This window comes from Salvelinus namaycush, unplaced genomic scaffold, assembly GCF_016432855.1.
Source record: "Salvelinus namaycush isolate Seneca unplaced genomic scaffold, SaNama_1.0 Scaffold490, whole genome shotgun sequence".
Taxonomy (NCBI): Eukaryota; Metazoa; Chordata; class Actinopteri; order Salmoniformes; family Salmonidae; genus Salvelinus; species Salvelinus namaycush.
The window spans coordinates 52,553-180,359 of NW_024061187.1; the positions used below are offsets into that span (position 1 = coordinate 52,553).

Sequence of the window (127,807 nt, forward strand, 5' to 3'; positions counted from 1 at the left end):
TATTGCCCTCAACATTTCAGTTGAATACATTCAGTTAGACAACTGACTAGGTATCCCCCCCTTTCCTTTCCCTTTCACATAGTCCTCCCACAATATATCTGCTATAGAGATCAACATTTCACATAGTCCTCCCACAATATATCTGCTATAGAGGTCAATATTTCACATAGATCTCCCACAATATATCTGCTATAGAGGTCAACATTTCACATAGTCCTGGCACAATATATCTACCATAGTGGTCGATATTGTACATTGCCCTCCCACAATATATCTGCCATAGAGGTCAACATTTCACACTTCAAAAAGAACATGGAATCAGCTTGAATTCAGTTTGATGTCCTAGTATGAATCAATCTGTGATGTTTAGACTGTTCCAATAGTAGCACTGCTTACAGCCCTTTCCCTAGATGTACATTAGTAATGAATGTGATGAACAGTCATATCAATTTGATGTATGGTATTTCATTAAATTATGCAATGAGACAGAAATTCAATGAACATTAATAACTAATGCATTCTGTTTTATATTATCATTATTCATGACTCTCCATCTTGGATAATGGATAATCAGTACTGGGTGAGTAATTACTTATTTGTCTGTTTTGTTTATTGACAACCAATAACACAAGACAAAGAACAGACCAGAGTGTTAATCTGATACTATAAAGAAGTACAGGCCTTGTAAACAGCAGTGTGTCTTCTTCAAGGCTACAAATTTAATCAGTTTCTTTACATTTATCAATACTCTCCCCAAATGTTCTCAAGGTAGGTTGGATTAAGATGTATAGATGTTATTCAAATTATCCAGAATTTTCATATCATATCCCTCCCACAATATATCTGCCATAGAGGTCAACATTTCAGAGGGGTTGAGTTAAATGCGAGGACACATCTCAGTTGAATACATTCAGTTGGACAACTGACTAGGTATCCCCATTTCCTTTCCCTTTCACATAGTCCTCCCACAATATATCTACCATGGAGGTCAATATTTCACATAATCCTCCCACTATATATCTGCCATAGAGGTCAATATTTCACATCGTCCTCCCACTATATATCTGCCATAGAGGTCATATTTCACATAGTCCTCCCACTGTATACCTGCCATGGAGGTCAATATTTCACATAGTCCCCCCACTATATATCTGCTGTAGAGCTCAACATTTCACATAGTCCTCCCACAAAATACATCTGTCATAGTGGTCGATATTGTACATTGCCCTCAACATTTCAGTTGAATACATTCAGTTAGACAACTCACTAGGTATCCCCCCCTTTCCTTTCCCTTTCACATAATCCTCCCACAATATATCTTCCATAGAGGTCAACATTTCACATAGTCCTCCCACAATATATCTGCCATAGAGGTCAATATTTCACATAGTCCTCCCACAAAATACAGCTGGCGTAGTGGTCGAGATTGTACATTGCCCTCCCACAATATATCTGCCATAGAGATCAACATTTCACATAGCCCTCCCACAATATATCTGCCATAGAGGTCAACATTTCACACTCCAAAATGTACATGGAATCAGCTTGAATTCAGTTTGATGTCCTAGTATTAATCAATCTGTTATGTTTAGACTGTTCCAATAGTAGCACTGCTTACATCCCTTTCCCTAGATGTACATTAGTAATGAATGTGATGAACAGTCATGTCAATATGATGTGTGGTATTTCATTAAATTATGTAATGAGACAGAAATTCAATGAACAATAATAACTAATGCATTCTGTTTTACATGATCATTATTCATGACTCTCCATCTTGGATAATGGGTGATCAGGATTGCGTGAGTGTTTACTTATTCATCTGTTTTGTTTATTGACAACCAATAACACAAGACAAAGAACAGACCAGAGTGTTAATCTGATACTATAAAAACTACAGGCCTTGTGAACAGCAGTGTGTCTTCTTCAAGGCTACAAATTAAATCAGTTTCTTTACATTTATCAATACTCTCCCCAAATGTTCTCAAGGTAGGTTGGATTAAGATGTATAGATGTCCTTCAAATGATCCAGTTTTGACATACAGTATCCCTCCCACAATATATCTGCCATAGAGGTCTATATTTGACATAGTCCTCCCATTATATATCTGCCATGGAGGTCTACATTTCACATAGTCCTCCCACTATATATCTGCCATAGAGGTCAATATTGCACATATCCTCCCACAAAATACATCTGTCATAGTGGTCGATATTGTATATTGCCCTCAACATGTCAGTTGAATACATTCAGTTAGACAACTAACTAGGTATCCCCCCCTTTCCTTTCCCTTTCACATAGTCCTCCCACAATATATCTTCCATAGAGGTCAACATTTCACATAGTCCTCCCACAATATATCTTCCATAGAGGTCAACATTTCACATAGTCCTCCCACAATATATCTGCCATAGAGGTCAATATTTCACATAGTCCTCCCACAATATTTCTGCCATAGAGGTCAATATTTCACATAGTCCTCCCACAATATATCTACCATAGAGGTCATATTTCACATAGTCCTCCCACTGTATACCTGCCATGGAGGTCAATATTTCACATAGTCCTCCCACTATATATCTGCTGTAGAGCTCAACATTTCACATAGTCCTCCCACAAAATACATCTGTCATAGTGGTCGATATTGTATATTGCCCTCAACATTTCAGTTGAATACATTCAGTTAGACAACTGACTAGGTATCCCCCCCTTTCCTTTCCCTTTCACATAGTCCTCCCACAATATGTCTGCCATAGAGGTCAACATTTCACATAGCCCTCCCACAATATATCTGCCATAGAGGTCAATATTTCACATAGTCCTCCCACAAAATACAGCTGGCATAGTGGTCGATATTGTACATTGCCCTCAACATTTCAGTTGAATACATTCAGTTAGACAACTGACTAGGTATCCCCCCCTTTCCTTTCCCTTTCACATAGTCCTCCCACAATATATCTGCCATAGAGGTCAATATTTCACATAGTCCTCCCACAATATATCTGCCATAGAGGTCAATATTTCACATAGTCCTCCCACAATATATCTGCCATAGAGGTCAATATTTCACATAGTCCTCCCACAAAATACAGCTGGCGTAGTGGTCGATATTGTACATTGCCCTCCCACAATATATCTGCCATAGAGGTCAACATTTCACACTCCAAAATGAACGTGGAATCATCTTGAATTCAGTTTGATGTCCTAGTATGAATCAATCTGTGATGTTTAGACTGTTCCAATAGTAGCACTGCTTACATCCCTTTCCCTAGATGTACATTAGTAATGAATGTGATGAACAGTCATATCAAAATAATGTGTGGTATTTCATTAAATTATGTAATGAGACAGAAATTCAATGAACAGTAATAACTAATGCCTTCTGTTTTACATGATCATTATTCATGACTCTCCATCTTGGATAATGGATAATCAGAACAACGTGAGTAATTACTCATTTGTCTGTTTTGTTTATTGACAACCAATAACACAAGACAAAGAACAGACCAGAGTGTTAATCTGATACTATAAAAACTACAGGCCTTGTGAACAGCAGTGTGTCTTCTTCAAGGCTACAAATTAAATACGTTTCTTTGCATTTATCAATACTCTCCCCAAATGTTCTCAAGGTAGGTTGGATTAAGATGTATAGATGTCCTTCAAATGATCCAGTTTTGACATACAGTATCCCTCCCACAATATATCTGTCACGATCGTCAAAGGTAGAGAGTGAGGACCAAGGCGCAGCGTGTGAAAAGAACATCTTCTTTTATTTAGAAGAGAACAAACACAAAATGAAACCACTTTACAAACTAACAAAATAACAAAACTGACGAACGTGAAGCTAAGCATGAACTAGTGCATACATGCAACATAGAACATCGACATAGACAATTACCCACAAATACATGATGCCCATGGCTGCCTAAAATATGGCTCCCAATCAGAGACAAATGAAAAACATCTGTCTCTGATTGAGAACCACTCAGGCAACCATAGACATTCCTAGACACATCACTCAACCATAGACTTTTCTAAACACCTACACTGAACACTAAACCATCTACTCTACTTAACCCCCTAAACCATACAACACCCTAGACAATACAAAAACACATACTACACCATGTCAAACCCTGACCTAACTAAAATAATAATGAAAACAAAGATAACTAAGGCCAGGGTGTGACAATATCTGCCATAGAGGTCTATATTTGACATAGTCCTCCCATTATATATCTGCCATGGAGGTCTACATTTCACATAGTCCTCCCACTATATATCTGCTGTAGAGCTCATCATTTCACATAGTCCTCCCACAAAATACATCTGTCATAGTGGTCGATATTGTATATTGCCCTCAACATTTCAGTTGAATACATTCAGTTAGACAACTGACTAGGTATCCCCCCCTTTCCTTTCCCTTTCACATAGTCCTCCCACAATATGTCTTCCATAGAGGTCAACATTTCACATAGTCCTCCCACAATATATCTGCCATAGAGGTCAATATTTCACATAGTCCTCCCACAAAATACAGCTGGCATAGTGGTCGATATTGTACATAGTCCTCCCACAAAATACAGCTGGCGTAGTGGTCGATATTGTACATTGCCCTCCCACAATATATCTGCCATAGAGATCAACATTTCACACTCCAAAATGAACGTGGAATCAGCTTGAATTCAGTTTGATGTCCTAGTATGAATCAATCTGTGATGTTTAGACTGTTCCAATAGTAGCACTGCTTACATCCCTTTCCCTAGATGTACATTACTAATGAATGTGATGAACAGTCATATCAATATGATGTGTGGTATTTCATTAAATTATGTAATGAGACAGAAATTCAATGAACAGTAATAACTAATGCCTTCTGTTTTACATGATCATTATTCATGACTCTCCATCTTGGATAATGGATGATCAGAACAACGTGAGTAATTACTTATTTGTCTGTTTTGTTTATTGACAACCAATAACACAAGACAAAGAACAGACCAGAGTGTTAATCTGATACTATAAAAACTACAGGCCTTGTGAACAGCAGTGTGTCTTCTTCAAGGCTACAAATTAAATCAGTTTCTTTACATTTATCAATACTCTCCCCAAATGTTCTCAAGATAGGTTCGATTAAGATGTATAGATATTCTTCAAAATATCCAGAATTTTCATATCATATCCCTCCCACAATATATCTGCCATAGAGGTCAACATTTCAGAGGGGTTGAGTTAAATGCGAGGACACATCTCAGTTGAATACATTCAGTTGGACAACTGACTAGGTATCCCCATTTCCTTTCCCTTTCACATAGTCCTCCCACAATATATCTACCATAGAGGTCAATATTTCACATAGTCCTCCCACTGTATACCTGCCATGGAGGTCAATATTTCACATAGTCCTCCCACTATATATCTGCCATAGAGGTCATATTTCACATAGTCCTCCCACTGTATACCTGCCATAGAGTTCAATATTCCATATAGTCCTCCCACTATATATCTGCTGTAGAGCTCAACATTTCACATAGTCCTCCCACAAAATACATCTGTCATAGTGGTCGATATTGTACATTGCCCTCAACATTTCAGTTGAATACATTCAGTTAGACAACTGACTAGGTATCCCCCCCTTTCCTTTCCCTTTCACATTGTCCTCCCACAATATATCTGCCATAGAGGTCAATATTTCACATAGTTCTCCCACAAATTACAGCTGGCATAGTGATCTATATTGTACATTGCCCTCCCACAATATATCTGCCATAGAGGTCAACATTTCACACTCCAAAATGAATATGGAATCAGCTTGAATTCAGTTTGATGTCCTAGTATGAATCAATCTGTGATGTTTAGACTGTTCCAATAGTAGCACTGCTTACATCCCTTTCCCTAGATGTACATTACTAATGAATGTGATGAACAGTCATGTCAATATGATGTGTGGTATTTCATTAAATTATGTAATGAGACAGAAATTCAATGAACAATAATAACTAATGCATTCTGTTTTACATGATCATTATTCATGATTCTCCATCTTGGATAATGGATGATCAGAACAACGTGAGTAATTACTTATTTTGTCTGTTTTGTTAATTGACAACCAATAACACGAGACAAAGAACAGACCAGAGTGTTAATCTGATACTATAAAAACTACAGGCCTTGTGAACAGCAGTGTGTCTTCTTCAAGGCTACAAATTAAATCAGTTTCTTTGCATTTATCAATACTCTCCCCAAATGTTCTCAATGTAGGTTGGATTAAGATGTATAGATGTTCTTCAAATTATCCAGAATTGTCATATCATATCCCTCCCACAATATATCTGCCATAGAGGTCAACATTTCAGAGGGGTTGAGTTAAATGCGAGGACACATCTCAGTTGAATACATCCAGTTGGACAAATGACTAGGTATCCCCCTTTCCTTTCCCTTTCACATAGTCCTCCCACAATATATCTGCCATGGAGGTCTATATTTGACATAGTCCTCCCACAATATATCTGCCATGGAGGTCTATATTTCACATAGGCCTCCCACTATATATCTGCCATAGAGGTCAACATTTCACATAGTCCTCCCACAATATGTCTGCCATAGAGGTCAACATTTCACATAGCCCTCCCACAATATATCTGCCATAGAGGTCAACATTTCACACTTCAAAAAGAACATGGAATCAGCTTGAATTCAGTTTGATATCCTAGTATTAATCAATCTGTTATGTTTAGACTGTTCCAATAGTAGCACTGCTTACATCCCTTTCCCTAGATGTACATTACTAATGAATGTGATGAACAGTCATGTCAATATGATGTGTGGTATTTCATTAAATTATGTAATGAGACAGAAATTCAATGAACAATAATAACTAATGTATTCTGTTTTACATGATCATTATTCATGAATCTCCATCTTGGATAATGGATGATCAGTACGGGGTGAGTAATTACTTATTTGTCTGTTTTGTTTATTGACAACCAATATCACAAGACAAAGAACAGACCAGAGTGTTAATCTGATACTATAAAAACTACAGGCCTTGTGAACAGCAGTGTGTCTTCTTCAAGGCTACAAATTAAATCAGTTTCTTTGCATTTATCAATACTCTCCCCAAATGTTCTCAAGGTAGGTTGGAATAAGATGTATAGATGTCCTTCAAATGATCCAGATTTGACATACAGTATCCCTCCCACAATATATCTGCCATAGAGGTCTACATTTCACATAGTCCTCCCACTATATATCTGCCATAGAGGTCAATATTGCACATATCCTCCCACAAAATACATCTGTCATAGTGGTTGATATTGTATATTGCCCTCAACATGTCAGTTGAATACATTCAGTTAGACAACTGACTAGGTATCCCCCCCTTTCCTTTCCCTTTCACATAGTCCTCCCACAATATGTCTGCCATAGAGGTCAACATTTCACATAGCCCTCCCACAATATATCTGCCATAGAGGTCAACATTTCACATAGTCCTCCCACAATATATCTGCCATAGAGGTCAATATTTCACATAGTCCTCCCACTATATATCTGCCATAGAGGTCAACATTTCAGAGGGGTTGAGTTAAATGCGAGGACACATCTCAGTTGAATACATTCAGTTGGACAACTGACTAGGTATCCCCATTTCCTTTCCCTTTCACATAGTCCTCCCACAATATATCTACCATAGAGGTCATATTTCACATAGTCCTCCCACTGTATACCTGCCATGGAGGTCAATATTTCACATAGTCCTCCCACTATATATCTGCTGTGGAGCTCAACATTTCACATAGTCCTCCCACTGTATACCTGCCATGGAGATCAATATTTCACATAGTCCTCCCACTATATATCTGCTGTAGAGCTCATCATTTCACATAGTCCTCCCACAAAATACATCTGTCATAGTGGTCGATATTGTACATTGCCCTCAACATTTCAGTTGAATACATTCAGTTAGACAACTGACTAGGTATCCCCCCCTTTCCTTTCCCTTTCACATAGTCCTCCCACAAAATACAGCTGGCATAGTGGTCGATATTGTACATTGCCCTCCCACAATATATCTGCCATAGAGGTCAACATTTCACACTCCAAAATGAACATGGAATCAGCTTGAATTCAGTTTGATATCCTAGTATGAATCAATCTGTTATGTTTAGACTGTTCCAATAGTAGCACTGCTTACATCCCTTTCCCTAGATGTACATTACTAATGAATGTGATGAACAGTCATGTCAATATGATGTATGGTATTTCATTATATTATGTAATGAGACAGAAATTCAATTAACAATAATAACTAATGCATTCTGTTTTACATGATCATTATTCATGACTCTCCATCTTGGATAATGGGTGATCAGATTTGGGTGAGTAATGACTTATTTGTCTGTTTTGTTTATTGACAACCAATAACACAAGACAAAGAACAGACCAGAGTGTTAATCTGATACTATAAAGAAGTACAGGCCTTGTGAACAGCAGTGTGTCTTCTTCAAGGCTACAAATTAAATACGTTTCTTTGCATTTATCAATACTCTCCCCAAATGTTCTCAAGGTAGGTTGGATTAAGATGTATAGATGTTCTTCAAATTATCAAGAATTTTCATATCATATCCCTCCCACAATATATATGCCATAGAGGTCAACATTTCAGAGGGGTTGAGTTAAATGCGAGGACACATCTCAGTTGAGTACATTCAGTTGGACAACTGACTAGGTATCCCCCTTTCCTTTCCCTTTCACATAGTCCTCCCACAATATATCTGCCATAGAGGTCTATATTTGACATAGTCCTCCCACAATATATCTGCCATAGAGGTCTGTATTTGACATAGTCCTCCCATTATATATCTGCCATAGAGGTCAATATTTCACATAGTCCTCCCACTATATATCTGCCATAGAGGTCAATATTTCACATAGTCCTCCCACAATATATCTGCCATAGAGGTCAATATTTCACATAGTCCTCCCACTATATATCTGCCATAGAGGTCAATATTTCACATAGTCCTCCCACTATATATCTGCTGTAGAGCTCAACATTTCACATAGTCCTCCCACAAAATACAGCTGGCATAGTGGTCGATATTGTACATTGCCCTCCCACAATATATCTGCCATAGAGGTCAACATTTCACACTCAAAATGAACATAGAATCATCTTGAATTCAGTTTGATGTCCTAGTATGAATCAATCTGTGATGTTTAGACTGTTCCAATAGTAGCACTGCTTACATCCCTTTCCCTAGATGTACATTAGTAATGAATGTGATGAACAGTCACATCAATATGATGTGTGGTATTTCATTAAATTATGTAATGAGACAGAAATTCAATGAACAATAATAACTAATGCATTCTGTTTTACATGATCATTATTCATGATTCTCCATCTTGGATAATGGATGATCAGAACAACGTGAGTAATTACTTATTTGTCTGTTTTGTTTATTGACAACCAATAACACAAGACAAAGAACAGACCAGAGTGTTAATCTGATACTATAAAAACTTCAGGCCTTGTGAACAGCAGTGTGTCTTCTTCAAGGCTACAAATTAAATCAGTTTCTTTACATTTATCAATACTCTCCCCAAATGTTCTCAAGGTAGGTTGGATTAAGATGTATAGATGTTCTTCAAAATATCCAGAATTTTCATATCATATCCCTCCCACAATATATCTGCCATAGAGGTCAACATTTCAGAGGGGTTGAGTTAAATGCGAGGACACATCTCAGTTGAATACATTCAGTTGGACAACTGACTAGGTATCCCCATTTCCTTTCCCTTTCACATAGTCCTCCCACAATATATCTGCCATGGAGGTCTATATTTGACATAGTCCTCCCACAATATATCTGCCATGGAGGTCTATATTTCACATAGGCCTCCCACTATATATCTGCCATAGATGTCAATATTTCACATAGTCCTCCCACAATATATCTGCCATAGAGGTCAACATTTCACATTGTCCTCCCACAATACATCTGCTATAGAGGTCAACATTTCACATTGTCCTCCCACAATACATCTGCTATAGAGGTCAATATTTCATAATCCTCCCATTATATATCTGCTGTAGAGCTCAACATTTCACACAGTCCTACCACAAAATACATCTGTCATAGTGGTCGATATTGTACATTGACCTCAACATTTCAGTTGAATACATTCAGTTAGACAACTGAATAGGTATCCCCCCCTTTCCTTTCCCTTTCACATAGTACTCCCACAATATATCTTCCATAGAGGTCAACATTTCACATAGTCCTCCCACAATATATCTGCCATAGAGGTCAATATTTCACATAGTCCTCCCACAAAATACAGCTGCCGTAGTGGTCGATATTGTACATTGCCCTCCCACAATATATCTGCCATAGAGGTCAACATTTCACACTCCAAAATGAATATGCAATCAGCTTGAATTCAGTTTGATGTCCTAGTATGAATCAATCTGTGATGTTTAGACTGTTCCAATAGTAGCACTGCTTACATCCCTTTCCCTAGATGTACATTAGTAATGAATGTGATGAACAGTCATGTCAATATGATGTGTGGTATTTCATTAAATTATGTAATGAGACAGAAATTCAATGAACAATAATAACTAATGCATTCTGTTTTACATGATCATTATTCATGACTCTCCATCTTGGATAATGGGTGATCAGGATTGCGTGAGTGTTTACTTATTCATCTGTTTTGTTTATTGACAACCAATAACACAAGACAAAGAACAGACCAGAGTGTTAATCTGATACTATAAAAACTACAGGCCTTGTGAACAGCAGTGTGTCTTCTTCAAGGCTACAAATTAAATCAGTTTCTTTGCATTTATCAATACTCTCCCCAAATGTTCTCAAGGTAGGTTGGATTAAGATGTATAGATGTCCTTCAAATGATCCAGTTTTGACATACAGTATCCCTCCCACAATATATCTGTCACGATCGTCAAAGGTAGAGAGTGAGGACCAAGGCGCAGCGTGTGAAAAGAACATCTTCTTTTATTTAGAAGAGAACAAACACAAAACGAAACCACTTTACAAACTAACAAAATAACAAAATGACGAACGTGAAGCTAAGCATGAACTAGTGCACACATGCAACATAGAACATCGACATAGACAATTACCCACCAATACATGATGCCTATGGCCGCCTTAAATATGGCTCCCAATCAGAGACAAATTAAAAACATCTGTCTCTGATTGAGAACCACTCAGGCAACCATAGACATACCTAGACACATCACTCAACCATAGACTTTTCTAAACACCTACACTGAACACTAAACCATCTACTCTACTTAACCCCCTAAACCATAGTCCTCCCACAATATATCTTCCATAGAGGTCAACATTTCACATAGTCCTCCCACAATATATCTTCCATAGAGGTCAACATTTCACATAATCCTCCCACAATATATCTGCCATAGAGGTCAACATTTCACATAGTCCTCCCACAATATATCTGCCATAGAGGTCAATATTTCACATAGTCCTCCCACTGTATACCTGCCATGGAGGTCAATATTTCACATAGTCCTCCCACTATATATCTGCTGTAGAGCTCAACATTTCACATAGTCCTCCCACAAAATACATCTGTCATAGTGGTCGATATTGTATATTGCCCTCAACATTTCAGTTGAATACATTCAGTTAGACAACTGACTAGGTATCCCCCCCTTTCCTTTCCCTTTCACATAGTCCTCCCACAATATATCTTCCATAGAGGTCAACATTTCACATAGTCCTCCCACAATATATCTGCTATAGAGGTCAACATTTCACATTGTCCTCCCACAATATATCTGCCATAGAGGTCAATATTTCACATAGTCCTCCCACAAAATACAGCTGGCATAGTGGTCGATATTGTACATTGCCCTCCCACAATATATCTGCCATAGAGGTCAACATTTCACACTCCAAAATGAATGTGGAATCAGCTTGAATTCAGTTTGATGTCCTAGTATGAATCAATCTGTGATGTTTAGACTGTTCCAATAGTAGCACTGCTTACATCCCTTTCCCTAAATGTACATTAGTAATGAATGTGATGAACAGTCATATCAATATGATGTGTGGTATTTCATTAAATTATGTAATGAGACAGAAATTCAATGAACAGTAATAACTAATGCCTTCTGTTTTACATGATCATTATTCATGACTCTCCATCTTGGATAATGGATGATCAGAACAACGTGAGTAATTACTTATTTGTCTGTTTTGTTTATTGACAACCAATAACACAAGACAAAGAACAGACCAGAGTGTTAATCTGATACTATAAAAACTACAGGCCTTGTGAACAGCAGTGTGTCTTCTTCAAGGCTACAAATTAAATCAGTTTCTTTGCATTTATCAATACTCTCCCCAAATGTTCTCAAGGTAGGTTGGATTTAGATGTATAGATGTCCTTCAAATGATCCAGATTTGACATACAGTATCCCTCCCACAATATATCTGCCATAGAGGTCTACATTTCACATAGTCCTCCCACTATATATCTGCCATAGAGGTCATATTTCACATAGTCCTCCCACTGTATACCTGCCATGGAGGTCAATATTTCACATAGTCCTCCCACTATATATCTGCTGTAGAGCTCATCATTTCACATAGTCCTCCCACAAAATACATCTGTCATAGTGGTCGATATTGTATATTGCCCTCAACATTTCAGTTGAATACATTCAGTTAGACAACTGACTAGGTATCCCCCCCTTTCCTTTCCCTTTCACATAGTCCTCCCACAATATATCTTCCATAGAGGTCAACATTTCACATAGTCCTCCCACAATATATCTGCCATAGAGGTCAATATTTCACATAGTCCTCCCACAAAATACAGCTGGCATAGTGGTCGATATTGTACATTGCCCTCCCACAATATATCTGCCATAGAGATCAACATTTCACACTCCAAAATGAACGTGGAATCAGCTTGAATTCAGTTTGATGTCCTAGTATGAATCAATCTGTGATGTTTAGACTGTTCCAATAGTAGCACTGCTTACATCCCTTTCCCTAGATGTACATTAGTAATGAATGTGATGAACAGTCATATCAATATGATGTGTGGTATTTCATTAAATTATGTAATGAGACAGAAATTCAATGAACAGTAATAACTAATGCCTTCTGTTTTACATGATCATTATTCATGACTCTCCATCTTGGATAATGGATGATCAGAACAACGTGAGTAATTACTTATTTGTCTGTTTTGTTTATTGACAACCAATAACACAAGACAAAGAACATACCAGAGTGTTAATCTGATACTATAAAAACTTCAGGCCTTGTGAACAGCAGTGTGTCTTCTTCAAGGCTACAAATTAAATCAGTTTCTTTACATTTATCAATACTCTCCCCAAATGTTCTCAAGGTAGGTTGGATTAAGATGTATAGATGTTCTTCAAAATATCCAGAATTTTCATATCATATCCCTCCCACAATATATCTGCCATAGAGGTCAACATTTCAGAGGGGTTGAGTTAAATGCGAGGACACATCTCAGTTGAATACATTCAGTTGGACAACTGACTAGGTATCCCCATTTCCTTTCCCTTTCACATAGTCCTCCCACAATATATCTACCATAGAGGTCAATATTTCACATAGTCCTCCCACTGTATACCTGCCATGGAGGTCAATATTTCACATAGTCCTCCCACTATATATCTGCCATAGAGGTCATATTTCACATAGTCCTCCCACTGTATACCTGCCATAGAGGTCAATATTTCATAATCCTCCCATTATATATCTGCTGTAGAGCTCAACATTTCACACAGTCCTACCACAAAATACATCTGTCATAGTGGTCGATATTGTACATTGACCTCAACATTTCAGTTGAATACATTCAGTTAGACAACTGACTAGGTATCCCCCCCTTTCCTTTCCCTTTCACATTGTCCTCCCACAATATATCTTCCATAGAGGTCAACATTTCACATAGTCCTCCCACAATATATCTGCCATAGAGGTCAATATTTCACATAGTCCTCCCACAAAATACAGCTGGCATAGTGGTCGATATTGTACATTGCCCTCCCACAATATATCTGCCATAGAGGTCAACATTTCACACTCCAAAATGAATATGGAATCAGCTTGAATTCAGTTTGATGTCCTAGTATGAATCAATCTGTGATGTTTAGACTGTTCCAATAGTAGCACTGCTTACATCCCTTTCCCTAGATGTACATTACTAATGAATGTGATGAACAGTCATGTCAATATGATGTGTGGTATTTCATTAAATTATGTAATGAGACAGAAATTCAATGAACAATAATAACTAATGCATTCTGTTTTACATGATCATTATTCATGATTCTCCATCTTGGATAATGGATGATCAGAACAACGTGAGTAATGACTTATTTGTCTGTTTTGTTAATTGACAACCAATAACACGAGACAAAGAACAGACCAGAGTGTTAATCTGATACTATAAAAACTACAGGCCTTGTGAACAGCAGTGTGTCTTCTTCAAGGCTACAAATTAAATCAGTTTCTTTGCATTTATCAATACTCTCCCCAAATGTGCTCAAGGTAGGTTGGATTAAGATGTATAGATGTTCTTCAAATTATCCAGAATTGTCATATCATAGATCTCCCACAATATATATGCCATAGAGGTCAACATTTCAGAGGGGTTGAGTTAAATGCGAGGACACATCTCAGTTGAATACATCCAGTTGGACAAATGACTAGGTATCCCCCTTTCCTTTCCCTTTCACATAGTCCTCCCACAATATATCTGCCATGGAGGTCTATATTTGACATAGTCCTCCCACAATATATCTGCCATGGAGGTCTATATTTCACATAGGCCTCCCACTATATATCTGCCATAGAGGTCAACATTTCACATAGTCCTCCCACAATATATCTGCCATAGAGGTCAACATTTCACATAGCCCTCCCACAATATATCTGCCATAGAGGTCAACATTTCACACTCCAAAATGAACATGGAATCAGCTTGAATTCAGTTTGATATCCTAGTATTAATCAATCTGTTATGTTTAGACTGTTCCAATAGTAGCACTGCTTACATCCCTTTCCCTAGATGTACATTACTAATGAATGTGATGAACAGTCATGTCAATATAATGTGTGGTATTTCATTAAATTATGTAATGAGACAGAAATTCAATGAACAATAATAACTAATGTATTCTGTTTTACATGATCATTATTCATGAATCTCCATCTTGGATAATGGATGATCAGTACGGGGTGAGTAATTACTTATTTGTCTGTTTTGTTTATTGACAACCAATATCACAAGACAAAGAACAGACCAGAGTGTTAATCTGATACTATAAAGACTACAGGCCTTGTGAACAGCAGTGTGTCTTCTTCAAGGCTACAAATTAAATCAGTTTCTTTACATTTATCAATACTCTCCCCAAATGTTCTCAAGGTAGGTTGGATTAAGATGTATAGATGTCCTTCAAATGATCCAGATTTGACATACAGTATCCCTCCCACAATATATCTGCCATAGAGGTCTACATTTCACATAGTCCTCCCACTATATATCTGCCATAGAGGTCAATATTGCACATATCCTCCCACAAAATACATCTGTCATAGTGGTTGATATTGTATATTGCCCTCAACATGTCAGTTGAATACATTCAGTTAGACAACTAACTAGGTATCCCCCCCTTTCCTTTCCCTTTCACATAGTCCTCCCACAATATATCTTCCATAGAGGTCAACATTTCACATAGTCCTCCCACAATATATCTTCCATAGAGGTCAACATTTCACATAATCCTCCCACAATATATCTGCCATAGAGGTCAACATTTCACATAGTCCTCCCACAATATATCTGCCATAGAGGTCAACATTTCACATAGTCCTCCCACAATATATCTGCCATAGAGGTCAATATTTCACATAGTCCTCCCACTATATATCTGCCATAGAGGTCAACATTTCAGAGGGGTTGAGTTAAATGCGAGGACACATCTCAGTTGAATACATTCAGGTGGACAACTGACTAGGTATCCCCATTTCCTTTCCCTTTCACATAGTCCTCCCACAATATATCTACCATAGAGGTCATATTTCACATAGTCCTCCCACTGTATACCTGCCATGGAGATCAATATTTCACATAGTCCTCCCACTATATATCTGCTGTAGAGCTCATCATTTCACATAGTCCTCCCACAAAATACATCTGTCATAGTGGTCGATATTGTACATTGCCCTCAACATTTCAGTTGAATACATTCAGTTAGACAACTGACTAGGTATCCCCCCCTTTCCTTTCCCTTTCACATAGTCCTCCCACAAAATACAGCTGGCATAGTGGTCGATATTGTATATTGCCCTCCCACAATATATCTGCCATAGAGGTCAACATTTCACACTCCAAAATGAACATGGAATCAGCTTGAATTCAGTTTGATATCCTAGTATGAATCAATCTGTTATGTTTAGACTGTTCCAATAGTAGCACTGCTTACATCCCTTTCCCTAGATGTACATTAGTAATGAATGTGATGAACAGTCATATCAATATGATGTGTGGTATTTCATTAAATTATGTAATGAGACAGAAATTCAATGAACAGTAATAACTAATGCCTTCTGTTTTACATGATCATTATTCATGACTCTCCATCTTGGATAATGGATGATCAGATTTGGGTGAGTAATTACTTATTTATCTGTTTTGTTTATTGACAACCAATAACACAAGACAAAGAACAGACCAGAGTGTTAATCTGATACTATAAAAACTTCAGGCCTTGTGAACAGCAGTGTGTCTTCTTCAAGGCTACAAATTAAATCAGTTTCTTTACATTTATCAATACTCTCCCCAAATGTTCTCAAGGTAGGTTGGATTAAGATGTATAGATGTTCTTCAAAATATCCAGAATTTTCATATCATATCCCTCCCACAATATATCTGCCATAGAGGTCAACATTTCAGAGGGGTTGAGTTAAATGCGAGGACACATCTCAGTTGAATACATTCAGTTGGACAACTGACTAGGTATCCCCATTTCCTTTCCCTTTCACATAGTCCTCCCACAATATATCTACCATAGAGGTCAATATTTCACATAGTCCTCCCACTGTATACCTGCCATGGAGGTCAATATTTCACATAGTCCTCCCACTATATATCTGCCATAGAGGTCATATTTCACATAGTCCTCCCACTGTATACCTGCCATAGAGGTCAATATTTCACATAATCCTCCCACTATATATCTGCTGTAGAGCTCAACATTTCACATAGTCCTCCCACAAAATACATCTGTCATAGTGGTCGATATTGTACATTGCCCTCAACATTTCAGTTGAATACATTCAGTTAGACAACTGACTAGGTATCCCCCCCTTTCCTTTCCCTTTCACATAATCCTCCCACAATATATCTTCCATAGAGGTCAACATTTCACATAGTCCTCCCACAATATATCTGCCATAGAGGTCAATATTTCACATAGTCCTCCCACAAAATACAGCTGGCATAGTGGTCGATATTGTACATTGCCCTCCCACAATATATCTGCCATAGAGGTCAACATTTCACACTCCAAAATGAATATGGAATCAGCTTGAATTCAGTTTGATGTCCTAGTATGAATCAATCTGTGATGTTTAGACTGTTCCAATAGTAGCACTGCTTACATCCCTTTCCCTAGATGTACATTACTAATGAATGTGATGAACAGTCATGTCAATATGATGTGTGGTATTTCATTAAATTATGTAATGAGACAGAAATTCAATGAACAATAATAACTAATGCATTCTGTTTTACATGATCATTATTCATGATTCTCCATCTTGGATAATGGATGATCAGAACAACGTGAGTAATGACTTATTTGTCTGTTTTGTTAATTGACAACCAATAACACGAGACAAAGAACAGACCAGAGTGTTAATCTGATACTATAAAAACTACAGGCCTTGTGAACAGCAGTGTGTCTTCTTCAAGGCTACAAATTAAATCAGTTTCTTTGCATTTATCAATACTCTCCCCAAATGTGCTCAAGGTAGGTTGGATTAAGATGTATAGATGTTCTTCAAATTATCCAGAATTGTCATATCATAGATCTCCCACAATATATATGCCATAGAGGTCAACATTTCAGAGGGGTTGAGTTAAATGCGAGGACACATCTCAGTTGAATACATCCAGTTGGACAAATGACTAGGTATCCCCCTTTCCTTTCCCTTTCACATAGTCCTCCCACAATATATCTGCCATGGAGGTCTATATTTGACATAGTCCTCCCACAATATATCTGCCATGGAGGTCTATATTTCACATAGGCCTCCCACTATATATCTGCCATAGAGGTCAACATTTCACATAGTCCTCCCACAATATATCTGCCATAGAGGTCAACATTTCACATAGCCCTCCCACAATATATCTGCCATAGAGGTCAACATTTCACACTCCAAAATGAACATGGAATCAGCTTGAATTCAGTTTGATATCCTAGTATTAATCAATCTGTTATGTTTAGACTGTTCCAATAGTAGCACTGCTTACATCCCTTTCCCTAGATGTACATTACTAATGAATGTGATGAACAGTCATGTCAATATAATGTGTGGTATTTCATTAAATTATGTAATGAGACAGAAATTCAATGAACAATAATAACTAATGTATTCTGTTTTACATGATCATTATTCATGAATCTCCATCTTGGATAATGGATGATCAGTACGGGGTGAGTAATTACTTATTTGTCTTTTGTTTATTGACAACCAATATCACAAGACAAAGAACAGACCAGAGTGTTAATCTGATACTATAAAACTACAGGCCTTGTGAACAGCAGTGTGTCTTCTTCAAGGCTACAAATTAAATCAGTTTCTTTACATTTATCAATACTCTCCCCAAATGTTCTCAAGGTAGGTTGGATTAAGATGTATAGATGTCCTTCAAATGATCCAGATTTGACATACAGTATCCCTCCCACAATATATCTGCCATAGAGGTCTACATTTCACATAGTCCTCCCACTATATATCTGCCATAGAGGTCAATATTGCACATATCCTCCCACAAAATACATCTGTCATAGTGGTTGATATTGTATATTGCCCTCAACATGTCAGTTGAATACATTCAGTTAGACAACTAACTAGGTATCCCCCCCTTTCCTTTCCCTTTCACATAGTCCTCCCACAATATATCTTCCATAGAGGTCAACATTTCACATAGTCCTCCCACAATATATCTTCCATAGAGGTCAACATTTCACATAATCCTCCCACAATATATCTGCCATAGAGGTCAACATTTCACATAGTCCTCCCACAATATATCTGCCATAGAGGTCAACATTTCACATAGTCCTCCCACAATATATCTGCCATAGAGGTCAATATTTCACATAGTCCTCCCACTATATATCTGCCATAGAGGTCAACATTTCAGAGGGGTTGAGTTAAATGCGAGGACACATCTCAGTTGAATACATTCAGGTGGACAACTGACTAGGTATCCCCATTTCCTTTCCCTTTCACATAGTCCTCCCACAATATATCTACCATAGAGGTCATATTTCACATAGTCCTCCCACTGTATACCTGCCATGGAGATCAATATTTCACATAGTCCTCCCACTATATATCTGCTGTAGAGCTCATCATTTCACATAGTCCTCCCACAAAATACATCTGTCATAGTGGTCGATATTGTACATTGCCCTCAACATTTCAGTTGAATACATTCAGTTAGACAACTGACTAGGTATCCCCCCCTTTCCTTTCCCTTTCACATAGTCCTCCCACAAAATACAGCTGGCATAGTGGTCGATATTGTATATTGCCCTCCCACAATATATCTGCCATAGAGGTCAACATTTCACACTCCAAAATGAACATGGAATCAGCTTGAATTCAGTTTGATATCCTAGTATGAATCAATCTGTTATGTTTAGACTGTTCCAATAGTAGCACTGCTTACATCCCTTTCCCTAGATGTACATTAGTAATGAATGTGATGAACAGTCATATCAATATGATGTGTGGTATTTCATTAAATTATGTAATGAGACAGAAATTCAATGAACAGTAATAACTAATGCCTTCTGTTTTACATGATCATTATTCATGACTCTCCATCTTGGATAATGGATGATCAGATTTGGGTGAGTAATTACTTATTTATCTGTTTTGTTTATTGACAACCAATAACACAAGACAAAGAACAGACCAGAGTGTTAATCTGATACTATAAAGAAGTACAGGCCTTGTGAACAGCAGTGTGTCTTCTTCAAGGCTACAAATTAAATACGTTTCTTTGCATTTATCAATACTCTCCCCAAATGTTCTCAAGGTAGGTTGGATTAAGATGTATAGATGTTCTTCAAATTATCAAGAATTTTCATATCATATCCCTCCCACAATATATATGCCATAGAGGTCAACATTTCAGAGGGGTTGAGTTAAATGCGAGGACACATCTCAGTTGAGTACATTCAGTTGGACAACTGACTAGGTATCCCCCTTTCCTTTCCCTTTCACATAGTCCTCCCACAATATATCTGCCATAGAGGTCTATATTTCACATAGTCCTCCCACAATATATCTGCCATAGAGGTCTGTATTTGACATAGTCCTCCCATTATATATCTGCTATAGAGGTCAATATTTCTTATAGTCCTCCCACAATATATCTGCCATAGAGGTCAATATTTCACATAGTTCTCCCACAATATATCTGCTATAGAGGTCAATATTTCACATAGTCCTCCCACTATATATCTGCCATAGAGTTCAATATTCCATATAGTCCTCCCACTATATATCTGCTGTAGAGCTCAACATTTCACATAGTCCTCCCACAAAATACATCTGTCATAGTGGTCGATATTGTACATTGCCCTCAACATTTCAGTTGAATACATTCAGTTAGACAACTGACTAGGTATCCTTTCCTTTCCCTTTCACATTGCCCTCCCACAATATATCTGCCATAGAGGTCAACATTTCACACTCCAAAATGAACGTGGAATCAGCTAGAATTCAGTTTGATGTCCTAGTATGAATCAATCTGTGATGTTTAGACTGTTCCAATAGTAGCACTGCTTACATCCCTTTCCCTAGATGTACATTAGTAATGAATGTGATGAACAGTCACATCAATATGATGTGTGGTATTTCATTAAATTATGTAATGAGACAGAAATTCAATGAACAGTAATAACTAATGCCTTCTGTTTTACATGATCATTATTCATGACTCTCCATCTTGGATAATGGATGATCAGAACAACGTGAGTAATTACTTATTTGTCTGTTTTGTTTATTGACAACCAATAACACAAGACAAAGAACAGACCAGAGTGTTAATCTGATACTATAAAAACTTCAGGCCTTGTGAACAGCAGTGTGTCTTCTTCAAGGCTACAAATTAAATCAGTTTCTTTGCATTTATCAATACTCTCCCCAAATGTTCTCAAGGTAGGTTGGATTAAGATGTATAGATGTTCTTCAAAATATCCAGAATTTTCATATCATATCCCTCCCACAATATATCTGCCATAGAGGTCAACATTTCAGAGGGGTTGAGTTAAATGCGAGGACACATCTCAGTTGAATACATTCAGTTGGACAACTGACTAGGTATCCCCATTTCGTTTCCCTTTCACATAGTCCTCCCACAATATATCTGCCATGGAGGTCTATATTTGACATAGTCCTCCCACAATATATCTGCCATGGAGGTCTATATTTCACATAGGCCTCCCACTATATATCTGCCATAGAGGTCAACATTTCACATAGTCCTCCCACAATATATCTGCCATAGAGGTCAACATTTCACATAGCCCTCCCACAATATATCTGCCATAGAGGTCAACATTTCACACTCCAAAATGAACATGGAATCAGCTTGCATTCAGTTTGATATCCTAGTATGAATCAATCTGTTATGTTTAGACTGTTCCAATAGTAGCACTGCTTACATCCCTTTCCCTAGATGTACATTACTAATGAATGTGATGAACAGTCATGTCAATATGATGTGTGGTATTTCATTAAATTATGTAATGAGACAGAAATTCAATGAACAATAATAACTAATGCATTCTGTTTTACATGATCATTATTCATGACTCTCCATCTTGGATAATGGGTGATCAGGATTGCGTGAGTGTTTACTTATTCATCTGTTTTGTTTATTGACAACCAATAACACAAGACAAAGAACAGACCAGAGTGTTAATCTGATACTATAAAAACTACAGGCCTTGTGAACAGCAGTGTGTCTTCTTCAAGGCTACAAATTAAATCAGTTTCTTTGCATTTATCAATACTCTCCCCAAATGTTCTCAAGGTAGGTTGGATTAAGATGTATAGATGTCCTTCAAATGATCCAGTTTTGACATACAGTATCCCTCCCACAATATATCTGTCACGATCGTCAAAGGTAGAGAGTGAGGACCAAGGCGCAGCGTGTGAAAAGAACATCTTCTTTTATTTAGAAGAGAACAAACACAAAACGAAACCACTTTACAAACTAACAAAATAACAAAACTGACGAACGTGAAGCTAAGCATGAACTAGTGCATACATGCAACATAGAACATCGACATAGACAATTACCCACAAATACATGATGCCCATGGCTGCCTAAAACATGGCTCCCAATCAGAGACAAATGAAAAACATCTGTCTCTGATTGAGAACCACTCAGGCAACCATAGACATTCCTAGACACATCACTCAACCATAGACTTTTCTAAACACCTACACTGAACACTAAACCATCTACTCTACTTAACCCCCTAAACCATACAACACCCTAGACAATACAAAAACACATACTACACCATGTCAAACCCTGACCTAACTAAAATAATAATGAAAACAAAGATAACTAAGGCCAGGGTGTGACAATATCTGCCATAGAGGTCTATATTTGACATAGTCCTCCCATTATATATCTGCCATGGAGGTCTACATTTCACATAGTCCTCCCACTATATATCTGCTGTAGAGCTCATCATTTCACATAGTCCTCCCACAAAATACATCTGTCATAGTGGTCGATATTGTATATTGCCCCCCCCCTTTCAGTTGAATACATTCAGGTTATATAACTAACTAGGTATCCCCCCCTTTCCTTTCCCTTTCACATAGTCCTCCCACAATATATCTTCCATAGAGGTCAACATTTCACATAGTCCTCCCACAATATATCTTCCATAGAGGTCAACATTTCACATAATCCTCCCACAATATATCTGCCATAGAGGTCAACATTTCACATAGTCCTCCCACAATATATCTGCCATAGAGGTCAATATTTCACATAGTCCTCCCACTGTATACCTGCCATGGAGGTCAATATTTCACATAGTCCTCCCACTATATATCTGCTGTAGAGCTCAACATTTCACATAGTCCTCCCACAAAATACATCTGTCATAGTGGTCGATATTGTATATTGCCCTCAACATTTCAGTTGAATACATTCAGTTAGACAACTGACTAGGTATCCCCCCCTTTCCTTTCCCTTTCACATAGTTCTCCCACAAAATATCTGTCATAGAGGTCAACATTTCACATAGTCCTCCCACAATATATCTGCTACAGAGGTCAACATTTCACATTGTCCTCCCACAATATATCTGCCATAGAGGTCAATATTTCACATAGTCCTCCCACAAAATACAGCTGGCATAGTGGTCGATATTGTACATTGCCCTCCCACAATATATCTGCCATAGAGGTCAACATTTCACACTCCAAAATGAATATGGAATCAGCTTGAATTCAGTTTGATGTCCTAGTATGAATCAATCTGTGATGTTTAGACTGTTCCAATAGTAGCACTGCTTACATCCCTTTCCCTAGATGTACATTAGTAATGAATGTGATGAACAGTCATGTCAATATGATGTGTGGTATTTCATTAAATTATGTAATGAGACAGAAATTCAATGAACAATAATAACTAATGCATTCTGTTTTACATGATCATTATTCATGATTCTCCATCTTGGATAATGGATGATCAGAACAACGTGAGTAATTACTTATTTGTCTGTTTTGTTAATTGACAACCAATAACACAAGACAAAGACCAGACCAGAGTGTTAATCTGATACTATAAAGAAGTACAGGCCTTGTGAACAGCAGTATGTCTTCTTCAAGGCTACAAATTAAATCAGTTTCTTTGCATTTATCAATACTCTCCCCAAATGTGCTCAAGGTAGGTTGGATTAAGATGTATAGATGTTCTTCAAATTATCCAGAATTGTCATATCATATCCCTCCCACAATATATCTGCCATAGAGGTCAACATTTCAGAGGGGTTGAGTTAAATGCGAGGACACATCTCAGTTGAATACATCCAGTTGGACAAATGACTAGGTATCCCCCTTTCCTTTCCCTTTCACATAGTCCTCCCACAATATATCTGCCATGGAGGTCTATATTTGACATAGTCCTCCCACAATATATCTGCCATGGAGGTCTATATTTCACATAGGCCTCCCACTATATATCTGCCATAGAGGTCAACATTTCACATAACCCTCCCACAATATATCTGCCATAGAGGTCAACATTTCACATAGCCCTCCCACAATATATCTGCCACAGAGGTCAACATTTCACACTCCAAAAATGAACATGTAATCAGCTTGAATTCAGTTTGATGTCCGAGTATGAATCAATCTGTGATGATTAGACTGTTATAATAGTAGCACTGCTTACATCCCTTTCCCTAGATGTACATTAGTAATGAATGTGATGAACAGTCATTCCAATATGATGTATGGTTTTTCATTAAATTATGTAATGAGACAGAAATTCAATGAACAATAATAACTAATGCATTCTGTTTTACATGATCATTATTCATGACTCTCCATCTTGGATAATGGATGATCAGTACGGGGTGAGTAATTACTTATTTGTCTGTTTTTTGTTTTTTGTTTTTTGACATCCAATAACAGGAGACAAAGAACAGACCAGAGTGTTAATCTGATACTATAAAAACTACAGGCCTTGTGAACAGCAGTGTGTCTTCTTCAAGGCTACAAATTAAATCAGTTTCTTTACATTTATCAATACTCTCCCCAAATGTTCTCAAGGTAGGTTGGATTAAGATGTATAGATGTCCTTCAAATGATCCAGATTTGACATACAGTATCCCTCCCACAATATATCTGCCATAGAGGTCTACATTTCACATAGTCCTCCCACTATATATCTGACATAGAGGTCAATATTGCACATATCCTCCCACAAAATACACCTGTCATAGTGGTTGATATTGTATATTGCCCTCAACATGTCAGTTGTATACATTCAGTTAGACAACTGACAAGGTATCCCCCCCTTTCCTTTCCCTTTCACATAGTCCTCCCACAATATATCTTCCATAGAGGTCAACATTTCACATAGTCCTCCCACAATATATCTTCCATAGAGGTCAATATTTCACATAGTCCTCCCACTATATATCTGCCATAGAGGTCAATATTTCACATAGTTCTCCCACAATATATCTGCCATAGAGGTCAACATTTCACATTGTCCTCCCACAATACATCTGCTATAGAGGTCAACATTTCACATTGTCCTCCCACAATACATCTGCCATAGAGGTCAATATTTCACATAGTCCTCCCACTATATATCTGCTGTAGAGCTCAACATTTCACATAGTCCTCCCACAAAATACATCTGTCATAGTGGTCGATATTGTACATTGCCCTCAACAGTTCAGTTGAATACATTCAGTTAGACAACTGAATAGGTATCCCCCCCTTTCCTTTCCCTTTCACATAGTCCTCCCACAATATATCTTCCGTAGAGGTCAACATTTCACATAGTCCTCCCACAATATATCTGCCATAGAGGTCAATATTTCACATAGTCCTCCCACAAAATACAGCTGGCATAGTGGTCGATATTGTACATTGCCCTCCCACAATATATCTGCCATAGAGGTCAACATTTCACACTCCAAAATGAATATGGAATCAGCTTGAATTCAGTTTGATGTCCTAGTATGAATCAATCTGTGATGTTTAGACTGTTCCAATAGTAGCACTGCTTACATCCCTTTCCCTAGATGTACATTAGTAATGAATGTGATGAACAGTCATGTCAATATGATGTGTGGTATTTCATTAAATTATGTAATGAGACAGAAATTCAATGAACAATAATAACTAATGCATTCTGTTTTACATGATCATTATTCATGATTCTCCATCTTGGATAATGGATGATCAGAACAACGTGAGTAATTACTTATTTGTCTGTTTTGTTAATTGACAACCAATAACACAAGACAAAGAACAGACCAGAGTGTTAATCTGATACTATAAAACTACAGGCCTTGTGAACAGCAGTGTGTCTTCTTCAAGGCTACGAATTAAATCAGTTTCTTTACATTTATCAATACTCTCCCCAAATGTTCTCAAGGTAGGTTGGATTAAGATGTATAGATGTTCTTCAAATTATCCAGAATTGTCATATCATATCCCTCCCACAATATATCTGCCATAGAGGTCAACATTTCAGAGGGGTTGAGTTAAATGCGAGGACACATCTCAGTTGAATACATCCAGTTGGACAAATGACTAGGTATCCCCCTTTCCTTTCCCTTTCACATAGTCCTCCCACAATATATCTGCCATGGAGGTCTATATTTGACATAGTCCTCCCACAATATATCTGCCATGGAGGTCTATATTTCACATAGGCCTCCCACAATATATCTGCCATAGAGGTAAACATTTCCCATAACCCTCCCACAATATATCTGCTATAGAGGTCTATATTTGACAGTCCTCCCACAATAGATCTGCCACAGAGGTCAACATTTCACACTCCAAAAATGAACATGCAATCAGCTTGAATTCAGTTTGATGTCCGAGTATGAATCAATCTGTGATGATTAGACTGTTATAATAGTAGCACTGCTTACATCCCTTTCCCTAGATGTACATTAGTAATGAATGTGATGAACAGTCATTCCAATATGATGTATGGTTTTTCATTAAATTATGTAATGAGACAGAAATTCAATGAACAATAATAACTAATGCATTCTGTTTTACATGATCATTATTCATGACTCTCCATCTTGGATAATGGATGATCAGTACGGGGTGAGTAATTACTTATTTGTCTGTTTTTTGTTTTTTGACATCCAATAACAGGAGACAAAGAACAGACCAGAGTGTTAATCTGATACTATTAAAACTACAGGCCTTGTGAACAGCAGTGTGTCTTCTTCAAGGCTACAAATTAAATACGTTTCTTTGCATTTATCAATACTCTCCCCAAATGTTCTCAAGGTGGGTTGGATTAAGATGTATAGATGTTCTTCAAATTATCAAGAATTTTCATATCATATCCCTCCCACAATATATATGCCATAGAGGTCAACATTTCAGAGGGGTTGAGTTAAATGCGAGGACACATCTCAGTTGAGTACATTCAGTTGGACAACTGACTAGGTATCCCCCTTTCCTTTCCCTTTCACATAGTCCTCCCACAATATATCTGCCATAGAGGTCTATATTTGACATAGTCCTCCCACAATATATCTGCCATATAGGTCTGTATTTGACATAGTCCTCCCATTATATATCTGCCATAGAGGTCAATATTTCACATAGTCCTCCCACTATATATCTGCCATAGAGGTCATATTTCACATAGTCCTCCCACTGTATACCTGCCATGGAGGTCAATATTTCACATAGTCCTCCCACTATATATCTGCTGTAGAGCTCAACATTTCACATAGTCCTCCCACAAAATACATCTGTCATAGTGGTCGATATTGTATATTGCCCTCAACATTTCAGTTGAATACATTCAGTTAGACAACTGACTAGGTATCCCCCCCTTTCCTTTCCCTTTCACATAGTCCTCCCACAAAATACAGCTGGCATAGTGGTCGATATTGTACATTGCCCTCCCACAATATATCTGCCATAGAGGTCAACATTTCACACTCCAAAATGAACGTGGAATCAGCTTGAATTCAGTTTGATGTCCTAGTATGAATCAATCTGTGATGTTTAGACTGTTCCAATAGTAGCACTGCTTACATCCCTTTCCCTAAATGTACATTAGTAATGAATGTGATGAACAGTCATATCAATATGATGTATGGTATTTGATTAAATTATGTAATGAGACAGAAATTCAATGAACAGTAATAACTAATGCCTTCTGTTTTACATGATCATTATTCATGACTCTCCATCTTGGATAATGGATGATCAGATTTGGGTGAGTAATTTCTTATTTGTCTGTTTTGTTTATTGACAACCAATAACACAAGACAAAGAACAGACCAGAGTGTTAATCTGATACTATTAAAACTACAGGCCTTGTGAACAGCAGTGTGTCTTCTTCAAGGCTACAAATTAAATCAGTTTCTTTACATTTATCAATACTCTCCCCAAATGTTCTCAAAGTAGGTTGGATTAAGATGTATAGATGTTCTTCAAATTATCAAGAATTTTCATATCATATCCCTCCCACAATATATATGCCATAGAGGTCAACATTTCAGAGGGGTTGAGTTAAATGCGAGGACACATCTCAGTTGAATACATTCAGTTGGACAACTGACTAGGTATCCCCATTTCCTTTCCCTTTCACATAGTCCTCCCACAATATATCTACCATAGAGGTCTATATTTGACATAGTCCTTCCACAATATATCTACCATAGAGGTCAATATTTCACATAGTCCTCCCACAATATATCTGCCATGTAGGTGTATATTTGACATAGTCCTCCCACAATATATCTGCCATGGAGGTCTATATTTCACATAGGCCTCCCACTATATATCTGCCATAGAGGTCAACATTTCACATAGTCCTCCCACAATATATCTGCCATAGAGGTCAACATTTCACATAGCCCTCCCACAATATATCTGCCATAGAGGTCAACATTTCACACTCCAAAATTAACATGGAATCAGCTTGAATTCAGTTTGATGTCCGAGTATGAATCAATCTGTGATGTTTAGACTGTTCCAATAGTACCACTGCTTACATCCCTTTCCCTAGATGTACATTAGTAATGAATGTGATGAACAGTCATGTCAATATGATGTGTGGTATTTCATTAAATTATGTAATGAGACAGAAATTCAATGAACAATAATAACTAATGCATTCTGTTTTACATGATCATTGTTCATGACTCTCCATCTTGGATAATGGACGATCAGCACCACGTGAGTGTTTACTTATTCATCTGTTTTGTTTATTGACAACCAATAACACAAGACAAAGAACAGACCAGAGTGTTAATCTGATACTATAAAAACTACAGGCCTTGTGAACAGCAGTGTGTCTTCTTCAAGGCTACAAATTAAATCAGTTTCTTTACATTTATCAATACTCTCCCCAAATGTTCTCAAGGTAGGTTGGATTAAGATGTATAGATGTCCTTCAAATGATCCAGATTTGACATACAGTATTCCTCCCACAATATATCTGCCATAGAGGTCTACATTTCACATAGTCCTCCCACTATATATCTGACATAGAGGTCAATATTGCACATATCCTCCCACAAAATACACCTGTCATAGTGGTTGATATTGTATATTGCCCTCAACATGTCAGTTGTATACATTCAGTTAGACAACTGACAAGGTATCCCCCCCTTTCCTTTCCCTTTCACATAGTCCTCCCACAATATATCTTCCATAGAGGTCAACATTTCACATAGTCCTCCCACAATATATCTTCCATAGAGGTCAACATTTCACATAATCCTCCCACAATATATCTGCCATAGAGGTCAACATTTCACATAGTCCTCCCACAATATATCTGCCATAGAGGTCAATATTTCACATAGTCCTCCCACTATATATCTGCCATAGAGGTCAATATTTCACATTGTCCTCCCACTATATATCTGCCATAGAGGTCAATATTTCACATAGTCCTCCCACTATATATCTGCTGTAGAGCTCATCATTTCACATAGTCCTCCCACAAAATACATCTGTCATAGTGGTCGATATTGTATATTGCCCTCAACATTTCAGTTGAATACATTCAGTTAGACAACTGACTAGGTATCCCCCCCTTTCCTTTCCCTTTCACATAGTCCTCCCACAATATATCTTCCATAGAGGTCAACATTTCACATAGTCCTCCCACAATATATCTGCTATAGAGGTCAACGTTTCACATAGTCCTCCCACAATATATCTGCCATAGAGGTCAATATTTCACATAGTCCTCCCACAAAATACAGCTGGCATAGTGGTCGATATTGTACATTGCCCTCCCACAATATAGCTGCCATAGAGGTCAACATTTCACACTCCAAAATGAACGTGGAATCAGCTTGAATTCAGTTTGATGTCCTAGTATGAATCAATCTGTGATGTTTAGACTGTTCCAATAGTAGCACTGCTTACATCCCTTTCCCTAGATGTACATTAGTAATGAATGTGATGAACAGTCATATCAATATGATGTGTGGTATTTCATTAAATTATGTAATGAGACAGAAATTCAATGAACAGTAATAACTAATGCCTTCTGTTTTACATGATCATTATTCATGACTCTCCATCTTGGATAATGGATGATCAGAACAACGTGAGTAATTACTTATTTGTCTGTTTTGTTTATTGACAACCAATAACACAAGACAAAGAACAGACCAGAGTGTTAATCTGATACTATAAAAACTTCAGGCCTTGTGAACAGCAGTGTGTCTTCTTCAAGGCTACAAATTAAATCAGTTTCTTTACATTTATCAATACTCTCCCCAAATGTTCTCAAGGTAGGTTGGATTAAGATGTATAGATGTTCTTCAAAATATCCAGAATTTTCATATCATATCCCTCCCACAATATATCTGCCATAGAGGTCAACATTTCAGAGGGGTTGAGTTAAATGCGAGGACACATCTCAGTTGAATACATTCAGTTGGACAACTGACTAGGTATCCCCATTTCCTTTCCCTTTCACATAGTCCTCCCACAATATATCTACCATAGAGGTCTATATTTGACATAGTCCTTCCACAATATATCTACCATAGAGGTCAATATTTCACATAGTCCTCCCACAATATATCTGCCATGTAGGTGTATATTTGACATAGTCCTCCCACAATATATCTGCCATGGAGGTCTATATTTCACATAGGCCTCCCACTATATATCTGCCATAGAGGTCAACATTTCACATAGTCCTCCCACAATATGTCTGCCATAGAGGTCAACATTTCACATAGCCCTCCCACAATATATCTGCCATAGAGGTCAACATTTCACACTTCAAAAAGAACATGGAATCAGCTTGAATTCAGTTTGATGTCCTAGTATGAATCAATCTGTGATGTTTAGACTGTTCCAATAGTAGCACTGCTTACATCCCTTTCCCTAGATGTACATTAGTAATGAATGTGATGAACAGTCATATCAAAATAATGTGTGGTATTTCATTAAATTATGTAATGAGACAGAAATTCAATGAACAATAATAACTAATGCATTCTGTTTTACATGATCATTATTCATGACTCTCCATCTTGGATAATGGATGATCAGAACAACGTGAGTAATTACTTATTTGTCTGTTTTGTTTATTGACAACCAATAACACAAGACAAAGAACAGACCAGAGTGTTAATCTGATACTATAAAACTACAGGCCTTGTGAACAGCAGTGTGTCTTCTTCAAGAGTACAAATTAAATCAGTTTCTTTACATTTATCAATACTCTCCCCAAATGTTCTCAAGGTAGGTTGGATTATGATGTCAGATGTTCTTCAGATTCTACTGAATGTATATTCCATAGAACCCTGCCTCCTGACACAATATCCTGTATCTGCCATAGAGCCCAATGCTGGTTATCACTAACAATGAACATAATCATTTGATCAGAGATAGGACAACAACTAAACAACATTATTCATGAAGTTAACCAGATCTCATTGGTGCCCACGGTCCCTACATGAGGGAGGCTTGAGTGACAGGAGAAATCTGATTGGTCCTGTTTGTTCTGTATATAGTGATGTAGTCTACCACACAGAACTCACCTCTCTGTTTTACACCGTAGGATCAGGATCACGGTATTTACAACATGAGACCCAGGAGAAGAAGCTGAAGAGGGAGGCATCAGCTGGTGAGCTTGGTAAGTATGAGAGAGTCTGGAGGAGAGAGGATTGAATCAGGGAACATGAGTGATGTCATTCAGTTTTTCAGACTAATTCATGTGTAATGTATCAAATAGTCAATAGACCAGTTGATGATTGGTTCAGCTCAGATAACTGTTGACTGGAGGAAATAATTACTAACAATTGTACCACCTCAATCAAATAATATGTCTTTATAGGCATACTATTGAATGAATTAATACATTACTTAGTCAAACAACCAATTAAATATGTTAATTGCTCTCTCTCAGAGTTGAAGATGGAAAAATAATTAAAAGAGAAATTAAGACAGGAGATGATGAACCAACTAGAGGAGAAAGACACACAACTGGATGATATGACCCAGGAAGTGAGAGAGAAAGAGAGACTCCTGGAGGATAAGAACCAGATAATGGGACAGAGGGAGAAACTATTAGAAGAGAAAGACAACCAACTGGGAGAGAAAGACAAGCAACTAAAGGATAGAGACATTCAACTAGAGGCACTGAGAAAGAACCTGCAGGACAAGAACAGCCAAGTAGAGAACTTCAGAGTCCTACTGCAGGAAAAAGACCTTCAACTAGAGGACAGCAACCACAGACTGGGAGAGAAGGACAGACTACTGGAAGAGAGAGACAAACAACTGAAGGGAAAGGATAGTGAAATAAAGGAGAAGCAGATTGAAAGAAATCCAAAAAATAAAAAGAGAAAGAGAAATAGAAATAGAAATAGAAAGAGAGAGACAAACTACTGGAGGGAAAAGAAAATTAACTAAAGGAGAGGAGGCAGGAAGTAGAAGAGAAAGATAACCTACTAGAGGAGAGAGAGAAGCAGTTAAAGGAAAGAGACAAACAAGTGGAGGATGTCAACAATGAAAATGCTGAACTGGTTAAGATTATTCACACCATTAATACATTTAGTCTTCTGTACTTTCCTCAATTCTCAGGTTATTGTCGACTCTCCACTGAGTTGTGAATATTGTTTTCCATCACTTCATACTTTCCCTCTGCATCATATTTCTGTCTAAAGTCTTTAACACAGAATTCAGATCCTAGTCCTCCTTTGTTATTTCAGCTCAACAGATATGTGATGTGAAGACTGAGGTAGAGAGACTGAGAAGAGAGATCTCAGCCCAGATGACTGGTGAGTGAGATATGTGATACTTAACATTTCAATAGAAACCCAGAACTCCCCTTCAGTAGGTCTATGTGCCTTCATGTGTCACTGAGGTAAATGTTCCCATTCTAAATGGTTGTTCTATTATTTTAGAACCTGGAGAGACGTCAGATACAGGTTCCATACTCCCAGTCAGGAGGAGACACAGCAAGGAGGATCCTCTATCCAGTGAGTTATCAATATTGTCCTGTTGTCTCCTACTGTTTCTAGTCTATAGTGGACCATCCTTCACTTAGTGAGTTATCACTATTGTACTGTTGTCTCCTACTGTTTCTAGTCTATAGTGGACCATCCTTCACTTAGTGAGTTATCACTATTGTCCTGTTGTCTCCTACTGTTTCTAGTCTATAGTGGACCATCCTTCACTTAGTGAGTTATCAATATTGTCCTGTTGTCTCCTACTGTTTCTAGTCTATAGTGGACCATCCTTCACTTAGTGAGTTATCAATATTGTACTGTTGTCTCCTACTGTTTCTAGTCTATAGTGGACCATCCTTCACTTAGTGAGTTATCAATATTGTCCTGTTGTCTCCTACTGTTTCTAGTCTATAGTGGACCTTCCTTCACGTAGTGAGTTATCAGTATTGTCCTGTTGTCTCCTACTGTTTCTAGTCTATAGTGGACCATCCTTCACTTAGTGAGTTATCAATATTGTCCTGTTGTCTCCTACTGTTTCTAGTCTATAGTGGACCATCCTTCACTTAGTGAGTTATCAATATTGTCCTGTTGTCTCCTACTGTTTCTAGTCTATAGTGGACCATCCTTCACTTAGTGAGTTATCACTATTGTCCTGTTGTCTCCTACTGTTTCTAGTCTATAGTGGACCATCCTTCACTTAGTGAGTTATCAATATTGTCCTGTTGTCTCCTACTGTTTCTAGTCTATAGTGGACCATCCTTCACTTAGTGAGTTATCAATATTGTCCTGTTGTCTCCTACTGTTTCTAGTCTATAGTGGACCATCCTTCACTTAGTGAGTTATCACTATTGTACTGTTGTCTCCTACTGTTTCTAGTCTATAGTGGACCATCCTTCACTTAGTGAGTTATCACTATTGTCCTGTTGTCTCCTACTGTTTCTAGTCTATAGTGGACCATCCTTCACTTAGTGAGTTATCAATATTGTCCTGTTGTCTCCTACTGTTTCTAGTCTATAGTGGACCATCCTTCACTTAGTGAGTTATCAATATTGTACTGTTGTCTCCTACTGTTTCTAGTCTATAGTGGACCATCCTTCACTTAGTGAGTTATCACTATTGTCCTGTTGTCTCCTACTGTTTCTAGTCTATAGTGGACCATCCTTCACTTAGTGAGTTATCACTATTGTCCTGTTGTCTCCTACTGTTTCTAGTCTATAGTGGACCATCCTTCACTTAGTGAGTTATCAATATTGTCCTGTTGTCTCCTACTGTTTCTAGTCTATAGTGGACCATCCTTCACTTAGTGAGTTATCACTATTGTCCTGTTGTCTCCTACTGTTTCTAATCTATAGTGGACCATCCTTCACTTAGTGAGTTATACATGTTGTCTCAAACTGTCATCAATCTTGATATTCTCTATTTTCTCCAATAATTTATATTTCACTATGATGTGTAATGTATTTGTAGTTTGTTTATACTATGTTTTAAACGTGTCTCTGATGAGTCAGTATGTTGACCAGTTCTCTATGTTGTGTTACAGTGGGAGGAGAGACCTCAGATACAGACCCCACACTTCCACTGAGGAGGACAAACAGCATGGAGTTAAATCCTCCAGATAGTGAGTTATGGATGTAGATTATATTATATTTGACTCTGTTGTACATCCTCCACTTAGTGAGTTATGGATGTAGATTATATTATATTTGACTCTGTTGTACATCCTCCAGATAGTGAGTTATGGATGTAGATTATATTATATTTGACTCTGTTGTACATCCTCCACTTAGTGAGTTATGGATGTAGATTATATTATATTTGACTCTGTTGTACATCCTCCAGATAGTGAGTTATGGATGTAGATTATATTATATTTGACTCTGTTGTACATCCTCCAGATAGTGTGTTATGGATGTAGATTATATTATATTTGACTCTGTTGGACATCCTCCAGATAGTGAGTTATGGATGTAGATTATATTATATTTGACTCTGTTGTACATCCTCCAGATAGTGAGTTATGGATGTAGATTATATTATATTTGACTCTGTTGTACATCCTCCAGATAGTGAGTTATGGATGTAGATTATATTATATTGGACTCTGTTGTACATCCTCCAGATAGTGAGTTATGGATGTAGATTATATTATATTTGACTCTGTTGTACATCCTCCAGATAGTGAGTTATGGATGTAGATTATATTATATTTGACTCTGTTGTACATCCTCCAGATAGTGAGTTATGGATGTAGATTATATTATATTTGACACTGTTGTACATCCTCCAGATAGTGAGTTATGGATGTAGATTATATTATATTTGACTCTGTTGTCCATCCTCCAGATAGTGAGTTATGGATGTAGATTATATTATATTTGACACTGTTGTACATCCTCCAGATAGTGAGTTATGGATGTAGATTATATTATATTTGACACTGTTGTACATCCTCCAGATAGTGAGTTATGGATGTAGATTATATTATATTTGACTCTGTTGTCCATCCTCCAGATAGTGAGTTATGGATGTAGATTATATTATATTTGACACTGTTGTACATCCTCCAGATAGTGAGTTATGGATGTAGATTATATTATATTTGACACTGTTTTACATCCTCCAGATAGTGAGTTATGGATGTAGATTATATTATATTTGACTCTGTTGTACATCCTCCAGATAGTGAGTTATGGATGTAGATTATATTATATTTGACACTGTTGTACATCCTCCAGATAGTGAGTTATGGATGTACAGTGGGGAGAACAAGTATTTGATACACTGCCGATTTTGCAGGTTTTCCAACTTACAAAGCATGTAGAGGTCTGTAATTTTTATCATAGGTACACTTCAACTGTGAGAGACGGAATCTAAAACAAAAATCCAGAAAATCACATTGTATGATTTTTAAGTAATTAATTTGCATTTTATTGCATGACATAAGTATTTGATACATCAGAAAAGCAGAACTTAATATTTGGTACAGAAACCTTTGTTTGCAATTACAAAGATCATACGTTTCCTGTAGTTATTGACCAGGTTTGCACACACTGCAGCAGGGATTTTGGCCCACTCCTCCCTACAGATCTTCTCCAGATCCTTCAGGTTTCGGGGCTGTCGCTGGGCAATACGGAGTTTCAGCTCCCTCCAAAGATTTTCTATTGGGTTCAGGTCTGGAGACTGGCTAGGCCACTCCAGGACCTTGAGATGCTTCTTACGGAGCCACTCCTTAGTTGCCATGGCTGTGTGCTTCGTGTCGTTGTCATGCTGGAAGACCCAGCCACGACCCATCTTCAATGCTCTTACTGAGGGAAGGAGGTTGTTGGCCAAGATCTCGCGATACATGGCCCCATCCATCCTCCCCTCAATACGGTGCAGTCGTCCTGTCCCCTTTGCAGAAAAGCATCCCCAAAGAATGATGTTTCCACCTCCATGCTTCACGGTTGGGATGGTGTTCTTGGGGTTGTACTCATACTTCTTCTTCCTCCAAACACGGCGAGTGGAGTTAGACCAAAAAGCTCTATTTTTGTCTCATCAGACCACATGACCTTCTCCCATTCCTCCTCTGGATCATCCAGATGGTCATTGGCAAACTTCAGACAGGCCTGGACATGCACTGGCTTAAGCAGGGGGACCTTGCGTGCGCTGCAGGATTTTAATCCATGACGGCGTAGTGTGTTACTAATGGTTTTCTTTGAGACTGTGGTCCCAGCTCTCTTCAGGTCATTGACCAGATCCTGCCGTGTAGTTCTGGGCTGATCCCTCACCTTCCTCATGATCATTGATGCCCCACGAGGTGAAATCTTGCATGGAGCCCCAGACCGAGGGTGATTGACCGTCATCTTGAACTTCTTCCATTTTCTAATAATTGCGCCAACAGTTGTTTCCTTCTCACCAAGCTGCTTGCCTATTGTCCTGTAGCCCATCCCAGCCTTGTGCAGGTCTACAATTTTATCCCTGATGTCCTTACACAGCTCTCTGGTCTTGGCCATTGTGGAGAGGTTGGAATCTGTTTGATTGAGTGTGTGGACAGGTGTCTTTTATACAGGTAACGAGTTCAAACAGGTGCAGTTAATACAGGTAATGAGTGGAGAACAGGAGGGCTTCTTAAAGAAAAACTAACAGGTCTGTGAGAGCCGGAATTCTTACTGGTTGGTAGGTGATCAAATACTTATGTCATGCAATAAAATGCAAATTAATTATTTAAAAATCATACAATGTGATTTTCTGGATTTTTGTTTTAGATTCCGTCTCTCACAGTTGAAGTGTACCTATGATAAAAATTACAGACCTCTACATGCTTTGTAAGTAGGAAAACCTTCAAAATCGGCAGTGTATCAAATACTTGTTCTCCCCACTGTATATTATATTATATTTGACTCTGTTGTACATCCTCCAGATAGTGAGTTATGGATGTAGATTATATTATATTTGACTCTGTTGTACATCCTCCAGATAGTGAGTTATGGATGTAGATTATATTATATTGGACTCTGTTGTACATCCTCCAGATAGTGAGTTATGGATGTAGATTATATTATATTTGACTCTGTTGTACATCCTCCAGATAGTGAGTTATGGATGTAGATTATATTATATTTGACTCTGTTGTCCATCCTCCAGATAGTGAGTTATTGATGTAGATTATATTATATTTGACTCTGTTGTACATCCTCCAGATAGTGAGGTATGGATGTAGATTATATTATATTTGACTCTGTTGTACATCCTCCAGATAGTGAGGTATGGATGTAGATTATATTATATTTGACTCTGTTGTACATCCTCCAGATAGTGAGTTATGGATGTAGATTATATTATATTTGACTCTGTTGTACATCCTCCAGATAGTGAGTAATGGATGTAGATTATATTATATTTGACTCTGTTGTACATCCTCCAGATAGTGAGTTATGGATGTAGATTATATTATATTGGACTCTGTTGTACATCCTCCAGATAGTGAGTTATGGATGTAGATTATATTATATTTGACTCTGTTGTACATCCTCCAGATAGTGAGTTATGGATGTAGATTATATTATATTTGACTCTGTTGTACATCCTCCAGATAGTGAGTTATGGATGTAGATTATATTATATTTGACTCTGTTGTACATCCTCCAGATAGTGAGTTATGGATGTAGATTATATTATATTTGACTCTGTTGTACATCCTCCAGATAGTGAGTTATGGATGTAGATTATATTATATTGGACTCTGTTGTACATCCTCCAGATAGTGAGTTATGGATGTAGATTATATTATATTTGACTCTGTTGTACATCCTCCAGATAGTGAGTTATGGATGTAGATTATATTATATTTGACTCTGTTGTACATCCTCCAGAGAGTCAGTGTGTTGATCAGTGCTGTGTGTTGTGTTGCAGTGGGAGGAGAGAGCAGCAGTCCTGACTCCCCAGTGTCTCCCAGTGTGTCTGAGCTGAGACTGGTGCTGCTGGGGAGGACTGGGGCTGGGAGGAGTGCAGCAGGAAACACCATCCTGGGCAGAGAGGAGTTTGGGGCCCAGGCCAGCCCCTCTGCAGTGACCCAGAGGAGTAAGAGGAGAGAGGGGGACATGTGTGGGAGACGGCTGGTGCTGGTGGACACTCCAGACTGGTTCTGTCCTGGACTGTCTCTGGTGGAGATGAGACAGGATGTGGGGCTCTGTGTCCGTCTGTCTGCCCCGGGACCCCACACCTTCCTCCTGGTCATACCAGTGGAGCCCTCTAAGGGGGAGGAGAGAGGGGTGCTGGAGAGAATAGAGGAGATGTTTGGGGAGGGTTGTTGGGACCACACTGTGATTCTATTCACCCATGATGATGTCCTGAAAGAGCAGAGCATTGAGGAGTTTCTCCAAGCAGGAAGTCAGGACCTCCAGCAGCTTGTAGAGAAAAGTGGGAGCAGGTACCACGTCCTCAACATTAAGGACAGGGCCCATGGCACTCAGGTATCAGAGCTGCTGGATCAGGTAGAGGAGATGGTGTCAGGAAACAGAGAGAGATTCTACAGCAGTCAGACCTACCAGGAGGCAGAGACCCAGGTTAGAGAGATGGAGGGAAAGATCCAGAGAGAGAGAGGAGAAAGGAAACAGAGGGAGGAGAGAGACTTGAGAGAGAGGCTTCAGAAGGAGTTCCAGGACTCTCTGATAAAGATAGAGGGAGTGATCCAGGAACATGAGGGATATATCAGAACACTCAGTGAAAGAACCAGTGAACTGGAGAGACAGGTGAAAGAAGAGAGGGATGAGGAGAAGAAAATAGAACTGGAGAGGGAGCTGAAGAGGGAGTCTGATAGGAGGGAGGAGATGGAGAGAAAGCTGGAGAGATTGAGAGAGAAGACAGAGAATGAGAGGAGGGAGATGGAGGAGAGACACAGACAGGAGATAGAGGAGATGATGGAGAACTATGAAGGAGAGGCCAGAGTTGAAGCAGAGAGAAACATGATGAAGATAGTCCTACCTGAGTTACAGAGGAACATCATGATCTCACAGACAAAGTTGCAGAGGGAGTTCAGCAGACAGATGGAGGAGAAGAATAGACAGATGAAGGAGAAGGATAGACAGATGGAGGAGAAGGATAGAGCGATTGTGGAAAGGGATGGAGAGATAGAGGGACTGATAGATAGACTGTGGGAGATGTGCAAGTGAGTTATTGTAACTAGCCTGAAGAAGTGCTGGGATACATGGAGAGGTAGAAGAAGGGAGAAGAAGACGACAGGGAGAACTGATGGAGATCTTAGGAATGTTTGGGCAGATGTAACCTAGTTCACAATTTCACTGAATTAGCCTGACAACGAGGTTAGAGATGAGATGACTTTTTCATGGAGGGATTGGAGAAGTTAGAGATAATCACATGATATTTATCTCACAATGTGTAGAACAACGTGATAGTCTGTCCTGTGATGAGTGTCATGGTGGGAAAACAGGTCAGAATACTGTCTGATCCTGTCTAGAACAACGTGATAGTCTGTCCTGTGATGAGTGTCATGGTGGGAAAACAGGTCAGAATACTGTCTGATCCTGTCTAGAACAACGTGATAGTCTGTCCTGTGATGAGTGTCATGGTGGGAAAACAGGTCAGAATACTGTCTGATCCTGTCTAGAACAACGTGATAGTCTGTCCTGTGATGAGTGTCATGGTGGGAAAACAGGTCAGAATACTGTCTGATCCTGTCTAGAACAACGTGATAGTCTGTCCTGTGATGAGTGTCATGGTGGGAAAACAGGTCAGAATACTGTCTGATCCTGTCTAGAACAACGTATAGTCTGTCCTGTGATGAGTGTCATTGGTGGGAAAACAGGTCAGAATACTGTCTGATCCTGTCTAGAACAACGTGATAGTCTGTCCTGTGATGAGTGTCATGGTGGGAAAACAGGTCACAATACTGTCTGATCCTGTCTAGAACAACGTGATAGTCTGTCCTGTGATGAGTGTCATGGTGGGAAAACAGGTCAGAATACTGTCTGATCCTGTCTAGAACAATGTGATAGTCTGTCCTGTGATGAGTGTCATTGGTGGGAAAACAGGTCAGAATACTGTCTGATCCTGTCTAGAACAACGTGATAGTCTGTCCTGTGATGAGTGTCATGGTGGGAAAACAGGTCAGAATACTGTCTGATCCTGTCTAGAACAACGTGATAGTCTGTCCTGTGATGAGTGTCATGGTGGGAAAACAGGTCAGAATACTGTCTGATCCTGTCTAGAACAACGTGATAGTCTGTCCTGTGATGAGTGTCATTGGTGGGAAAACAGGTCAGAATACTGTCTGATCCTGTCTAGAACAACGTGATAGTCTGTCCTGTGATGAGTGTCATTGGTGGGAAAACAGGTCAGAATACTGTCTGATCCTGTCTAGAACAACGTGATAGTCTGTCCTGTGATGAGTGTCATTGGTGGGAAAACAGGTCAGAATACTGTCTGATCCTGTCTAGAACAACGTGATAGTCTGTCCTGTGATGAGTGTCATTGGTGGGAAAACAGGTCAGAATACTGTCTGATCCTGTCTAGGTCAAAATCTGTCGTTCTACCCCTGAGCAAGTCAGTTGCGGAAGACACATTTCAGTTGAATAAATTCAGTTGGACAACTGACTAGGTATCCCCCCCCCCCCCCTTTACAGTGTCTAGAGAAGGAGGGGAGGGAGGTCTGTAAAGATCTTGATGAGACTTAAGACAGAATTCCAAACCAACGTAGATTATTGACCTTTGCACTGCAGCCTTTTAGAATGGTGAGGGTTGTGGGGGGTCAGGAGGTCAGTGGGCGGAGTCAGAGACTGAGAACTCTAAAGATCTGAGTGAGACTTTTACTCAGTGTTTGAGGAGGTCTACTATTGAACAGAGAGAACCATGCTGTATCTGAGTGAGACTTTTACTCAGTGTTTGAGGAGGTCTACTATTGAACAGAGAGAACCATGCTGTATCTGAGTGAGACTTTTACTCAGTGTTTGAGGAGGTCTACTATTGAACAGAGAGAACCATGCTGTATCTGAGTGAGACTTTTACTCAGTGTTTGAGGAGGTCTACTATTGAACAGAGAGAACCATGCTGTATCTGAGTGAGACTTTTACTCAGTGTTTGAGGAGGTCTACTATTGAACAGAGAGAACCATGCTGTATCTGAGTGAGACTTTTACTCAGTGTTTGAGGAGGTCTACTATTGAACAGAGAGAACCATGCTGTATCTGAGTGAGACTTTTACTCAGTGTTTGAGGAGGTCTACTATTGAACAGAGAGAACCATGCTGTATCTGAGTGAGACTTTTACTCAGTGTTTGAGGAGGTCTACTATTGAACAGAGAGAACCATGCTGTATCTGAGTGAGACTTTTACTCAGTGTTTGAGGAGGTCTACTATCGAACAGAGAGAACCATGCTGTATCTGAGTGAGACTTTTACTCAGTGTTTGAGGAGGTCTACTATTGAACAGAGAGAACCATGCTGTATCTGAGTGAGACTTTTACTCAGTGTTTGAGGAGGTCTACTATTGAACAGAGAGAACCATGCTGTATCTGAGTGAGACTTTTACTCAGTGTTTGAGGAGGTCTACTATTGAACAGAGAGAACCATGCTGTATCTGAGTGAGACTTTTACTCAGTGTTTGAGGAGGTCTACTATTGAACAGAGAGAACCATGCTGTATCTGAGTGAGACTTTTACTCAGTGTTTGAGGAGGTCTACTATTGAACAGAGAGAACCATACTGTATTTACCACACAGTACTTCCTGTTATCAATCAATTACACAATCGAATTGTATGTTTCATGTTGAAACTTTATGTAGCCTCCGCGAAGGCCGGATCCGGGGTCTGGGAGGGGGGCTACGACCTACACCGGAGCCGCCACCGACACTCATCACCCCCCCTACCCTCCCCATTTGGTTTCAGGTTTTGGGGGGGGGGGGGGGGTGTACTGTCACGTCCTGACCATAGAGAGCCCTTGTTTCTCTATGGTGTAGTAGGTGAGGGCGCGACTAGGGGGTATTCTAGTTTAAAATGTCTATGTTGTGTTCTAGTTTATATTTTCTATGTTGGTGTTTTGTATGGTTCCCAATTAGAGGCAGCTGGTAATCGTTGTCTCTAATTGGGGATCATATTTAAGTAACTGTTTTTCCCACCTGTGTTTGTGGGATATTGTTTTGTGTTTGTGCACCACGTAGTCACGTTTCGTTGATCGTTTTCTGATTTATTGTTTTATGCATAAGTTTCACTTTAAAATAAATATGTGGAACTCAACATCCGCTGCGCCTTGGTCCCGTCCTTACGACAACCGTGACAGTAGCAGTATCAGGTATGACCCCTGACCTCTGACCTGTCAGTCAGATAAGAAGGGTCCTGGGATAAACAGATGTGAGAGGAGCTGAGAACTTAATGGATGGAGACACTGGTTCTGTTAAAGTTCATGGACCTTTGAAGTGACTGTTACCAGAACACACACATCCAGTGTCTCCCATTCACACCATTAGTGTTTAATGGCCAAGTCACAATCTCTGACCTTTGTCCAGACATTCACTAACTGTCATTCACTGTCTTGTGAAAGGTTACCAACTGTCTGATCTTCAGGATTGGGTGGATTTATTTAACGGGTTACAAGAAAACTCCAAGGGCTGGTTTCCCGGACACAGATGAAGAATCTCCATTGAAAGTGATTTGTAGTCAAGGACTCGGCTGATTCCCTAAGAGCTTTAAATGGCTCCTTGTGGTCCGGTGAACCAAGCTGGTGTAATAAGTCACCATATCTCAGACCTGAAGACTTGTGTAAGCTAACACAGTCTTGTGGTCCACATGAGCCTTTGGTTCCAACCCAATCTGTCTGTACGAGTTGTTTAATGTTGAGGAGAGTGAGAGAGTCTACAGACCAGACTCCACATGGTTTCTGACCCCAGACTCTGAAGTAATTGTACAGACATGTGGAATATAAATGAGGTCATTGAGACAGAGACTAAAAGTCAACATGGCCACTACTTTTGGTGATGTTATTACTTGGAGTGGTTGGGATATTTGTCTGTTGTGTTGTTGACCAGGATTAGCATGGGTCAAGACACTGGAATTCCTGAAACCATAAATAACATATAATAATGGTTTGTGAAGTTTCTTCTGATGAAAGTTATAAATGTTCATTTAAAGTCAGTTGTCTTCAGAACATCAGTGAATCATATTCTTGATTTCCTGTCTGACTCCCTGTCACACACACACACACACAGTCTATTCAGGACAGGGGGGGGGGGGGGGGAGTTGTGTGTGTTGAATGCTGGGGTTTGTGTGATGACATTATACACAGGCATGTCTAAGTCTAACACTGGCTCTCAGACAGGAAGTGGCACCCACGCTTTAACAATAATACATGCTTTTTATACAGAGCTTTTCACTGAGGCTCAATGCACTTTACATGGAATGATAACCTACTACATTCAACATCAACTAACCACTCTCTCTGGCCCTGAGAGCTCTCTCCATCTCCACCAGGACTCTGAAGAGACATTCTGTACTGACGGCATTGGATTTCAATAGTGTCCCCATAGTGCCAGAATGATGTTTCTATGTACTGTAGTTGAATGTTAGCTTGGGTACCTGACTTTCTGCTTTCAGTAATACTTTATAGATGTAGTTTTTCAACAACAATCTGTCTAAAAGCCCATCTTCTGGCTCACAGGTTTGGTTCAGACAGTCATGTTTTCAGCGTTCTGTAACGTTCTGATCTGTCAAGCAGAGTTTGTGCAAAGCAAAGTTTCAGCTATGAATTCAGCCACCAAGCGGAGCATCTTGTAAAATTCCTGTAATGTGTTTATTCTAACCAATCAGAATCAGACCTTACAGAGGAAACACAGAGAACTGTCTGAGACCTGGGGTCTGCTCTGCTATGCTCTCTACTACACCATGTCCCCTACCCTGCACACACACACACACACACACACACACACACACACACACACACACACGAGAGGGAGCAGAATTCATAGTGCCCGCCAATACTCCAAACACACACACACCACTAAAACACAACTCCTGAATACTCCAAACACACACACCACTAAAACATAAGTGATGGAGATGAGGGAGGTGAAGGTGAGGGAGGAGGAGAAAATTAGTTAGAAGGTGAGGTGTGGAAAGAAGAAAAGAGTGAGGACGTTCAGGGTGAGGGGTGATGAGAAGGAAAGATTGGTGATGAAGGAGGTGAGTGGAGAGGAGAGGAGAGGAGGCTGGCGAGAGGTGAGGAGACAGGCGAGAGGTGAGAGGAGAGGAGGCTGGCGAGAGGTGAGGAGAGGGGAGAGGTGAGAGGTGAGGAGAGGGGACAGGTGAGAGGTGAGGAGAGGGGACAGGTGAGAGGTGAGGAAAGGAGACAGGTGAGAGGTGAGGAGAGGAGGCTGGCGAGAGGTGAGGAGAGGGGACAGGTGAGGAGAGGGGACACGTGAGAGGTGAGGAGAGGAGGCTGGCGAGAGGTGAGGAGAGGGGACAGGTGAGAGGTGAGGAGAGGAGGCTGGCGAGAGGTGAGGAGAGGGGACAGGTGAGAGGTGAGGAGAGGGGACAGGTGAGAGGTGAGGAGAGGGGACAGGTGAGAGGTGAGGAGAGGGGACATGTGAGAAGTGTTGAGAAGGGGCAGGTGAGAGATGAGGAGAGAGCACAGGTGAGAGGTGAGGAGAGGGGACAGGTGAGAAGTGTTGAGAAGGGGCAGGTGAGAGGTGAGGAGAGGGGACAGGCGAGAGGTGAGGAGAGGGGACAGGCGAGAGGTGAGGAGAGGGGACAGGTGAGAGGTGAGGAGAGGGGGCAGGTGAGAGGTGTTGAGAGGGGGCAGGTGAGAGGTGTTGAGAGGGGGCAGGTGAGAGGTGTTGAGAGGGGGCAGGTGAGAGGTATTGAGAGGGGGCAGGTGAGAGGTGTTGAGAGGGGGCAGGTGAGAGGTGTTGAGAGGGGGCAGGTGAGAGGTGTTGAGAGGGGGCAGGTGAGAGGTGTTGAGAGGGGGCAGGTGAGAGGTGAGGAGAGGAGACAGGTGAGAGGTGAGGAGAGGGGACAGCTGAGAGGAGGCAGGTGAGAGATGAGGCGATAGGATTGCCTGTAAATGGACAGAAACAACCACACACAAAGGTTGTAACTATCAAGTAGTTCAAATGTAGTCCGATACAAACATCAAATATATTATTATTAAGTATTGTCATGCTAGTGACCTGTACATCCTCCACAGACAACCACAACACATACAGTGTTGTGGACTCCCTAATGTCATGGCCCTCCAATGACCCATTAATGGTGCTCTTCAGGGTTGTGAAGTCCGCTGCTGCATGGAGGGTAAAAACCTCACTCCAGGCATCATCCTCCCCCACAAACTCAAACAACATCTATATAACAAAAGACCAACATTAACAATTGTAATTCATCCTGAAATGTACATTAATAGTAGTGAGTTTCTCAACAAGTAAATTAATGATTTACCTGAATGGATTCAGAGAGCAGGAATCTCCTAATCCGCTCCATCCTGGTATTTGATCTTAAAGGGCCCTCCATCAGGCTGCTCTGGGTGAGAGACCCCCCTCTGTCTTCTCTCCTCTGTTGACTACAATATGCATTACTGTCAGTGTTAAGTTATAAATATACTTATACCACAGCATTGTTGAATTCTAGAATGGGAATTAAAACCAGTTCAGAAAGAAAACAGCACGTAGAAATACATTTAACCATTTATTTAGTAATGAATAATGCAAGCCTTGGTGATATAGGCTCTGCTCATTCAGGGAAGCTCACTGCCCAAGCAAAGTGAAGGGGTTAAATCATACATTTTAAAGGGTTAATAAATGGTGTTATGATAAACTGTAAGGTCTCCTCTTCTAGGAGACCTCTGTGTGTGTATTAACACCTGTTCTGAGTGTTGTGCCCTTCAGACACTATCAGAAGGTAGAAACCAGTCTACGTTCATACTCCTCCTGTCTGGGCCCCACCTGGCTATCTGAGGTTCTGACAATACGACTGTTGTCTGAGAACACAAGGCTGCCGCAGGCCTGATGAAAACAGACACCTGTCAGAAGATGCTTGGACTCGTTCACCTTGTTATGACCCGATACTTGTGATGAAAGGTCAAGTTTCAGTCAAACCCACTTCTGAGCTTTTAATTGCTGATAAGATGGTTGCTGCTGTCAAGGGGAGGTTATTTTTATTAAAATGTTGTTGCCAGGGAAAGTCACACAAGGGGGACTGGGGAGGCTATATGAGTTACAGGATGTCTTAGACATTTTGCAGAACCTGGGGAGAGCTATCATATACTGTCCTCTGTACCAACTTCTGCCTACAATTGTATTACTAGCGGAGAATTATAATACTTAAACAAAGAGTCTGTGTTTCCTTTCCATTACTAATGTATGTTTGATAATTATAAAGACCTGATCATCTGTTGAAGAAATTGACCAACAAAAGCATCAATATAAAATAGCCTACAGCAGTGAGTGTGGTAAGCTATACCAAAACCCCCGGCAGGAACACAGAACCTAACAGGTGGAGTCTGGGGTGGTGCTGGGAGCAAGAAGCCAGTGCATAGTAGCAGTAGCAGCAGTAGCAGCAGCAGGATTTCTGCAGATAAATGTGTGCTTTAGTATTATTTTCTTTGGTAAGAAACTAGTATTAGCGGGATAAACGCCTCCTTTCTGTACATTACCTTGGTAAAATGAACTCCACAAAGGGACTCGGCTCCGCCTTGTCCTGCTGCGTCGTCCATTATCTCCAAGGTAATGTACAGAACGTCTGCGTTTATCTCTTACATAATATACAGATGATATCAACTTGGTGAAATCCCTTACCTTCCTCCGCCTGCTCTCCCACTCCTCAAAACGACGACGTTTCATCTCCTGTGGCAAAAATAAAGTATTTAATTCATCTGTTTTGTGTATGAAAAAGTAAGTGTTTCCTGTTGGAATGCCGTTGATGTGATCTGAACAGATTTACTCAGCTATATTATATACATACTTTCTCCTGGTCTGCAGCCAGAGAGAGATGGTAGCCTCGTCTTGGAGACGTCGTATCTCCTGCATTTCCACTAGAGACTGAAATCAATACAGGTACAGTAATAAATAAAGCCATTCTGATTGTTAAGTTACAATGAGAATCCTAGAACTAATATTATACTTTATCATTTGATGCTAAAAGTGGAAAAGGTCATTTAACGTTCCAAACCTCTAGTGTCATTGAAGTTTGTGGTGAGTCAACAGGGAGGCCTGTCTCCATAGGTGGAGTCTCTGTCTCCAGAGGTGGAGTCTCTGTCTCCAGAGGTGGAGTCTCTGTCTCCAGAGGTGGAGTCTCTGTCTCCATAGGTGGAGTCTCTGTCTCCATGGGTTCTGTCCTCCCTTACAGTTTCCTTTAACATTAAAATACAAGAAATCACCAGTTGCTCAATTACTTTATAACGTTTGTATACAGAGGAAAATCCAGTTGATTTTCAAATTAATTAATTCCCTTTTCTTTTCAAATTAATTAATTCCCTCTGGCATTTATCACGTGACATAATACATCTCAATCTACCTCCCCCTTCCTAACACATAAACTATCAAATACCTTCAATCTTAAGTACAGGGCAGACCTCCATAGTCCAGCTGATTTGATTGCTGCTGGACACATGCTGTCCAGCTGTAGGAGAACGAGCCTCCTCTTCCTATCTGTCTTAAAGGCCTCTACATTTGGATTCATCTGGGGGAATGTTTCCCCCAAAACCTTCAAGAAGCTGCTCTCCTCCTGACCATAGTGCAACTTGATCTGCCTCACAGGCGACTCTAAAGATACTGAGATTTGGAAACATTATTTAAATCTAATGACAAGTATCCTAAATCTAAGACATCATTCAAACAATTTTAGAAACTTCAGAGTGTTTTCTATCCAAATGTACTAATAATATGCATATTAGCAGCTGGGACAGAGGAGCAGGCAGTTTACTCTGGGCACCTCTGGGCACCTTATTCATCCAAGCTACTCAATACAGCCCCCAGCCATAAGAAGTTTTAAGAAAAGGTTAATGTCATAATTTGTCATATAGTCAATGTTTGTCTGAATTCCCTGAAACAGAAATGTAATGAACTTAACTGTTGTTATGATCTGTGCTTTGTTGAGGTTATCATGGAAGGTGACGTCAGATCGTGTCTTAATGCATGGTAGGAATAATTTGACCATAGACAGTGTGTGTGAACCTCAAAACCCTCCCTCACCGGCTGAAGAAAGAGTGACAAAGGCGCGCAATGAGAGTCGGTGACTTTTACCACTTCTATCTGAGTCCGAGCCATAAACCAGGTCCGGAGTGCTGAGAGCGCCTGTGGAGTGAGTGTGGAGAGAGAGAACAAGTTCAGGTGAGACACTTGTGTACGCGGGAGAAACGGAAGTATCTCCTTGGATATTAAAATCGGGACATTATCAAGGGCCATGAAATGTGACAGGTAAAAATTACATGTGCCGTTGGGGAAATGAACTGTAAACGATATCTGAAGAAGACACGCTGGAATGATAAGTGCTGGGTGAAGGAAAGGGGGGGTGGTGGTATACGCCCTGGTAACTATTTAAACTGGGTGAAGGAAAGGGGGGGGGGGGTGGTGGTATACACCCTGGTAACTATTTAAACTGGGTGAAGGAAAGGGGGGGGTGGTGGTATACGCCCTGGTAACTATTTAAACTGGGTGAAGGAAAGGGGGGGGGGGTGGTGGTATACGCCCTGGTAACTATTTAAACTGGGTGAAGGAAAGGGGGGGTGGTGGTATACGCCCTGGTAACTATTTAAACTGGGTGAAGGAAAGGGGGGGTGGTGGTATACGCCCTGGTAACTATTTAAACTGGGTGAAGGAAAGGGGGGGGGGTGGTATACGCTCTGGTAACTATTTAAACTGGGTGAAGTAAAGGGGGGGTGGTGGTATACGCCCTGGTAACTATTTAAACTGGGTGAAGGAAAGGGGGGGTGGTGGTATACACCCTGGTTACTATTTAAACTGGGTGAAGGAAAGGGGGGGGGTGGTATACGCCCTGGTAACTATTTAAACTGGGTGAAGGAAAGGGGGGGTGGTGGTATACGCCCTGGTAACTATTTAAACTGGGTTAATGAAAGGGGGGGTGGTGGTATACGCCCTGGTAACTATTTAAACTGGGTGAAGGAAAGGGGGGGTGGTGGTATACGCCCTGGTAACTATTTAAACTGGGTGAAGGAAAGGGGGGGTGGTGGTATACGCCCTGGTAACTATTTAAACTGGGTGAAGGAAAGGGGGGGGGGTGGTATACGCCCTGGTAACTATTTAAACTGAAAATGCATTGCGATACTGATCTTTCTTTACCAGGCCACTCATGACAGGAAAACCGGCAATGAAAAGTTGTTTATAAATGTATGTTCTAACTGGGATGATGTGTGAAGTTGATAAGCTGGAATATGATCCTTAGTCTCAGAGCATTGAGTTCAGTCATTCTACATTCAGGTTGGATAATTTATCAAATGTTTTAGTTGTGATTGGGATACAGCGAGAGAGAACTGCTGAAGCACGATGAGGGGTGGGGCCCAGAGAGTCTCCAGACACTTATCTCTAAGTGTCATCGTGAGGGGAGGTAGTTTGTTTGGGGGAATCACTGGATGATGGCTTAGGACAACCATGAAAGTTTTTTTATTTGACCCTGTATTCAGAGTTTTTATGTTACATCTCATCAATGAGTGGTGCTAAGTTATTAAACATGTACTTTGTTTCTCTTTTCAAGTCAATATGTTTTCAGGTTTCGTGGAACATGAGGGTGTTCATTGTTCCAGAGGAGGGAATGATGTATATTGACTAACTGATTTGAGAATGTGTTACTATGTTTATAACTGTAGAAAATGCATTAGGAGTACAGTGTGTTATGGGTTAGATGTAATGATAGAGTATAGTGTGTTATGGGTTAGATGTAATGATAGAGGAGTATAGTGTGTTATGGGTTAGATGTAATGATAGAGTATAGTGTGTTATGGGTTAGATGTAATGATAGAGGAGTATAGTGTGTTATGGGTTAGATGTAATGATAGAGTATAGTGTGTTATGGGTTAGATGTAATGATAGAGTATAGTGTGTTATGGGTTAGATGTAATGATAGAGTATAGTGTGTTATGGGTTAGATGTAATGATAGAGGAGTATAGTGTGTTATGGGTTAGATGTTATGATAGAGGAGTATAGTGTGTTATGGGTTAGATGTAGTGATAGAGTATAGTGTGTTATGGGTTAGATGTTATGATAGAGGAGTATAGTGTGTTATGGGTTAGATGTAATGATAGAGTATAGTGTGTTATGGGTTAGATGTAATGATAGAGTATAGTGTGTTAAGGGGTAGATGTAATGATAGAGTATAGTGTGTTATGGGGTAGATGTAATGATAGAGTATAGTGTGTTATGGGTTAGATGTAATGATAGAGGAGTATAGTGTGTTATGGGTTAGATGTAATGATAGAGTATAGTGTGTTATGGGTTAGATGTAATGATAGAGGAGTATAGTGTGTTATGGGTTAGATGTAATGATATAGTATAGTGTGGTATGGGTTAGATGTAATGATAGAGGAGTATAGTGTGTTATGGGTTAGATGTAATGATATAGTATAGTGTGTTATGGGTTAGATGTAATGATAGAGTATAGTGTGTTATGGGTTAGATGTAATCATAGAGTATAGTGTGTTATGGGTTAGATGTAATGATATAGTATAGTGTGTTGTGGGATAGATGTAATGATAGAGTATAGTGTGTTATGGGTTAGATGTATTGATAGAGTATCATTCCCAGAGACAGTATATTGCTACAGAAAATAGCTCATAGAAGAGGGAGAGCAGCAAAATGTACACAGTATGGGGATTTATTTGAACATTACACATACCTAGATCATGGTGAGAGTAGAAGAGATACCAGTGGCATTTCAGACACTATGGTAAACCTTCAGGACACCTGTGAGTTTTGTTAGGTTGGATATTATTAACAACTCATTCATTTTTCTACAATTTCTAACAGCCGGTGAACATTTGACAGATTACATGCAGGAGGTATTCTCACAGCAGAGGCTGTAGGGACAGTAACTGAAGGAGCAGTAGGGACAGCAACTGAAGGAGCAGTAGGGACAGTAACTGAAGGAGCTGTAGGGACAGTAACTGAAGGAGCTGTAGGGACAGTAACTGAAGGAGCTGTAGGGACAGTAACTGAAGGAGCTGTAGGGACAGTAACTGAAGGAGCTGTAGGGACAGTAACTGAAGCTGTAGGGACAGTAACTGAAGGAGCTGTAGAGACAGTAACTGAAGCTGTAGGGACAGTAACTGAAGGAGCAGTAGGGACAGTAACTGAAAGAGCTGTAGGGACAGGAACTGAAGGAGCAGTAGGGACAGTAACTGAAGGAGCTGTAGGGACAGTAACTGAAGGAGCTGTAGGGACAGTAACTGAAGCTGTAGGGACAGTAACTGAAGGAGCAGTAGGGACAGTAACTGAAGGAGCTGTAGGGACAGGAACTGAAGGAGCAGTAGGGACAGTAACTGAAGGAGCTGTAGGGACAGTAACTGAAGGAGCTGTAGGGACAGTAACTGAAGCTGTAGGGACAGTAACTGAAGGAGCAGTAGGGACAGTAACTGAAGGAGCTGTAGGGACAGGAACTGAAGGAGCAGTAGGGACAGTAACTGAAGGAGCTGTAGGGACAGTAACTGAAGGAGCTGTAGGGACAGTAACTGAAGGTGCTGCAGGGACAGTAACTGAAGGAGCTGTAGGGACAGTAACTGAAGGAGCTGTAGGGACAGTAACTGAAGGAGCAGTAGGGACAGTAACTGAAGGAGCAGTAGGGACAGTAACTGAAGGAGCTGTAGAGACAGTAACTGTAGGAGCAGTAGGGACAGTAGGAGCAGTAGGGACAGTAGGAGCAGTAGGGACAGTAGGAGCAGTAGGGACAGTAGGGACAGTAGGGACAGTAACTGAAGGAGCTGTAGGGACAGTAACTGAAGGAGCTGTAGGGACAGTAACTGAAGGAGCTGTAGGGACAGTAACAGAAGGAGCTGTATGGACAGTAACTGAAGGAGCAGTAGGGACAGTAACTGAAGGAGCTGTAGGGACAGTAACTGAAGGAGCAGTAGGGACAGTAGGAGCAGTAGGGACAGTAGGGACAGTAGGGACAGTAACTGAAGGAGCTGTAGGGACAGTAACTGAAGGAGCAGTAGGGACAGTAACTGAAGGAGCTGTAGGGACAGTAACTGAAGGAGCAGTACTAGTAGCGTAGGATGCTATATTGATAGCATGGAACTGGACTACTACACACATGAGGGGTATTGTGAGACTATAGTCATGGTCATGTTGGAAGTAGCAGTGGTTACTGTAGTAGCATTGTAGGGATATCAGTTATGATGACTCATGTCACATGGATTGGTTACTGGTAACTAGGGGACCAATGGGAGGACAGGGGATGCGGTTATTCAAATATCACAAATGATGTTGTCAGGAAATGACCCATGTGTTGCAGTGTGTAAATCCTCAGGTGAAAGCAGAGGTATAACCAAGGGCACAGGCTGAATTCTGGAGATTGAGTGTTCATCAAGAGACACCAGGCGGGGGTGTTGGGACAGTGTTGGTTTGAGAGACACACTACTCCTTACAGTACCTGCAGTGGTTAAGATCGTAGTGTCTCTGTAGCAGGGGGAGGGGGTGTTGGGACAGCATTGCTTTGAGAGATACACTACTCCGTACAGTACCTGCAGTGGTTAAGATCGTCATGTCTCTCCTTGGGGGGGGGGGGCATAGTTCTCACGTGAAGTGGAGTCCAGCTGCATAATGGCTGAGTGAAGACACCATGACACAGGAAGTGGAGAGAGAGAGACTAGATTCCACTGTAAGACATACAGATGGGTTGGGTCTGGGAACTACTATAAACATCATAGTTGGTTTGGGGTTTAGCAGCTTTATGGGTTAATGCATCATATGATAGAGGATAGAGGGGTAATTGTGCTGTGAACAACATGTTGAAGGCATTGATGTGAAAGCATATACAGTGCTGAGTTCCCTCAAGAGGATGGAACGTGGATTAGGGATACGCACTTGCATATCAGGTGACGTGCCTATCAGGTGAAATGGAGAAGATGGGGAACAAAGTGAAAATGACATGACTTGGGAACACCTCTCGGTAACTGGGGCCTAAAGGGGAAGACTGGGCGAAAGCATGAGGAAGCTTTTTAGAGCTTTCATTTTTGTGGAACCAAGCAGGAAAGTATCCTGGAGGCATAGAGTCAGGTGAAGAGAGAGTGGGAATTGTCATGGTCTCAGACTTTGGTTTTCATGCATATATAATTATGCATAGCTTATCACATTGTAAATACTGTTATGTTTTATGTTTTTGTTGCTTTCCAAGTCTTGTGCTATCACTCTCCTAGGAACCACAAGGGGAAAGTGGAGAAACTAAAAGCTGCTCCATCTGCCATTGAAGGAGACAGCAGATTCAACTGGAATGTCATTTTGTTGTGTGATCATAATTCAGAGGACATAAGTCTCTGAATTTGTAAACCTCACAGTGACTGTCTGTTCATTGTTTGTTCAGTTGTTTATTTGTTTAATTATTGTATTATAATCATGTGTTAGTTTTTTAATTAATGTATTATTATCATTGTTTATACATTTATTAGTAATTTCCAAGTTTATATGAATTGAACATTAGGATGCTATTGTTCAAGATGAGGGACTGTTGGTTTCGACAGTTTGAACATTGAGATATTAAAGACATGATAGATTAGACACATAGTATATTAAGGAGTTAAAGAGACTGGGTCTCTGTAGAAAGACAGATAGCTGTGGAATGTGTTGGGGGACGAGAGGAGAGCAAAGTGTGAAACAGGGGAGACAGATGGACATCTGTGGATTAGATGAAGGAGGGGTTGAGGTCAGGAGGTGAGGACAGGTCACCTGAAGGGAGTAATAAAGGTTTGGTATCCTGTTACCCTTTTCTCTCTCTTCCTGTAGGACCATAAGATGAAAGGATTGAAGAGAAGGAGGAGGGTCTTAAGTGGGATATAAATATCTGGATGGGACAAATGTTGGGTTGTCTGAATTACAGCTGTACAGAACCTCTGGGAATAATTAAACTTGGATAAAGCTTCTCTAGTGTCCGTGGGTTATTTACTCTGAAAAATAAGAACCTAACAATACATACTGAGATCATTTAAGATAAACGAATTAACTTGGTATTGGAATCATATTTGAACAGAATCCATTGGCATCACTTTGGCATCACATTAGTATTACATTGGTATCACATTGGCCTCACATTGGTATTACATTGGCATCACATTGGTATCACATTGGCATCACATTGGCATCACATTGGTATTACATTGGTATTACATTGGTATCACATTGGTATCACATTGGTATTACATTGGTATTACATTGGTATTACATTGGTATCACATTGGTATCACATTGGTATCACATTGGTATTACATTGGTATTACATTGGTATTATGTTGGTATTACATTGGTATCACATTGGTATCACATTGGTATTACATTGGTATTACATTGGTATTACATTGGTATCACATTGGTATTACATTGGTATTACATTGGTATCACATTGGTATCACATTGGCATCACAATGGTATTACATTGGTATCACATTGGTATTACATTGGTATCACATTGGTATCACATTGGCATCACATTGGCATCACATTGGTATCACATCGGTATTACATTGGCATCACATTGGCATCACATTGGTATCACATTGGTATCACATCGGTATTACATTGGCATCACATCGGTATCACATTTCCATTTAGCTCCAACTTGATACATTCCTGTTCCAATTCACTCAATGGTGGTTGAGATGGGAAGTTCTGCACTTCTCTTCTTCTTGTTGGTTCTGTAGAAAGAGATGGTCTGTGTTAAAGTCAACAGAAGTGTGTGTGTGTGTGTGTGTGTGTGTGTGTGTGTGTGTGTGTGTGTGTGTGTGTGTGTGTGTGTGTGTGTGTGTGTGTGTGTGTGTGTGTGTGTGTGTTATTTACCTTTGTAACTTGGCAATGACTTTGTTGATCCATCGTGCATCTGGAGTCACACAGACGGTGGCTTTGTCCTTCTTGGTAACGCTGATGAATGAAGGGAGGGATATATATTACAGCGTCACCATGGTTACATATCATACACTGCAGAATAAAACCTATCAGAAAATGTCCATATGAACGTACACATATTTAGCAGATGTTATTACGGCTGTAGTGAAATGGTTGTGTTCCCAGCTCCAACAGTGCAGTAATATCTAACAATACACACACATCTGAGTCAAAGAATGGAATGAAGAAATCTATAAATATTAGGACGAGCAAAGTCTGAGTACTGTATATGTAAATGTATGTATAGATACAGTACCAGTCAAAAGTTTGGACACCTACTCATTTCAGGGTTTTTATTTATTTTTTACTATTTTCTACATTGTAGAATAATAGTGAAGACATCAAAACTATGAAATAACACATATGGAATCATGTTGTAATCCAAGAAAGTGTTAAACAAATCAAAATATATTTTATTTTTGAGATTGTTCAAAGTAGGCACCCTTTGCCTTGATGATTGCTTTACACACTCTTGCCATTCCTTCCACCTCATGGCTTGGTTTTTGCTCTGACATAAACTGACAACTGTAGGACCTTTATATAGACAGGTGTGAGACGTTCCAAATCATGTCTAATCAATTGAATTTACCACAGGTGGACTCCAATCAAGTTGTAGAAACATCTCAAGGATAATCAATGGAAACAGGATGCATCTAAACTCAATTTAGAGTCTCATAGCTAAGCGTCGGAATACTTATGTAAATAAGGTGTTTCTGTTTTTTATTTTTAATACATTTTTTAAAATGTCTAAAACCTGTTTTTGCTTTGTTGTTATGGAGTATTGTGTGTAAATTGATGAGGACACTTTTTTATTTAATCCATTTTAGAAAAAGGCTGTAAACATAATAAAATGTGGAAAAAGTCAAGGGGTCTGAATACTTTCTGAATGCACTGTATGTATATGTGTACATGTGTGATTGAATGTATAGTCATTGTGGACAGTATGTGGATAGAATATATAGTATATCTGTAGAATAGGTAGGATATAATAGTATATGTACAGCAATAGTTGAATAGGATAGCCTTGACTAGAAAAACATGTGTAATCTGTGATTGTCTGGAGTCCCTGCCACATACTGAGTTTCGGGGGGAATTGCTATAGGCTACCACTGCAAATGCCCACAATTATTACAATGTCTTAGCCTTGGTTACGAATAGGAACATTGAACTCATCATCAGTGACTAATGATTGGTTTGCATGGCATGCAGTAAAGCGACTATACAGACTAATTAATTTCCCCTCCACCACGACCTATCCCCCACGCATCTTCCCCCTATGCGTTAGAAAACCACAGTTTAGCGCTTCGTTCAAGACCTCGCTGACTGACTCACATGATCTATGTGTGAAGACAATGACAGCCACCATGGGTTTTAGGGCGGTTTCCAAGACACAGATGAAGCCTGGACAACAACAACAAAAAAGCATGGAGATTCCACTGGGCCTGTGGTTACCAACCAATCGATCGCGATCGACGTCAAGCCATTCCTAGTCGATCACCAAACATTTCTGTAGAAAAGCCAACGATAAAAGTTTTGCGCCTCTTTTTTTTAAATCGTGTTGCGCTGTTACCGGAAGGTGCACTTTATTCAGAAGCATTGCGCACCGGGTTGGCAAAGTGTTCCCATTTTGAACAATTTAATTTGTCAGAACAAACAAACTCCGCCTGACCGGCGGACAGGAAGATCTGTGGATAAATCGAGTGATCCTACTGCGCTGGCCAATCGGATAGCTCAAATCACTGTGCCTACGACTTCCACGACTCTTGCCACAGCAAAGTTTGATACCAGCCTATATAAGATTTCATAACTTTTAAAACCATGACCAGAGAGAAATTATCAAAGAATTTCAAGACAACTGGAAACAGAAAAAAACGAGACCTGATTAGGAAAAATCGAATTGAACGGTCATCCGACTCTAAATTCCAAGTCAGTAACTGTGTATACTGCGATAATGTATTAGACATACTGCGATAATGTATTAGGTACAGCATACTGTGATAGTGTATTAGGCATAATGTGATAATTTATTAGACATACTGTGATAATGTAGTATGCATACTGTGATCATGTATTAGACATACTACGATAATGTATTAGGCACACTGTGATAATGTATCAGTCATGTTTAAAAATCTATATATTTTAGAAATAGATCTTGGTTTGCTTGTTGACTGTGAAAGTGTTCTTGACTGGTTGTTAGGTGGTGTTAGTTGACTCACATGATCTCTGTTTGACGACAGTGGGCACCTGGAGGTAGGATCTCTATCCTGTGGAACAGCCTAGGAGAGATGAAAGCAGAGGACGTCCTGATGCAGCGACACTTCTGACATGCAGCACAGCCGTTCATGGGGAATGCTGCTGGGATGAAGACCGTGAATATTACATACAATAACAATATAGTATTGTTCCAATTTGGGGTTAAAGGTTAAGGTTTAAGGGATAGAGTTAACACCTTTTTATCATCACTAAAAGTTGCACTTTGAAACATGTGAATGTTACAAAGACAAAACTGATTCTAGATCAGCACTCTTAGGGCTCTATTCAGTCTGTATCATCGCTGAAGTGTTACAGATTAAATCAAATCAAAGTTTATTTGTCTCGTGCGCCAAATACAACAGGTGTAGTAGACCTTACAGTGAAATGCTTACTTACAGGCTCTAACCAATAGTGCAAAAAAGGGTATTAAGTGAACAATAGGTAAGTAAAGAACTAAAAACAACAGTAAAAAGACAGTGACTGCGTGATAGCAATGTAACTGTAATATCTGATTGAGCCGACATGCAGCGTTTACCGTGAATGCAGTTTCCGCTAAGGAACATTACCTTTAAATTTCACTCACGCTGCAACGCAGAACTTCTGCCATACGGATTGAATACAGACCCTACTCTGAGACACTTAAAACTGCTATGGATTGATTGTGATAATTGGAATTAAATTGTAAAAAAAAAAAAAAATGATAATGGGTTTGGTTTGTCGGTAGGTCAAGAGTCAAGTTGAACAGATTCATATATATATAGATAAAGATGCAATATCTCACCTTGAAGAGCCACGAACCAGCAGAGAGTCAGGGAGACCAACAGGTAGTGTGGCTTGAAAGGCATCTTGAGTCTGTGTTGGCTGTGGTCGGCTGGTGTCTACTGAAACTGAATGATGTTGTCTCTGGGTTTATATTGCTGCAAAAAAGGAAGTGTGGGGGAATCCCTCGTCTTTACACAAAATGAGGATCAGACTTTTGGAGTATATAAAAATGTCTATATATACAGTATATATTCACTATTTTAACTTTATCCTTAATTTCTAGTCTAGTGATTCATTCTATTGAAATTAAACATGCCATATTGAGAATCTGTCTTGATACAATTGTAAAGAGGATTTTACTGATAATATAATCAAATAGTACTTCAGCAATCTAGTCAAAACATGGTAAATGCTGAGTAGAACAAGTAGAAATTCAGTGATTAAGATTGGATAGCGTTTAAAAACAGAATTTCTCATAGACATACAGACAGGTCCATAATTATTGGCTTTGATAAAGATTAACAAAAAAAGACTGTATGAAATCAATAATACTGTCAATAATACTGTTTTTTTTGTATGCAAAAAAAAAGGGGGAAATTATATGATTTTATACAATTGCTCAGTGAAAGTGATTTTGTTTCACAAGCCATATTTTTTTTCTCTCTCAAAAAGATAGGGGTTAAAATGGCACTGCTGTTTTGAATACCTCACCTTGAGAGGATAATGGCCACTGAGCCTTTTTCTACAATGCTTTATAGGATCTTCTTTTATGTCTGCTACGTTAGGTTATGAGAATGAAGAACACATCGGGAGGGATCTTAGACCTGCTACATTAGGTTATGAGAATGAAGAACACATCGGGAGGGATCTTAGACCTGCTACGTTAGGTTATGAGAATGAAGAACACATCGGGAGGGATCTTAGACCTGCTACGTTAGGTTATGAGAATGAAGAACACATCAGGAGGGATCTTAGACCTGCTACGTTAGGTTATGAGAATGAAGAACACATCGGGAGGGATCTTAGACCTGCTACGTTAGGTTATGAGAATGAAGAACACATCGGGAGGGATCTTAGACCTGCTACGTTAGGTTATGAGAATGAAGAACACATCCGGAGGGATCTTAGACCTGCTACGTTAGGTTATGAGAATGAAGAACACATCAGGAGGGATCTTAGACCTGCTACGTTAGGTTATGAGAATGAAGAACACATCGGGAGGGATCTTAGACCTGCTACGTTAGGTTATGAGAATGAAGAACACATCGGGAGGGATCTTAGACCTGCTACGTTAGGTTATGAGAATGAAGAACACATCGGGAGAGATCTTAGACCTGCTACGTTAGGTTATGAGAATGAAGAACACATCGGGAGGGATCTTAGACCATTCCTCTATAACAGAGACTTTCCAGATCCTTGATATCGCTTGTCTTACTGGAAGATCCACTTGTGGCCAAATTTCAGACTCCTGGAGAAGGCAACCAGGTTTTCGGCTAAAATGGCCTGGTACTTGGCAAATTTGATGATGCCGTTGACCGTAACAAGGGCCCCAGGACAAAAGAAAAATGATATTTTTGGTCTTCATTTAAGGTTAGGGTTAAGGTTAGGTTTAAAAATCTCATTTTTCAGAAGATAAATGGAAGAAATAGGCAGAGTTTATGACTTTGTGGACAACAACAAAAAGAACAAGCAAAATAGTCCCATAACATCAAAGATCCACCACCATATTTTACAGTTGGTATGAGGCTCCTTTTTAATGGCATCCAACAAATGTAAACACCTGCAGGTTGATAAACGGAAACGGGCGCGATCGGAACCTGTACCATGTTCAGATGACATGAAAATAAAGCTACTATGTTACTTCTCATCTTTATCAAGGGTGTCAATAATTGTGGACCTTTATCAAGGGTGTCAATAATTGTGGACCTTTATCAAGGGTGTCAATAATTGTGGACCTTTATCAAAGGTGTCAATAATTGTGGACCTTTATCAAGGGTGTCAATAATTGTGGACCTTTATCAAGGGTGTCAATAATTGTGGACCTTTATCAAGGGTGTCAATAATTGTGGACCTTTATCAAGGGTGTCAATAATTGTGGACCTTTATCAAGGGTGTCAATAATTGTGGACCTGACTTTATACACTGCATATGCAACAACATCTCCTAGGGAATTAATACAGTACTATTATCACCCTGTCGTATCTTTTCCCTGTCAGAATCACTCTGCCACACATTTATCAAGGCTGATAGCTTCATATCACGTGTGTTCTTTTCCCTATCAGAATCACTCTGCCACACATTTATCAAGGCTGATAGCTTCATATCACTTGTGTTCTTTTCGGTCCCTCTCCTTGTTCGGGCGGCGTTCGGCGGTCGACATCACCGGCCTTCTAGCCATCGCCGATCCACTTTTCATTTTCCATTTGTTTTGTCTTTGTTTTACACACCTGGTTTCCATCCTCCAATTACTTGTTCATTATTTAACCCTCTGTTCCCCCATGGTTGTTAGTGAGTGATTGTTTTTATGTATACGGTCCGTTATTTTGGCCTAGTTTATTGTGTTGTATTTATTGATTCTTTGAGTAAATAAAGTTTTTTACTCATATCTGCTGTCCTGCGCCTGACTCCTCCACACCAGCTACACACAGGAACTATTACAATATATCAACAGGCCGAATACATTAATACAGTACTATTATTACCCTGTTGTATCTTTATTTTTTCAGAATCATTCTGCAACACATTTATCAAGGCTGATAGCTTCATATCACTTGTGTTTAATTTAGATTCATTTCACTTGATCGGGTGCAAGGAACCCAGAATAAGGAACTGAAAATTCCAACAAGCATTAAGAAGCCAGACAATGTTTTTTCTATTAGCAGACTGATGGAAAGAGCTCTCTATTGGCAGTGGACTGCCCGGTGAAGATCACATCTAATTTTACATTGTGGTCATTTATCAGACGCTCTTCTCCAGAGCGACTTACATATAAGGCTTGTTCCCATTGGCAGTTTGAAATTACTCAAATCCAATTTTTTTTGCATATCCGATTCTAATCTGTTATTTTTCCTGCAGTCTGAACAGCAAAAAGCACATGGAATTGGACATTTCAAGTCACATTTCAAACCGCCTTCATCGGTGGTTTTAAGTCAGATACAAATCTGATTCCTGGCCATGAGACTTGTGTCTGAACGGTCAAATCTGATTTATTTGCCCTCAAGTGGTTTTTAGGCTGTTGTTTGGCATATCTTGTTGCTTCCTAGCTACTCTGTTGACAGTTTGACAAGAACATGAGAGAGCTAACTAGCTTGTTAGTTGTTTACAAACAAATGAGTGAATGTGGTAGAAAGGTAAACAGCTAGCTAGTTGACTGTTGTGGCTAGCTAGCTGACTGCTGTGGCTAGCTAGTTGACTGTTGTGGCTAGCTAGTTGACTGCTGTGACTAGCTAGTTGACTGCTGTGGCTAGCTAGTTGACTGCTGTGACTAGCTAGTTGACTGCTGTGGCTAGCTAGTTGACCTCTGTGGCTAGCTAGTTGACTGCTGTTGCTAGCTAGTTGACTGTTGTGGCTAGCTAGCTGACTGCTGTGACTAGCTAGTTGACTGCTGTGGCTAGCTAGTTGACCTCTGTGGCTAGCTAGTTGACTGCTGTTGCTAGCTAGTTGACTGTTGTGGCTAGCTAGCTGACTGCTGTGGCTAGCTAGTTGACTGTTGTGGCTAGCTAGTTGACTGCTGTGGCTAGCTTGTTGACTGCTGTGGCTAGCTAGTTGACAGCTGTGGCTAGCTAGTTGACTGCTGTGGCTAGCTAGTTGACTGTTGTGGCTAGCTAGTTGACTGTTGTGGCTAGCTAGTTGACAGCTGTGGCTAGCTAGTTGGCAGCTGTGGCTAGCTAATTGACAGCTGTGACTAGCTAGTTGACTGCTGTGGCTAGCTAGTTGACAGCTGTGGCTAGGTAGTTGACAGCTGTGGCTAGCTAGTTGACTGCTGTGGCTAGCTAGTTGACTGCTGTGGCTAGCTTGTTGACTGCTGTGGCTAGCTAGTTGACTGCTGTGACTAGCTAGTTGACTGTTGTGGCTAGCTAGTTGACTGCTGTGACTAGCTAGTTGACTGCTGTGGCTAGCTAGCTGACTGCTGTGGCTAGCTAGTTGACTGTTGTGGCTAGCTAGTTGACTGCTGTGACTAGCTAGTTGACTGCTGTGGCTAGCTAGTTGACTGCTGTGACTAGCTAGTTGACTGCTGTGGCTAGCTAGTTGACCTCTGTGGCTAGCTAGTTGACTGCTGTTGCTAGCTAGTTGACTGTTGTGGCTAGCTAGCTGACTGCTGTGGCTAGCTAGTTGACTGTTGTGGCTAGCTAGTTGACTGCTGTGACTAGCTAGTTGAATGCTGTGGCTAGCTAGTTGACTGCTGTGGCTAGCTAGTTGACTGTTGTGGCTAGCTAGTTGACTGCTGTGGCTAGCTAGTTGACTGTTGTGGCTAGCTAGTTGACTGCTGTGGCTAGCTAGCTGACTGCTGTGGCTAGCTAGTTGACTGCTGTGGCTAGCTAGTTGACTGTTGTGGCTAGCTAGTTGACTGCTGTGGCTAGCTAGTTGACTGCTGTGGCTAGCTAGTTGACTGCTGTGACTAGCTAGTTGACTGCTGTGGCTAGCTAGTTGACTGCTGTGACTAGCTAGTTGACTGCTGTGGCTAGCTAGTTGACTGCTGTGGCTAGCTAGTTGACTGCTGTGGCTAGCTAGTTGACTGCTGTGGCCGAAAAATAATTTGTTTTGAAAGTTGGATCAACTTATCCTTTGAGGCTTTAAAGGTGTTCTGAAACTATGATTTTGAACATTCAAAGTATGTGGGAAACATCCCTGGCAGGCATTGTTGTCATCTTAGCTTGCTACATAACTTCTGAGTGAGAGGAAGCAGGAGCACCAATCAGCCTACACCACCGCACATACACCCATTGTTACTATGACAACTAGCCATGTCATCAAATGAATGCTGTCTGAACACAAACCCATCATTACTATGACAACTAGCCATGTCATCAAATGAATGCTGTCTGAACACACACCCATCGTTACTATGACAACTAGCTATGTCAACAAATGAATGCTGTCTGAATACAAACCCATCGTTACTATGACAATTAGCCATGTCATCAAATGAATGCCGTCTGAACACACACCCATCGTTACTATGACAACTAGCCATATCAACAAATGAATGCTGTCTGAATACAAACCCATCGTTACTATGACAATTAGCCATGTCATCAAATGAATGCCGTCTGAACACACACCCGTCGTTACTATGACAACTAGCCATGTCATCAAATGAATGCTGTCTGAACACATACTAATCCGATGTGGTCACTTGTAACTTGCTGTTTGGACAGTGAGAAAAATCCAAAACGGATTTGAAAAACATAACTGATTTGAGCATTAAGGCCTGCAGTGTGAGCAAGGTTTTGGTGCATTCAACTAGGCCTAAATTTAGCAGGGAGAACAACAACTTCCAGTTGTCCATTTTCAAAAAAGCAGAATTAGTGGCAGGAAGAAAAAAACTCTGAATTAATTAGTCTCCTTGGAATTCCCATTCATCAAAAATAGCAAGATGTTTCAAATTTCGTAAGACTTGTTTGTGGTGAGCATGTATCTCTTCTTATTATCATCTAATAACAATCCTTTTATATTTTAATTTAACCTTTATTTAACCAGGTAGACCAGTTGAGAACAAGTTCTCATTTACAACTGCGACCTGGCCAAGATAAAGCAAAGCAGTGCGACAAAAACAACAACACAGAGTTACACAATAAACAAACGTACAGTCAATAACACAATAGTACAGTCATGGGTAGAATAACATGGGTAGAATAACATGGGTAGAATACCATGGGTTGAATATCATGGGTTGAATATCATGGGTTGAATAACATGGGTAGAATAACATGGGTAGAATAACATGGGTAGAATAACATGGGTAGAAAAACATGGGTTGAATAACATGGGTAGAAAAACATGGGTAGAATAACATGGGTTGAATAACATATGTCTTATAATAAAGGCTATTATGGTCAGATAAAATAGGATTAGATGAAGGCTAATACAAGTTTATAACAAAGTAATCATGTAATATTAGCTGTGTTAGTATTACTATATTACCATACTTTAATAGTCCCAGACTGACAGTGAGTCTAGTAGATAGGAGGCCTATTATATCAGTACCATCATTATAATACAGATTTTATGGCTTTGCAGAACCAAAAAACTCAAAATCGACCAAAGGAGGAAGAAAGCACAGCATTTCACTTTCTGGATTTCACTTTCCCCTCTGAACCAGAATAGAAAGTTAGGCAATATAATGAAACTGAACACCGTGTGTAGACAACATGCAGCCAGCCCATGTCTGTGCCACCTTCTATGATCTGAGTATGATGAGCATGGTGGGTCAGTGGAAACCTGGGGTGTTTTCACTACCACTCAAACCCACACGGAAACCAGCAGAAGCAAACAGAAGGAAAAGGGGAGGGACCAACCTGAATTTGTCCAAAAGAAACTTGAATTTTTATTGAAAAGCATGTTTTTGTTCCAAGTTAATGGTTTCCGTTACAAACTGTTTGCTACGGTTTTGTTCTGAATGAATAGACCTCTGGGTGTTAAGACCAGTGTCTCCCAATCCTGGTTCTGGAGACCCAAAGGGGAGCACTCACAAACCTGATTCAAATCAAAGGTTTCATGATGACTTGATTAGTTGAATCAAGTCTGAGTGCTCGTGCAAACAGCACTAACTGTTATAAAGACATTATAACACTGTTATATAGACATTATAACACTGTTATATAGACATTATAACACTGTTATATAGACATTATAACACTGTTATATAGACATTATAACACTGTTATATAGACATTATAACACTGTTATATAGAGACTATAACACTGTTATATAGACATCATAACACTGTTATATAGACATTATAACACTGTTATATAGACATTATAACACTGTTATATAGACATTATAACACTGTTATATAGACATTATAACACTGTTATATAGACATTATAACACTGTTATATAGCCATTATAACACTGTTATATAGACATTATAACACTAACTGTTATTTAGACATTATAACACTGTTATATAGACATTATAACACTGTTATATAGACATTATAACACTAACTGTGAGAATCACACTGTTTCATTCAGTGGAAACTATTGCAGCTCCTACTGTAACTATCAGGCATGTTGGTCCCAGTAGTTTCCATTGGAAATGATGAGTGTGAACCTAACCTCATCTGTTTCATACGGTTGGCTGCTGCCGGCTCCCACACTAAAGGACTGTTAGCAGACGCTCTTATCCAGAGAGACTTACAGTTTAGTGTGTTCATCTGAAGATAGCTAGGTGGGACAAGTTAGACATACCGGAACCAACAAGTTCACCGCACTTTGACATTTATACGTTGGCGTGCTTCTGCCTGGTTTGTTCGGCCTATATAGTTACAGCTTAGTCATTTAGCAGACATTTTTATCCAGAGGGACTTACAGGAGCAGATTAGGGTGAAGTGAGGCTGATCTGTGGCATATCGAAAGATTTTTCACCTAGTCTGCTCGGGGATTTGAACCAGAGACCTTTAACACTCACTGGCCCAACACTCTTAACCGCTAGGCCGCCCATAGTGACAAGAGGAGGTTCATAGTAGAAATGATGTGTGTGTTAAATGGCTGCAGACCAGAGGCAGCAGGCCTTTTCAGTTAACCTACTAATATCACTATCCTGGGCACTGTCTCTGTTTGATGAGTTGAGCAAAATGCATTTTTTTTGTTGTGACCATCAGTATGACTTTGAAACCAAACTGAAGTGCATTTTGTGGTGTGGTATTAGTGATGGTGAGGCTGATCTGTGGTGTCAATTCCGGGTTCAAGAGGTGACCGGGTGCAAGATGGCCCCCGTGAGCAAGATGAAACATCATTGCACTAGCAAACACTTGAGTGGAGAGAGAAGAACTGTGGTAAATCCAGCAGAGGATGGTGTCGCGAGCGCAGGCCAGCGTGGTGCGCGCAAATTAAACTTGAGAGATTTTGAGTGTGACTTTTAGCGATTGTTCGTATTTTGTGGTAGCCAGGCTCAGCAAGAGAAGACTCTGAAAAGGGAGAAGCTTAATGGATTAAAGAATTAAAAGCCATGTCCCTGTTGTTTATGCTAGGTTGAGGGGAGTCATCACTGGTGTCCTTATATCTATGTCCACAGATGATATTAAAGAAAATGTAACGGGAGGGCAGAGTGACTGAGACCAAAAAGGTTGATCAGTAGGAAAGAGGGTTGAAGAAGTGAAAACCTATCAGTGCTGCTGAGGTTTGAGAAGGTTTTGCCTGGAAAAGTACAGATAGGATTCCTTCATTTCAATGTTAGAGAATTTGTCCCATATGCACTGCAGTGTTTTAAATGCCAAATAATGGGACATGTAGCTGCTCAGTGTAAAGGAAAGAAAATATATGTGTGGAGGGGAACATGATTACGGTGAATGTGGAAGCAATGTGAAGGACAAGTGCTGTAACTGTGTGTGTGTGGGGGGGGGGGGGGGGGGGCATAATGCAGCATTTGGTGGATGCCAGGTACAGAGAGAGGCTAGAGAGGCTCAGTGATATAGATTTAGTCATGATGTATCGTATGTAGAGGCTGTTAAACAGATTGGTGGAATTGCAGTGTGGACTGATGGAGCTTCCATGGCTGCTCCTGTAGTAAGAGGACCTACTGTCAGACTGATGGAGCTTCCATGGCTGCTCCTGTAGTAAGAGGACCTACTGTCAGACTGATGGAGCTTCCATGGCTGCTCCTGTAGTAAGAGAACCTACTGTCAGACTGATGGAGCTTCCATGGCTGCTCCTGTAGTAAGAGGACCTACTGTCAGACTGATGGAGTTTCCATGGATGCTCCTGTAGTATGTCAACCTACAGTCGGGCTGGTGTTACTTAAAAAAAAAAAATCTCCCCAATTTCTTGGTGTCCAATTGGTAGTTACAGTCTTGTCTCATCGCTGCAACTCCCGTACGGACTTGGGAGAGGTGAAGGTCGAGAGCCGTTTATCCTCCGAAACACAACCCATCCACGCCACACTGCTTCTTGACACAATGCCCACTTAACCCGGAAGCCAGCCGCACCAATGTGTCGGAGGAAACACCGTACACCAGGCGACGGTGTCAGCGTGCACTGCGCCCGGGCCTTCCACAGGAGTCACTAGCACGCGATGGGACAAGGAAAGGGGGGAGGTGTTTTAGGGGGGGGGGGGGGGTGGTAGAAGTTAGTAGGGATTTATTTGGTTTTTATATTCATGATTATACAGAATTGGGCATATCATGATTGATAGTACTTTCTAGCACAGTAGGTGACGTCATGCACTTAATAAACGATTGTTTGCGGACCGCCATGACATCATAGAAGAAGAAGCAGAAGAAGAAGAAGAAGTGAGAGAAGAAACCGCATCAGCCCCTCGAAAGTGAGGCAGCTTGCATTTCTGAATGCAAACCTCTCATAAAAGCTAAATATAGTCAGCATTACTGTGTGCTGCTGGTTATAACATGTCAATAAAGAAGAGAGAGAAAAGAGGGACCAGTTTAATGTTTTAAGGGGATGCTGCAGTTTTGCACATTATTTATTTTTCTTTGATATGGTGCAATATTCTATTATTATGTTGTTCAGATTGTATTCGTTTTGAATTGTTACATTTATATGCACTTTGTTTATATACATTAAAAAGTTATACTTTAAATGCACATGTTTAATAGCATTCTTTATCATAAAAAAACTATGCATTTTTAAAAACATTGTGGTTAAGGTAGAGAATGAGTTCATTTAATAATTTAATTAGAATTGTTTTCACACCAATCATAGTCAAACTATCGCAAACTGTTTGACTTGAAAAAATACAAAACATATTTTTATTAAAGAGCAGTTTGGGAGCCAAAAAGAGTCGGACTGCCCACAACAACAGCCCCCTAAATCATATCTGACTTTCTGATTTGTAAATTCACTGCAGTTCCCAACATTGACCAGCAGGTGGCAATGATACTCTCTTCTCAGACAGTAAATGACCACCAGTCAGCTACATTTATTTTGTTAGGAGGGGATGGAAAAGCATTGAGACTATTTGTCATAGAAGCAATTTCACTCATTTACTCATGTGAATGGGTCCAAAGAGATAAGAGAAGCTAATATTGATAGGTGTAACGGATGTGAAATGGCTAGCTAGTTAGCGGGTACGCGCTACTAGCGTTTCAATCAGGTACGTCACTTGCTCTGAAACCTAGAAGTAGTGTTGCACCTTGCTCTGCAAGGGCCGCGGCATTTGTGGAGCGATGGGTAACGATGCTTCGTGGGCGACTGTTGTTGATGTGTGCAGAAGTTCCCTGGTTCGCGCCCGTGTCGGGGCGAGGGGACGGTTTAAAGTTGTTACATAGGCACTGTTAAATCTTTACAGCGCAGGATAATATGACTATAATTAAAGAACATCACTACCATCTGCTGGCTGGATCGGTCTTCTGATTTGAATTGAAACAGTTTTTAGAACTTTAGAGATGATTAACTAAAATATGATGATAGAAGACAGCACCATGCTGTATGATAGCATAAACCCTCTAATGTTGCTCACTAGTTAACAAAGTCACAAACCCTGACCATTTTTACATTTTACCAGACGCTCTGTAGTGAGTCATTCATTTTCATACTTTTTTAGTCATTGAAACCACAACTCTGGCATTGCAAGCACTATGTTCTACCAACTGAGCTACATTATTACAATCTGATTTTAACGCTAAACCACACTGCTAACCTTATGCCTAACCTTAAATTAAGATCAGAAATGTACAGTTTTGTTTTCATGACATTTTACGATAGGCCTGTAGACAATTTGGACTTTGTGACTGGGTTTTCTAATAACCAGAGAGGCTGGGGGGAGGAGTTTACTCCAAGTGCCTGTGCAAAGGTGAAGGTGAAAGTTGTGTCTCAGTATAGGCCTGAGGTGTAGATTGTTCTGTAAAAACGTGTAGATATGCACATATAGAGACTATTAGAGTGGTTATGGATTTAAATCAACTATTTTGAATGTGAAGTGGAGGACGTGAAGACCAGTAAAGATAAGAGGAGATGTCAGTATATTTCACCTTCCAAACTAGACACAACAGTCCTGTTTTAAAACAATGAGGACTGGAGAAAGAGGAAGTGATGTTTATATCTGTGTGATTGAGCAAAAGAGAGAATTTGATGAATGGTAATGATGTAAATATGAATGTTTTCTCTTTTTATTGCAGTTAAAATGGCAGAGTCCAGAGTTCATAGTAAGTCACCATGCTATAATTAATGATGAACTTTTCTTTCATGTATCTGGGAGACCAGAACTAAATCAACCATTGAAAATGAAATGTGTTTGTGGTTTTATTTGTCTTTATGTGTAAATGTGTGTCTGGATGAAATGTGTTTGTAACATGAGGAGTTGTAGCTGAGTTTGTGTCTGTGAGAAACAGCTCTACTGCTCCACAGTGACCTCTCCCTCCAAACATCTCTTTATTATAGAACACATTTAATCCAGTCGGACACAATATGGAAGAAAATCAACGTTTTGTACTTTCCTGGCTCTAGAGAAGTTAAAGTTGTACATATCAACAAATAAGTTGGGTTCCTGAGTGGTGCAGCGGTCTAAGGTACTGCATCTCAGTGCGAGCGGCGTCTCTACAGAATCTGGTTCAATTCCAGGCTGTATCACAACCGGCCATGATTGGGAGTCCATAAAGCGGCACACAATTGGTCCAGCGTCGTCCGGGGTTGGCTGTCATTGTAAATAAGAATTTGTTCTGAACTGACTTGCCTCGTTAAATAAATAAAATATGTATCCAGAGCAATTAGCATTAAGTGCCTTGCTCAAGGGCATATCAACAAATGTTTTCCTAGTTTCCTCAGGGATTCAAACCAGCGACGTTTCGGTTACTGGCACAATGCTCTTAAGTGCTAGGCTTCCTGCCAAACATGTCTGACTAATGGGAAAATACATAGCCTCTAATTTATTCTATATATTTAGTCATAACAGATCCTTTTCTTTCTTCAGTAGATTTAAGTTGAGTTCGGTTCAGGATTTACTTGTTCTGATGTTACAGATGATTTAACCATTATCCATTACCTTTACTGATGTTTAAATCAGAGATTTTTACTGTAAAACATCATATGTAGTTATTTCAGGGGGAATTGGCCGTGTATAGACCCATAAAGTGAATTAGTATAATAATTGAAGTGATATTTAATGTTATTAGGTTTGTTTAGTGTCTCTTGCACAATGGTATACCTGGTTAGTATGAATGTTGAGGCTTGGACACTGGGGTAGACCTGGTTAGTATGAATGTTGAGGCTTGGACACTGGGGTAGACCTGTTTTATATGAGTATGCCCATGGATTTCCCTGGTTTATAATGTGGTGTAGGGATACACAAGGTTCATACAGGTAATGGGGCTGGATGGACGTCTGTTGTCCATTCAAATCCTTTCTGGCAACAACATTTGTGGTAGAAACAAGAGATTGTGGCTGGGTCACATGTGTTATACCACTGTAATATTAGTTTATCTATGAAATGATTAGTGTATACAGGTCAGAGGTCACAGGACTAAAACATGCTGATAACAGGGTTGGGGTGTGCAGCGAATAGCTGGATATAGGTTACTGTTGGTGACTTGGGGAATACAGGCCTAAGGAAAGTGGGTAACAGGGCTGAGATAGGAAAGTAACAGGGATGAGGTGTATTGGCAAAGGAACTGGGGTCTTGAGTAACACACAGGTCATTTAGGGCCAGGATATGCCTGTATCTGTACTTGATTGTATAGATTTGAGGGTATTGGCATGTGGGTGTTAGGGTTAGGGCATGGGGGTAACAGGGCTGGGGTGTGTGGGTCATTGAGTTTAGGTGTCTGGGTAAGTGGGCTGAGGTATATAGATATTGAGGGTATTGACATGTGGGTGTTAGGGTTAGGGCATGGGGGTAACAGGGCTGGGGTGTGTGGGTCATTGAGTTTAGGTGTGTGGGTAAGTGGACTGAGGTATATAGATATTGAGGGTATTGGCATGTGGGTGTTAGGGTTAGGGCATGGGGGTAACAGGGCTGGGGTGTGTGGGTCATTGAGTTTAGGTGTGTGGGTAAGTGGACTGGGGTATATAGATATTGAGGGTGAGGAATAGGGGTAAATATCTGTTCATGTTATTATAGACAGAGCACTCTGTCACAGTTGTGACCAAGAATAAAACATACTTTTAAATAAATCAAAAATCAAAATGGATGACATGTTAGGCTTACTAGTGGCATAAGATTAGCATAGTGGCATGTCTGGGAAAGATGTGGGAACAAATGGGATAATATCATTCTAGATTGTAGCATCACATTCTTCTATGACATATATACTTTCCTTCAAATGAATCTGTCTGTCTGGGATTGTGGGGGTTGTATTTTAGAATTGACATGGTCCTGGTTGTTGTATGTCTATTGTAGTTTTTCATTCAGCTGTGTTTATAAATGTACTGAGAGGATTTGTGTTCCTGACACAGATGATGTCATTAAACATGAAATGTTCTCTCTTTCTGAACAGATCAGTTTAAACTTACCACTAAAAACTATGTGGAGGCTGATGTTGGTGAAGAGGTCACCCTCCCCTGTCACCTCTCACCTGATACCAGTGCTGTTGCCATGACGATCAGGTGGTTTAAAGAGACAGAGTGTATTTACCTGTATAAGAATGGCCAGGTGACAGAGAGGAGTGGCTATGAGGGCAGAGTGAGTCTGATCACCCAGGAGCTGGAGAGAGGCAACGTGTCTCTGAGGCTGAGAGACATCAGGAGGTCAGATAGAGGAGTCTACATATGTCAGGTCATCCATGGAGAACAGAAGGAGGAGGCTGCAGTGGGTTTATGGGAGAGAGAAGGTAAGTGTTCTAGAACTCCAGTAATGTTTCTAAACACCTAAACAACAACAATAACAACCAGTCTCTTTCCCTGTACAGAACACGTGTACTTTCTCATGTATGTAGGAGTTCATAGTAGGAGTTACAGATGAATAGACTAGATTCATTCTGAATATCAACTAGTTACAATGCATATTACCATCACTCTGAGCTTTGAGCTGGTCCTAAAGCATTAGAACCATTCCAACATTACTGTCACGTCCCTTGATTGTCATTAGTAATGAATGTGATGAACTCTCATACCCCTCTGATGTATATCACATCACTATGGTATTTGAGAGGATAATGTGACAGATGGTGATTTGAAGGTAATGATAATAACTAATACATTCTGTTTTACATGATCATTATTCATGACTCTCCATCTTGGATAATGGACGATCAGATGAGAGTGAGTAATTACTTATTTGTCTGTTTTGTTTATTGACAACCAATAACACAAGACAAAGAACAGACCAGAGTGTTAATCTGATACTATAAAAACTACAGGCCTTGTGAACAGCAGTGTCTTCTTCAAGGCTACGAATTAAATCAGTTTCTTTACATTTATCAAAACTCTCCCCAAATGTTCTCAAGGTAGGATGGATTAAGATGTCAGATGTTCTTCAAATTATCCAGAATTTTCATATCATAGATCTCCCACAATATATCTGCTATGGAGGTCATCATTTCACATAGCCTTCCCACAATATTTCTGCCAAAAAGCTCAACATATCACACTCCAAAATGAACATGGAATCAGCTTGAATTGTCACGTCCTGACCTTAGAGAGACTTGTTATTTCTCTATTTGGTTAGGTCAGGGTATGATTTGGGTGGGCATTGTAGTTTTTCTATTTCTTTGTTGGCCGGGTATGGTTCTTGTTTTTGGTTAGTTGCTGTGTTAGCGCTACAAAACTTTACGTGTCGTTTATTCTTTCTTGTTTTTGGTGTTGATTTAATAAATTGATGATGTACGCCTACCACGCTGCACCTTGGTCCAATCCATCTTTCAACAAACGTGACATGAATTCAGTTTGATGTCCTAGTATGAATCATTCTGTGATGTTTAGACTGTTCCAATAGTAGCACTGCTTACATCCCTTTCCCTAGATGTACATTAGTAATGAATGTGATGAACAGTCATGTCAATATGATGTATGGTATTTGATTGAATAATGTAATGTGACTGAAATTTGATTGAATGTAACTGTAATAACTCATACATTTTGTTATCCATTATCAATATTCATTCCTGTCCATCTTGGATAATGGATGATCAGGAGCAATACCATAAACCTCCCACAATATATCTGCCATATAGCTCAACATTTCACACAACATAATTAAAATAGAATCAGCTTGAATTTATCTTGATGTCTTATTATGAAGCATTCAGTCATTCTCAGACTGCTCACATAGTAGTGCTGCTTACATCCCTTTCTCTAGATGTACATTAGTAATGAATGTGATGAACAGTCATTCCAATATGATGTATGGTATTTCATTAAATTATGTAATGAGACAGAAATTCAATGAACAATAATAACTAATGCATTCTGTTTTACATGATCATTATTCATGACTCTCCATCGTGGATAATGGATGATCAGCACGGGGTGAGTAATTACTTATTTGTTTTGTTTATTGACAACCAATAACACAAGACAAAGAACAGCCCAGCGTGTTAATCTGATACTATAAAAACTACAGGCCTTGTGAACAGCAGTGTGTCTTCTTCAAGGCTACGAATTAAATCCGTTTCTTTACATTTATCAAAACTCTCCCCAAATTTTCTCAAGGCAGGTTGGTTTATGATGTATAGATGTTCTTCAAATTATCCAGAATTTTCATATCATAGATCTCCCACAATATTTCTGCCATAGAGCTCAACATATCACACTCCAAAATGAACATGGAATCATTTTGAATTCAGTTTGATGTCCTAGTGTGAAGCATTCTGTGATGTTTAGACTGTTCCAATAGTAGCACTGCTTACATCCCTTTCCCTAGATGTACATTAGTAATGAATGTGATGAACAGTCATATCAATATGATGTATGGTATTTCATTAAATTATGTCATGAGACAGAAATTCAATTAACAATAATAACTAGTGCATTCTGTTTTACATGATCATTATTCATGACTCTCCATCTTGGATAATGGATGATCAGACGACGGTGAGTAATTACTTATTTGTCTGTTTTGTTTATTGACAACCAATAACACAAGACAAAGAACAGACCAGAGTGTTAATCTGATACTATAAAAACTACAGGCCTTGTGAACAGCAGTGTGTCTTACATTTACATTTACATTTAAGTCATTTAGCAGACGCTCTTATCCTCTTCAAGGCTACGAATTAAATCAGTTTCTTTACATTTATCAAAACTCTCCCCAAATGTTCTCAAGGTAGGTTGGATTATGATGTATAGATGTTCTTCAAATTATCCAGAATTTTCATATCATAGATCTCCCACAATATATCTGCTATGGAGGTCACCATTTCACATAACCTTCCCACAATATTTCTGCCAAAAAGCTCAACATATCACACTCCAAAATGAACATGGAATCATCTTGAATTGTCACTTCCTGACCTTAGAGTGCCTTTTTATGTCTCTATTTGGTTAGGTCAGGGTATGATTTGGGTGGGCATTCTAGTTTTTCTATTTCTTTGTTGGCTGGGTATGGTTCTTCTTTTTGGTTAGTTGCTGTGTTAGCGCTACAAAACTTTACGTGTCGTTTATTCTTTCTTGTTTTTGGTGTTCATTTAATAAATTGATGATGTACGCCTACCACGCTGTACCTTGGTCCAATCCATCTTTCAACAAACGTGACATGAATTCAGTTTGATGTCCTAGTATGAATCATTCTGTGATGTTTAGACTGTTCCAATAGTAGCACTGCTTACGTCCCTTTCCCTAGATGTACATTAGTAATGAATGTGATGAACAGTCATTCCAATATGATGTATGGTATTTCATTAAATTTTGTAATGAGACAGAATTTCAATGAACAATAATAACTAATGCATTCTGTTTTACATGATCATTATTCATGACTCTCCATCTTGGATAATGGATGATCAGGATCAGGTGAGTAATTACTTATTTGTCTGTTTTGTTTATTGACAACCAATAACACAAGACAAAGAACAGACCAGAGTGTTAATCTGATACTATAAAAACTACAGGCCTTGTGAACAGCAGTGTGTCTTCTTCAAGGCTGCAAATTAAATCAGTTTCTTTACATTTATCAATACTCTCCCCAAATGTTCTCAAGGTAGGTTGGATTAAGATGTATAGATGTTCTTCAAATTATCCAGAATTTTCATATCATAGATCTCCCACAATATATCTGCTATGGAGGTCACCATTTCACATAACCTTCCCACAATATTTCTGCCAAAAAGCTCAACATATCACACTCCAAAATGAACATGGAATCATCTTGAATTGTCACTTCCTGACCTTAGAGAGCCTTTTTATGTCTCTATTTGGTTAGGTCAGGGTATGATTTGGGTGGGCATTCTAGTTTTTCTATTTCTTTGTTGGCCGGGTATGGTTCTTCTTTTTGGTTAGTTGCTGTGTTAGCGCTACAAAACTTTACGTGTCGTTTATTCTTTCTTGTTTTTGGTGTTCATTTAATAAATTGATGATGTACGCCTACCACGCTGTACCTTGGTCCAATCCATCTTTCAACAAACGTGACATGAATTCAGTTTGATGTCCTAGTATGAATCATTCTGTGATGTTTAGACTGTTCCAATAGTAGCACTGCTTACATCCCTTTCCCTAGATGTACATTAGTAATGAATGTGATGAACAGTCATTCCAATATGATGTATGGTATTTGATTGAATAATGTAATGTGGCTGAATTTGGATTGAATGTAACTGTAATAACTCATACATTTTGTTATCCATTATCAATATTCATTCCTCTCCATCTTGGATAATGGATGATCAGGAGCATTACCATAAACCTCCCACAATATATCTGCCATATAGCTCAATATTTCACACACCAAAATTAAAATAGAATCAGCTTGAATTTAGCTTGATGTCTTATTATGAAGCATTCAGTCATTCTCAGACTGCTCACATAGTAGTGCTGCTTACACCCCTTTCCCTAGATGTACATTAGTAATGAATGTGATGAACAGTCATTCCAATATGATGTATGGTATTTCATTAAATTATGTAATGAGACAAATTCAATGAACAATAATAACTAATGTATTCTGTTTTACATGATCATTATTCATGACTCTCCATCTTGGATAATGGATGATCAGACGACGGTGAGTAATTACTTATTTGTCTGTTTTGTTTATTGACAACCAATAACACAAGACAAAGAACAGACCAGAGTGTTAATCTGATACTATAAAAACTACAGGCCTTGTGAACAGCAGTGTGTCTTCTTCAAGGCTACGAATTAAATCAGTTTCTTTACATTTATCAAAACTCTCCCCAAATGTTCTCAAGGTAGGTTGGATTATGATGTATAGATGTTCTTCAAATTATCCAGAAATTCATATCATAGATCTCCCACAATATATCTGCTATGGAGGTCACCATTTCACATAGCCTTCCCACAATATTTCTGCCAAAAAGCTCAACATATCACACTCCAAAATGAACATGGAATCAGCTTGAATTGTCACGTCCTGACCTTAGAGAGCCTTTTTATGTCTCTATTTGGTTAGGTCAGGGTATGATTTGGGTGGGCATTCTAGTTTTTCTATTTCTTTGTTGGCCTGGTATGGTTCTTGTTTTTGGTTAGTTGCTGTGTTAACGCTACAAAACTTTACATGTCGTTTATTCTTTCTTGTTTTTGGTGTTCATTTAAAAAATTGATGATGTACGCCTACCACGCTGTACCTTGGTCCAATCCATCTTTCAACAAACGTGACATGAATTCAGTTTGATGTCCTAGTATGAATCATTCTGTGATGTTTAGACTGTTCCAATAGTAGCACTGCTTACATCCCTTTCCCTAGATGTACATTAGTAATGAATGTGATGAACAGTCATTCCAATATGATGTATGGTAATTCATTAAATTATGTAATGAGACAAATTCAATGAACAATAATAACTAATGTATTCTGTTTTACATGATCATTATTCATGACTCTCCATCTTGGATAATGGATGATCAGACGACGGTGAGTAATTACTTATTTGTCTGTTTTGTTTATTGACAACCAATAACACAAGACAAAGAACAGACCAGAGTGTTAATCTGATACTATAAAAACTACAGGCCTTGTGAACAGCAGTGTGTCTTCTTCAAGGCTACGAATTAAATCAGTTTCTTTACATTTATCAATACTCTCCCCAAATGTTCTCAAGGTAGGTTGGATTATGATGTATAGATGTTCTTCAAATTATCCAGAATTTTCATATCTTAGCCTTCCCACAATATTTCTTCCAAAGAGCTCAACATATCACACTCCAAAATGAACATGGAATCAGCTTGAATTGTCACGCCCTGACCTTAGAGAGCCTTTTTATTTCTCTATTTGGTTCGGTCAGGGTATGATTTGGGTGGGCATTCTAGTTTTCTATTTCTTTGTTGGCCGGGTATGGTTCTTGTTTTTGGTTAGTTGCTGTGTTAGCGCTACAAAACTTTACGTGTCGTTTATTCTTTCTTGTTTTTGGTGTTGATTTAATAAATTGATGATGTACGCCTACCACGCTGCACCTTGGTCCAATCCATCTTTCAACGAACGTGACATGAATTCAGTTTGATGTCCTAGTATGAAGCATTCTGTGATGTTTAGACTGTTCCAGTAGTAGCACTGCTTACATCCCTTTCCCTAGATGTACATTAGTAATGAATGTGATGAACAGTCATATCAATATGATGTATGGTATTTGATTGAATAATGTAATGTGACTGAAATTGGATTGAATGTAACTGTAATAACTCATTCATTTTGTTATACATTATCAATAAACATTCCTCTCCATCTTGGATAATGGGTGATCAGGAGCATTACCATAAACCTCCCACAATATATCTGCCATAGAGGTCAACATTTCACACACCAAAATTAAAATAGAATCAGCTTGAATTTAGCATGATGTCTTATTATGAAGCATTCAGTCATTCTCAGACTGCTCACATAGTAGTGCTGCTTACATCCCTTTCCCCAGATGTACATTAGTAATGAATGTGGTGAACAGTCATTCCAATATGATGTATGGTATTTCATTAAATTATGTAATGAGACAGAAATTCAATGAACAATAATAACTAATGTATTCTCTTTTACATGATCATTATTCATGACTCTCCATCTTGGATAATGGATGATCAGAATGGGGTGAGTAATTACTTATTTGTCTGTTTTGTTTATTGACAACCAATAACACAAGACAAAGAACAGACCAGAGTGTTAATCTGATACGATAAAAACTACAGGCCTTGTGAACAGCAGTGTGTCTTCTTCAAGGCTACAAATTAAATCAGTTTCTTTACATTTATCAATACTCTCCCCAAATGTTCTCAAGGTAGGTTGGATTAAGATGTATAGATGTTCTTCAAATTATCCAGAATTTTCATATCATAGATCTCCCACAATATATCTGCCATAGAGGTCAATATTTCACATAGTCCTCCCACAATATATCTGCCATAGAGGTCAATATTTCACATAGTCCTCCCACAATATATCTGCCATAGAGGTCAATATTTCACATAGTCCTCCCACAATATATCTGCTATAGAGGTCACCATTTCACATAGTCCTCCCACAATATATCTGCCATAGAGGTCAATATTTCACATAGGCCTCCCACAATATATCTGCCATAGAGGTCAATATTTCACATAGTCCTCCCACAATATATCTGCCATAGAGGTCACCATTTCACATAGGCCTCCCACAATATATCTGCCATAGAGGTCAATATTTCACATAGTCCTCCCACAATATATCTGCCATAGAGGTCACCATTTCACATAGTCCTCCCACAATATATCTGCCATAGAGGTCAATATTTCACATAGTCCTCCCACAATATATCTGCCATAGAGGTCAATATTTCACATAGGCCTCCCACAATATATCTGCCATAGAGGTCAATATTTCACATAGTCCTACCACAATATATCTGCTATAGAGGTCACCATTTCACATAGCCTTCCCACAATATTTCTACCATAGAGCTCAACATATCACACTCCAAAATGAACATGGAATCAGCTTGAATTGTCACGCCCTGACCTTAGAGAGCCTTTTTATTTCTCTATTTGGTTCGGTCAGGGTATGATTTGGGTGGGCATTCTAGTTTTTCTATTTCTTTGTTGGCCGCGTATGGTTCTTGTTTTTGGTTAGTTGCTGTGTTAACGCTACAAAACTTTACGTGTCGTTTATTCTTTCTTGTTTTTGGTGTTGATTTAATAAATTGATGATGTACGCCTACCACGCTGCACCTTGGTCCAATCCATCTTTCAACAAACGTGACATGAATTCAGTTTGATGTCCTAGTATGAAGCATTCTGTGATGTTTAGACTGTTCCAGTAGTAGCACTGCTTACATCCCTTTCCCTAGATGTACATTAGTAATGAATGTGATGAACAGTCATATCAATATGATGTATGGTATTTGATTGAATAATGTAATGTGACTGAAATTGGATTGAATGTAACAGTAATAACTCATACATTTTGTTATACATTATCAATATTAATTCTTCTCCATCTTGGATAATGGATGATCAGGAGCAATACCATAAACCTCCCACAATATATCTGCCATATAGCTCAACATTTCACATAGTCCTCCCACAATATATCTGCCATAGAGGTCAACATTTCACACACCAAAATTAAAATAGAATCAGCTTGAATTTAGCTTGATGTCTTATTATGAAGCATTCAGTCATTCTCAGACTGCTCACATAGTAGTGCTGCTTACATCCCTTTCCCTAGATGTACATTAGTAATGAATGTGAGGAACAGTCATTCCAATATGATGTATGGTATTTCATTAAATTATGTAATGAGACAGAAATTCAATGAACAATAATAACTAATGTATTCTGTTTTACATGATCATTATTCATGACTCTCCATCTTGGATAATGGATGATCAGAATGGGGTGAGTAATAACTTATTTGTCTGTTTTGTTTATTGACAACCAATAACACAAGACAAAGAACAGACCAGAGTGTTAATCTGATACTATAAAAACTACAGGCCTTGTGAACAGCAGTGTGTCTTCTTCAAGGCTACAAATTAAATCAGTTTCTTTACATTTATCAATACTCTCCCCAAATGTTCTCAAGGTAGGTTGGATTAAGATGTATAGATGTTCTTCAAATTATCCAGAATTGTCATATCATAGATCTCCCACAAAATATCTCCCATAGAGGTCAACCTTTCACATAGCCTTCCCACAATATATCTGCCATAGAGCTCAACATATCACACTCCAAAATGAACATGGAATCATCTTGAATTGTCACGCCCTGACCTTAGAGAGCCTTTTTATTTCTCTATTTGGTTAGGTCAGGGTATGATTTGGGTGGGCATTCTAGTTTTTCTATTTCTTTGTTGGCCGGGTATGGTTCTTGTTTTTGGTTAGTTGCTGTGTTAGCGCTACAAAACTTTACGTGTCGTTTATTCTTTCTTGTTTTTGGTGTTGATTTAATAAATTGATGATGTACGCCTACCACGCTGCACCTTGGTCCAATCCATCTTTCAACGAACGTGACATGAATTCAGTTTGATGTCCTAGTATGAATCATTCTGTGATGTTTAGACTGTTCCAATAGTAGCACTGCTTACATCCCTTTCCCTAGATGTACATTAGTAATGAATGTGATGAACAGTCATTCCAATATGATGTATGGTATTTGATTAAATTATGTAATGAGACAGAAATTCAATGAACAATAATAACTAATGCATTCTGTTTTACATGATCATTATTCATGACTCTCCATCTTGGATAATGGATGATCAGCATTAGGTGAGTAATTACTTATTTGTCTGTTTTGTTTATTGACAACCAATAACACAAGACAAAGAACAGACCAGAGTGTTAATCTGATACTATAAAAACTACAGGCCTTGTGAACAGCAGTGTGTCTTCTTCAAGGCTACAAATTAAATCAGTTTCTTTACATTTATCAATACTCTCCCCAAATGTTCTCAAGGTAGGTTGGATTATGATGTCAGATGTTCTTCAGATTCTACTGAATGTATATTCCATAGAACCCTGCCTCCTGACACAATATCCTGTATCTGCCATAGAGCCCAAAGCTGGTTATCACTAACAATGAACATAATCATTTGATCAGAGATAGGACAATAACTAAACAACATTATTTATGAAGTTAACCAGATCTCATTGGTGCCCACAGTCCCTACATGCGGGAGGCTTGAGTGACAGGAGAAATGTGATTGGTCCTGTTTGTTCTGTATATAGTGATGTAGTCTACCACACAGAACTCACCTCTCTGTTTTACACAATAGGATCAGGTCTGTACTATTTACAACATGAGACTCGGGAGGGTAAGGTGAAGAGGGAGGCATCAGCTGGTGAGCTTGGTAAGTATGAGAGAGTCTGGAGGAGAGAGGATTGAATCAGAGAACATGAGTGATGTCATTCAGTTTTTCAGACTAATTCATTTGTAATGTATCAAATAGTCAATAGACCAGTTGATGATTGGTTCAGCTCAGATAACTGTTGACGAGGAAATAATTACTAATAATTGTACCACCTCCATCAAATGATAATGTCTTTATAGGCATACTATTGAATGAATTAATACATTACTTATTCAAACAACCTATTAAATATGTTAATTGCTCTCTCAGAGTTGAAGATGGAAAAAGAATTAAAAGAGATATTAAGACAGAAGATGATGAAACAACTAGATGATATGACCCAGGAAGTGAGAGAGAAAGAGAGACTCCTGGAGGAGAAGAACCAGATAATGGGACAGAGGGAGAAACTATTAGAAGAGAAAGAAAACCAACTGGAAGAGAAAGACAAGCAACTAAAGGATAGAGACATTCAACTAGAGGCACTGAGAAAGAACCTGCAGGACAAGAACAGCCAAGTAGAGAACTTCAGAGTCCTACTGCAGGAAAAAGACCTTCAACTAGAGGACAGCAACCACAGACTGGGAGAGAAGGACAGACTACTGGAAGTGAGAGAGAAACTACTGGAGGGAAAAGAAAATGAACTAAAAGAGAGGAGGCAGGAAGTAGAAGAGAAAGATAACCTACTAGAGGAGAGAGAGAAGCAGTTAAAGGAAAGAGACAAACAGCTGGAGGATGTCAACAATGAAAATGCTGAACTGGGTAAGATTATTCACACCATTAATACATTTAGTCTTCTGTACTTTCCTCAATTCTCAGGTTATTGTCGACTCTCCACTGAGTTGTGAATATTGTTTTACATCACTTCATACTTTCCCTCTGCATCATATTTCTGTCTAAAGTCTTTAACACAGAATTCAGATCCTAGTCCTCCTTTGTTATTTCAGCTCAACAGATATGTGATGTGAAGACTGAGGTAGAGAGACTGAGAAGAGAGATCTCAGGCCAGATGACTGGTGAGTGAGATATGTGATACTTAACATTTCAATAGAAACCCAGAACTCCCCTTCAGTAGGTCTATGTGCCTTCATGTGTCACTGAGGTAAATGTTCCCATTCTAAATGGTTGTTCTATTATTTTAGAACCTGGAGAGACGTCAGATACAGGTTCCATACTCCCAGTCAGGAGGAGACACAGCATGGAGGATCCTCCAGACAGTGAGTTATCACTATTGTCCTGTTGTCTCCTACTGTTTCTAGTCTATAGTGGACCATCCTTCACTTAGTGAGTTATCAGAATTGTCCTGTTGTCTCCTACTGTTTCTAGTCTATAGTGGACCATCCTTCACTTAGTGAGTTATCAGTATTGTCCTGTTGTCTCCTACTGTTTCTAGTCTATAGTGGACCATCCTTCACTTAGTGAGTTATCAATATTGTCCTGTTGTCTCCTACTGTTTCTAGTCTATAGTGGACCATCCTTCACTTAGTGAGTTATCAGTATTGTCCTGTTGTCTCCTACTGTTTCTAGTCTATAGTGGACCATCCCTCACTTCGTGAGTTATCAATATTGTCCTGTTGTCTCCTACTGTTTCTAGTCTATAGTGGACCATCCTTCACTTAGTGAGTTATCAGAATTGTCCTGTTGTCTCCTACTGTTTCTAGTCTATAGTGGACCATCCTTCACTTAGTGAGTTATCAGTATTGTCCTGTTGTCTCCTACTGTTTCTAGTCTATAGTGGACCATCCTTCACTTAGTGAGTTATCAATATTGTCCTGTTGTCTCCTACTGTTTCTAGTCTATAGTGGACCATCCTTCACTTAGTGAGTTATCACTATTGTCCTGTTGTCTCCTACTGTTTCTAGTCTATAGTGGACCATCCTTCACTTAGTGAGTTATCAATATTGTCCTGTTGTCTCCTACTGTTTCTAGTCTATAGTGGACCATCCTTCACTTAGTGAGTTATCAATATTGTCCTGTTGTCTCCTACTGTTTCTAGTCTATAGTGGATCATCCTTCACTTAGTGAGTTATCACTATTGTCCTGTTGTCTCCTACTGTTTCTAGTCTATAGTGGACCATCCTTCACTTAGTGAGTTATCACTATTGTCCTGTTGTCTCCTACTGTTTCTAGTCTATAGTGGATCATCCTTCACTTAGTGAGTTATCACTATTGTCCTGTTGTCTCCTACTGTTTCTAGTCTATAGTGGACCATCCTTCACTTAGTGAGTTATCACTATTGTCCTGTTGTCTCCTACTGTTTCTAGTCTATAGTGGACCATCCTTCACTTAGTGAGTTATCAATATTGTCCTGTTGTCTCCTACTGTTTCTAGTCTATAGTGGACCATTCTTCACTTAGTGAGTTATCAATATTGTCCTGTTGTCTCCTACTGTTTCTAGTCTATAGTGGATCATCCTTCACTTAGTGAGTTATCACTATTGTCCTGTTGTCTCCTACTGTTTCTAGTCTATAGTGGACCATCCTTCACTTAGTGAGTTATCACTATTGTCCTGTTGTCTCCTACTGTTTCTAGTCTATAGTGGACCAACCTTCACTAAGTGAGTTATCACTATTGTCCTGTTGTCTCCTACTGTTTCTTGTCTATAGTGGACCATCCTTCACTTAGTGAGTTATCACTATTGTCCTGTTGTCTCCTACTGTTTCTAGTCTATAGTGGACCATCCTTCACTTTGTGAGTTATCAATATTGTCCTGTTGTCTCCTACTGTTTCTAGTCTATAGTGGACCATCCTTCACTTTGTGAGTTATCAATATTGTCCTGTTGTCTCCTACTGTTTCTAGTCTATAGTGGACCATCCTTCACTTAGTGAGTTATCACTATTGTCCTGTTGTCTCCTACTGTTTCTAGTCTATAGTGGACCATCCTTCACTAAGTGAGTTATCACTATTGTCCTGTTGTCTCCTACTGTTTCTTGTCTATAGTGGACCATCCTTCACTTAGTGAGTTATCACTATTGTCCTGTTGTCTCCTACTGTTTCTAGTCTATAGTGGACCATCCTTCACTTTGTGAGTTATCAATATTGTCCTGTTGTCTCCTACTGTTTCTAGTCTATAGTGGACCATCCTTCACTTAGTGAGTTATACATGTTGTCCTGTTGTCTCCTACTGTTTCTAGTCTATAGTGGACCATCCTTCACTTTGTGAGTTATCAATATTGTCCTGTTGTCTCCTACTGTTTCTAGTCTATAGTGGACCATCCTTCACTTTGTGAGTTATCAATATTGTCCTGTTGTCTCCTACTGTTTCTAGTCTATAGTGGACCATCCTTCACTTTGTGAGTTATCAATATTGTCCTGTTGTCTCCTACTGTTTCTAGTCTATAGTGGACCATCCTTCACTTTGTGAGTTATCAATATTGTCCTGTTGTCTCCTACTGTTTCTAGTCTATAGTGGACCATCCTTCACTTAGTGAGTTATCAATATTGTCCTGTTGTCTCCTACTGTTTCTAGTCTATAGTGGACCATCCTTCACTTAGTGAGTTATCAATATTGTCCTGTTGTCTCCTACTGTGTCTAGTCTATAGTGGACCATCCTTCACTTTGTGAGTTATCAATATTGTCCTGTTGTCTCCTACTGTTTCTAGTCTATAGTGGACCATCCTTCACTTAGTAAGTTATATATGTTGTCTCGAACTGTCATCAATCTTGATATTCTCTATTTTCTCCAATAATCTATATTTCACTCTGATGTGTAATGTATTTGTAGTTTGTTTATACTATGTTTTAAATGTGTCTCTGATGAGTCAGTATGTTGACCAGTTCTCTATGTTGTGTTACAGTGGGAGGAGAGACCTCAGATACAGACCCCACACTTCCACTGAGGAGGACAAACAGCATGGAGTTTATTCCTCCAGATAGTGAGTAATGGATGTAGATTATATTATATTTGACTCTGTTGTACATCCTCCAGATAGTGAGTTATGGATGTAGATTATATTATATTTGACTCTGTTGTACATCCTCCAGATAGTGAGTTATGGATGTAGATTATATTATATTTGACACTGTTGTCCATCCTCCACTTAGTGAGTTATGGATGTAGATTATATTATATTTGACTCTGTTGTACATCCTCCAGATAGTGAGTTATGGATGTAGATTATATTATATTTGACTCTGTTGTACATCCTCCAGATCGTGAGTTATGGATGTAGATTATATTATATTTGACTCTGTTGTACATCCTCCAGATAGTGAGTTATGGATGTAGATTATATTATATTTGACTCTGTTGTACATCCTCCAGATAGTGAGTTATGGATGTAGATTATATTATATTGGACTCTGTTGTACATCCTCCAGATAGTGAGTTATGGATGTAGATTATATTATATTTGACTCTGTTGTACATCCTCCAGATAGTGAGTTATGGATGTAGATTATATTATATTTGACTCTGTTGTACATCCTCCAGATAGTGAGTTATGGATGTAGATTATATTATATTTGACTCTGTTGTACATCCTCCAGAGAGTCAGTGTGTTGATCAGTGCTGTGTGTTGTGTTGCAGTGGGAGGAGAGAGCAGCAGTCCAGACTCCCCAGTGTCTCCCAGTGTGTCTGAGCTGAGACTGGTGCTGCTGGGGAGGACTGGGGCTGGGAGGAGTGCAGCAGGAAACACCATCCTGGGCAGAGAGGAGTTTGGGGCCCAGGCCAGCCCCTCTGCAGTGACCCAGAGGAGTAAGAGGAGAGAGGGGGACGTGTGTGGGAGACGGCTGGTGCTGGTGGACACTCCCGACTGGTTCTGTCCTGGACTCTCTCTGGAGGAGATGAGACAGGATGTGGGGCTCTGTGTCCGTATGTCTGCCCCGGGACCCCACGCCTTCCTCCTGGTCATACCAGTGGAGCCCTCTAAGGGGGAGGAGAGAGGGGTGCTGGAGAGAATAGAGGAGATGTTTGGGGAGGGTTGTTGGGAACACACTGTGATTCTTTTCACCCATGATGATGGCCTGAAAGAGCAGAGCATTGTGGAGTTTCTCCAAGCAGGAAGTCAGGACCTCCAGCAGCTTGTAGAGAAAAGTGGGAGCAGGTACCACGTCCTCAACATTAAGGACAGGGCCCATGTCTCTCAGGTATCAGAGCTGCTGGATCGGGTAGAGGAGATGGTGGCAGGAAACAGAGAGAGATTCTACAACAGTCAGACCTACCAGGAGGCAGAGACCCAGGTTAGAGAAATGGAGGGAAAGATCCAGAGAGAGAGAGGAGAGAGGAAACAGAGGGAGGAGAGAGACTTGAGAGAGAGGCTTGAGAAGGAGCTGCAGGACTCTCTGATAAAGATAGAGGGAGTGATCCAGGAACATGAGGGAGATATCAGAACACTCAGTGAAAGAACCAGTGAACTGGAGAGACAGGTGAAAGAAGAGAGGGATGAGGAGAAGAAAATAGAACTGGAGAGGGAGCTGAAGAGGGAGTCTGATAGGAGGGAGGAGATGGAGAGAAAGATGGAGAGATTTAGAGAGAAGACAGAGAATGAGAGGAGGGAGATGGAGGAGAGACACAGACAGGAGATAGAGGAGATGGAGAACTATGAAGGAGAGGCCAGAGTTGAAGCAGAGAGAAACCTGATGAAGATAGTCCTACCTGAGTTACAGAGGAACATCATGATCTCACAGACAAAGATGCAGAGGGAGTTCAGCAGACAGATGGAGGAGAAGGATAGACATATGAAGGAGAAGGATAGAGAAATGGAGGAGAAGGATGGAGAGGTGGAGAGACTGAGACAGAACTTGAAAGAGGTCAGGGAAGCTCACTCAGTGTTGCAGAAGAGAATGGAACGAGAGGGGAAAGGTCAGAGGGCACTGATAGGGTTGTTGGGCTGGGTCAGGAGAAACTCATCAAGTTGGCTTCTCCACAATCTGACATGATTCACCATCACCGTCTATGTGTAGAACCAGACCAGGTCTACTGTCCACTGTACCGTGGTGAGTGACCATGGATCATGGTGGTCATGGGGAAAACAGGTCAGAATAATGTCTGGTCCAGTCTACAGTGTCTAGAGAAGGAGGGGGGGAGGTCTGTAAAGATCTTGATGAGACGTAAAACAGAATTCCAAACCAACGTAGATTATTCACCTTTGCACTGCAGCCTTTTAGAATGGAGAGGGTTGTGGGGGGTCAGGAGGTCAGCAGGCGGAGTCAGAGACTGAGAACTCTAAAGATCTGAGTGAGACTTTTACTCAGTGTTTGAGGAGGTCTACTATTGAACAGAGAGAACCATGCTGTATCTGAGTGAGACTTTTACTCAGTGTTTGAGGAGGTCTACTATTGAACAGAGAGAACCATGCTGTATCTGAGTGAGACTTTTACTCAGTGTTTGAGGAGGTCTACTATTGAACAGAGAGAACCATGCTGTATCTGAGTGAGACTTTTACTCAGTGTTTGAGGAGGTCTACTATTGAACAGAGAGAACCATTCTGTATTTACCACACACTACTTCCTGTTCTTAATCAATCATATTGCACAATCGAATTGTATGTTTCATGTTGAAACTTTATGTAGCCTCCGCGATGGCCGGATCCGGGGTCTGGGAGGGGGGCTACGACCTACACCGGAGCCGCCACCGACACTCATCACCCCCCTACCCTCCCCATTTGGTTTCAGTTTTTTTGGGGGGGGGGGTTAGGGGGGTACTGTCACGCCATGACCATAGAGAGCCCTTGTTTCTCTATGGTGTAGTAGGTCAGGGCGCAACTAGGGGGTATTCTAGTTTAAAATGTCTATGTTGTGTTCTAGTTTATATTTTCTATGTTGGTGTTTTGTATGGTTCCCAATTAGAGGCAGCTGGTAATCGTTGTCTCTAATTGGGGATCATATTTAAGTAACTGTTTTTCCCACCTGTGTTTGTGGGATATTGTTTTGTGTTTGTGCACCACATAAGTCACGTTTCGTTGATCGTTTTCTGATTTATTGTTTTTTGCATAAGTTTCACTTTGAAATAAATATGTGGAACTCAACATCCGCTGCGCCTTGGTCCCGTCCTTACGACAACCGTGACAGTAGCAGTATCAGGTATGACCCCTGACCTCTGACCTGTCAGTCAGATAAGAAGGGTCCTGGGAGAAACAGATGTGAGAGGAGCTGAGAACTTAATGGATAGAGACACTGGTTCTGTTAAAGTTCATGGACCTTTGAAGTGACTATTACCAGAACACACACATCCAGTGTCTCCCATTCACACCATTTAGTGTTTAATGGACAAGTCACAGTCTCTGACCTTTGTCCAGACATTCACTAACTGTCATTCACTGTCTTGTGAAAGGTTACCAACTGTCTGATCTTCAGGATTGGGTGGATTTATTTAACGGGTTACAATAAACCTCCAAGGGCTGGTTTCCCGGACACAGATGAAAATCTCCATTGAAAGTGATTTGTAGTCAAGGACTTGGCTTATTCCCTAAGAGCTTTAAATGGCTTCTTGTGGTCCGGTGAACCAAGCTGGTGTAATAAGTCACCATATCTCAGACCTGAAGACTTGTGTAAGCTAACACAGTCTTGTGGTCTGGTGAACCAAGCTGGTGTAATAAGTCACCATATCTCAGACCTGAAGACTTGTGTAAGCTAACACAGTCTTGTGGTCTGGTGAACCAAGCTGGTGTAATAAGTCACCATATCTCAGACCTGAAGACTTGTGTAATCTAACACAGTCTTGTGGTCTGGTGAACCAAGCTGGTGTAATAAGTCACCATATCTGAGACCTGAAGACTTGTGTAAGCTAACACAGTCTTGTGGTCTGGTGAACCAAGCTGGTGTAATAAGTCACCATATCTCAGACCTGAAGACTTGTGTAATCTAACACAGTCTTGTGGTCTGGTGAACCAAGCTGGTGTAATAAGTCACCATATCTCAGACCTGAAGACTTGTGTAAGCTAACACAGTCTTGTGGTTCGGTGAACCAAGCTGGTGTAATAAGTCACCATATCTCAGACCTGAAGACTTGTGTAAGCTAACACAGTCTTGTGGTCCACATGAGACTTTGGTTCCAACCCAATCTGTCCGTAAGAGTTGTTTAATGTTGAGGAGAGTGAGAGAGTCTACAGACCAGACTCCACATGGTTTCTGACCCCAGACTCTGAAGTGATTCTACAGACATGTGGAATATAAATGAGGTCATTGAGACAGAGACTAAAAGTCAACATGGCCACTACTTTTGGTGATGTTATTACTTGGAGTGGTTGGGATATTTGTCTGTTGTGTTGTTGACCAGGATTAGCATGGGTCAAGACACTGGAATTCCTGAAACCATAAATCATATATAATAATGGTTTGTGAAGTTACTTCTGATGAAAGTTATAAATGTTCATTTCAAGTCAATTGTCTTCAGAACATCAATGAATCATTTTCTTGATTTCCTGTCTGACTCCCTGTCATACACACACACAGTCTATTCAGGACAGGGGGGTTTGTGTGTGTTGAATGCTGGGGTTTGTGTGATGACATTATACACAGGCATGTCTAAGTCTAACACTGGCTCTCAGACAGGAAGTGGCAGCCACGCCTTAACAATAATACATGCTTTTTATACAGAGCTTTTCACTGAGGCTCAATGCACTTTACATGGAATGATAACCTACTACATTCAACATCAACTAACCACTCTCTCTGGTCCTGAGAGCTCTCTCCATCTCCACCAGGACTCTGAAAAGACATTCTGTACTGACGGCATTGGATTTCAATAGTGTCCCCATAGTGCCAGAATGATGTTTCTATGTACTGTAGTTGAATGTTAGCTTGGGTACCTGACTTTCTGCTTTCAGTAATACTTTATAGATGTAGTATTTCAACAACAATCTGTCTAAAAGCCCATCTTCTGGCTCACAGGTTTGGTTCAGACAGTCATGTTTTCAGCACTCTGTAACGTTCTGATCTGTCAAGCAGAGTTTGTGCAAAGCAAAGTTTCAGCTATAAATTCAGCCACCAAGCGGAGCATCTTGTAAAATTCCTGTAATGTGTTTATTCTAACCAATCAGAACTTACAGAGGAAACACAGAGAGCTGTCTGAGACCTGGGGTCTGCTCTGCTATGCTCTCTACTACACCATGCCCCCTACCCTGCGCACACACACACACACACACACATACACACACACACACACACACACACACTCACACACACACACACACGAGAGGGAGCAGAGTTCATAGTGCCCGCCAATACTCCAAACACACACCACTAAAACACAACTCCTGAATACTCCAAACACACACACCACTAACACACAATTCCTGAATACTCCAAACACACACACGACTAACACACAACTCCTGAATAATCAAAACACACAAACCACTAACACACAACTCCTGAATACTCCAAATACACACACCACTAAAACACAACTCCTGAATACTCCAAACACACACACCACTAAAACACAACTCATGAATACTCCAAACACACACACCACTAAAACATAAGTGATGGAGATGAGGGAGGTGAAGGTGAGGGAGGAGGAGAAAATGAGTTAGAAGGTGAGGTGTGGAAAGAGGAAAAGAGTGAGGACGTTCAGGGTGAGGTTGTGATGAGAAGGAAAGGTTGGTGATGAAGGAGGTGAGTGGAGAGGAGAGGAGGCTGGCGAGAGGTGAGGAGAGGAGACAGGTGAGAGGTGAGGAGAGGGAACAGGCGAGAGGTGAGGAGAGGGGACAGGCGGGAGGTGAGGAGAGGGGACAGGTGAGAGGTGAGGAGAGGAGGCTGGCGAGAGGTGAGGAGAGGGGACAGGCGAGAGGTGAGGAGAGGGGACAGGTGAGAGGTGAGAGGAGGCTGGCGAGAGGTGAGGAGAGGGGACAGGCGAGAGGTGAGGAGAGGGGACAGGTGAGAGGCGACAGGTGAGGAGAGGAGGCTGGCGAGAGGTGAGGAGAGGGGACAGGCGAGAGGTGAGGAGAGGAGGCTGGCGAGAGGTGAGGAGAGGGGACAGGCGAGAGGTGTTGGGAGGAGACAGGTGAGGAGAGGGGACACGTGAGGAGAGGGGACAGGTGAGAGGTGAGGAGAGGGGATAGGTGAGAGGTGAGGAGAGGGGACAGGCGAGAGGTGAGGAGAGGGGACAGGCGAGAGGTGAGGAGAGGAGGCTGGCGAGAGGTGAGGAGAGGGGACAGGCGAGAGGTGTTGAGAGGGGAGAGGTGAGGAGAGGGGACAGGCGAGAGGTGAGGAGAGGGGACAGGCGAGAGGTGAGGAGAGGGGACAGGCGAGAGGTGAGGAGAGGGGACAGGCGAGAGGTGAGGAGAGGGGACAGGCGAGAGGAGAGGGGACAGGCGAGAGGTGAGGAGAGGGGACAGGCGAGAGGTGAGGAGAGGGGACAGGCGAGAGGTGAGGAGAGGGGACAGGTGAGAGGTGAGGAGAGGAGGCTGGCGAGAGGTGAGGAGAGGGGACACGCGAGAGGTGAGGAGAGGGGACACGCGAGAGGTGAGGAGAGGAGAGGGGACACGCGAGAGGTGAGGAGAGGGGACACGCGAGAGATGAGGAGAGGGGACAGGCGAGAGGTGTTGAGAGGGGACAGGTGAGGAGAGGGGACAGGTGAGAAGTGTTGAGAGGGGGCAGGTGAGAGATGAGGCGATAGGATTACCTGTAAATGGACAGAAACAACCAGACACAAAGGTTATAACTATCAAGTAGTTCAAATGTAGTCTGATACAAACATCAAATACATTATTATTAAGTATTGTCATGCTAGTGACCTGTACATCCTCCACAGACAACCACAACACATACAGTGTTGTGGACTCCCTAATGTCATGGTCCTCCAATGACCCATTAATGGTGCTCTTCAGGGTTGTGAAGCCCGCTGCTGCCTGGAGGGTAAAAACCTCACTCCAGGCATCATCCTCCCCCACTAACTCAAACAACATCTATATAACAAAAGACCAACATTAAAAATTGTAATTCAGCCTGAAATGTACATTAATAGTAGTGAGTTTATCAACAAGTAAAGTAATGATTTACCTGAATGGATTCAGAGAGCAGGAATCTCCTAATCCACTCCGTCCTGGTATTAGATCTTAAAGGACCCTCCATCAGGCTGCTCTGGATGAGAGACCCCCCTCTGTCTTCTCTCCTCTATTGACTACAATATGCATTACTGTCAGTGTTAAGTTATAAATATATTTATACCACAGCATTGTTGAATTCTAGAATGGGCATTAAAACCAGTTCAGAAAGAAAACAGCATGTAGAAATACATTTAACCATTTATTTAGTAATGAATAATGCCTTGGTGATATAGGCTCTGCTCATTCAGGGTAGCTCACTGCCCAAGCAAAGTGAAGGGGTTAAACCAAGGTCTCATACCTTTTAAAGGGTTAATAAATGGTGTTATGATAAACTGTAAGGTCTCCTCTTCTAGCAGACCTCTGTGTGTGTATTAACACCTGTTCTGAGTGTTGTGCCCTTCAGACATTATCAGAAGGTAGAAACCAGTCTACGTTCATACTCCTCCTGTCTGGACCCCACCTGTCTATCTGAGGTTCTGACAATACGACTGGTTGTCTGAGAACACAAGGCTGCAGCAGGCCTGGTGAAAACAGACACCTGTCTATCTGAGGTTCTGACAATACCACTGGTTGTCTGAGAACACAAGGCTGCAGCAGGCCTGGTGATAAACAGCCACCTGTCAGAAGATGCTTGGACTCCTTCACCTTGTTATGACCAGATACTTGTGATGAAAGGTCAAGTTTCAGTCAAACCCACTTCTGAGCTTTTAATTGCTGATAAGATGGTTGCTGCTGTCAAGGGGAGGTTAGTTTTATTAAAATGTTGTTGCCAGGGAAAGTCACGCGAGGAGGACTGAGGAGGCTATATGAGTTACAGGATGTCTTAGACATTTAGCAGAACCTGGGGAGAGCTATCATATACTGTCCTCTGTACCAACTTCTGCCTACAATTGTATTACTAACGGAGAATTTTAATACTTAAACAAAGAGTCTGTGTTTCCTTTCCATTACTAATGTATGTTTGATAATTATATAGACCTGGTCATCTGTTGAAGAAATTGACCAACAAAAGCGTCAATATAAAATAGCCTACAGCAGTGAGTGTGGTAAGCTATACCAAAGACCCTGGCAGGAACACAGAACCTAACAGGTGGAGTCTGGGGTGGTGCTGGGAGCAGGAAGACAGAACCTAACAGGTGGAGTCTGGGGTGGTGCTGGGAGCAGGAACACAGAACCTAACAGGTGGAGTCTGGGGTGGTGCTGGGAGCAGGAACACAGAACCTAACAGGTGGAGTCTGGGGTGGTGCTGGGAGCAGGAACACAGAACCTAACAGGTGGAGTCTGGGGTGGTGCTGGGAGCAGGAACACAGAACCTAACAGGTGGAGTCTGGGGTGGTGCTGGGAGCAAGAAGCCAGTGCATAGTAGCAGTAGCAGCAGTAGCAGCAGGATTCCTGCAGATAAATATGTGTTTTAGTATATTTTATTTGGTAACTGTCGTATAAGCAGGATAAATGCCTCCTTTCTGTACATTACCTTGGTAAAATGAACTCCACAAAGGGACTCGGCTCCACCTTGTCCTGCTGCGTCGTCCATTATCTCCAAGGTAATGTACAGAACATCTGCGTTTATCTCTTACATAATATACAGAGAGAGACAGCTGAGTGAGAGAGAGACAGAGCTGATGGATGTTAGGCTCAGCGATCAGACAAACCCTCATAGTTATCAGCCTGCTTCTCCCCGGTTGCCGCCTTTGGATTCCAGCATTATTCCGTCTCCTGAACGACTGAAATCTGACATGTGCAAACGTTTTAAAAGTTACAATAATGACACTCAGCCTAATCGACGGCGCCCAGACTCTCACACCCCACGGTAGCTGCTGCTATCGTTAGCAAGCTAACGTTAGTTTGTTCAGTCCAGTCCAACAACGCTTCATGTTCAAGTGATATTTCAAGAAAAAGTCAACATCATAACACAACATAATAGCAATAGAAAGGCCTAGTTTACTGGAACGGACAAACTGTAAAGTAACAAATGATAACATAGCTAGCTAGACAGGCTAATAACAGAAAGGCCTAGTTTACTGGAACGGACAAACTGTAAAATAACAAACGATAACATAGCTAGCTAGATAGATAATAATAGACAGTCCTAGTTTACTGGAACGGACATACTGTAAAATAACAAACGATAACATAGCTAGCTAGATAGATAATAATAGACAGGCCTAGTTTACTGGAACGGACATACTGTAAAATAACACACGATAACATAGCTAGCTAGATAGATAATAACAGAAAGGCCTAGTTTACTGGAACGGACAAACTGTAAAATAACAAACGATAACATAGCTAGCTAGATAGATAATAATAGACAGGCCTAGTTTACTGGAACGGACATACTGTAAAATAACAAACGATAACATAGCTAGCTAGATAGATAATAACAGAAAGGCCTAGTTTACTGGAACGGACAAACTGTAAAATAACAAACGATAACATAGCTAGCTAGATAGATAATAATAGACAGGCCTAGTTTACTGGAACGGACATACTGTAAAATAACACACGATAACATAGCTAGCTAGATAGATAATAACAGAAAGGCCTAGTTTACTGGAACGGACAAACTGTAAAATAACACACGATAACATAGCTAGCTAGATAGATAATAATAGACAGGCCTAGTTTACTGGAACGGACATACTGTAAAATAACAAACGATAACATAGCTAGCTAGATAGATAATAACAGAAAGGCCTAGTTTACTGGAACGGACATACTGTAAAATAACACACGATAACATAGCTAGCTAGATAGACTAATAATAGACAGGGGAGCGTTATGTGTTAACGTTACTAGGTAGTTGTACCGGTTAATGTTGACTTTTGCCAGGTATTACCTAGCCTACCAGAATGAATCTGACCTTTGACCCACCTGATCCTCCTGGGCTGGTTGTAAAGGTGGTTGCACTTGGCTGGTAAAATTTAAAAAGCGGTGTCTTATGTTTTCAAGGTTCGACATGATTTAGTTGTTTGTTGGTGATGATGAATGAGATGTTTTTCATATAGCTGGCTTCACATGCGCCTTATTTGTGATCGGCCAACATTTGCATATAGTTTACATAGTGTTATTTGACGTGTATCTTTTTGACACGCAAAGACCCAAACGGCGTTCCATAGTGCACCTCAATACATGTCAGACAAGCTTTTAAGTTATGTACCCAGTATGTCCCTCAGGTCCTCTGGCCTTTTAACTATCCTGAAGCCTCGGACCAAGAGGCATGGAGAGGCAGCCTTTAGTTACTATGCCCCCAGCCTCTGGAATAGCCTGCCAGAGAACCTGAGGGGACCAAGAGGCATGGAGAGGCAGCCTTTAGTTACTATGCCCCCAGCCTCTGGAATAGCCTGCCAGAGAACCTGAGGAGACCAAGAGGCATGGAGAGGCAGCCTTTAGTTATTATGCCCCCAGCCTCTGGAATAGCCTGCAGAGAACCTGAGGAGACCAAGAGGCATGGAGAGGCAGCCTTTAGTTATTATGCCCCCAGCCTCTGGAATAGCCTGCCAGAGAACCTGAGGAGACCAAGAGGCATGGAGAGGCAGCCTTTAGTTATTATGCCCCCAGCCTCTGGAATAGCCTGCAGAGAACCTGAGGAGACCAAGAGGCATGGAGAGGCAGCCTTTAGTTATTATTCCCCCAGCCTCTGGAATAGCCTGCCAGAGAACACGAGGTGGTCTGAAACTGTGGACATATTTAAAAGGGATCTTAAAACACCCCTTTTAGCTTTGCTTTTTTAGTCTTTTAGTTTAAAATTGTTATTCTTTGTTTCTTGTGTAAATATTTCAGGTTTTATTTTCATAGTTTTTTCCTGTAAATTGGGTTGTGTTGCATTCATGTCGTCAATGTGCAATGTAAATAAAGCTTGATTTGATTTATTGTTCTGTTCCAGAATATATGGCATTTGGAATGACTGTTAGGATTTATGTTTATGCACTATAGCCTGTTAGCATATTGTTTGAAGATGAATATTGTTTTGTTACACACACAAACAATACAGAGGGGGGTGTGTGTAAGGACTGACCAACACAGGCCATAACAGCTGTGGACAGTCTGGAGAGGGGAGGGGTGCATCACTCTAGGCCAACCAGGAAGGTTGGGAGACTGTTCAGTACCATATTAGGAATTGTTTGAGTGAAGATTCAAGGGGGAGACAAGAGGGAGCTAATCTACATTTACGTCATTTAGCAGACGCTCTTATCCAGAGCGACTTACAGTAGAGTGCATACATTTTATTACATACTGAGACAAGGATATCCCTGCCGGCCAAACCCTCCCTAACCTGGACGACACTATGCCAATTGTGCGTCCGGCTGCGACAGAGCCTGGGCGTGAACCCAGAGACTCTGGTGGCGCAGCTAGCACTGTGATGCAGTGCTCTAGACCACTGCGCCACCCGAGAGGCCCTAATCTACCCAGCAACCAGATGTGGACAAAGGAAAGCACTCAGGGACTTGGACAAGTCCGGGTGCCCCCAAAGGCGGAGCAAGAGTCCGCGCTCAGCCTCTACTGTGATAGGCCAACAGGCGCGTTGGAACTACGTCATCACGGTATAAGAACAGCTGTTTACGTACTTCCTGCCAGTTCCCTGTGTCTACCCTGCGCGGTGATACAGCGAACACCTATATACGAAAATTGCATTTGTCATTCATTGTTTGCGGTAATTAAACATAATTAAAGAAAGTTAGCAGACCTTGCTTTTTATTTATCCTGATACCGGATGTGTTACACGCAGCGTTCACATGACCCAGGTCCTTCCCTCCACTGCAGCCAGGTCCTTCCCTCCACTGCAGCCAGGTTCTTTCCTCCACTGCAGCCAGGTCCTTTCCTCCACTGCAGCCAGGTCCTTTCCTCCACTGCAGCCAGGTCCTTTCCTCCACTGCAGCCAGGTCCTTTCCTCCACTGCAGCCAGGTCCTTTCCTCCACTGCAGCCATGTCCTTTCCTCCAGGCTTTGTGTCTTGGAAAGGGTAGTGACTATTCATACATTCATCTAATAATCAGAGGGTTTTTTGGAAAAGTAGGTATTTTTTGGCCAAACACCCCCATCTAGTGGATGTATAGTGTCATTAGAATGAGTAGGAAATCAATATTCACGACAAAGGCTGAAGGAACATATTGTTACTATAAAGTAATGAAGACACAATGGAGGGGATTTGTTTTCACATGGATGTATAGCTTGTTACTTAAGAAGCAACATTGTTGATATCCAGAAAATATAAACTAATGTATTATCAGGGAAAAATCTTCGCAAAATAAGGGAACTGATATGTTGTTAACTTGAGGTATGAAATAATGTATAAGGTATGAAATTAAGTATAAAATAATTGGAATGTTAATGACATCTCCATGCGTCCACCTGGGGGGGTCAGAGGTCATACCTGTATGCATTGTGGGGTATATTGATGAGACAGAATGGGCAGCATTGGGATGTGTTTTATTATCACATCGTACCATAGATGATAACTACAACAAACTCCCCACAGAACAAGGAGAAACATTGGAAAAGTTTCATAGAGTCGTCATGGATTCAGTGTAAAATCAGTCACAACAACCTATTTTAAAATTGGCCGCCATTCATTTCAATGTGGAGGAACTGAATATATTTCTCAGGGCAGAAATGAATAAATAATTGGTTTAATAAGACTAATAAAGACTGAACATGTGTGTTACTGTGAGGAAAGTGTTAAAAGATGTCCCAGTATATGTATTTAGTAAAATATTACCAGAGCGTCTGCTAAATTACTAAAATGTAAAATGTAAATGTAAATATGGTAGAAATATGACAAAACACCAAAAATAATGTCTGAAGTTAAGACGGACTGAGGAGATCTGATAGGTTTCCTTCTATGAGATAATATCAGTCATTTAACATGACCTTTATCAATTATGAAGCCTTTATGTGCTTTATGTGCAGAAATGCTTAAAGAAATCACAAAATGTGACGTTAGCTGATGAAGATTATCTCATAGAACAAAGTGGATAACATTTCCTGAGCCTGTATTTACCAAATAACTCATTTTCAGAGATAATAAAAAAAAAATACAAAAACGCCATTCATTACCCCATAGGCTGTCGAACGAATCATGGCGGAGTTAGTACCTACAAAAATATGCCGTTACTATTTCTCTCTATAACTGGAACAGGGAGCTGGCTGAATGTAGTGGCCCTCCCTCACTGTATGTAATAACACACTAAAATGTCTGGGCTAACAATGTAAGAAATAACACTGCAAAGTTTCCTCGGGGCTAGAAGCACGGCTCTCTATCGGCGCCATTTTATATATTGACTACGTCCGTCCTAGCTCGCTCATTTTTGTCTTCATCGAAATTACGGATTGCCTCTTGTCCGCTTGTCGTCCCCTTATGCCATAGTTTGATCAAGTATATTATGGAAGCGCAAATGTGCTTATAATTGGAATGTTTGATAAACTTGGGAATGGAATTCAAAACACAGCGCTGTGAAAACAATGATGAAGTTTGAGTTTGGGAAACACTGAGATCCTCTGCATCAATGTAGCCTAGTCAGATGTCTATTATTAGTTACAATGTGGAAATACAATGCAACAATGTAGCCAAGTCAGATGTATATTATTAGTTACAATGTGGAAATACAATGCAACAATGTAGCCTAGTCAGATGTCTATTATTAGTTATAATGTGGAATTACAATGCAACAATGTTGTCACGCCCTGACCTTAGAGAGCCTTTTAATGTCTCTATTTGGTTTGGTCAGGGTGTGATTTGGGGTGGGCATTCTAGGTTGTTTTCTATGATTTTGTGTTTCTATGTTTTGGCCGGGTATGGTTCTCAATCGGGGACAGCTGTCTATCGTTGTCTCTGATAGGGAACCATACTTAGGTATCCCTTTTCCCTCCTTTCTGTGTGGGAAGTTGTCTTTGTTTGTTGGCAATATAGCCTTAAGCTTGTTTTTGTATTGTTTATTGTTTTTGTCGGCGTCATCCAAAATAAAAAGGAATATGTACGCTCACCACGCTGCACCTTGGTCCAGTTCTTTCAACAGCCGTGACAAATGAAGCCTAGTCAGATGTCTATTATTAGGTATAATGTGGAAATACAATGCAACAATGTAACACAACTAAAGGATCTAAAGATACTGTGTGTTTAAAATGCCGAACTTCCACATGTTCAATGCTAAATGGATCAATATGCTGAAATGGATGACTGTGTCTTTAAAGCATTAATGGAAGTCTAAAGAGGCATTGCGTTTAACAATCAAATCTTCAACTGTGTCCTCGTAAATTAAAAGTGAATGATGGAAGATGAAATCCCAAATAAGACCCCACTGGAGAGGACAGAGGAGCATTTGAAATTCACCCTACCCAGCCCGGAAAGGCCAACTTGGAGAGTGTACAAGCACAATTAATTAAATAAAAGTCCTTCTAGTTGATGGAGGAAATATTGAAGCTGTGAATGAGGGTCTTGATGCTTTGATGCTGAACATTTCAGAATGTTCATGAATCTGTACTAGAGCTGGTCACAGAGGAGGAACAGGAAAATGACTTTCAGAATGCTCATGAATCTGTGCTAGAGCTGGTCACAGAGGAGGGACAGTGAAATGACTTTCAGAATGTTCATGAATCTGTACTAGAGCTGGTCACAGAGGAAGAACAGGAAAATGACTTTCAGAATGCTCATGAATCTGTACTAGAGCTGGTCACAGAGGAGGAACAGGAAAATGAGAGCATTAACTATTATCAACCAAGAATGAGGACTTGTGAACATTTCCTGAAAGAGGTAGAAATATGGAAAAATGCTGAAGTTGAGCCACAAACGCTCATTCAACCACATGACAGCATTTCCAATGTGTCAAAAATATCAAGTAAAACAAAGTATTCTAAGGCTCCATCATCGTCAGTGTCCTCTGCACATCTAAAAGCTGAGGCAGAACGAGCAGCTCTACTCGCTCGCCAAGCATCATTACAGGACAAGCATGCATTGGAACTGGAGAAAGCTCAACTGAATGTTAGAATGGAAAAAATGGAACTGGAAACGGACATAGCAGCATATAATACCAGACTGAAGCTCCTGGAGAGTGTTGAGTCAACTTCTCAATCCCATGGCGTGGCAGCCCACTTACTAAGTCAACAAGATGGAATGAAGTTCTGTTTTGAGAACCAGGAACCTGAGGTCTATGAGGAACCTGAACCATCACCCGTTGAGTTTGCAGTTCCAAAGACCCCACTACAAAGGATTTTACAACAACCGACAACAAAGCCATCAAAACCTATTCAGGAAACAGTCATAAACCACACCCCTCAGCAGTCAACAGCAAGGTCTAGCAATCAACACAGAATCAACACTATGGGTATCAGCCACAATACCAGCCATTAAAACCTCTCTACTGTCATGCAAAGGCAGAATGAAATTACTGACCTCCTTGTACTACAGCACAAACAGGCCACACTCCCTGTTAAGGAGATAACTACACTGCTCAAAAAAATAAAGGGAACACTTAAACAACACAATGTAACTCCAAGTCAATCACACTTCTGTGAAATCAAACTGTCCACTTAGGAAGCAACACTGATTGACAATAAATTTCACATGCTGTTGTGCAAGTGGAATAGACAACAGGGGGAAATTATAGGCAATTAGCAAGACACCCCCAATAAAGGAGTGGTTCTGCAGGTGGTGACCACAGACCACTTCTCAGTTCCTATGCTTCCTGGCTGATGTTTTGGTCACTTTTGAATGCTGGCGGTGCTTTCACTCTAGTGGTAGCATGAGACGGAGTCTACAACCCACACAAGTGGCTCAGGTAGTGCAGCTCATCCAGAATGGCACATCAATGCGAGCTGTGGCAAGAAGGTTTGCTGTGTCTGTCAGCGTAGTGTCCAGAGCATGGAGGCGCTACCAGGAGACAGGCCAGTACATCAGGAGACGTGGAGGAGGCCGTAGGAGGGCAACAACCCAGCAGCAGGACCGCTACCTCCGCCTTTGTGCAAGGAGGAGCACTGCCAGAGCCCTGCAAAATGACCTCCAGCAGGCCACAAATGTGCATGCGTCTGCTCAAACGGTCAGAAACAAGCTCCATGAGGGTGGTATGAGGGCCCAAGTCCACAGGTGGAGGTTGTGCTTACAGCCCAACACCGTGCAGGACGTTTGGCATTTGCCAGAGAACACCAAGATTGGCAAATTCGCCACTGGCGCCCTGTGCTCTTCACAGATGAAAGCAGGTTCACACTGAGCACATGAGCACATGTGACAGACGTGACAGAGTCTGGAGACGCCGTGGAGAACGTTCTGCTGCCTGCAACATCCTCCAGCATGACCGGTTTGGCGGTGGGTCAGTCATGGTGTGGGGTGGCATTTCTTTGGGGGGCTGCACAGCCCTCCATGTGCTCGTCAGAGGTACCTAATGTACCTAATGGCCTGACTGCCATTAGGTACCGAGATGAGATCCTCAGACCCCTTGTGAGACCATATGCTGGTGCGGTTGGCCCTGGGTTCCTCCTAATGCAAGACAATGCTAGACCTCATGTGGCTGGAGTGTGTCAGCAGTTCCTGCAAGAGGAAGGCATTGATGCTATGGACTGGCCCGCCCGTTCCCCAGACCTGAATCCAATTGAGCACATCTGGGACATCATGTCTCGCTCCACCCACCAACGCCACGTTGCACCACAACGTCCAGGAGTTGGCGGATGCTTTAGTCCAGGTCTGGGAAGAGATCCCTCAGGAGACCATCCTCCACCTCATCAGGAGCATGCCCTGGCGTTGTAGGGAGGTCATACAGGCACGTGGAGGCCACACACACACTACTGAGCCTCATTTTCACTTGTTTTAAGGACATTACATCGAAGTTGGATCAGCCTGTAGTGTGCTTTTCCACTTTAATTTTGAGTGTGACTCCAAATCCAGACCTCCATGGGTTGATAAATTTGATTTCCAATGATAATTTTTGTGTGATTTTGTTGTCAGCACATTCAACTATGTAAAGAAAAAAGTATTTAATAAGAGTATTTCATTCATTCAGATCTATGATGTGTTATTTTAGTGTTCCCTTTATTTTTTTGAGCAGTGTATGTATGACGGTGATCCTCTAAACTTCAGGTCATTCTTGCGTGCATTTGAGCATGGAGACCAGCAGCTACCAGGATAGGCTCTATTTGCTGGAACAGTACACCTCTGGTCAGGATAGGCTCTATTAGCTGGAACAGTACACCTCTGGTCAGCAGTCACCAGGATAGGCTCTATTACCTGGAACAGTACACCTCTGGTCAGCAGTCACCAGGATAGGCTCTATCACCTGGAACAGTACACCTCTGGTCAGCCCAAGGATCTGGTCTGTAGTTGTCTACATATGGAAGCCAGAAGAGGCTAAGAGGTTGTTAAAGGAACACTTTGGCAATGAAATCAAAGTCACCACTGCTTACATCAAACTGGATGATGGAAAGGGACTGATGGCTATGCACTCTATCTTAGAGGTTGCTGTAATGCTATGCACTCTATCTTAGAGGTTGCTGTAATGCTATGCACGCTATCTTAGAGGTTGCTGTAACGCTATGCAACACCTACAGAAAATGGAAGAGCGAAATCTTCCCTCCGACATAAAGTTGATCATGTCAAAACTTCCCTTCTAACTGAGGGAAAATGGAGGTCTACAGCATGTGATATTTTAGAGAGAAGCCACCTGAGAGCCCAGTAAAGTGACCTTGTGACGTTCATGGATCCGATTTATGGAGATATTCAACATCCCCTGTCCAACAAAAGGTAAAAAAAATACATTTAAAAAACGGCAGCAGTCTCTAAACAGCAGTTTATGTCCAAGAGTAGGGGAAGCAGCTTTGACACTGCAGTAGATGTAGTGTCAGATTGCGACTGTGAAAAACCTCTAAAAGAACAAACGTTCAAAGTAAAGAGACCAGACACCTGCCCTTCTGATGCTCCCAGTAGTAAAGAGACCAGACACCTGCCCTTCTGATGCTCCCAGTAGTAAAGAGACCAGACACCTGCCCTTCCGATGCTCCCTGTAGTAAAGAGACCAGACACCTGCCCTTCTGATGCCCCCAGTAGTAAAGAGACCAGACACCTGCCATTCTGATGCCCCCAGTAGTAAAGAGACCAGACACCTGCCCTTCTGATGCTCCCAGTATCTTGTATATTTTGTGCTGGTGAGCATTTATTGGTCGACTGCCAACAGGTGAAGGTACAGCCACACAAATCCAAGGTTGAGTTTCTAAGATCAAGATGTCTTTGTTTTGGCTGTTTGATGAGAGAACACTTAAGCAAAGAATGTAAAAGAAGGATGACCCGTCAGAGCGGTCCAAGAAAGCACCCCACTATCTTGCACATTGAAGGAAGAGAGAGAAGTAGATCTCAAAAGGAGGATATGAGTGGTGTAGCAGTAAAGTGGGAGGAGACTGTCAGCAGTGCTCTTGTTTCACTGGAAGCTGGTGAAGATACCGAGGTCGGTACAGATGGTGCACTTGTAATTGTGCCAGTTCAAGTAAAGCTGGTAAATAGAAGCCAGTCTGTGTTAATCTATGTGTTTCTTGATTCTGGTAGTTCAGCAACATTTTGTACTGAGAGACTCATGATGCAGCTGAAAGCTAAAGCCAGTGAGACTGATATTCTGCTACACAATGGAGCAGGAGAGTCCTACCAGGAGCTTTGAGATATCTGGATTCATTCACTCTTCATGGAAGAGGTAATAACAAAAGGTTAGGCCACAAGAACAGCTCCTCAGAGAGAAAGGCAAGGTATGGTACATACCACACCATGGCGTTCACCATAAGAACAGCTCCTCAGAGAGAAAGGCAAGGTATGGTACATACCACACCATGGCGTTCACCATAAGAACAGCTCCTCAGAGAGAAAGGCAAGGTACGGTACATATCACATTAGGGCGTTCACCACAAGAACAGCTCCTCAGAGAGAAAGGCAAGGTACGGTACATACCACACCATGGCGTTCACCATAAGAACAGCTCCTCAGAGAGAAAGGCAAGGTACGGTACATATCACATTAGGGCGTTCACCATAAGAACAGCTCCTCAGAGAGAAAGGCAAGGTATGGTACATACCACACCAAGGCGTTCACCATAAGCGCAAAGGAACAATACGAGTGGTGTTGGACTGCTCATCATATAAAGGCAACAGTGTTCAACAGGGAACTCCTTCAAGGCCCTGACCTGGCAAACACGCTCTTAGGAGTCTTGCTAAGATTTCTGCAAGAGCATATTGCTATGATGGAAGACATCAAAGGAATGTTCCATCAAGTACGTGTCCATGAAGATGACTTAGACTTCCTGCGATTCCTATGGTGGCCAGAATGACGGTATCTTTTCGGTGCTATATCCTCTCCAAGTTGCGCAAACTTTGCACTGCGAAAGACGGCAGAAGACAACTGTGTGAAGTACGACGAAGAGGTGAATCAAACAGTCAAGTCCATCTTCTATGTTGATGACTGCCTCAAATCAGTGGCCACAGAAGAACAAGCCACAGCTCACAAAAAAAAACTCAGATGTGTGTTCTCCGGGTGGGTTCAAGTTGATCAAGTGGGTCAGCAACAGCCGCGCTGTGCTGGTTTCTAACCCTGATGAACACACAGCCAAGCAGATAAAACAACTGGACCTGGACAGAGAGAAGCTGCCTGTTGAAAGAGCACTTGGAATCCAATGGAACATTTGAAAGTGATGCGGTTGCCTTCCGAGTCATTATCAAGAACAGACCCCTTACAAGAAGAAGTATTCTCTCAACTGTCAGCTCTGTTTATTATCCATTAGGTTTCCTCTCCCCATTCATATTAAAGGCAAAGCAAATTCTTCAAGAAATCTGCAAGCTAAAGTGTGGATGGGACGAAGTCATCCCCAAAGAACACTGTATTTCATGGAAGAAATGGCTCTCAGAGCTGGACCAGCTGTCCAGATTCCAGATAGACAGGGGTATGATGCCTGAGAACTTTCGTCAAGTCAAGACCGCACAGCTGCATCACTTAGTTGATGCAAGTGAACAAGGCTATGGCACGGCAAGTTATCTTAGGTTCAAAACAGGTATGGAAAAGGTCCACATCCAATTCATACTGGGGAAATCAAGAGTGACTCCACTTCAAGCAGATGACGATCCCCAGACTGGAACTTGATGCAGCAACATTGGAGGTGCAAGTGGACAGGATGTTAAGGTTGGAGCTCCAGATGGAACTTGAGGAGTCAACTTTCTGGACGGACAGCCAGTCTGTGCTAAAATAAACCCGCAACGATACCAAGAGATTCCATACCTTTGTGGCTAAAAGGGTTGCATCATTCAAACAGTTTTAGACATTTCTTTTCATTTCATTCCCAAACTTTTGAACGGTAGTGTAGCTATGAACCGTAATAGTGCTCTGGTATAGAATGTTTTGGGAATTGTCTCTATTTTTGGAATATTAAGTAACTGTTATGTATTCAGTGCAGTTAACAATTAGGGGCCGGTATGTTAGAGCCGATGTGGACATACTTGTATAAAAGACAGAACATACAGAGCTCCATGTACGTGTGTGTAAATATATGAAATATGAATGTATATGATGAAATATCAGGTACCTTGATGATTTATATTGACCTGATTGAGATGTATTTCACTCATTTACTCATGTGAATGGGTCCAAAGAGATAAGAGAAGCTAATATTGATAGGGACAGTTAAATCTTTACAGCTCAGGATAATATGACTATAATTAAAGAACATCACTACCATCTGCTGGCTGGATCGGTCTTCTGATTTGAATTGAAACAGTTTTCAGAACTTTAGAGATGATTAACTAAAAGATGATGATAGAAGACAGCACCATGCTGTATGATAGCATAAACCCTCTAATGTTGCTCACTAGTTAACAAAGTCACAAACCCTGACCTTTTTTACATTTTACCAGACGCTCTGTAGTGAGTCCATTCATTTTCATACTTTTTTAGTAATTGAAACCACAACTCTGGCATTGCAAGCTATGCTCTACCAACTGAGCTACATTCTTACATTCTGATTTTAACCCTAAACCACACTGCTAACCTTATGCCTAACATTAAACTAAGATCAGAAATGTATATTTCTTTTTTCATGACATGTTACGATAGGCCTGTAGACAATTTGGACTTTGTGACTGGGTTTTCTAATAACCAGAGAGGCTGGGGGGAGGAGTTTACTCCAAGTACCTGTGCAAAGGTGAAGGTGAAAGTTGTGTCTCAGTATAGGCCTGAAGTGTAGATTGTTCTGTGAAGACGTGTAGATATGCACATATAGTTACTATTAGAGTGGTTATGGATTTAAATCAACTATTTTGAATGTGGAGTGGAGGACGTGATGACCAGTAAAGATAAGAGGAGATGTCAGTATATTTCACCTTCCAAACTAGACACAACAGTCCTGTTTTAAAACAATGAGGACTGGAGAAAGAGGAAGTGATGTTTGTATCTGTGTGATTGAGCAAAAGAGAGAATTTGATGAATGGTAATGATGTAAATATGAATGTTTTCTCTTTTTATTGCAGTTAAAATGGCAGAGTCCAGAGTTCATAGTAAGTCGCCATGCTATAATTAATGATTAACTTTTCTTTCATGTATCTGGGAGATCAGAACTAAATCAACCATTGAAAATGAAATGTGTTTTTGTGGTTTTATTTGTCTTCATGTGTAAATGTGTGTCTGGATGAAATGTGTTTGTGGTTTTATTTGTCTTTATGTGTAAATGTGTGTCTGGATGAAATGTGTTTGTAACATGAGGAGTTGTAGCTGAGTTTGTGTCTGTGAGAAACAGCTCTACTGCTCCACAGTGACCTCTCCCTCCAAACATCTCTTTATTATATAACCCATTTCATCCAGTCGCACACAATACGGAAGAAAATAAACCTTTTGTACTTTACTGGCTCTAGAGAAGTTAAAGTTGTACATATCAACAAATAAGTTGGGTTCCCGAGTGGTGCAGCGGTCTAAGGTACTACATCTCAGTGCAAGAGGTGTCTCTACAGACTCTGGTTCAATTCCAGGCTGTATCACAACCGCCCATGATTGGGAGTCCCAAAGGGCGGCGCACAATTGGTCCAGCATCGTCCGGGGTTGGCTGTCATTGTAAATATGAATTTGTTCTGAACTGACTTGCCTCGTTAAATAAATAAAATATGTATCCAGAGCAATTAGGATTAAGTGCCTTGCTCAAGGGCATATCAACAAATGTTTTCCTAGTTTCCTCAGGGATTCAAACCAGCGACGTTTCGGTTACTGGCCCAATGCTCTTAAGTGCTAGGCTTCCTGCCAAACATGTCTGACTAATGGGAAAATACATAGCCTCTAATTTATTCTATATATTTAGTCATAACAGATCCTTTTCTTTCTTCAGTAGATTTAAGTTGAGTTCGGTTCAGGATTTACTTGTTCTGATGTTACAGATGATTTAACCATTATCCATTACCTTTACTGATGTTTAAATCAGAGATTTTTACTGTAAAACATCATATGTAGTTATTTCAGGGGGAATTGGCCGTGTATAGACCCATAAAGTGAATTAGTATAATAATTGAAGTGATATTTAATGTTATTAGGTTTGTTTAGTGTCTCTTGCACAATGGTATACCTGGTTAGTATGAATGTTGAGGCTTGGACACTGGGGTAGACCTGGTTAGTATGAATGTTGAGGCTTGGACACTGGGGTAGACCTGTTTTATATGAGTATGCCCATGGATTTCCCTGGTTTATAATGTGGTGTAGGGATACACAAGGTTCATACAGGTAATGGGGCTGGATGGACGTCTGTTGTCCATTCAAATCCTTTCTGGCAACAACATTTGTGGTAGAAACAAGAGATTGGGGCTGGGTCACGTGTGTTATACCACTGTAATATTAGTTTATCTATGAAATGATTAGTGTATACAGGTCAGAGGTCACAGGACTAAAACATGCTGATAACAGGGTTGGGGTGTGCAGCGAATAGCTGGATATAGGTTACTGTTGGTGACTTGAGGAATACAGGCCTAAGGAAAGTGGGTAACAGGGCTGAGATAGGAAAGTAACAGGGATGAGGTGTATTGGCAAAGGAACTGGGGTCTTGAGTAACACACAGGTCATTTAGGGCCAGGATATGCCTGTATCTGTACTTGATTGTATAGATTTGAGGGTATTGGCATGTGGGTGTTAGGGTTAGGGCATGGGGGTAACAGGGCTGGGGTGTGTGGGTCATTGAGTTTAGGTGTCTGGGTAAGTGGGCTGAGGTATATAGATATTGAGGTTGAGGAATAGGGGTAAATATCTATTCATGTTATTATAGGCAGAGCACTGTGTCACATTTGTGACCAAGAATAAAACATACTTTTAAATAAATAAAAAATCAAAATGGATGACATGTTAGGCTTACTAGTGGCATAAGATTAGCATAGTGGCATGTCTGGGAAAGATGTGGGAACAAATGGGATAATATCATTCTAGATTGTAGCATCACATTCTTCTATGACATATATACTTTCCTTCAAATGAATCTGTCTGTCTGGGATTGTGGGGGTTGTATTTTAGAATTGACATGGTCCTGGTTGTTGTATGTCTATTGTAGTTTTTCATTCAGCTGTGTTTATAAATGTACTGAGAGGATTTGTGTTCCTGACACAGATGATGTCATTAAACATGAAATGTTCTCTCTTTCTGAACAGATCAGTTTAAACTTACCACTAAAAACTATGTGGAGGCTGATGTTGGTGAAGAGGTCACCCTCCCCTGTCACCTCTCACCTGACACCAGTGCTGTTGCCATGACGATCAGGTGGTTTAAAGAGACAGAGTGTATTTACCTGTATAAGAATGGCCAGGTGACAGAGAGGAGTGGCTATGAGGGCAGAGTGAGTCTGATCACCCAGGAGCTGGAGAGAGGCAACGTGTCTCTGAGGCTGAGAGACATCAGGAGGTCAGATAGAGGAGTCTACATATGTCAGGTCATCCATGGAGAACAGAAGAAGGAGGCTGAAGTGCGTTTATGGGAGAGAGAAGGTAAGTGTTCTAGAACTCCAGTAATGTTTCTAAACACCTAAACAACAACAATAACAACCAGTCTCTTTCCCTGTACAGAACACTTGTACTTTCTCATGTAGGTAGGAGTTCATAGTAGGAGTTACAGATGAATAGACTAGATTCATTCTGAATATCAACTAGTTACAATGCATATTACCATCACTGTGAGCTTTGAGCTGGTCCTAAAACATTAGAACCATTCCAACATTACTGTCACGTTCCTTGATTGTCATTAGTAATGAATGTGATGAACACTCATACCCCTCTGATGTATATCACATCACTATGGGATTTGAGAGGATAATGTGACAGATGGTGATTTGAAGGTAATGATAATAACTAATACATTCTGTTTTACATGATCATTATTCATGACTCTCCATCTTGGATAATGGATGATCAGATGAGAGTGAGTAATTACTTATTTGTCTGTTTTGTTTATTGACAACCAATAACACAAGACAAAGAACAGACCAGAGTGTTAATCTGATACTATAAAAACTACAGGCCTTGTGAACAGCAGTGTCTTCTTCAAGGCTACGAATTAAATCAATTTCTTTACATTTATCAAAACTCTCCCCAAATGTTCTCAAGGTAGGTTGGATTAAGATGTCAGATGTTCTTCAAATTATCCAGAATTTTCATATCATAGATCTCCCAAAATATATCTGCTATGGAGGTCATCATTTCACATAGCCTTCCCACAATATTTCTGCCAAAAAGCTCAACATATCACACTCCAAAATGAACATGGAATCAGCTTGAATTGTCACGTCCTGACCTTAGAGAGACTTGTTATTTCTCTATTTGGTTAGGTCAGGGTATGATTTGGGTGGAAATTCTAGTTTTTCTATTTCTTTGTTGGCCGGGTATGGTTCTTGTTTTTGGTTAGTTGCTGTGTTGGCGCTACAAAACTTTACGTGTCGTTTATTCTTTCTTGTTTTTGGTGTTCATTTAATAAATTGATGATGTACGCCTACCACGCTGCACCTTGGTCCAATCCATCTTTCAACGAACGTGACATGAATTCAGTTTGATGTCCTAGTATGAATCATTCTGTGATGTTTAGACTGTTCCAATAGTAGCACTGTTTACATCCCTTTCCCTAGATGTACATTAGTAATGAATGTGATGAACAGTCATATCAATATGATGTATGGTATTTGATTGAATAATGTAAGAGACTGAAATTGGATTGAATGTAACTGTAATAACTCATACATTTTGTTATCCATTATCAATATTCATTCCTCTCCATCTTGGATAATGGATGATCAGGAGCATTTCCATAAACCTCCCACAATTTATCTGCTATAAAGGTCAACATTTCACACACCAAAATTAAAACAGAATCAGCTTGAATTTAGCTCGATGTCTTATTATGAAGCATTCAGTCATTCTCAGACTGCTCACATAGTAGTGCTGCTTACATCCCTTTCCCTAGATGTACATTAGTAATGAATGTGATGAACAGTCATTCCAATATGATGTATGGTATTTCATTAAATTATGTAATGAGACAGAAATTCAATGAACAATAATAACTAATGCATTCTGTTTTACATTATCATTATTCATGACTCTCCATCGTGGATAATGGATGATCAGCACGGGGTGAGTAATTACTTATTTGTTTTGTTTATTGACAACCAATAACACAAGACAAAGAACAGCCCAGCGTGTTAATCTGATACTATAAAAACTACAGGCCTTGTGAACAGCAGTGTGTCTTCTTCAAGGCTACGAATTAAATCCGTTTCTTTACATTTATCAAAACTCTCCCCAAATTTTCTCAAGGCAGGTTGGTTTATGATGTATAGATGTTCTTCAAATTATCCAGAATTTTCATATCATAGATCTCCCACAATATTTCTTCCATAGAGCTCAACATATCACACTCCAAAATTAACATGGAATCAGCTTGAATTGTCACGCCCTGACCTTAGAGAGCCTTTTTATGTCTCTATTTGGTTATGTCAGGGTATGATTTGGGTGGGCATTCTAGTTTTTCTATTTCTTTGTTGGCCGGGTATGGTTCTTGTTTTTGGTTAGCTGCTGTGTTAGCGCTACAAAACTTTACGTGTCGTTTATTCTTTCTTGTTTTTGGTGTTGATTTAATAAATTGATGATGTACGCCTACCACGCTGCACCTTGATCCAATCCATCTTTCAACGAACGTGACATGAATTCAGTTTGATGTCCTAGTATGAAGCATTCTGTGATGTTTAGACTGTTCCAATAGTAGCACTGCTTTCATCCCTTTCCCTAGATGTACATTAGTAATGAATGTGATGAACAGTCATTCCAATATGATGTATGGTATTTAATTAAATTATGTAATGAGACAGAAATTCAATGAACAATAATAACTAATGCATTCTGTTTTACATGATCATTATTCATGACTCTCCATCTTGGATAATGGATGATCAGGATCAGGTGAGTAATTACTTATTTGTCTGTTTTGTTTATTGACAACCAATAACACAAGACAAAGAACAGACCAGAGTGTTAATCTGATACTATAAAAACTACAGGCCTTGTGAACAGCAGTGTGTCTTCTTCAAGGCTGCAAAATAAATCAGTTTCTTTACATTTATCAATACTCTCCCCAAATGTTCTCAAGGTAGGTTGGATTAAGATGTATAGATGTTCTTCAAATTATCCAGAATTTTCATATCATAGATCTCCCACAATATATCTGCTATGGAGGTCACCATTTCACATAACCTTCCCACAATATTTCTGCCAAAAAGCTCAACATATCACACTCCAAAATGAACATGGAATCATCTTGAATTGTCACTTCCTGACCTTAGAGAGCCTTTTTATGTCTCTATTTGGTTAGGTCAGGGTATGATTTGGGTGGGCATTCTAGTTTTTCTATTTCTTTGTTGGCCGGGTATGGTTCTTGTTTTTGGTTAGTTGCTGTGTTAGCGCTACAAAACTTTACGTGTCGTTTATTCTTTCTTGTTTTTGGTGTTGATTTAATAAATTGATGATGTACGCCTACCACGCTGCACCTTGGTCCAATCCATCTTTCAACGAACGTGATAGGAATTCAGTTTGATGTCCAAGTATGAATCATTCTGTGATGTTTAGACTGTTCCAATAGTAGCACTGCTTACATCCCTTTCCCTAGATGTACATTAGTAATGAATGTGATGAACAGTCATTCCAATATGATGTATGGTATTTGATTGAATAATGTAATGTGACTGAAATTGGATTGAATGTAACTGTAATAACTCATACATTTTGTTATACATTATCAATATTCATTCCTCTCCATCTTGGATAATGGATGATCAGGAGCATTACCATAAACCTCCCAAAATATATCTGCCATATAGCTCAACATTTCACACAACATAATTAAAATAGAATCAGCTTGAATTTATCTTGATGTCTTATTATGAAGCATTCAGTCATTCTCAGACTGCTCACATAGTAGTGCTGCTTACATCCCTTTCTCTAGATGTACATTAGTAATGAATGTGATGAACAGTCATTCCAATATGATGTATGGTATTTCATTAAATTATGTAATGAGACAGAAATTCAATGAACAATAATAACTAATGCATTCTGTTTTACATGATCATTATTCATGACTCTCCATCGTGGATAATGGATGATCAGCACGGGGTGAGTAATTACTTATTTGTTTTGTTTATTGACAACCAATAACACAAGACAAAGAACAGCCCAGCGTGTTAATCTGATACTATAAAAACTACAGGCCTTGTGAACAGCAGTGTGTCTTCTTCAAGGCTACGAATTAAATCCGTTTCTTTACATTTATCAAAACTCTCCCCAAATTTTCTCAAGGCAGGTTGGTTTATGATGTATAGATGTTCTTCAAATTATCCAGAATTTTCATATCATAGATCTCCCACAATATTTCTGCCATAGAGCTCAACATATCACACTCCAAAATGAACATGGAATCAGCTTGAATTGTCACGTCCTGACCTTAGAGAGCCTTTTTATGTCTCTATTTGGTTAGGTCAGGGTATGATTTGGGTGGGCATTCTAGTTTTTCTATTTCTTTGTTGGCCGGGTATGGTTCTTGTCTTTGGTTAGTTGCTGTGTTAGCGCTACAAAACTTTACGTGTCTTTTATTCTTTCTTGTTTTTGGTGTTGATTTAATAAATTGATGATGTACGCCTACCACGCTGCACCTTGATCCAATCCATCTTTCAACGAACGTGACATGAATTCAGTTTGATGTCCTAGTATGAAGCATTCTGTGATGTTTAGACTGTTCCAATAGTAGCACTGCTTTCATCCCTTTCCCTAGATGTACATTAGTAATGAATGTGATGAACAGTCATTCCAATATGATGTATGGTATTTAATTAAATTATGTAATGAGACAGAAATTCAATGAACAATAATAACTAATGCATTCTGTTTTACATGATCATTATTCATGACTCTCCATCTTGGATAATGGATGATCAGGATCAGGTGAGTAATTACTTATTTGTCTGTTTTGTTTATTGACAACCAATAACACAAGACAAAGAACAGACCAGAGTGTTAATCTGATACTATAAAAACTACAGGCCTTGTGAACAGCAGTGTGTCTTCTTCAAGGCTGCAAATTAAATCAGTTTCTTTACATTTATCAATACTCTCCCCAAATGTTCTCAAGGTAGGTTGGATTAAGATGTATAGATGTTCTTCAAATTATCCAGAATTTTCATATCATAGATCTCCCACAATATATCTGCTATGGAGGTCACCATTTCACATAACCTTCCCACAATATTTCTGCCAAAAAGCTCAACATATCACACTCCAAAATGAACATGGAATCATCTTGAATTGTCACTTCCTGACCTTAGAGAGCCTTTTTATGTCTCTATTTGGTTAGGTCAGGGTATGATTTGGGTGGGCATTCTAGTTTTTCTATTTCTTTGTTGGCCGGGTATGGTTCTTGTTTTTGGTTAGTTGCTGTGTTAGCGCTACAAAACTTTACGTGTCGTTTATTCTTTCTTGTTTTTGGTGTTCATTTAATAAATTGATGATGTACGCCTACCACGCTGCACCTTGGTCCAATCCATCTTTCAACGAACGTGATAGGAATTCAGTTTGATGTCCAAGTATGAATCATTCTGTGATGTTTAGACTGTTCCAATAGTAGCACTGCTTACATCCCTTTCCCTAGATGTACATTAGTAATGAATGTGATGAACAGTCATTCCAATATGATGTATGGTATTTGATTGAGTAATGTAATGTGACTGAAATTGGATTGAATGTAACTGTAATAACTCATACATTTTGTTATACATTATCAATATTCATTCCTCTCCATCTTGGATAATGGATGATCAGGAGCATTACCATAAACCTCCCAAAATATATCTGCCATATAGCTCAACATTTCACACAACATAATTAAAATAGAATCAGCTTGAATTTATCTTGATGTCTTATTATGAAGCATTCAGTCATTCTCAGACTGCTCACATAGTAGTGCTGCTTACATCCCTTTCTCTAGATGTACATTAGTAATGAATGTGATGAACAGTCATTCCAATATGATGTATGGTATTTCATTAAATTATGTAATGAGACAGAAATTCAATGAACAATAATAACTAATGCATTCTGTTTTACATGATCATTATTCATGACTCTCCATCGTGGATAATGGATGATCAGCACGGGGTGAGTAATTACTTATTTGTTTTGTTTATTGACAACCAATAACACAAGACAAAGAACAGCCCAGCGTGTTAATCTGATACTATAAAAACTACAGGCCTTGTGAACAGCAGTGTGTCTTCTTCAAGGCTACGAATTAAATCCGTTTCTTTACATTTATCAAAACTCTCCCCAAATTTTCTCAAGGCAGGTTGGTTTATGATGTATAGATGTTCTTCAAATTATCCAGAATTTTCATATCATAGATCTCCCACAATATTTCTGCCATAGAGCTCAACATATCACACTCCAAAATGAACATGGAATCAGCTTGAATTGTCACGTCCTGACCTTAGAGAGCCTTTTTATGTCTCTATTTGGTTAGGTCAGGGTATGATTTGGGTGGGCATTCTAGTTTTTCTATTTCTTTGTTGGCCGGGTATGGTTCTTGTCTTTGGTTAGTTGCTGTGTTAGCGCTACAAAACTTTACGTGTCTTTTATTCTTTCTTGTTTTTGGTGTTGATTTAATAAATTGATGATGTACGCCTACCACGCTGCACCTTGATCCAATCCATCTTTCAACGAACGTGACATGAATTCAGTTTGATGTCCTAGTATGAAGCATTCTGTGATGTTTAGACTGTTCCAATAGTAGCACTGCTTTCATCCCTTTCCCTAGATGTACATTAGTAATGAATGTGATGAACAGTCATTCCAATATGATGTATGGTATTTAATTAAATTATGTAATGAAACAGAAATTCAATGAACAATAATAACTAATGTTTTCTGTTTTACATGATCATTATTCATGACTCTCCATCTTGGATAATGGATGATCAGGATCAAGTGAGTAATTACTTATTTGTCTGTTTTGTTAATTGACAACCAATAACACAAGACAAAGAACAGACCAGAGTGTTAATCTGATACTATAAAAACTACAGGCCTTGTGAACAGCAGTGTGTCTTCTTCAAGGCTGCAAATTAAATCAGTTTCTTTACATTTATCAATACTCTCCCCAAATGTTCTCAAGGTAGGTTGGATTAAGATGTATAGATGTTCTTCAAATTATCCAGAATTTTCATATCATAGATCTCCCACAATATATCTGCTATGGAGGTCACCATTTCACATAACCTTCCCACAATATTTCTGCCAAAAAGCTCAACATATCACACTCCAAAATGAACATGGAATCATCTTGAATTGTCACTTCCTGACCTTAGAGAGCCTTTTTATGTCTCTATTTGGTTAGGTCAGGGTATGATTTGGGTGGGCATTCTAGTTTTTCTATTTCTTTGTTGGCCGGGTATGGTTCTTGTTTTTGGTTAGTTGCTGTGTTAGTGCTACAAAACTTTACGTGTCGTTTATTCTTTCTTGTTTTTGGGGTTTATTTAATAAATTGATGGTGTACGCCTACCACACGCTGTACCTTGGTCCAATCCATCTTTCAACAAACGTGACATGAATTCAGTTTGATGTCCTAGTATGAATCATTCTGTGATGTTTAGACTGTTCCAATAGTAGCACTGCTTACATCCCTTTCCCTAGATGTACATTAGTAATGAATGTGATGAACAGTCATTCCAATATGATGTATGGTATTTGATTGAATAATGTAATGTGGCTGAATTTGGATTGAATGTAACTGTAATAACTCATACATTTTGTTATCCATTATCAATATTCATTCCTCTCCATCTTGGATAATGGATGATCAGGAGCATTACCATAAACCTCCCACAATATATCTGCCATATAGCTCAATATTTCACACACCAAAATTAAAATAGAATCAGCTTGAATTTAGCTTGATGTCTTATTATGAAGCATTCAGTCATTCTCAGACTGCTCACATAGTAGTGCTGCTTACATCCCTTTCCCTAGATGTACATTAGTAATGAATGTGATGAACAGTCATTCCAATATGATGTATGGTATTTCATTAAATTATGTAATGAGACAAATTCAATGAACAATAATAACTAATGTATTCTGTTTTACATGATCATTATTCATGACTCTCCATCTTGGATAATGGATGATCAGACGACGGTGAGTAATTACTTATTTGTCTGTTTTGTTTATTGACAACCAATAACACAAGACAAAGAACAGACCAGAGTGTTAATCTGATACTATAAAAACTACAGGCCTTGTGAACAGCAGTGTGTCTTACATTTACATTTACATTTAAGTCATTTAGCAGACGCTCTTATCCTCTTCAAGGCTACGAATTAAATCAGTTTCTTTACATTTATCAAAACTCCCCCCAAATGTTCTCAAGGTAGGTTGGATTATGATGTATAGATGTTCTTCAAATTATCCAGAATTTTCATATCATAGATCTCCCACAATATATCTGCTATGGAGGTCACCATTTCACATAGCCTTCCCACAATATTTCTGCCAAAAAGCTCAACATATCACACTCCAAAATGAACATGGAATCAGCTTGAATTGTCACGTCCTGACCTTAGAGAGCCTTTTTATGTCTCTATTTGGTTAGGTCAGGGTATGATTTGGGTGGGCATTCTAGTTTTTCTATTTCTTTGTTGGCCGGGTATGGTTCTTGTCTTTGGTTAGTTGCTGTGTTAGCGCTACAAAACTTTACGTGTCGTTTATTCTTTCTTGTTTTTGGTGTTCATTTAAAAAATTGATGATGTACGCCTACCACGCTGTACCTTGGTCCAATCCATCTTTCAACAAACGTGACATGAATTCAGTTTGATGTCCTAGTATGAATCATTCTGTGATGTTTAGACTGTTCCAATAGTAGCACTGCTTACATCCCTTTCCCTAGATGTACATTAGTAATGAATGTGATGAACAGTCATTCCAATATGATGTATGGTATTTCATTAAATTTTGTAATGAGACAGAATTTCAATGAACAATAATAACTAATGCATTCTGTTTTACATTATCATTATTCATGACTCTCCATCTTGGATAATGGATGATCAGAATCAGGTGAGTAATTACTTATTTGTCTGTTTTGTTTATTGACAACCAATAACACAAGACAAAGAACAGACCAGAGTGTTAATCTGATACTATAAAAACTACAGGCCTTGTGAACAGCAGTGTGTCTTCTTCAAGGCTGCAAATTAAATCAGTTTCTTTACATTTATCAATACTCTCCCCAAATGTTCTCAAGGTAGGTTGGATTAAGATGTATAGATGTTCTTCAAATTATCCAGAATTTTCATATCATAGATCTCCCACAATATATCTGCTATGGAGGTCACCATTTCACATAACCTTCCCACAATATTTCTGCCAAAAAGCTCAACATATCACACTCCAAAATGAACATGGAATCATCTTGAATTGTCACTTCCTGACCTTAGAGAGCCTTTTTATGTATCTATTTGGTTAGGTCAGGGTATGATTTGGGTGGGCATTCTAGTTTTTCTATTTCTTTGTTGGCCGGGTATGGTTCTTCTTTTTGGTTAGTTGCTGTGTTAGCGCTACAAAACTTTACGTGTCGTTTATTCTTTCTTGTTTTTGGTGTTCATTTAATAAATTGATGATGTACGCCTACCACGCTGTACCTTGGTCCAATCCATCTTTCAACAAACGTGACATGAATTCAGTTTGATGTCCTAGTATGAATCATTCTGTGATGTTTAGACTGTTCCAATAGTAGCACTGCTTACGTCCCTTTCCCTAGATGTACATTAGTAATGAATGTGATGAACAGTCATTCCAATATGATGTATGGTATTTCATTAAATTTGTAATGAGACAGAATTTCAATGAACAATAATAACTAATGCATTCTGTTTTACATGATCATTATTCATGACTCTCCATCTTGGATAATGGATGATCAGGATCAGGTGAGTAATTACTTATTTGTCTGTTTTGTTTATTGACAACCAATAACACAAGACAAAGAACAGACCAGAGTGTTAATCTGATACTATAAAAACTACAGGCCTTGTGAACAGCAGTGTGTCTTCTTCAAGGCTGCAAATTAAATCAGTTTCTTTACATTTATCAATACTCTCCCCAAATGTTCTCAAGGTAGGTTGGATTAAGATGTATAGATGTTCTTCAAATTATCCAGAATTTTCATATCATAGATCTCCCACAATATATCTGCTATGGAGGTCAACATATCACACTCCAAAATGAACATGGAATCAGCTTGAATTGTCACGCCCTGACCTTAGAGAGCCTTTTTATGTCTCTATTTGGTTATGTCAGGGTATGATTTGGGTGGGCATTCTAGTTTTTCTATTTCTTTGTTGGCCGGGTATGGTTCTTGTTTTTGGTTAGTTGCTGTGTTAGTGCTACAAAACTTTACGTGTCGTTTATTCTTTCTTGTTTTTGGTGTTCATTTAATAAATTGATGATGTACGCCTACCACGCTGTACCTTGGTCCAATCCATCTTTCAACAAACGTGACATGAATTCAGTTTGATGTCCTAGTATGAATCATTCTGTGATGTTTAGACTGTTCCAATAGTAGCACTGCTTACATCCCTTTCCCTAGATGTACATTAGTAATGAATGTGATGAACAGTCATTCCAATATGATGTATGGTAATTCATTAAATTATGTAATGAGACAAATTCAATGAACAATAATAACTAATGTATTCTGTTTTACATGATCATCATTCATGACTCTCCATCTTGGATAATGGATGATCAGACGACGGTGAGTAATTACTTATTTGTCTGTTTTGTTTATTGACAACCAATAACACAAGACAAAGAACAGACCAGAGTGTTAATCTGATACTATAAAAACTACAGGCCTTGTGAACAGCAGTGTGTCTTCTTCAAGGCTACGAATTAAATCAGTTTCTTTACATTTATCAATACTCTCCCCAAATGTTCTCAAGGTAGGTTGGATTATGATGTATAGATGTTCTTCAAATTATCCAGAATTTTCATATCTTAGCCTTCCCACAATATTTCTTCCAAAGAGCTCAACATATCACACTCCAAAATGAACATGGAATCAGCTTGAATTGTCACGCCCTGACCTTAGAGAGCATTTTTATTTCTCTATTTGGTTAGGTCAGGGTATGATTTGGGTGGGCATTCTAGTTTTCTATTTCTTTGTTGGCCGGGTATGGTTCTTGTTTTTGGTTAGTTGCTGTGTTAGCGCTACAAAACTTTACGTGTCGTTTATTCTTTCTTGTTTTTGGTGTTGATTTAATAAATTGATGATGTACGCCTACCACGCTGCACCTTGGTCCAATCCATCTTTCAACGAACGTGACATGAATTCAGTTTGATGTCCTAGTATGAAGCATTCTGTGATGTTTAGACTGTTCCAATAGTAGCACTGCTTACATCCCTTTCCCTAGATGTACATTAGTAATGAATGTGATGAACAGTCATATCAATATGATGTATGGTATTTGATTGAATAATGTAATGTGACTGAAATTGGATTGAATGTAACTGTAATAACTCATTCATTTTGTTATACATTATCAATAAACATTCCTCTCCATCTTGGATAATGGGTGATCAGGAGCATTACCATAAACCTCCCACAATATATCTGCCATAGAGGTCAACATTTCACACACCAAAATTAAAATAGAATCAGCTTGAATTTAGTATGATGTCTTATTATGAAGCATTCAGTCATTCTCAGACTGCTCACATAGTAGTGCTGCTTACATCCCTTTCCCCAGATGTACATTAGTAATGAATGTGGTGAACAGTCATTCCAATATGATGTATGGTATTTCATTAAATTATGTAATGAGACAGAAATTCAATGAACAATAATAACTAATGTATTCTGTTTTACATGATCATTATTCATGACTCTCCATCTTGGATAATGGATGATCAGAATGGGGTGAGTAATTACTTATTTGTCTGTTTTGTTTATTGACAACCAATAACACAAGACAAAGAACAGACCAGAGTGTTAATCTGATACGATAAAAACTACAGGCCTTGTGAACAGCAGTGTGTCTTCTTCAAGGCTACAAATTAAATCAGTTTCTTTACATTTATCAATACTCTCCCCAAATGTTCTCAAGGTAGGTTGGATTAAGATGTATAGATGTTCTTCAAATTATCCAGAATTTTCATATCATAGATCTCCCACAATATATCTGCCATAGAGGTCAATATTTCACATAGTCCTCCCACAATATATCTGCCATAGAGGTCAATATTTCACATAGTCCTCCCACAATATATCTGCCATAGAGGTCAATATTTCACATAGTCCTCCCACAATATATCTGCTATAGAGGTCACCATTTCACATAGTCCTCCCACAATATATCTGCCATAGAGGTCAATATTTCACATAGGCCTCCCACAATATATCTGCCATAGAGGTCAATATTTCACATAGTCCTACCACAATATATCTGCTATAGAGGTCACCATTTCACATAGCCTTCCCACAATATTTCTACCATAGAGCTCAACATATCACACTCCAAAATGAACATGGAATCAGCTTGAATTGTCACGCCCTGACCTTAGAGAGCCTTTTTATTTCTCTATTTGGTTCAGTCAGGGTATGATTTGGGTGGGCATTCTAGTTTTTCTATTTCTTTGTTGGCCGCGTATGGTTCTTGTTTTTGGTTAGTTGCTGTGTTAACGCTACAAAACTTTACGTGTCGTTTATTCTTTCTTGTTTTTGGTGTTGATTTAATAAATTGATGATGTACGCCTACCACGCTGTACCTTGGTCCAATCCATCTTTCAACGAACGTGACATGAATTCAGTTTGATGTCCTTGTATGAATCATTCTGTGATGTTAAGACTGTTCCAATAGTAGCACTGCTTACATCCCTTTCCCTAGATGTACATTAGTAATGAATGTGATGAACAGTCATATCAATATGATGTATGGTATTTGATTGAATAATGTCATGTGACTGAAATTGGATTGAATGTAACAGTAATAACTCATACATTTTGTTATACATTATCAATATTAATTCCTCTCCATCTTGGATAATGGATGATCAGGAGCAATACCATAAACCTCCCACAATATATCTGCCATATAGCTCAACATTTCACATAGTCCTCCCACAATATATCTGCCATAGAGGTCAACATTTCACACACCAAAATTAAAATAGAATCAGCTTGAATTTAGCTTGATGTCTTATTATGAAGCATTCAGTGATTCTCAGACTGCTCACATAGTAGTGCTGCTTACATCCCTTTCCCTAGATGTACATTAGTAATGAATGTGATGAACAGTCATTCCAATATGATGTATGGTATTTCATTAAATTATGTGATGAGACAGAAATTCAATGAACAATAATAACTAATGTATTCTGTTTTACATGATCATTATTCATGACTCTCCATCTTGGATAATGGATGATCAGAATGGGGTGAGTAATAACTTATTTGTCTGTTTTGTTTATTGACAACCAATAACACAAGACAAAGAACAGACCAGAGTGTTAATCTGATACTATAAAAACTACAGGCCTTGTGAACAGCAGTGTGTCTTCTTCAAGGCTACAAATTAAATCAGTTTCTTTACATTTATCAATACTCTCCCCAAATGTTCTCAAGGTAGGTTGGATTAAGATGTATAGATGTTCTTCAAATTATCCAGAATTGTCATATCATAGATCTCCCACAAAATATCTCCCATAGAGGTCACCATTTCACATAGCCTTCCCACAATATATCTTCCATAGAGCTCAACATATCACACTCCAAAATGAACATGGAATCATCTTGAATTGTCATGCCCTGACCTTAGAGAGCCTTTTTATTTCTCTATTTGGTTAGGTCAGGGTATGATTTGGGTGGGCATTCTAGTTTTTCTATTTCTTTGTTGGCCGGGTATGGTTCTTGATTTTGGTTAGTTGCTGTGTTAGCGCTACAAAACTTTACGTGTCGTTTCTTTTTTCTTTTTTTTGGTGTTGATTTAATAAATTGATGGTGTACGCCTACCACGCTACACCTTGGTCCAATCCATCTTTCAACGAACGTGACATGAATTCAGTTTGATGTCCTAGTATGAATCATTCTGTGATGTTTAGACTGTTCCAATAGTAGCACTGCTTACATCCCTTTCCCTAGATGTACATTAGTAATGAATGTGATGAACAGTCATATCAATATGATGTATGGTATTTGATTGAATAATGTAATGTGACTGAAATTAGATTGAATGTAACTGTAATAACTCATACATTTTGTTATACATTATCAATATTCATTCCTCTCCATCTTGGATAATGGATGATCAGGAGCATTACCATAAACCTCCCACAATATATCTGCCATATAGCTCAACATTTCACACACCAAAATTAAAATAGAATCAGCTTGAATTTAGCTTGATGTCTTATTATGAAGCATTCAGTCATTCTCAGACTGCTCACATAGTAGTGCTGCTTACATCCCTTTCCCTAGATGTACATTAGTAATGAATGTGATGAACAGTCATTCCAATATGATGTATGGTATTTGATTAAATTATGTAATGAGACAGAAATTCAATGAACAATAATAACTAATGCATTCTGTTTTACATGATTATTATTCATGACTCTCCATCTTGGATAATGGATGATCAGCATTAGGTGAGTAATTACTTATTTGTCTGTTTTGTTTATTGACAACCAATAACACAAGACAAAGAACAGACCAGAGTGTTAATCTGATACTATAAAAACTACAGGCCTTGTGAACAGCAGTGTGTCTTCTTCAAGGCTACAAATTAAATACGTTTCTTTACATTTATCAAAACTCTCCCCAAATGTTCTCAAGGTAGGTTGGATTATGATGTCAGATGTTCTTCAGATTCTACTGAATGTATATTCCATAGAACCCTACCTCCTGACACAATATCCTGTATCTGCCATAGAGCCCAATGCTGGTTATCACTAACAATGAACATAATCATTTGATCAAGATAGGACAATAACTAAATAACATTATTTATGAAGTTAACCAGATCTCATTAGTGCCCACAGTCCCTACATGAGGGAGGCTTGAGTGACAGGAGAAATCTGATTGGTCCTGTTTGTTCTGTATATAGTGATGTAGTCTACCACATAGAACTCACCTCTCTGTTTTACACCATAGGATCAGGTTTGTGGTATTTACAACATGAGACCCAGGAGGACAAGCTGAAGAGGGAGGCATCAGCTGGTGAGCTTGGTAAGTATGAGAGAGTCTGGAGGAGAGAGGATTGAATCAGGGAACATGAGTGATGTCATTCAGTTTTTCAGACTAATTCATTTGTAATGTATCAAATAGTCAATAGACCAGTTGATGATTGGTTCAGCTCAGATAACTGTTGACTGGAGGAAATAATTACTAATAATTGTACCACCTCCATCAAATGATAATGTCTTTATAGGCAAACTATTGAATGAATTAATAAATGACTTATTCAAACAACCCATTAAATATGTTAATTGCTCTCAGAGTTGAAGATGGATAAAGAATTAAAAGAGATATTAAGACAGGAGATGATGAAACAACTAGAGGAGAAAGACACACAACTGGATGATATGACCAAGGAAGTGAGAGAGAAAGAGAGACTCCTGGAGGAGAAGAACCAGATAATGGGACAGAGGGAGAAACTATTAGAAGAGAAAGAAAACCAACTGGAAGAGAAAGACACACAACTAAAGGATAGAGACATTCAACTAGAGGCACTGAGAAAGAACCTGCAGGACAAGAACAGCCAAGTAGAGAACTTCAGAATCCTACTGCAGGAAAAAGACCTTCAACTAGAGGACAGCAACCACAGACTGGGAGAGAAGGACAGACTACTGGAAGAGAAGGACAGACTACTGGAAGAGAGAGACAAACTACTGGAAGAGAGAGACAGACTACTGGAAGAGAGAGACAAACAACTGGAAGGAAAAGCAAATGAACTAAAAGAGAGGCAGGAAGTAGAAGAGAAAGACAACCTACTAGAGGAGAGAGAGAAGCAGTTAAAGGAAAGAGACAAACAGGTGGAGGATGTCAACAATGAAAATGCTGAACTGGGTAAGATTATTCACACCATTAATACATTTAGTCTTCTGTACTTTCCTCAATTCTCAGGTTATTGTCGACTCTCCACTGAGTTGTGAATATTGTTGTCCATCACTTCATACTTTCCCTCGGCATCATATTTCTGTCTAAAGTCTTTAACACAGAATTCAGATCCTAGTCCTCCTTTGTTATTTCAGCTCAACAGATATGTGATGTGAAGACTGAGGTAGAGAGACTGAGAAGAGAGATCTCAGCCCAGATGACTGGTGAGTGAGATATGTGATACTTAACATTTCAATAGAAACCCAGAACTCCCCTTCAGTAGGTCTATGTGCCTTCATGTGTCACTGAGGTAAATGTTCCCATTCTAAATGGTTGTTCTATTATTTTAGAACCTGGAGAGACGTCAGATACAGGTTCCATACTCCCAGTCAGGAGGAGAGACAGCATGGAGGATCCTCCATCCAGTGAGTTATCACTATTGTCCTGTTGTCTCCTACTGTTTCTAGTCTATAGTGGACCATCCTTCACTTAGTGAGTTATCACTATTGTCCTGTTGTCTCCTACTGTTTCTAGTCTATAGTGGACCATCCTTCACTTAGTGAGTTATCACTATTGTCCTGTTGTCTCCTACTGTTTCTAGTCTATAGTGGACCATCCTTCACTTAGTGAGTTATCACTATTGTCCTGTTGTCTCCTACTGTTTCTAGTCTATAGTGGACCATCCTTCACTTAGTGAGTTATCACTATTGTCCTGTTGTCTCCTACTGTTTCTAGTCTATAGTGGACCATCCTTCACTTAGTGAGTTATCAATATTGTCCTGTTGTCTCCTACTGTTTCTAGTCTATAGTGGACCATCCTTCACTTAGTGAGTTATCAATATTGGCCTGTTGTCTCCTACTGTTTCTAGTCTATAGTGGACCATCCTTCACTTAGTGGAGTTATCACTATTGTCCTGTTGTCTCCTACTGTTTCTAGTCTATAGTGGACCATCCTTCACTTAGTGAGTTATCACTATTGTCCCTGTTGTCTCCTATTGTTTCTAGTCTATAGTGGACCATCCTTCACTTAGTGAGTTATCAATATTGTCCTGTTGTCTTCTACTGTTTCTAGTCTATATTGGATCATCCTTCCACTTAGTGAGTTATCACTATTGTCCTGTTGTCTCCTACTGTTTCTAGTCTATAGTGGACCATCCTTCACTTAGTGAGTTATCAATATTGTCCTGTTGTCTCCTACTGTTTCTAGTCTATAGTGGACCATCCTTCACTTAGTGAGTTAGCACTATTGTCCTGTTGTCTCCTACTGTTTCTAGTCTATAGTGGACCATCCTTCACTTAGTGAGTTATCAATATTGTACTGTTGTCTCCTACTGTTTCTAGTCTATAGTGGACCATCCTTCGCTTAGTGAGTTATCACTATTGTCCTGTTGTCTCCTACTGTTTCTAGTCTATAGTGGACCATCCTTCACTTAGTGAGTTATCACTATTGTCCTGTTGTCTCCTACTGTTTCTAGTCTATAGTGGACCATCCTTCACTTAGT

At 39.8% G+C, this 127,807-nt stretch overlaps 5 protein-coding genes and 1 long non-coding RNA gene across 7 annotated transcripts; 5 read left to right on the forward strand and 1 right to left on the reverse strand.

Moving 5' to 3' along the window:
* Positions 1-31,777: 31,777 nt before the first annotated feature.
* On the forward strand, positions 31,778-40,465 carry LOC120041627 (GTPase IMAP family member 4-like). Of its 2 annotated transcripts, none has more exons than XM_038986490.1 (5): positions 31,778-32,221; positions 33,297-33,365; positions 33,492-33,566; positions 35,077-35,154; positions 38,928-40,465. In XM_038986490.1, exons 1-5 carry the CDS (start codon positions 32,002-32,004, stop codon positions 40,184-40,186), a joined length of 1,701 nt encoding a protein of 566 aa, XP_038842418.1. In that variant the 5' UTR covers positions 31,778-32,001; the 3' UTR covers positions 40,187-40,465. The 2 variants fall into 2 exon arrangements, with proteins under 2 accessions (XP_038842418.1, XP_038842419.1); XM_038986491.1 differs by lacking the exon at positions 31,778-32,221 and adding an exon at positions 33,084-33,111.
* Positions 40,466-55,763: 15,298 nt separating this feature from the next.
* Positions 55,764-57,547, reverse strand: LOC120041625. The gene is made up of 3 exons (XR_005475909.1): positions 57,443-57,547; positions 56,006-56,086; positions 55,764-55,863 (listed from the first exon to the last, which is right to left on the reverse strand). It is a non-coding gene; the product is annotated as an uncharacterized LOC120041625 (long non-coding RNA).
* Positions 57,548-70,077: 12,530 nt separating this feature from the next.
* Positions 70,078-82,392, forward strand: LOC120041626 (butyrophilin subfamily 1 member A1-like). Its single transcript, XM_038986489.1, has 4 exons — positions 70,078-70,252; positions 70,427-70,453; positions 72,740-73,072; positions 82,370-82,392. The coding sequence occupies exons 2-4, from the start codon at positions 70,432-70,434 to the stop codon at positions 82,390-82,392; spliced, it is 378 nt and encodes a 125-aa protein (XP_038842417.1). The 5' UTR covers positions 70,078-70,252; positions 70,427-70,431.
* Positions 82,201-106,754, forward strand: LOC120041628. The gene is made up of 8 exons (XM_038986492.1): positions 82,201-82,666; positions 82,937-83,425; positions 83,611-83,679; positions 83,806-83,880; positions 86,463-86,540; positions 87,194-87,846; positions 88,294-88,468; positions 106,399-106,754. Exons 1-8 carry the CDS (start codon positions 82,447-82,449, stop codon positions 106,752-106,754), a joined length of 2,115 nt encoding a protein of 704 aa, XP_038842420.1. The 5' UTR covers positions 82,201-82,446.
* A 1,222-nt stretch (positions 106,755-107,976) lies between these two features.
* Positions 107,977-112,557, forward strand: LOC120041629 (butyrophilin subfamily 1 member A1-like). Its single transcript, XM_038986493.1, has 3 exons — positions 107,977-108,160; positions 110,279-110,611; positions 112,514-112,557. Exons 1-3 carry the CDS (start codon positions 108,112-108,114, stop codon positions 112,555-112,557), a joined length of 426 nt encoding a protein of 141 aa, XP_038842421.1. The 5' UTR covers positions 107,977-108,111.
* A 12,725-nt stretch (positions 112,558-125,282) lies between these two features.
* On the forward strand, positions 125,283-126,730 carry LOC120041630 (microtubule-associated protein 1A-like; the record flags this gene model as incomplete). The annotated part of the gene is made up of 4 exons (XM_038986494.1): positions 125,283-125,435; positions 125,706-126,275; positions 126,461-126,529; positions 126,656-126,730. Coding segments are annotated over exons 2-4 (706 nt in total), but the record flags the coding sequence as incomplete, so codon positions are not given.
* Positions 126,731-127,807: the final 1,077 nt, after the last annotated feature.

Excerpts from the sequence above, each read along its gene's own strand:
- LOC120041628 (XM_038986492.1), top strand. The coding sequence starts at position 82,447 with ATGAAGTTAACCAGATCTCATTGGTGCCCACAGTCCCTACATGCGGGA. Across the intron at positions 86,541-87,193 it reads GGAGTTTATTCCTCCAGATA|TGGGAGGAGAGAGCAGCAGT; the intron begins GTGAGTAATGGA and ends GTTGTGTTGCAG. Across the intron at positions 87,847-88,293 it reads ACCAGGAGGCAGAGACCCAG|ACAAAGATGCAGAGGGAGTT; the intron begins GTTAGAGAAATG and ends ATGATCTCACAG.
- LOC120041626 (XM_038986489.1), top strand. The coding sequence starts at position 70,432 with ATGGCAGAGTCCAGAGTTCATA. Across the intron at positions 70,454-72,739 it reads GGCAGAGTCCAGAGTTCATA|ATCAGTTTAAACTTACCACT; the intron begins GTAAGTCACCAT and ends CTTTCTGAACAG. Across the intron at positions 73,073-82,369 it reads GGGTTTATGGGAGAGAGAAG|AGCCCAAAGCTGGTTATCAC; the intron begins GTAAGTGTTCTA and ends TATCTGCCATAG.
- LOC120041629 (XM_038986493.1), top strand. The coding sequence starts at position 108,112 with ATGTTTTCTCTTTTTATTGCAGTTAAAATGGCAGAGTCCAGAGTTCAT. Across the intron at positions 108,161-110,278 it reads GGCAGAGTCCAGAGTTCATA|ATCAGTTTAAACTTACCACT; the intron begins GTAAGTCGCCAT and ends CTTTCTGAACAG. Across the intron at positions 110,612-112,513 it reads GCGTTTATGGGAGAGAGAAG|AGCTCAACATATCACACTCC; the intron begins GTAAGTGTTCTA and ends TTTCTTCCATAG.
- LOC120041627 (XM_038986490.1), top strand. The coding sequence starts at position 32,002 with ATGAAGTTAACCAGATCTCATTGGTGCCCACGGTCCCTACATGAGGGA. Across the intron at positions 33,366-33,491 it reads GATCTCAGCCCAGATGACTG|AACCTGGAGAGACGTCAGAT; the intron begins GTGAGTGAGATA and ends CTATTATTTTAG. Across the intron at positions 35,155-38,927 it reads GGAGTTAAATCCTCCAGATA|TGGGAGGAGAGAGCAGCAGT; the intron begins GTGAGTTATGGA and ends GTTGTGTTGCAG.